Source organism: Podarcis bocagei (genome assembly GCF_964188305.1).
Source record: "Podarcis bocagei genome assembly, chromosome: 1".
Lineage (NCBI taxonomy): Eukaryota > Metazoa > Chordata > Lepidosauria > Squamata > Lacertidae > Podarcis > Podarcis bocagei.
The window spans coordinates 86,934,338-87,049,163 of NC_138125.1; the positions used below are offsets into that span (position 1 = coordinate 86,934,338).

General features: G+C 44.0%; 3 protein-coding genes across 11 annotated transcripts in view; 2 read left to right on the plus strand and 1 right to left on the minus strand.

Moving 5' to 3' along the window:
• The window catches only part of GPX2 (glutathione peroxidase 2), a 5,634-nt gene extending 3,888 nt beyond the window's left edge, over positions 1-1,746 (plus strand). The window contains exon 2 of the mRNA XM_081203755.1: positions 1-1,746. This exon is cut by the window's left edge and continues 1,113 nt beyond it. The gene's annotated coding sequence lies outside the window, so the exon portion shown is untranslated.
• Positions 1,747-2,602: 856 nt separating this feature from the next.
• Positions 2,603-9,859, minus strand: CHURC1 (churchill domain containing 1). The gene is made up of 4 exons (XM_081203743.1): positions 9,700-9,859; positions 8,144-8,279; positions 6,769-6,839; positions 2,603-3,862 (listed from the first exon to the last, which is right to left on the minus strand). The coding sequence occupies exons 1-4, from the start codon at positions 9,736-9,738 to the stop codon at positions 3,770-3,772; spliced, it is 339 nt and encodes a 112-aa protein (XP_081059869.1). The 5' UTR covers positions 9,739-9,859; the 3' UTR covers positions 2,603-3,769.
• A 10,134-nt stretch (positions 9,860-19,993) lies between these two features.
• Positions 19,994-111,485, plus strand: SPTB (spectrin beta, erythrocytic). 9 transcript variants are annotated; one of them, XM_081203612.1, is made up of 38 exons: positions 19,994-20,159; positions 23,153-23,221; positions 55,369-55,427; positions 58,012-58,213; positions 62,341-62,492; positions 63,290-63,463; positions 66,447-66,538; positions 68,137-68,217; positions 68,859-68,974; positions 71,348-71,460; positions 73,063-73,250; positions 74,108-74,225; positions 75,063-75,221; positions 75,470-75,772; positions 76,166-76,316; positions 77,931-78,801; positions 79,430-79,567; positions 79,688-80,444; positions 80,980-81,182; positions 83,628-83,718; positions 84,572-84,718; positions 85,023-85,286; positions 86,112-86,327; positions 86,811-86,900; positions 87,470-87,754; positions 87,919-88,049; positions 88,278-88,482; positions 89,977-90,351; positions 91,032-91,276; positions 91,635-91,773; positions 92,860-92,944; positions 93,112-93,308; positions 94,092-94,201; positions 95,189-95,267; positions 106,079-106,341; positions 108,090-108,263; positions 110,050-110,092; positions 111,192-111,485. In XM_081203612.1, the coding sequence occupies exons 4-38, from the start codon at positions 58,066-58,068 to the stop codon at positions 111,357-111,359; spliced, it is 7,071 nt and encodes a 2,356-aa protein (XP_081059738.1). In that variant the 5' UTR covers positions 19,994-20,159; positions 23,153-23,221; positions 55,369-55,427; positions 58,012-58,065; the 3' UTR covers positions 111,360-111,485. The 9 variants fall into 9 exon arrangements, with proteins under 9 accessions (XP_081059738.1, XP_081059734.1, XP_081059735.1 ...); XM_081203608.1 differs by lacking the exon at positions 55,369-55,427 and having other exon boundaries at positions 58,015-58,213; XM_081203610.1 differs by lacking the exons at positions 19,994-20,159; positions 55,369-55,427 and adding an exon at positions 20,543-20,655 and having other exon boundaries at positions 58,015-58,213.
• Positions 111,486-114,826: the final 3,341 nt, after the last annotated feature.

Below are 114,826 nucleotides of genomic sequence, written 5' to 3' on the forward strand. Positions count from 1 at the left end.
TTCTGTCCTTCCACATCCCCCAAAGGCTCCAACCATTCAACGAGGCTTGAAAAATGACCCTAAACTCTGCTAGGTAAAAGCATTCCCTGCTAAAATTCATCCCCCCCGTGAAAGTATAGACTTAACAAATATGACTTGCAGTATTCTATCAGGCCCCTTTGTCTTAAGATATTGGGACTATACCCAGTTAAAAAATTTACATGCTGCCCCAGCTCCATGCAGGAACTATTAAAATGCCCAGCTTTGTTAACACAAATTGCTAGTGCAGCACAAATAAATTGGGCTTTGCTATTAAGCAAAGTAAATCATAATACCAGTTGCTGGAAACCGCAGGAGAGGAGAGTGCTCTAGTGCTCAGCTCCTGCTTACGGGCTTTCCATAAGCATCTGGTTGGCACTGTGAGATCAGAAGGCTAGACTTGATCCAGAAAGCTCTTCTTATGTTCTGATACTCGTTGCAAGTGGCAGAAGCTCTTCCTAATCCAGAGGAAAATCAGGCAATTAAGATTCTAATTTTATGGAATCTACCACCTCCACTTCTGATTATATCGCTTTCAGCGGTACCATACCTCCTGCTTCTGCTTTTGTCTTGCCAGCTGAACTCAGGTGAGCCATTTATGTCGCTGCTATTTTTCTTTATATGCTTTTCCTGCTCACATCCAACTCATTGGAACCTTTACCACACTCTTATGCACATCTCAAGAAACATCCAGAAGCCTCTGCCATCTCATGAAAGCATTTATATCATAGTTTAACCCTAGGGCAAATAAAATGCAAAATGTCCCAATCTAGGATTTGGGTTTGAGGGGCATGCACCTGGCACCCACTGCAGAAAAGCTGACCTGGTCTCATGAATTCTGCAGGCGGATGAAATGTCTGCAGTTGTTTATCATTCCTCCTCCACCACCACCACCCGCTTTCATCTGACAGTGGCAGACTGCAGCACTCCCCATCGCTGGCACTCTGTCCAACCAGCCAGGGAGAGCTGGCCACACAGGTAAAGCAGAAATGTGGGGTACAGAATGACTCCAAAAACTGTCAAGGTGAACTGAGAGGGCATGAAGCAGGTGCAAAAGGAGACGTCTGAGTTAGGAAATGGTAAACCTGAGTATCTCTTGACAAAATGTCTTTTGCTTAAGGAGAGGCTAGTCTGATGTATGCCAGAGCTGCACAGGAGATTTAATTGCTGAGATTCATTATGATCATTTTAAATGATAAGCCCTGCTTCCCTGCACCTGGGCTTGCCACATCACAAACTACAACCCCAGTCTCTATATGCATGCCCCGCTTATTCAGTAAACTCCTCTTAAAGATCATGGGGAGCCTAATGCAGCTCCAGCGGCTGTCCTTTCACCCTCACGAAGAGACGCATTAGCAAAGTTTTGACTAGAGAGAGCAGAAGGAATGACAGAACAAAGTATCCCCCATCACGATACAGCTTTCTGCAGGTATCTTAATATGCTGTATGGAACAAGGCCAGCTTTTGCAAACTGGGTCAGCTGTACAATGCGACGTGACTTCCATTCAAAGCAAGGCCTGCTCTTAACGGGAGTCACATTGCCAGATGGATGAAGAGGGAGATTCAATGCTCACCATGTCCTGCCGCTGTCCACCTGTATGACCCTGGGAGAGTCTACGCTCTTCAGGTATTGTAGAACCATAAAAAGCAATAATAAAAGCATGCTGTGGACCACAAAGAAAGGATGGGCGTTTTGCACATCAACACAGCCCCTGTTCTTTGCAGGGTCATTATGAATGAGGTGGCTGCTGTAGTTTTCTTCGGGCACTTCAGAATATCAAGGCCTGTTTACTGTATTTACAGCACCGTATTTCATTGCAAGTCCTTCAGCAGGAATGAGGAGACTGGGGCCGGCCGCTACCGCATTTTTGACTGGCTGCAATACAAAGACTTTCCCCTGAAGTGCTTAAAGTGCAAGAGGAAAGAAACACAGACATCTAATGAGTCAGGTCCTGTTAGACCCCTCCCCCCTTTTAGTTTAAAATATAAATAAATCTATGAAGCTCATTACAGACTCCATTTAGTCAGGCCTTCCAGGAATTAAAATCAATACAGGTCCAAGAAACAAACACTAAGTGGCAAGAACAGAGGGTTTCCTTCAGAGCAAGGAGAGCAATGTGCGATTCTGCTAAAGGAAGTGCTGGCTAGTGTAACACTTTATTAAAAATGGGGCAGATTTTTAAAAAAGCTCCACGTGCAGGAGCCAGCACAAGAAGTCCTGCTAGCACAACAAGGCTTCTACACCTCCCTTCCCCAAAATCAGCACTGTGAGGTTGGGAGAACCACCAGAACAGTACACAGGAAAAGAAGAGAGGGGATTGTTTGATCTGTCAAGCAAAAAATGCTTGTGCTGATGCGATAATCCTAATAGCACAAGGTTCAATACCACGCAATGGGTGCAGCCCAGGCTCATTTGCCTCATTTATTTCAATAGGACAGAAGCATAAGCTGTATTGCACCTACTATGCTGTCCAACAAGATGGCTAAAATATGCTTTATTTTCGCCATGAAGCTTCTCAGTGTACCCTTGTGATTTTCTAGTGGGTCCGGTTAGCCATTTAGGAAAGAAATAATTCCAACACCATGGGTTTAAAGAAAGCTTTAATTCCAAATGCAAGAGCTGTCTTGCTGGATCACACCAAAGACCCATCTCATCAAGCACTAGCAGCCTTTGTCTCCAGAGTTGCTTGCTTTGAAATCAGTGGTTAAAATCAGCAGAGTTTTGAAAGGCTCAGTCCACTATCGTGATTCAAACTGGCATCCAACAGTTTTCAAACATAGACAAAAACCTGCTCCTTGATCTCAGAAACCACCATGCAAATTTTGGTTTTGGTATCTTCGATGTCAAAACGCATAGCGAACAAAACAACTGTCCAGTACATTACACTTCCAAAATGGGCGATCCAGAGGCTGATACTCAAGAGTTATCAGAAGCAGTGGCTGAAAAGTTACAGCACTTGGCTTTGTTCCTGAAGGGCAACTTCACATTTTACTCAGCCTCACACCAGATCCTCCCCACTCCCCGCCTAATTTCACAACCCAACCAAAGCCAGGTAGAACTAGACAAGGACCACAGGCTGCTACTGACTTAGGACAGAACTGTAATTGTTAAACTAAAACACTAACACGATTCAGGTGTTAAGTGTGGGGAACCTTTGGTCCGCCAGATGTTGCTGAGCTACAACTCCCATCAGCCCCATCTAGCATGGCCAATGGCCAGAGATAATGGGAGTTGTAGTACAGCAACATCAGAAAGGCCAAAGGAACCCAACACCTCCCATACTTGAGCCAATTCACTAAATATATAACACTGATAAAGACTTTTCCTGACACTGAAAAACAAATAATCTGGGCAGTTCTTACCCAGCAACTTTCTTTCCTGCTGAGGATTAATTTCTATTATTTCTCAGATGATGTTATCATTTCTGCATGAAGCCAACTGCAGAACAACCCCTCTCAGAATTATTATTTTTGTTTCTCCTACCAAAGCCAGCTGACAATGGGTCCTAAAAATTAGGCCCTAGCACAGAGCCAGCACAGAGGAAATGGGCTTCTTTATCACCTACAAGTTTAGGAAGCAGTATGTACCTATTGTGGAGAGGATGTAAGCAGCTTGTAACCTAAAAACATGGAGGAGAGTTATATCACTTGACTCTACATGGACTGAACAGGATCCCCCCCCCCCCAAATCCATGTTTCATAACTTGCTGTTACAAAATTAACATGATACAATCGGCTAAAAACAAGAGGCTCAGAACAATGGAGTCATCAGATGAGGATCGTCTGGCAAGACACTGATAGAATCTTCTGCCCTGCCACAGAGCATGCACAGCATGGTGTATTCCTAGAACAAGAGACAAAACATACTTACGTTGGGAGGGTGAGAGAAAACACTTGCTGCCCATAACACAGGCCAGGCCCCATCAGGCTATTCTAGCATCTACCTAGTTGAAAACTACAATGGAAAGTCTCCAGGTCATCAAAGAAGGCTGCTGTTTTACAAACCAAGACCTTTAATGTGCAGTTTGCCCATGTCACATCATATTGAAGCCATGTTTGTTAGAACTTGCTTCTACATGAGCCAATACATCTTTTTCTTTTTTATTGTGAAGACATACCTGTACAATTCCAGCTGCTTAGAACCGGCGCGACACTATTAAAATGAAATGAAGTACTGGGTGTAGACTTTAGCATCAGAAAAACTTCAGATCTCATTTTTTAAAAACCTGTTTTCTTCTCCTTATGGTCACAAATACAATCTTTAAAATTTGCAGGCAATGCCAGAATAGGGGAAGAGTAGACAAAAAAGCAGGATTCTATATTTCCCTGTCCCTTCTCAGAATTATACTAGAGACCCAAGTATACAAAAAAGCAAGTACCGTATTTTTTGCTCTATAAGACGCACCTTTTTCCTCCAAAAAGGGGAAATGTGAGCGCGTCTTATGGAGCGAAGGATGCTGCACAGAGAGGGAGAACTGCGAAGTGTCCCTTCAGCAACGCGCCTGACCTGCAAAGCGGGAAGAGGAACAGAAGGGGTTCTTTCTGTTCCTCCTCCTGCTTCGCTGAAGGGGCACTGCACAGAGAGGGAGAACTATGCAGCGCCCCTTTAGTGACGCACCTGTCCTGTGAAGCCGGAGGAGAAACAGAAGGGGCTCCTTCTGTTCCTCCTCCAGCTTCGTTGAAGGGGCGCTGCACAGAGAGGGAGAGCTATGCAGCGCCCCTTCAGCAAAGCACTTCTCCTGGCTTCTGCCTTAGCCGCGCGCAGCCTCTTCCGGGCAGGGGGAGCCTTCATCCTGCTGCCCCGGAGAGGCTGCACATGGCTATCCCAGAACCCAGAACAGCCAGAGGCTATCCCAGAAGCCAGATCCCTCTTGTTGTTCTGGCTTCTGGGATTCAGAATATTTTTTTTTCTTGTTTTCCTCCTCCAAAATCACGTGCACTTTATGGTCTGGTGCGTCTTTTAGAGCGAAAAATACGGTATATGCATATTTGCTTAACTGTTGCAAGAACTAGAGTGCAGAATTCAACAGTTCTTGACCCACAGTTCTATAATTTGTGTTTTAACCATGGAGAGCACACAGACATGGCAATGCAGAATAACTACAGAAACTGAACACAAGACTTTTCACTTAAAGCAAGGAGCCACAATGGAAGCTCCTTATGGGTCCCCACCAGATCTTCCAAGACTCTTTACAATCAGTGCTCTTTAATCTGCATCCTCCCCACTATGCCCACCCTTGCCACTTCTGATCATATATTTTTATCATCTACTTTTTGTGACTGCATTTAAGAAAAAGAGAGAAATATGCCTATGTGAGAGGATTTTATTATAATGGAAACTGTGGTGGCTGTCACTGAGAGCAGCACGTACGGGTGGCGACCCAGGAGTAGTACTGGGTTGTGTAACCATCTAGTTGAAAATTTAATAAGCACTACCAATTGTGCATGAGTCATAAGGACTAATGAATTATCTGAGAGAATGTTAACAAAGATCCAATATCCACCCAGCAGAGGGAGACAGAGATACAACATTGTGTTCAGTCTGGGTAGTTGCACTCAGGAACATACAGCTCAGAAGCTGACCAACTCTTCTAAAGCCTGGCTTTCAGTGTGGGTGAGTGGGTGCAGAGTGGGCCTGGGCCAGCACAGGAAAAAAACCTTCTACTTTACCCCCTTGCTTTTCTTTCAACTGGTTGAGGGCTAGAAACTTGCATGTCTGCATATACAGTGGTGCCTCGCAAGACGAAAAGAATCCGCTCTGTGATTCTCTTCGTCTAGCGGTTTTTTCGTCTTGCGAAGCAAGCCCATTGACGGATTAGCGCTATTAGCAGCTTATCAGCTTATCGGATCAGCTGATAAGCGGCTTAGCGGCTTAGAAAAGGGGGGGGGAAGGGAAAAAACCCACAGGAACTCGCAAGACATTTTCGTCTTGCGAAGCAAGCCCATAGGAAATTCATTTTGCGAAGCACCTCCAAAATGGAAAACTCTTTCGTCTAGCGAGTTTTCCGTCTTGCGAGGCATTCGTCTTGCGGGGCACCACTGTATAACGAAAGCAGAGATTCTAAAAAGCAAGTCTGTATTAGATGCTAAATACTGCTATGCACATCATGCAGAATGTAAACAATTATGCCATCTGCCATCGGCACACATTTTGAAAACACATTGTTTACATAAGCAAACAAAAGACAAAAAGGAAAAAAATACAGTTGACAGCGACAGCAATAGCACTTATCATCACTGATGTAAAACATTAAGAGTTATCTTTATATTAGAGGCTATCAGCAAAGCAACACCCCCCCAATGCAAAACATAACTGACAAAGAAGTTTGGTAGTATCTATTGGATAGTCTGTCATTTGATATGGACCTCATAGTGCCTTGACATATTTCTCAAATGAAAGACTGTTAAAACCCACACAGAGAGAATGAATACCTATAAGCAGTGTAACAGCTGCAACATATTCTGCAGCTAGTACAACCCAGAAGCATATCAGGCAAATCACACATGGTCTTTAGATTCCCCCCCACCCAAAGAGATGGAAATTTTATATTACAACTATACACAACACAATTCTGTGCTTATGTATTCAAAATACATCCTGGTATGTTCAATGAGGCATACTCCCAGATATGTATGCACAGGACTGCAACCTTGGATCCCAATACTTCTTGCATCTTAGTGACATAGAAGCTTAACACAAAAACAAGCAAACAAGTTTCAGGAGACTAATGAATGTCGCAAGCATTTTACCTGGTAATCGTCCACTACACTGAAAGTATATTCGTGCCTGGCTATCACATGGTGACAGTTCTTACATACATCTGAAAGGAAAACCAATAGATTTAGAAAAGATCATTAGCCTGGATAGCAGGACCACTTAGGCCCCAATTATGCTCATGCTCTGAATCAACCCCTTGTTTCAAAAAGATATTCACCCAGTTAGACAGGAATCCAAAGGAAGACATTTGTTAGGCCTGCCACACACATAAGCATGTGGGGGTGCACATCCATTATTTATGCTTTCTCATACTATGTTCACTTTGCTTTTTCTATCACTACCACTGTCCAAACTGACAGGAGAGAAGCTGAACATATGTAGCTACTATAACAACGCCCATCCAGCTAGAAGCAGCCATTGTAGCAGCAGAAGCTACGAAAAAGGGGAGTAGGAACAACAGAGGTGTACCGAGAAGTTGGAGGGGAAAGCAGCACAGTTTGACACTTGGTTGCTCATTTAAAATTGTTTGAATAGTCAAGTGGCAAAATCCAGGAAGATACATCCAATCTTGGATTGATGTTCCAAAAGAACACGTTTCTTTTCACTGCCACAGCTGCTGAACACGGCTGCTTTTTACAGCCTCTGCATTTAGGTAATTAATCTAATTGTAACTTAAATCTTTCACTGCCATCACAATTATTTAGAAAATTTTACATCTCTACATGACTTGAAGATGGCTGATTTGGTTTCTAAAGAGTGGCACTAGCCAGGTAACACAAGAGAAATACTGGTTCATTCATTCAATCATCACCCAAAGTTGCATGCATTACATTTCCAAGCAATTTCACTGAAGGGGGGGGAGTTATTGGATTGTTGTTGTTTTTATTTTGATTATGTATTTTGTGGTTTTATATTTTGATTTTTATTCTGTGAATCGTCCTAAGACATGTGAGTATAGGGCAGTATATAAATTCAATAAAGAAATAAAATAAATAAGCAGCTTTCAAGCATAGTGAAAGAGATGGGGATAGAAACCATTCTTGGAAGCTATAGGAAATAAATAAGAGGCGGGCTGGTAGCCAGAATGGCACTGCAAGAGACAGATTTCCCCAAGAGCCAGATGTAAAGAATTGGGAATATAGGTTTTCTTTCAGCAGCAGCCACAATTCCGAGAGAATCTGGTCACGTACTTAGGCTTACAACTGAAAATGACTACCTCCATCAGCTGCAAAAAGTATCCTGGAGAGCACCATGTCACAGTGGATCACTACCACCTATTTGAAAATGTAACCATCATAAAAAGTGCTTCTTCTGAACATATTCAGCTTTCAACACACAGGCTTCTGGGAATGAGCCTCTTAAGCTCTGAGCACGTCTGTACTGTTGGTAAAAGTTCAGCCTCCTTACGATCATAAGTGATAATTTCCTCTCCATCATCATCTTCTGCTACTTTGTTTGTTATCAACACGAAATCCTTTTTTTTACATTCAATGCAACCCACGTAGTTCATCAAATAGGATCCGTTCTCCAAGCAGGTGTTACCCTAAGGCATTCAGAAGAACAAAATTATTTTGAAACCAATGCTCTCTTCTTATAAACACTTCATTTAATTTTCAAATTATGCAATACATGGGAGTTCTGCAACTAGAACAAAATGCTTTTTTCTTTTTAAAAATTCAGCAATGGGGTGATTTGATTCAGGGCTACACAGATTTCCATACATAAATCCCATCATTGCTATTAGCAATGAAGATGGAAACTTAACAGACACAATTTATATACTAGGTGTAAAATCTAGTTTTGCTCTAACAGAGGATGTAAAAGTTGTTAATAGCATGACTGGGCCTCTCCAGGTCTAGTTTTAGGCTGACCACAAACATTTAGTGGTCTCAGGCAAGCCACTGTCTTTCAGTGCCAATGCCTGTCTGTTTCCCTCCAGCCATCCACATAGACCATATGGGGCTAGTAATACTGAATTACTTTACAAACATATTCTCAATTATCCTAACATAATATATGTAAATATATTCATAGACTATAATCTAAAATAAGGTTACCAGATGTCCCTGTTTCCCGGGGACAGTCCCCGGATTTACAAATCACTCCCCTGACAAAATCCATCTATTTAGTAGGAAGTTGAAAAGTGTCCCCGGATTCATTGAAAAAAATCTGGTAACCTTAACCTAAAACCACTGTGTCACCTGTAAACCGCAACTCTAGACACTTACTGAGTTCAGCGGCGAGACTTTTCTGGAATTTTAAAAGTTCTAAACCAGGCTCTCTCAAACTGGCACTCTCCAGACATTTTGGACTACAATTTCCATCTTCCCTGACCACTGGCCCTGTGGCTGGAGTGATGGCACGCGGCTGGATAGGCTAACCTAGGGTTGTACCCTTCCTGCAGGAAACTGGGGTGCAGCCACCACCCAAAATACCGTCATTCAGTATTCTGCACAAATATGATTAGTCGTTCTCAACGCAAATCCACCCACCTATTCTGAATCTGACTTCCTGCAGCTGCCTGGGGCATCGGATGTCCCAATTAAAAGCGAACAAATCATTACCAAGGTGAAGACACTGGGTGGGAACAGTGTAGCACCGAGGAAGGGGGCGGGGAACGGGCATTACTTTGTAAGAAGTGGGTAGAGGTTAGGACTGCCGGCTGCAAGTCACACCTTTTGACCTGGAAGCCCCCGCTAAACCCCCGTGTGCGAGAGCGGACTGTAGCTGCCCAGATCTAATGAAGCAGCACTTCCGACGCGCCCAGAGGCGAGGCCCGCCTTGGATTAAGCCAATAAAGGAAGAAACGGGACACCCGATGGCTTCATGGCAGCCTATAGAGTGGCGGGTGCCAAGCTGATCTGGAGCAAGCTGGGGGCGGGTCATTCTCGTGAACCTGCGGAGAGAGGCGCCATTAAGGAGAGGGCGCCTGCTGCCCGCCCCCGCCTCCGCCCGCCCCTTACCCGCGACGGGTACTCGGTCTTCACGCAGCCCCCGCACATGTCGCCTCTGCAGCCGCTTCCTGGTTCTGCGCGTCCCCTGACGTCACACTCCACGCGAGAGACAAGAAGGAAACAAACGAGACTTCCTCGACCCGACTCCGAGCGTTCCTCTCTGCCTTGGAAGGGGGTGTCTGGGCTGTGGGTGGGGAGGCGGGGTTTGCAGGTACGCGGACCTGAGGAGGAGATGAGGTCATCTTTCGGGCGCGGAACGTTCTGCGGTGCCTAGCGGCGGTGCGAAGGTGGCGTCTTAACAGCAGACCCTGAGATAGAGAGATAGAGAGAGAGAGAGAGAGAGAGAGATAGATAGATAGATAGATTTTCCCATGCGCCGCTCAGCCTTTTTGCGAACTATGTTTTCTTTACTACGCGCTCCTAACTCGAGAAAAATATATACAGTGGTACCTCAGGTTAAGTACTTAATTCGTTCTGGAGGTCCGTACTTAACCTGAAACTGTTCTTAACCTGAATCACCACTTTAGCTAATGGGGCCTCCTGCTGCTGCCGCGCCACCGGAGCACGATTTCTGTTCTCATCCTGAAGCAAAGTTCTTAACCTGAAGCTCTATTTCTGGGTTAGCAGAGTCTGTAACCTGAAGCGTATGTAACCCGAGGTACCACTGTATAATGGAGCTTAAATGGGATCTGTATGTACTGCTGCAGATAAAATAACTCACTCGCCCAAGGCTTACATATTTCTCATAGGTAACCACGGTGCACGCCTCAGTGTTTTCCCTCTTCTGTAAAAAGGGATCTGGAGGAGGCTTTCAGTCACAAAACTGACATCAACAAATGGCAACATCTAGATAACTAACATCCCACGGCGGGTCTGTTGCTGATACGTTTAAGTCACCATGTCTTTAAAAAAAAAAAAAAGTCTTCAGAAAGTTGGCTCCAGTCCAGCACTAAACTGCTGAACGAGAATGTATCAGTTCATTCATTCTATCCAGTTCAGACTTAACACGGACTCTGAGACAGCAATCCTATGCATTTACCTCAGAAAAAGTCCCACTGAACTCTGTGATGAATAGAAGATGATAGTTTTGCGATTCCCCGCGCCAAAGGATACAGTACAACAGGGGTAGCCAACATAGTGCTCTTCAGATGTTGTTGAGACTACAGTTTCCATCGTCCCTGACCACTGGCTATGATGGTCAGGGCTAGTGGGAATGGGAGTCCAACATAATCTGGTGTGTACCATGTTGACTAACACTGCAGTACCATATGCAGTGTGGTCCCTATATAATATGCACAACCAGCAATAAGACCCACAAAACATGTAAATATACAATGGTACCTCGGGTTAAGAACTTAATTCATTCTGAAGGTCTGTTCTTAACCTGAAACTGTTCTTAACCTGAGGTACCACTTTAGCTAATGGGGCCTCCCGATGCTGCCGCACGATTTCTGTTCTCATCCTGAAGCAAAGTTCTTAACCCGAGGTACTATTTCTGGGTTAGCGAAGTCTATAACCAGAAGCATCCGTAACCTGAAGCGTCTGTAACCTGAGGTACCACTGTACTTCAAAGAGCAAGCACATAAAAACAGGACAAATGGATAATAATACTTTGAGACTGTGCCAGTGACACTACACATAGCCTATTCATTCACAGGGGTGGTGGAGACATGCCCCCAGTGCACACCCCAGTATCACAACACACAAGATGGTGTGATGCCACAGTACCCCACTTTATCAACCCTGGTGCACAGCCTTCAATGACCCTACAACTGCCAGTCCCCAGGCATTCCTACACACGGGTTCAAATCCCCTTAACGCTCCTCACATGGCCACTGTTTTGCAAGCAAACCACAAAGAGGATATAGAAGAAGGTGCACAGAACAGCATCCACAGAGATTCCTGGATGGGATGCCTGCAAAGAGACCTCCCTGGGACAAGTATTCAAGTCCCACACAGGAAGTAAAGCACTCTTTGACAAGCAGCCAGTGGGAGAGGCCAGGATACACAATGGCAGCCACAGCTGTGGGGTTTGCTCCATAGGATAGGCCAGGAGTGGCTAGCCTATGGTCCACAAGCTGTATCTGCCCCCCCCCAAAAAAACCACCCCAACTATGTACACCATACATTTATAACTGGGTCAATGTGGCCCTGGCTCAGAAAAGGATAAAGCACAGATCTGGGAAGTAGGATATAAAAGTTTAATCCTGACCAGAAGAATATGGGTAACCCTCTTCCACAGCCTCTTAAACAATGTGATGCCAAGGCAAAAGAAGGGGCGCTCCCAGCACTCCAACTCATCATACCGCAAGCATCAAAGGCTAGCTCCCTAACTCTCCAACCACTGTAATCAGACACGTTATGAGGCATTTGTCTCCATGCACACTCCCAATACCCAAGCAACATTACCAGGCTCAGAGGAGATTCAGGAGAAGCCATGGTCTGGTAGCCTGCTTATCATTTACATACTTTCTATTTATCATATTTTTACCTCAACTTTTAGTCAATTATTGTCTCTCAAATTGGCTTTAATTAATTTAAAAGAGAGAGCTAGATAATGTCCTTGTCATCAGGCTTACAAACTAAAGTCACTTCCAAATGATATATCCATTGAGCATTCATCTGGACTTATTTAGGGGTAGATTAGATTTATTGAGAAATCATTCCAATTTATTTATGGGAACTTAATATGAGGTTGCATCAAGCAAATGTTATCCCACAGAAAATTACCTCATGAGCCAAATTGGGTCTTCTGGTGGGCCAAGTTTAGCCCTGGGCTGGAGGTTCCCACCCCTGTGGTAGACCTACTGCACAGGTCTTACTTCCAGGGAAACATAATCCAGGCATAATAAAATTTAACACCTGCCTCAATTAGCTTTTCAGGTTTGTATTACAAAATGTCTGTTTCATAAATACCAATACTGAAAAAAATGAAGGTGGTTAACTTTGTGCTCTTCTTCTGAAAACCTACTATCTTATTTCCAGTTTTCCCCACCCCTGCTTTTAATTACCTTTCTCCCACACATTGTTTGAGTGTTAGTTTAAGTGGAGTTTCCTGGAGCAATTGCAGTGCTTCAGCCAGAGCTGTTGTCTGCTGATGAGTTTCACAGAGTTTGGCTAATAGACATTCACTGCCAGATGTTAATTAAGCAAAAACAAGTCAAGCAAATAAAAATGCTGAGATTTTAGGCTTCCAAATGCTTGGGTTTGAGGTTGGTTGGTCACAGTAGTTATTTCTTAGGGGCAATTCTATCCTGTAGCTCACATTAAATTATTTTGATAATTATGTAGTAGCTCATTTGTTTTCCTGAAGGATTTGCTATCTATGAGTGAATAATGCAGAAAGTGACATGATAGAACAGAACAAGGCAGTCTAACATTCCCATCAGCACTGGGGCCCAGTTGTCAGATGTGCAACATATTGTGGACTAATCTGGTGGACATAGGCTCTCTGCACGTCACCTAAATTTTGAGGCTTTTATCTTCCACATCCACACCTCTTAAAATGGAAGGAAAGTATGTACTAATGCTAATCCATTTCAGGTTGTGAACTGGTCCCAAAACTGTGAGGATGGGGGGGGGGCAGGCGGAGAGAGATGGCAAGACACTCTAGATTCCTGCAGTTAGATCTTGAATGCATGGATTCTTGTTCACATTCAAGTTAAATCAATATATATGGATTTAATGTGATCTTGTTCAATTTAAATTAACACAGATATGGTTGGAATGCCATGCCATGACAGCAGGCCTGTTTCTTCAAACTCAAAGGTTCATGGTAAGCTATTTATTAATATTACAATAAATAAAAGCATCAGAAATTAAAGAGTAGGATCACAGCTAGAAGTACAAAAAAATTAATTTCAGGAAATAAAAATAACTATTTCCCAAGCACATACCCACACCCAGAATCCTGGGAACTGTAGTTCACCCTTCACAGAGCTACACTTCCCAGCAACCACAGGTCCCAATATTATTTGGATGTGGGGGGAGAGAAAGTGCTTTAAAGGTATGGTGGGATTTAAGTCAGTGGGACTGTTGCTGAAGAAAATGTTTGAGGATAGCATCTTGACTGACTTTAATATTGCCATATAAATCTGTTTAAATCAACATTGTTTCATTTAACTTCACTGTGCATTGAGGGATGTGGGTTGTGCTGTGGGTTAAACCACAGAGTCTAGGACTTGCAGATCAGAAGGTTGGTGGTTCGAATCCCTGCAACGGGGTGAGCTCCCGTTGCTCGGTCCCTACTCCTGCCAACCTAGCAGTTTGAAAGCACGAAGCGCAAGTAGATAAATAGGTACCGCTGTTCTGGTTTGTCAGAAGCGACTTCGTCATGCTGGCCCCATGACCCGAAGCTGTACGCTGGCTCCCTCGGCCAATAAAGCAAGATGAGCGCCACCACCCGCGACTGGACCTAATGGTCAGGGGTCCCTTTATCTTTAAGGTTGCAATCTTAATCCCATTTACCTGGAAGTAAATCCAATTGAATTAAGTCCTACTTAGTTCTTCTGAAGAGACATGATTCAGATTGCAATTATTGTTTAATGAGACTTATCTCAAAGTAAGAGTGCACAGAACTGCAGCCCTCTTTTCATTATAAAAGTGAAAGAAGTTTTGACAAAGTATACCCTTCCCATTCTGTCCATTATTTAATTGAAAATGTTTGTGCTTCCTTAGGGCTCGGCAAATTGTTTTTGAGTCATTCTGTGGTGCTGTTCTGAAATTTATCTCCAAGAAAAAAAGCTATACTAAATGTCATATTTGAAGCATTTCTGACATTTTGTGCTTTCGACTCCAGGCTATATAGAAGAGGACAGAGACATCAATATTAGTAAATAGCCTGTTTCCACCCCTTGTTACTGTGCAGCAGCAAATCATAAGTCATACAAGTTATATTTTAAATTGATTAAAAACATCTGGAGCAGCCTCTCAGCTCACTACAGCTCCCATAGCTCCTTCAATTTACAGAGCAGCCAGAAGTACAATATATTGTAATCAGCTCCTTTGACAAAGTAAGGGCAGAGTACAAATATTATAACTAACTTAATAAATGTTACAAACTATCTCCAGCCTTACCATATTTTGTTACCTTCAACCATCTGCTCTGGCTATTAACAAAAATAAGTTCTACCTGAGAGCAAGTGCAGCTGTGCAACGGTTTGTTTGTTTTTACTCTAAAGGAAAAAAATGTGAGTCTAGTAGTGCAAGCCTATCGTGTCTACTCAGAATTAAGTTCTACTATGTTTAGTGGGGTTTACTTCCAGTTAATGGATACAGGATTGCACCCAAAAGTTCAAACTGTCTTCCAACAACTGCCCTGGGAATTTGCTTGAAGGGGAGGAGGATATGCCTATAATAACAAATAAAACAACCATAGATCTTGCTTCTCCTAATAAACAGGAACACCCCCCAACTAAACACCAGGTGTAAATGGCTGTCCCATTATGAAGGTCCCATTGCTATTGTTATGAGAAAAAACACTGCTCCTTTCCCAAGAGCCCATATAGAGTCCTTTTGTAGGTTCTCTATCGGTAGGGGAAAATAACAGAGACCAACCAGAGAATATTGAGAAGCAAAGCAGCTAGTAAGCCTGATCTTTATTAACTGCTGCAACAGGGTGCTCCCCAACACGCAGGAGAGAGGAGGAGGATCCCGAGCCATGCGCGCAAGTCCTTATATAGACATTTTAAATTGGCAGCCCTGGAGTCCAGGACTACTCCCAAAAACATCATACATACATCACAGAAGGGGTGTAGCCCAAGACCACCCCCCAGGTACATCATACCTACATCACAGAAAAGGTGGTCTACAACAGAAATTTGAATGTTGTTGTTTTTCCTGTCTGCCAGGTTATCTGATAATGCCTTATCTGATTGCCTTTTCTGGTAGTCTGGCCATTCCTTTGAGATGGTAATTACTTAAACATTTGGTCAGTTTGGGAGTTAAAATGGTTTCAGGACTGTCTTCCTGTGCTGCTTCAGACATGTGGTTTATATATTTATGTACGTGTTTGCTTGGTACATTTATGAACATTTATTATACAGTATATCTAAAACCTTAAAATTCTTATAACACTATACTGGAGTGGGCGTCATTCACCAAATAGCTCACACAGTTCTACAGGTCTGAAATAGCTAGCTAGCTAATGAAAGCTCTTGCCACTATTTATCCCAGGGCAATTTATCCAACTTTTCATACTAAGTGGGCTGCAAGAGTACTTTGACGCGGAACCCACCCACGGCCCACACACTGCCTTGTCACATGGTGAGGCTAAAAATGGACACCCCCACATCAGCCATAGCACTGCCTTCCCAAAGTCAGCTAAGCCAGCCAGGCACCAGGCTTGGGGAAGGAGGCGCAAGGTTCTGGCAGGGTCCTAGAACCCTCATAAAGGAAAAGGGACCCCTGACCATTAGGTCCAGTCGTGACCGACTCTGGGGTTGCGGCACTCATCTTGCTTTATTGGCCGAGGGAGCTGGCGTACAGCTTCCAGGTCATGTGGCGAACCAGAGCAGCGCAAGGAAACGCCGTTTACCTTCCCGCCGGAGCGGTACCTATTTATCTGCTTGCACTTTGACGTGCTTTTGAACTGCTAGGTTGGCAGGAGCAGGGACCGAGCAACGGGAGCTCACCCTGTCGCGGGGATTCGAACCGCCAACTTTCTGATCGGCAAGTCCTAGGCTCTGTGGTTTAACCCACAGTGCCACACGCGTCCCTAATCCTGTATTAAGATAGAACAAATGGACAATGTAACAAACAAAAATGAGACATTAGTAGAAATGAGACAAGTTTGAATTTGAATTGGGGCAATATGCGCACTGTACACTTTTCCTTTTTGATGACCTAAATGACTGAAGCAAAGAAAATGCTGCACAGGATTTAATGAGGAAATTATGGAGTGATTACAAATAGTGTTAATGGATTGAAGCTTGAGCTAAATGATCTCCTGGGGTTTCCCTTTCAACTCCATGGTTCTATCATTGTAAGACTTTTAAACTGATTAAACCAGTCAGACTGCTGGAGATTGTGTTAATGACCCAGGCAAGTACCGGTAACTCCTTTGTTATAAAGATGGCTGGTCAGTAGCCCTAGCCTGTTCTGAGTCTGGAAAGAAGGAAGCCTCTTTTCCACTTCACCCATGGGGATGGGGTGTGATTGGTGTAAGCAAGGGGCAGGGTGGACAACACATTTGGAGAGACAGAGGGTTAAAGAGATAGATTGGAGCTGCATAAGTTTTTGAAGCACATGTTGTGTTCTTAAAATGTCAATCTCGACCTATGCTCAGACTATATTGTATATTTGTAAATGCCTGGAAGTTGCCAGTGACCTAATTCCAAAGCCCCCATAGCAGCTTATCCACAATATATTAGAAACTGATTCAGATTTTTCTTGCTCCTGGGCAACTATTTCAGTCAGAAATAGAATGTTTGACTAAATGTGATCAGGCTGGGGCATTAATTTTTTGTAATAATTTTAATATAGCTATTATTATTACACCCTAAAATTGGTTTAATTCACCTACAAAATGCAGAGGGAATGCTGAGAATGTTTTGAGGTCTAAAACAGTGCTTTTGTTGGATTCCCACCCTGCTCAAGACCCAGGAGTATAATAATACCTTACATTGGGAGTGACAAAGAGGCAGTGCAGTGACTCCTATGATTTTTTGTCCAGAGGAGACATCACCAAACCCTTCCCTTTAAAAGGAGTTTAGACAAATTACGGTACACGCGGCCATAAATGGTTACTAGGCATTTTTGTGGGGACAGAGGGAAGGGTCTTCTTGGTGGCTGCTCCCAGATTGTGGAACCCCTTCCCTTAAAAAAATTCACTAGCTCCCTCCTTGTTGTCCTTCCACTGGCAGGTGAAGACCTCCTTGCTCCAATGAGATTTAGGAAATAGACTGCTTTTAATGAAAGGGCTGGTGTTGTGCTGTTTTTATCATAATTATTTGTATGTTTTGAACAGATTTTATATATGTATATAGTTTTAATTCTGTTCATGTTTAATTGTTTATAATTTTTTGTTTTTAGCAATTCTTGTTTTTCTCTGTAAGACATTTTGAGTTCTGCCTGGGGGAAAGGTAGGGTATAAATACTATTATTATTATTATTATTATTATTATTATTATTATTATTATTATTATTATTATTATTATTACTGTGTATTGCTTCCAGAATCTGAGGTTGTATCCTTCTGATTACCAATTGCTGGTAATTGCAAATTGGGGGGGGGGGTACTGTTGTGCTCATGGCCTGTTTCCAGGCTTCCCATAAGCACCAGAAAAGCAGCTGTGAAAAACATGGGACTTTAGCCTGATCCAGGAGGGCTTTTCTTATGTTCTTAAGAAGATGTGTTCTAGACCACCAGCAGGCAGACTTCAGCCTTGACAATATCTTTGCACTGGAGCCAAGTGCAAAATAGTATTGAGTGTGGGACAACATACCCTTGGGATTGAAGAACAGGACACATCTGAGTAAATCCTAAAACCCCTGTAAAAACCTAGTTCTTGTACCCCATCTCCAAGCTTTCTTCATATTAGTAGCCTAATTTAGATGAGAGCAAGGGATATTTTTTTTGCTTGTGTTATTTATTCTTAAACAACTGGGAGTCAGAATCCTTACTGATCCTCTACAAATCACTCAGAGTTCTGGTAGATCGCCGTCTGTCTTCTGCCCACTCCTTCTAGACTGTTCCTCTGCTTCTTGGTCCTGAATAGGCGTCAAGATGCTCCAGTGGTTTCCATTTAAAATATTCCAGTATTTTTGTTATGCACATAAATACCTTAAATTTTGTTTATTACTTTTTAAAAACGTCTAAAGCTATCAAGAACATTAATTCCTGCATGCACAACCTCCTCTAAGCATGTCTTAGCGACAGGACATTAATGCGAGCAAACCATGTGTTTGTGTCAATGGTGACCGTCTGCCACACAAGCAACTTTCGTTTAGCGAACGGGATTTGTTGACTTGGGAGAAGCAGGAGTTTGCATTGCAACAATCCTGCTGCAGCCGGGACCTGAAAAGCGGATTCAGCCTTCGTCCGATGCCCGCGAGCGTCTCTGCAGCTCTTACGAAGGTGTGAGTCAATCGCCTCCCTCCGCTTGCATAAATTCTTGTCTCGCGTGTTGGGTCTGTAAGGAGCGTTTCAGTCCTCGGCGTGCCTTTCCCTGGTAGTTTCGCCGCGCAGAAAAATGCTGCTGCGCCCGTGGTTGGGGATCCAGCTCTTGCTTTCTCTGCTGCCTGCCGCGCTTTGGTTCTGATGCGGAACAAATTGTTGAGGGCAGCAGAGCTAGCAATCTGAAGCGCAGCTTGATCGATCGCCGTGACTTGGGATTTCTGCTGCAAGTGAAGGAAGGAAGAAGCTCCTCTCGAGACAACTTGCTCGGTGGGCAGCACGAAAACGCACACAAAAGCCCACCGGGGGCGCGCGCGGGGCTTGGAACCTGTAAACTTCCCATTTTCCACTCGCTGAGGAAAAAAAGCGGGAAGCAGAGATACAGCCGCGCGGGTGGGGCGCGTGTGCGTGAGGAAAACTGCCAATTCTTTTTAACCAGTGAGGCTGTTTTTCTGGCATACGGCCACCCAGCGCCCTAGCTGGCCTTTTAGCCGCGCGTGGTGGGTCAGGCGAAGGGGGGAACCAACACACCGCGGCGTTTTCCCGTCAGTCGCCTAACGGAGCGGCGCGCGTTTTTGCAAGAGGCGGGAGGAGCCAAGGCCGGCTTCCCTCCCTCCCTCCCAGTCATTTGCCCGGGGTATCCCAGGCGACTCCCGCTTCGCCGGAGCAGCACGCTGCCAGCCTGCCTGTGGCAGATCTCCCTCACAGCTTGGCGTTCACGCTCGCGCCTCGAGAGAGAGAGAGAAGATTCTGGCGCCTTTTCCCACTTGTGCCCCCCCCGCCCCTTTCTGCCTTTGCTTGTGGCTCCTGCGGTCTGGAGCGCGCGCGGCGCTTTCCCTGCTCCTCCTTCTCCCTGGAGCGCCTCGTGCAAGGGCTGCTGTGCCTGAGGAGAAAGCGACCTCACACACTTTCGCCTTGCACCGGGCGCCGCCCGCCTTAGGGGAGCGGGTGAGGGTGGGGGGTTGTTTTGGGGAGGAACGGAGGACTCCCTCTCAGCCTCTGGGCAACAGCAGCAAGAGGCAGGTACCGGCGGCGGCGTCTGCTGTGCTGGGCATCGCCAGGTGCCGCTGCTGGCGCTGGCCTGGGGGGGCCGCTGTGCTGCATTGCAGGGCAGGCGCCTCCTCCCCCGCCCGCCTCCCCCCTTCTCTCTGTTCCCTCCCCGGAGGGAGCAGGGCTATCTGGGCCGGGCAGCAGAGCTGTCCCTGGGCAGGAATGTCCCTGCACGCCCAGATAATGTTATTTATATCGCCGGCTGGCAGGGCGGCTCCGCTCAGCGCTCCTAGGACCACCCGGGCCCCCGCGGGTCTCTGTCTCACCGCCGCCCCGCGCTCTGTGCTGCTGGTGCCCCAGGCAGGTGAGTCTGACCAGGGAGAGACGCCGCTTGGCACCTGGAGCGCACGGCGAGGGATGGAGTCGGGCAGGTGGTGGCTCGGGCTGCTGGAGGAGGAGGAGGTGGGGAGGGGGAGGTCGCGATGTCGCAGTCATTTGCCGCCCCAAGCAGGCGGGGTTCTTATAAGAGCGAACGGATGTTGTGGCGGTGAGGAACACCGAGGGGGGAATTAAGAGAGGGGAAGGCTTGCAGTTCCTTATTGCCGCCGCCCCCCACCTTCTCCGAGGCTGACAGCCAGGGGGTTGGCGTTGGCCCACTGAGAAGAGAAGTTAAAATTCTCGGCTGCCCCCTAGATCCGAGCCAAGGTTGCTGACGGGAAAGGCGCGGGAGCGATGGGGCTGAGGAGAAGGCAAAGTTAGGAGTTTGCGTGCGCGTGTGAATCTGCCTCTTAAAAGATTTTGGAACTGTCCCATTCCCAGCAGCGCACCTGGAAGTGGAATCTCGAAAGGGAGCCTTTGTGGTGGGTAACCTTTCCCAGACACCTAACCATGTCTCCTTCTCCCACACACTGTTACGTTAGGGGTGTCGATGTCGGGACTTGGGAGACAGCATGCCTGCTTGAATTCTGCTGTGGTCCTACCGTTCCCCCCTGCAAGGTGTTTTGTGCCTTCAAGACAATAAATGGCTTGTGCTACAAGACTTTGTTGCTTTTGCTGCGTACTGTAGAATAAGAGGTCCGCCACCTCCCGGATTTGCCTCTTGCACACTTGCCCCCTGGAACCTGTTTGGACGTGTGATTTATAGCTTGCTCCTGCTTCCTTTTGTATAAATGTATGTCTCAAACCTGGAAAGGAGCACTAGGTGATGCAATATTATATTGTCCCACACATTTGTAATACTCAGTTAATGGGGTTCAGCATTGGAGCATCTCTGTTTTGAGGAGGGTCGCATGGGTTGATGTAAGCAAGTTGTAGTAGCTTTGTATCATTTGTTGGGTGCAGGCAAGACATTGTTTTATGTTGTAAATATGGCTTTTTTCAGTCATTCAATTTTAGAAAAAGTGTGTTTGTTTTTACAGGAGTAAAGACAAGGTAAGGACAGAGCCTTCTGTGCTGATGTTACATAAAACCAGTAACGATTAACCTGTATTTTTTTTGCACAGGGCAGGACTCTCCCTTTAACTTCTTACCTAAATTGCGAGCTAACATTTCATGTGCTGGATTTTTTTAGCCCCATAATTTGTTTGTCCTCACAATAAGCATGTGTAAGCAAACTGAAGTTGCAAGTTATGTCCCTCCACATTCTACAGAAATCATTCTGTAGCTCATACATTCTGTCACAAGGGCATAGCAAAGATGTCATGAACCAAATCTGATTTTAAAGTTTTTGCCATTTTTCTAGATTTTTTAAAAATGCACTTTGTTATGTCACTGCTTTGTAGAAAAACCTCAATCAAGTGGTATATAAATATTATGAGAGAAATAAATAAAGAGATGCAGGAGGCTGAAGCCTTAAACGTCATCTTGTGATCTGCATTGTTTATGTGGGTTAATGTGGTTGCTGTACCTACCTATCTATATAGATGTGGGCTTGTTTGTTCAGAACAGCTCTAGGCTTCAGTTTGGCACCTTCAGTGTTCAGAACAGCAGAGGCTTGAAACCGACAAATAATGGACGAAGAGTATTTTACTTGCTTGGCCTGCAGGGGAACCTTGGGCTGCAACTTTTGTCTGCTCATATTTATTGGTGTGACAAGTACAGTTAGTGTAGACTATAAGGCTGTATCAGTTTAGATGCCAAGCAGTTCTCAGTCTGCAAATGGTATGGTATTGCAATTCCTATTTCTTAATATAGTCATCTTTCATCCTAGGATTGCCTTCCTTCTTTCTTTTAAGTAAAGGTAATTAGAAAATAATAATAATAACTATTGATATAAATAATGGTATACCTGTGGTTATAAATAATGTCTGCAAAACTTTGAATATGAGAGAATTGTGTGATACGCTTTGTGGATGTCTCAGGGATTTCACTGTGCATTTTTACTTTGAAGTAATTGCAGGGAACAAGTTTAGGATTGCAGCCTTGGACTGTGATGTCATAGGGGAAATCATCAGTGACATTGAAGAGGACTTCTTCCCATCTAAATGTGATTGGGGAGAAGAGTTTGGGCATACACCATTTAATGCATTGTGTTAATTGAGCTTCTGCTTGTTATTTCTGTGGTGTGTGTGTGTCTGTACAATTCATAACCACATACAAAATAATCTGTAAAAGCAGGGATGAACAAAGTCTTTCTGCCTGCCTGCCTGCCTGGCTGCCTGCCTATTAGCATTAACTCTCAGTTTTATGGCTGCATTATATAGGTATCCTTTTCCAACACACACACACACACACACACACACACACACACACACTTTCCATACCTATTCATTATCTGTGGTCAGAGTCATAAATTATTGTTATCACAAAACTTATAAAATAAATATCTTGTCTGGGACTTAGTCAAATATCTATACTGAAAAGGGCAATGTAAGTGTTTCTCTCCCAGTCTCCAAAAACATGTTTCTTCTGTTGAGGGTGGAAAGGTCCAGTAGCAAGGCTGTTGCTATTTTCCCCCTATCTGTATTGATAAAGAAAAAGGTTTGTGTGATATTCAGTGCCTGATTTATGTATAATCTAGACTATCTGTCTGTGGAAAAGACAACTGTTATTGTTTGGTAATACATTAAAAAACCCCGATTTGACTCCTTGCTATTTCTGCAAATTGTGCATCTTCTCCGATGTGTCAGAAATTAGAGAAGGGGTAGAAATATAGAGACAAAAGATATGGGACTTACAAAAAAATACCCTTGCTTTTCTTAGCCTAAATATCTGTTAGCCGTTGCGGGCTGTGCTATTATTAGCTTTCTCTCTCTCTCTCTCTCTCTCTCTCTTGTACCAACCAATTGTGTATAATGTGCCTAAAAACATCCTATTCTTAGTTCTTATGCTTTGTTCTTCATTGTGTTGTATCTGCAGTCTCTCTACAAACCATTCGCAGTGCCCAGATCAACCTCCTTCGTCAGCCCATCTTGCGCTCCCTCCACAGTAAGCATCAAATCTGCCTGTGATCCCATCTGTCTTGTGGCACTGCCTAAATAGGCTACCTCAAAATTAGCCTGGGATTTTTTCATCCATATTTTCTGCTTTTCCATTTGTGCCACCATTGTTTGTGTATAATCTAAAGGACTGCCCTGTGCCAGACATGGTGTTGTGCTGACACTATCCATGGCCCCTTGCAAATGGCAGGCACATCAGGAGTTGAGCAATCACACTGCCTTGCTTCTTCCAGTGGTGCTGCTGTAGCTGGGATGTGGAGCAATTTTGACAAATTCTGTGGCATTCTTTCCCTGACTGGTGGCTGTTGTGATTGGAGGGAGTTATTGGTATTAGAAGATTGAGATGGGACTAAGGTCTATTTCGTATGTGGCTTATCCTCTACTCAGGAGAAAATGCTCCATATAAAGTATCCTTAAATAAGAAAGTACTCAGGTATGTAGGTTAGGGTTGGTCAGCAGCATCACATTCTCAAATAAGATAGGGAGCTGCTTTATATCAGGACAGACTATTTGTCCATCTGGTTCAGCATAGGCTGCAGTGACTCTCAAGGGCTTCAGGCAGACTCTGCCACCTGAGGTTTCTTAACAGAAGATTTCAGGGATTGTACCTGGAGATCATCTGCAGGCAAAGCATGTGTCCTTCCCATTGAGTTGTGGTTCCTCCCCTTCCTTTAGGAAGCTCAGTGCAATGCATATAGTTTACTACCATATCAGTCTAAACCCATATTGGTTGGATACCAACTCATATCAGCTTTTTGAGGGGAGGAATCGGCTTGCTTTTTTATTTTTTATATTGTACTGAACATGTTGAAACTCTTGTAAGGCCTGTCTAGTCTACTCTCGTCTCATACGTTAGCCTTGAGCTGCCATGCAACCATCTATCAAGGAACTATTTCCCCAAAGTTGGAGATGACTGGCATGCTAATATAATAGTATGTTTCATACAAGTAGATGCGATTTGCATCTGTTCTGTTTTATGTCACCTTGGCAAATATTTCCTGAACCGGGACATGAAAGGATATACTTATGGCTTTCCTTTGATTTTGTTATGACTTAAGTTTGTATGTTATTGATGGTGGTAGCGGTGAGGAAATCACATTTGTTGCTATAATATTACTCAATAAATACATTATTTTACTGCAATATTCTGAATACTGTTTTTCATAAGTTAGAGAACAATCTAGATTAAATAATTAGAAGTTACTATGCAGTTTGATTCCCAGGCTAGCCCTGAAAAGCAATGAAGGAACTGAACCTGAATTTGACAGACTATGTCACTGTTTCCCCAGCTGGACGTTCTTTCAAGTGGGTGTTCTTTTCATATGGAATGCATCAACTTGTGAAATGTTGTTAACACAAGGGGAAAAAATCTGGAGGAAATGCGTTTTCAGACCAAATACAGGTCCTAGCCAATATGTTTTATACTGAAATTAGCTGGAGAATATGCCAACTCCGGTTGAAGAGTCGCATCTGGATATGGCTTGGTCTGCTCAGGTTGTTTTCTTTTGTCTCCTGATCTTAGGGTTCAGGAGACTGGCCCTAAAACCTTATGTTTCCATACTGATCCATGTGCTGGAGCCTACTGTCTAAGCTGGAACTCCTTTACAGACGCTACAGTGTGAACTTTTACTGAAACTGTGAAATGGCTGGGCAAATAATATGTTACCTTTTCTTCTGCTTTCAAAGAAGAATTGTACAAAAGGATTGTGAGGCTATATTGTTTGAAATTTAGAATTCTTAGTGAGTTGATACAAGTGGTCTGAACCCAGTCCAACATATTTAGTGTGATAAAGCAAGAAGCCCTTCATTATTGGCTCACTGTTGTACAGTATTTGGTTTTTAAAGTTGCCCAATCTGATGCTAGCCAACACATCCATTCCTTTAAGTGCTGTGTGCTTTTTCTTACTGGAGAATCCACACCTGATTCACTCTGTCCATTGTAGAGCTGTTTTGGCATTCAGTGGTATGTGAAATAATAATAATCTTAAAAGCAGGGGAGCCCTTTCCAGCATGGGCCAAACTCTATGTAATGAGTTCTCTCCTTTAATAATAATAAAAAAAATACAGTTAGATTATTATCAGAGCAATAAACATATTCTACAACAAACTTGGGGTACCCCATCCGAACATAGGAAGCTGCCTTATGCCAAGTCAGACTATCACTCCATATAGCTCATTACTGTCTACACTGATTGGCAGCGGCTGCCCAAGGTTTCAGACACTCCAAACCTTAACTGGAGATTTAACATGGGACCATCTGTGCAGTGGCGTAGCGTGGGGGGTGCAGGGGGGGCCGGCCACAACATCTGGGGGTTAGGGGGCGCAAATCCACGGGTTAGGGGGCGCAAATTACTTGCCTTGCCCCGGGTGCTGACAACCCACGCTACGCCACTGCACCTGTGTGCAAAGTGTTCCCTCTGAGCTGGAGCCTTTCCCTGAGTCATCAACATGGATGGGAGTCCTGTGGTTGGAACTCTCTCCTTTTTTTCTTGAAAAGAAAATGAGTTTTTGTGGTTGTAACAAAAGGAGAGAAGGCTAGGAAGAACGGCTGGCAACCTTCCTTGCGCAACTGCTGCATAACAGCCAATTGTTGGCCAATTGTCTCTTAATTTCCCAATAGTTGCTGCCCCCACTGCTCTGTTTTAGACTTACAGTTCCACATGGGAGGGAAACCTGGGGTCCTCAAAGAAGTATTGGTGCCTGCTGTCCTGAGACAAACACCCTGTATTTCCGAGCCAGTTCCCTCTGTTAGCATCCACATCCAACTGCCTCTCCATGAAACCCCACTCTTCTTCCCTAGTAGCACATATGGGAAATTACCAGAATCACTGTGTTTGGCAAAACCACACTTCAAACCCCAGCAGCCAAATTACATTAGACTTTTTATTAAGAATAAACAAGAGAAGGTAAGAAGACAATTGGACAAAACAGAATGAAAACAAATGGAGCTGGGTGACTCAAGCCTGTCTGCTTCTATGTGAATTACTCACAACAAGGTGTTTTCATCTTCTCAAGAGTAAAGCTGTAAGGAAAGCCAGTTGCAGGTTTTCCAAGGGTCACTGGGGGATCAAATGTACCCCTGATCTGGAAGGGATGCCTCATGCATTGTCTTCAGTGGCACCTGCTCCTTTTGATTAATCTGCACCCATGTGATATTTGGAAGGTACCTAGTGTGACACCTTGGGGGGGGGGTTGTTGGTAGACATTGGAGCAGGCATAGATGGCTATCTCTTGGTGGAAATCTGTCTTGAGCTTTTCCAAATTTCTTGCCAGACCATGCTTTTCAAGAGGTTGGTGGATTCAGGAGCTAGCAGTATACGTGCTGGCCTTACTTGAGGAAAATGGAGGGGAGAATGACTAGTGGCAAGATTAGGACTTCAGTTTGTGTGTGTGCTGCAGCCCCAATCCAAATTTCCCTCTGAAAGTGCTGTTGGGTGCAAAGAGGAAGCCTTAACAAGTACACAGAGTTCATATGTTTCCCTCTTTATAGTCAATAGCATTCTTGGGAAGAGATTAGAATAAATACAGGTTCAAATAGTTAGATCCCTTCCCCTCTACCACATCCCAAATCCAAATTGCCCCACACCCTGTGACTACTTTTTAAGAAATGGGTGGGGGGGTTGAGGGAAACTCCAGCCACAGAATCCTCATCTATAATAATATACATATTTTAACTGCTAGCTTTCATGAGCCTTGTGTCAGATTTCTAATCTGTAAGCACTAGATGTCACTTCCCTCGGTAGAACTTGAGTACAGAAAACACACATTAACCTCATCAATGGGCTGAGCTTCCTAATGGAGCCCAGCACAACTTGTGTTCCATAAGGTCAAACACAGCCCACCAGCCTTGAATTGTGTCCTGCCAAATGATTGGCAACACTCCTCTTCCACATCCCCAGACAGGCTGCAAAAACAGGTGGTTTACTGCTTCTGGTGAGATGGCATACATAGATATTGAGCTGTGTCAGTGTGTGGTTTGATGGGTCATAGATTAATCCAATTTACTATATATATGAGAGAGAAAAGTGGTTTTGCACTGGACAGGCAAAATAAAGTTTTTTTTCCCCCATTTGCTGTTGTCAGACTTAACTATTGTAGCGCCTCTTCTGTAATCTCTCCAGTTTTCCAGTTTCTTTTAAATGTGGAACACAGAACTCTGTGCAATATTTTAGAAGGAATCTTGCCACTGCTGTAAACAATCAACAGGGGTAAATTGTTTTATGTTCTCATTACTCGATGTTAATACAACCAGAGACCACATTAGTCTCTTTGGCTATACCACATCATTGGAAACTTGCATTAAATTGCTTGTCCACTGTAAAATCATTTGAAGAATTACCTCTGGTGTTGTAAATTCCCAGATGCTACCCTTCCTTAATTAATCATCTTTGTGGATCTTATTGATGATTTGCTGCAACACAACTATGTCGTTTTGCAGGTTTTTGTTTGTGCGTATGTGTGCACACATGATTCTCTTAACTGTTATGTCTAGCCTAATAAAGAGACAAATGGAAAGGTAAATCTTGTTCTTAATCTTCAGTCATGCCTCATAAGGCGAATTTGGTGTAGCATTTTCGATCTTGAAACAGGTTTTGAATTCATGGGAATCAAAATTTATTCTTTTTAAATGCAGCTCCTCTGGGTAAGGATTGTTTTGGCATTACAGTACTTAGCAATATCCCCAAAGGGTTCACAATATGGAGCTTCTGTTCTCTTCATGGGTTCCTCTCATAGAGTGATTTTTTAAAGCTACATTTCTATCAGCGTTACCTATCTGTTCTCATACCACACATGAACATGAATTTGAAGGTCTCTTCTGAAAGCAGAGAAGAACATGGCATGAGATCAGAAGTCTGTGTGACTTTGCACAAGCTCTTTCTTCAGACCTTGTTACGGCCCACTGTAGAGTTTACATCTTGTATTCTTCACCATGTTGCTCATACTGTAACAGAACCCTCAATACATTGCGGCACTACACCATGAGGAGTCTGCTAGCACTTGTTCAAGAGCTTTCAGAACACCACCATCAATATTTTCTCCTTCTGCTCATGGTTCTTTGAACCCAAAGTATATGTTTCTTTCAAAGACAAATCCAGGAGCAATTTTTGAAATATTCAGTTTCAAATTAAATTCTGCAGCAGAGTTGCAAGTTAAAAGTTTTATAAGTCATATTAGTTTGCATAATTTATTTTGAACATAGAAGTTTAATTCCTTTACAGAATCGAGATACATTATTATGTATGTTGAGTATTCATCCTGAATCATTTATGGGAGGTTAAATTACATTGCATCAAAGCAAGTGTGATACCACATGCTGTGAAGTTAGGGATTTTTAAATAATAAAAATCCTTCTATTAAATTGTAGCTCACCTCACGCCAAAGGTTCACAGCAGGTAGCAATATATAAAAGTAAAAATAGCTTTATAAAACCATCCAATTAAATCAAGTAGCTACCTTCGCTGACTAGTCTAACCCTTGACTATCTCAAATGAGCTGATACTAAGAACGAAAGAAAAACACTATTCTTGAAAGAACCAGACTTGGATTTTCTTTTTCAGAAGAAGTTGAAGAGCAGCCACCCAAATTGCCACTTGACGTGCTCTTGCAATTCTAGCTTAGTATACAGGTGGTAAACCTAGGAGGTGTGTTTGACTGATTTTAAAAATCATAGTGAGACATTGGGGTGGAGTTTTTGAGCATACCGACACCGGCCTAGGTCTCACCAGTTGTTCGTATCATTCTGTGCTATGGAATCTGTTGACCTTGATGCATGTGGACCCTAAATTAAAAGAAGACAGGCACACTTGACTCCAGGAATGGAATTCTAGCCTCTCCGAAAGAGATTTGGACATGTAATATAAATTATGAGAGATGGCAGCACTGAAATTTGTGAGACGGTTGTGTGTGTAAGGGGAAATTTCCAAGGCATTTTGTGTATGTGTGTGAGAGATGCTGTTTTGTTTTATGTAACTCATCTATTTTTAGTGTAAGATGTATGCGGAGCATTTGTGTTTGTTCCACGCTGTTGCAGATTAATTGACACAGGACACTCCAGTCGGTGTGCCTTTTTGGAATGTACTGTATGTAGGTTAGAATTACAATATCCGCTTTGCAGTTTGTTTGCTCCTGAGAAACTGTTTTGTGTATTAACAGGTCTTAGCCCAATGCTTCCTTTGCTCACTACTCCTGCAGCTCAAGAGGGATTATTTGCTAAATTACTGCTCCCCTTGGCTTTACTTTGCAGTAGGGCAGTGTCACTGCCATGATGGATGAGTTAATATAGTCAGGAAAAATTAACTGATTTTTAATAGGACAGGGGAGAGCTTAGTAGTTCAGAGGAGTTTTGAGACTGCCTTTGTTTCATGCAACCGTTCACTATGGATTAATTGCTTTATCTATGTTCCTGCTTGCCGTGTCTGACCAAGCTCTGTGTCTGTTAATTAATTTGTTTGTTTCATTTGTAACCTTTCCTTCCTCCAAGGAGCTCTGAGTGGCATTTTTAAAACTTTGAACTGCCCGCTGATTTTGGTTGAAAGAGACTTGCCCAAGGCCACCTAGGGAGCGTGATAGCTGAGCAGAGATGAGAATAATACTCTAGTCACTTTTCTGCACTTCCTTTTGGCTGAAAGGAGAGGGAGCCCTGTACTCCAGAGGAGATGATGGTCTAATAGTGCATTTATATTGATGTAGTAAATGTAGCATGTGGCTTTGATATGAAACTACACAAATGCAAAGAGGGAGAGATGGCAGCACCAAACAGCATGACAACACTTCTAGACCAGTGCCTGCCAAATTTAAAGACACAAGCTCTGCAGGACGACATAGTCTTAATTAATTCCCAACTTAATTTTGTTCAATAAAACTTTTAATTCCAGATGGGAGTCAAATGTGCCCCTTGGGGTGTAAGTGCCTATAGTATAGCATGTGGTGTTATAGAATTCTGTTACACATGCACACAGAAACTCTGCTACAACGAGCTTTCTGCCCAGCACAATCCCAGAAGCTATAAATCGCCGTGAATGACAATAATCCACAGTGCAATCCTATGCAGAAATCCTATACAGTCAGAGTAAGCTCCATTCAGTGAAGCAGGCCATACTCCCAGGTAAATAGGTATACAGTGCAAATCCTATACTATTCAGAAACTCTGTGGGACTTTCTTCCAGATAAGTGTGTGTAGGATTTCAGGCACACTTCCTTGCTTTGTTCATCTTTAAGTATTTTTCAGTATTCTCACCTAAAAATGGAGTGTCCTTGTTATACAATTCAAAGGCTGCTTCCAAGACTGGTATGATTGGAGTTAGCTAGTAATTCTCTTCCATTTGTGCAAAGAAAGTGCAGAGGCAAGAGCTACATAACATCATTGGACAATTATAAGACAGTATAAGATCGGGAAAAGGGTTGCACTTTACAGCTGAACTGAATCATCTTATCACAGTGAGCACAAAAGGTGCTTGGAATTCAGTTTTCTTTTTAATGAGTCCATATACTAATCCCCATAAAATAAAGTCATTGTATACAGGTTGCATTTTCCATCTGAGGCTGTCTGAAGTTGCTTTTTTAAAAAAATCTTTTGTAGAAAATAAATGTTTTTCAGACCTTTGAGCTCAAATGTATTAAAAGTGGCACCACTTAAATTTAGCCAGGTTTTCTCTCTCAGAAAGAAAGACCAAAACTTTAATGTCTCTTTGGAGAAGCAGGTCCATAAACTGCTTTCATGCAATTGAAAAAGTGTGACACATGTATGAACCAGTCTTCCAAACCCCATTTTTCTTTCATTGTGAGAGCTACTCTTCCTAGTGGTACAAACAGGCTGTACCAGCAGAGAATGACAATCAGTTAGTGTGGTTGAGATCCTGTTTAGCCATTTTGTAGCTCTTGAGCCCAATCAGTTATTTAAAGATTTGTCTTTATTTATTTATTAATAAATAAATAAGTAAGTAAGTAAGTAAGTAAGTAAGTAAGTAAGTAAGTAAATAAAATCCCACTCTCCAGCCAAAACTGATTACCAGGACAGCTTCCAGCTCACTATAAACAAGGCTGTTTATACCCTTATGTGTAGAGCCTAAAACGGCACAAGGTGAAAAGGGATTCTGAGGGAAGAGGAAATAATCAAACACTGGTGAAAGTTCTTAGTTACAAGTTCTTCTAATGACCCACTGGGTTGGAAAGGTTTCAAATCTTAAAATGCACACAAACAAAAATTGCGATATAAGGCCTCCATCTGAAAGCCAGGGCCTATGAAGAACCTAAAGTCCTTTCTGGCTTAAACCTCTTTGAACTCATCAGCTGCTCAGATAAGCCCAAATATCAGTGTTGTGTAGTGGTTAAGAGCGGTAGACTCGTAATCTGGTGAACCGGGTTCGTGTCTCTGCTCCTCCACATGCAGCTGCTGGGTGACCTTGGGCCAGTCACACTTCTCTGAAGTCTCTCAGCCTCACTCACCTCACAGAGTGTTTGTTGTGGGGGAGGAAGGGAAAGGAGAATGTTAGCTGCTTTGAGACTCCTTCGGATAGTGATAAAACGGAAACGGGATATCACATCCAAACTCTTCTCTTCTTCTAAAGCATGAACCAATTTATAAGACAATTCTTAAGAAGATGGCAGAAATCTATTGAATCCCAACTCTCAATAAAATGTATTTTAAAATATACAAGCATTCATTCATTTTAAAGCAAAACAAATGAGTATTTGCACTAAGTGGTAAAGAAAACAAAAGAATGAATGTTCTGCACCATCATTAGCCATCCTAGAGCAATTTAACATGCACAGCTCAAATGATTTACGTTTTCATAATGAAATTAATAATTTTGTATTTCAGTGTTAACAACAAACATATGTTTGAATAATGAGATCCAGCCAAGTGTTGTTGCTCCAGATCCGGAAGACTGGATCTGCTTTTGCAGCAGTGAAGTAGCTCAGCCTTGAAATTTATGTAGGAGCTGGAGGCTCACCCTTTCCAGGCTCTTAGGCCATGATCCATGCAGGTGATTCCATGTAATGTCTCAGGCAATTATATGGGCACTTTGGCAGCAGTATTTCTGAAGTTCCTGCCTAGCTCACTATCTTCTCTGTTCCTGTGGACCTCGGGGGAGATGGCGGGCGAGTCTGAGAGCTGTGTAGTAATCCAGGCAGTGTTGTGGGGAGGACGTCCAGTCAGGGATGTCCCGATTCAGTGGCTCCTCAGGATCATCAGCATTGTAGAGATCTGCTCCCCAGCTGAAGAGACCTTCGTATGAGCTCTGTTCAGAGTTGAACCCTGACACTACTTTAAGAAAATCAGGTGCCTGTTGTGATATAAGAAAAGACACAAAGCTTGCGTCTTGCAGATTTTGTTCTATTTTACTCTTTCCTCAGATTTTGACATTCTACTCAGGTTATTGTTCGGAAATGATTTTGAAATAGTTTTGTGATTTGCATAATCACTTAAGGGGACTTCATTATTATTATTTTTACCTAAAAGACTTTAACCCACTTTTTTAGGTTATGATTTCTAAAGAACCTCAAGATTGGCATAATAACTTGTATCTTTTTAAAAATTTTATTTAATAGAATTTTTATTTAAATCTATTAAATAAATAAAAAGCCTGGGAATGTACAGATACTCTGTCTACTTATCTCTAGCTCCTGTAAACATAATATGATAATGTAAAAATGTGGGGAAGGGAATGCCCTTCATAGAGAGCAATAGATGCTTCATATGTTGCTGGCTATTCAAAGAAACAGCTGTCTTGTATCAGAAAGTTAGTTTCTATACACAAGGCATTTCTCAAGGACAAGAATGTGTGTCATGCCAAATGGTAAAACCAGCACTTCTTTGTGTGTCTGTTTTTTTGCATGGAATCTAGTCCATGGTCTGCACTCTAAACAATGAAAGGATTTGTGAGCTTCGCACACATCAAATTGGCATGTCTGACACCTGCAAGGGTTGTGCCAGTTACCATGCTGTTTACTGCTAGCCCAAATATACTAAAAGAATCTTAAGCAATTATTAAGTAGGGAGGCATTATCAAAAGGTAAACTAGTACAGTGGTACCTCGGGTTAAGAACTTAATTTGTTCTGGAGGTCCATTCTTAACCTGAAACTGTTCTTAACCTGAAGCACCACTTTAGCTAATGGGGCCTCCCGCTGCTGTTGCGCTGCTGGAGCACAATTTCTGTTCTCATCCTGAAGCAAAGTTCTTAACCTGAGGTACTATTTCTGGGTTAGCGGAGTCTGTAACCTGAAGCATATGTAACCTGAAGCATATGTAACACAAGGTACCACTGTATCTTGGTTACTGGGCATATTTATTAATTAATTGTAAGGATACCTTCAAGTTGGCACCTGTGATATATAAGAATATATACCGTATTTACTCAAATGTAATGCACACATTTTTGGCTAAATGACATCGTGAAAATTAGGGTGCACGTTAGATTTGATGCCGCATTTACATTTGCCAGCTAATACTTTATTGGTTTCATGAGGTGCACATTAGATTCAAGGGCACATTAGATTCACTTTAAAACTGTATTTCTTAACATACAGGGAAGCAGTGGGATATGCATCTTAGCATACATGGCTATTGAGACTAAGTTTCCATGGGTGGAATAAGATATGGCAGACGGTGGTATGTTCAAGGAGAAGGTTTATGGTGCCTCATTACTACTAGCTTTGACTGAACTGGGAGGAAACATACATTGTATTATTAAGCTGAAGTTAACACAGTTTAAATATTTGGAGAAATGATACAATAAGTAAAGGTAAAGGTAAAGGGACCCCTGCCCGTATGGGCCAGTCGTGACCGACTCTAGGGTTGTGCGCTCATCTCACTCAAGAGGCCGGGAGCCGGCACCGTCTGAGGACACTTCCGGGTCACGTGGCCAGCGTGACGAAGCTGCACTGGTGAGCCAGCACCCGTGCCGCACACAGAAACGCCGTTTACCTTCCCGCTATAAAGCAGTACCTATTTATCTACTTGCACTTAGGGGTGCTTTCGAACTGTTAGGTGGGCAGGAGCTGGGACCGAACGACGGGAGCTCACCCCGCCGCGGGGATTCGAACCGCCGACCTTACGATCAGCAAGTCCTAGGCACTGAGGTTTTACCCACAGCGCCACCCGCGTCCCTGATACAATAAGTATGTTAGCGCAATTCAGGAAACTATAACAACACTCACTGCACCCACAGAAAAATACTGAGCTGTGACCCACTTCTTAGTCATTCATATTCCTGGCCAGGAGTCAAAAGCAAGGCAAATTGCTGAGGGTTTACTATGACCACATTGTATTTAATCACAGAATCATTATTCAAAGTATTTCTAATCTATTTTTTGAGGTACATGTGTCACAAAACAAATCACAGCATATCTGAAAGTGCTAATCCAAATATAACTGCTGCTCCAATCCAAATAGTTATAGCTGGGTAGAGGAATCCCAGGAGCGGCTGAGGGGGGTGGCACAGCACAGGGGGTCTTCTGCTGCAGCCGTACTAGCCAGAGTGGAAGGGAGAGAGTGCATTAGTACAAGGACAATAATGCAAAATAAAAACTATAATATTGCTATAGCATAACACTAACAATTGAACAGTTAACAATTCACTTAAAACACAAGTAAATAAAATTAATTGAGCATAAAGCACACCAATAGGTCAGTAAATAATATTCCGTATTATCTCCAAAGTTAGTACCTAGCAATTTCCCATTTATACCAAGACCCCAAAGGCTAGAAACTCCTCTCTACAGAACCCTAGCTCCAATGGGCAGGAAGGTGGAACAACGACAGGTGGAAGTTGCCACCCTGCAGTAGTTTGCTTTCCATTTTCTACTGTGTTTGTGAGAGAGATGATGATGAGACAGAGGGAGCGTAGCAAACACTTCATTCCAGGCAGCTTTCACATCCACTCGTCTTGATTTCTTGCTACCTTCCTGTGTGCTGCCACATATCTATTGTTGAGGCTTTTTACCTCTAGAATTATGGAATGTAGAGATTTCTGAGGGAGGTGAAGGGGTGGGGACATCTTGCTGAAGTGGCAATATTAACTTCTTTGTCAGGGGTAATTTGCTGGCTAAGGCTTTCTCGGAGTCTAGGACACAAGCTGAAGCTGCCAGCCCAACCTTGTCCCCTCCTCCAAAAATAAAGAGAACCAGCTGTCATTGAGCCAAAATGCATTTATTGTTCCCAAGGCCAAACCTGCTGTTAGTCCTCAGAGAATTGCTGACAAAAGTTAACCTGCATAATGATCTGAAGTATTTCAGAAACTAGATAGGGACATGTTTCTAGATGTTGATTCTAAAGGCCACAAGGGAATATTACAGCAGTTCTCTGCTCCCTGCTCCTGCCTAAAAACAAACCTCTGAGGTTGTATACATACACCCTTTATAACAGGACTGGCCTTGAATCAAGCATTATTGATGCAATCAAATGATAGCCGTGTAGCATGATGGTAGAGTGGCAAAAGAGAAAGTGGAGCTGTGATAGAAACCTTGAGGTGGTGCAGAGACACAGTATCCAGGCGTGTGTGGTAAGTGGGGAAGAGATCAAAGGGAATGTTGCATGTCAGAACTGCTACCTCATCCAAAAGGAGCAAAGCCTCTATGGTTGCTCATTTGCACATGCCAATTTAAACATACATTTGAAAACTGCCTGTTATTTTGTAGAGTCTGTCTCTCAGGCTGTAACTCTGAGAATGTCCAAAAAATCGGCACTTTTATGGGCTTTAACTTTCTGGTGCTTTGCCAAGATTGGTGTTTTATATTTGCGCTGGTATTATCAAACCACTTAGTCTCTCCCTTGCATGCTGTGGAGGCCTGGGTCAGAGCTGGTTGCTATTTATGGAATTGCATGCTGTCTGAAGATTCTGCATGAGAAACACTTAGGAACTCTGCATCAGAGAATGAGGGAAAGGGAGCCAGATGAAAGAGTTTGCATTTGTGGGCAAAAGGTAGCTGCTTCTCAGTACTTAAAACCAATACAGTATATATTGTGGCCAAAGTCTACTAACTCCTGAATCCAGGTGGGGTTATTTGGAATATTCCCAGTTGGATTGAACTAGAGCAGAGAGAGGCAGCACGATGCCCTCCAGAAGTGGTTGGACTCCAACGCCCATCAGCTATAGGCAGGGATGATGGGAGTTGTAGTTCAACAACATCTGGAGGGCACCATTTTGGCTGCTCCTGATCTGGAGCTTGCTTGTCACTCTATGATTTTATGCATGTCATAAAAGGGTCTCAGTTTGAGGAATTATTTGCACAGCTACCTATTTTCCAGGACATGGGTATAAGAACACTATTCTTCCTCAGTTCCCCTCCCCCATTTTAAAAGAAATATGAATGTTAATTTGAATTTGCATTCCAGTATTTTATGAATGGGAGCCTTGCTTCTTATCTGTGAAATAATTAGTTGCAAATGTACAAGAGTCATAAAATATTTTGTACTTCTGTTATATCAAATAAATTTCTTAGCTGCCCTGAAACAGGAGATAAGGCAGCAGGTTTTCAGTGCTTTGCTAATATGATTTTGCTGCAGTTAATAAATTTTGTAAAAACATATCCATATGTTTTTACATATGCTGTTTAGGGACGCTTTTAATGTTTAATAGACTATTGTATTTTAATATTCTGTTGGAAGCTGCCCAGAGTGGCTGGGGAAACCCAGCCAGATGGGTGAGGTAATAATAATAATAATAATAATAATAATAATAATAATAATAATAATAATAATATTTAGAACTTATAAAAATTAACAAAATTACTCAGAAGCTTCATGAGCAATCTTATACTGAATATCTGCCGGCTGCAGAAACCTCACTACACTGGCAAACACTGGATAAGCTGATGCCATGATAAGTAAGCTAGTGAAAGGTAGAGCATCCTGACAGTGGAGCTGTTTTCCCAGTGGAAACAGGCCTGTGGAATGGCTAAAATGTTGTGGAGTTGTGACTCTGACAGTCAAGGAGCACACACGCCAGACTGCATATCCATTCAGTTCAGAGCCACATTGATATGAAACACCAAACCTGGCACAAATTTCCCTCCTTTGTTAATGACTGCCCAGCTCAGGCTGTCACAGCACAACTGGCGCCATCCGTATATAGTGCCCACATGTGGAGATCATCTCAGATTATAGGGTCTGTCTGGTTGTATGTCATGTACACTTCAGCTTTGCATGGGAGAGGTTTTTTTTGGGGGGGGATGAAAAGAAAGGACACTTTGTATGCAAAGAGAGCGCTTTGTACAAAACTACTGTATAAGATTTATTTTGGGTTGGGGGAAAGGTAATGGGTCGAATTCAGCTAATGTGTTCTGCTAGCAGGAGATTTGAGCAAGCAATCTTCTGTGGACTTGGCTGCACTTCCGGCTGCTGCTTAGCCTTTTGTGTATCTTGCACACTGATAATATAGTGATGTGATGGATATGCTCCAGCTTTCTCCCACTTGAGTTGATTTTCCTCCATGTCCATGTTGTATGCAGACATTGCCCTGATTAATGGATAGTGTTATTGTTATTATTTATTAAATTTGTATAGCACCTTTCATCTGAAGAGAACACAAAATACATAACAAAAAGAACAAAATTGAACCAATAACCTTCCCCCTAGCCTACATACATACATGGGGGAGAGCATTCCACAAACAGGGAGCCAACACAGAAAAGGCCCCTTCTTGTGTTGCTAGTCTCTAGACCTCTAGTAGAGGAAACACATGAAGAAGTGCTTCAGATGATGATCACAGGGTTTGGGTTGGTTCATATGAGCAGAGGTGGTCCTTGAGGTATTGTGGTCCTGAGCCCCTTAAGGCTTTATAGGTCAGAACCAGCACTTTGAATTGAGCCTGGAAATTGATTGGCAGCCAGTGCAGTCAGGCAAGTATCGCTGAGATATGCTCCAACCGACTTGCCCTGGTGAGCAACCTGACAACGTGGACATGTCTGTAATTTTTACATTTTAAAATATATTTTACATGTTATATGTTTGTCCCTTTTCTTCCATGTCTGAGCGCACATTTGATGCAGTATTCATTCCACCAGAGCAAGGGTGCTGCATCTTCCTCCCAATCATAATTTGAGTTATGGTTGTATACTCATTATGTGAAATAAGTCTTCAGTATTTTTTGCCTGCCCTGGAACCTCAGGGTGAATAATATTAATAATAACAACTTCCTATTTTGATCTATAAGAAAATATTCCTCTGCAATTAGAATGCTGTCTTCTTAAAGATGAGGACATACTTATAGTTGGATGAAGCGGTTCCTTTGTGCAACATGCATTAGCAAGTAAAGTGCTCTGGGATGAAAGGATGCAGTGGAGATTAAAGCATATTGTCAGGTTACTGCATGATGCCAGGGTTCTAAATCTACACTTTCTTCTGTAAACAGTGAGAGATGACAGGCTTTGGTACGGGAATTGCTGTGTGAGTTTGCCATATGAGATTCTTAGGCTATATGTTGTGCATAATACCAGAGTATGGTTATTGTTCTCTTTGTATGCACTACTGTAATATTTCACAGGTGAGAATAATTTCTCTGGTTTTAAGACTGAGCTGTTTCTGCATGCTTAGATCCATTACTACCGTGAAAAAGTTTCATATTGTACCGGTATTTAAGTTTAGAGAAATGTGTGAGATCCTTCTGAAAGCCATTCATTTATGCATATGAAGAACCAAGTGGATTAAAATGGTTCAAATTAGTCCCTGACCTTATCTATATTTCAACTAGCAGCTTATGCAACTTTCCATTAACTACCATAAACTACCCTTTAATTTACAGTGTGCGTTTCACATTTTCAACACAGAGTATGCAATAGCAATTTTTTTTAAAGCATTCATATTAAAAATCATGTTCAAATTCAAAAAAACAAGTAAGATAATTTGCAGTTTATCTTATAGTTTTGTACTGTTCCATAAATTAAAAACTGGGCATTTTAATCTTCATACATAATGAAAGCAACTAATAAATTACATTATGTGTGTTGTCATAATAATGTTGAATTTTAAATCCCTGTTTTAATTTTATTTTGATAATAAATTAAATCTAATGAGTTGAAGGAGTTGCATTAGAAGAATTTTACTCCCTGTGCCAATACTTTTTGTCTATTTTATGGTTTGACCATCCCATTTTTCTTGTGCTAAAGAATATTTTCCTTTTTTGCTCTGTGGGAAACCCAAGCTATATTAAATGGAAATGCTGCATTGAAGATTCTCAGAGAACTGTCAGGTACAAAGAAACTCACTCCTCTCAGTCCCTGTCAAGCTCTATGAGAAGTATACTAATAATAGGAAAAACATTTTCAAAGGGAATCCTTAATTGAACAGAATTGGTTTGAAAAGCAAAGTGGAGAGAGGAACAGACCTGTTTGACTTGCATAGTTTTCCGGCAGAGATCTACTTAAGGGCCAAACTAAATGAGACACCATTCATGCAATTAGCAACTGAGTGAAGGACTTAAAAATAAACAACAAGTGACAGGAAACCCCTGGCATATGGGTAGCTTTAGCTGTTTACTCTTCATAGTCCTTATGTTGTAGTCCTTATCACTGGGGGCATTCATTGGGTGCATCAGAATAACAGCTTCCATTATGCAAATAAAAGATCCCACCAATGAAAATAGCAGATACAGGGAGCCAGCGCTAGATCAGGATCTCAGCTGGGAATGGGGCGTAGCAAAGCGAGACCCACTATTCCCCGTGCTAGGTGCTCAATCCCTTTTGCGCCCTCACATCAGCTATTCACTTTAAAACACAATTCACATTATTACTAATTGCATAAGTGATGTCTTCTCTTCTCTAGTTTGGTTCCAATTCTCTCACCAGTATGAGCTATCTAATGATTTCCATCAAAATTGAATGTGCAGTTTTTAAAAAACCACAAACCCTTTGTGGGCCAGTTTGAGATCACCACAAACCATTTTGTATCATGATGGGAATAACCCACAGCAAGCATTGGTCTTGCACTCTACTGTATGCCCTCGTTTTCCTTCTCTAGTACAGATGTAAGGAGGATTCAGAAAGCTTTTGCTTGCTTTAGATTCACCATAGCTTGTCATTTCATCTAAAGCGAAATTGTGTTTAATCTTAACTATCGTTTGTTTGTAGTGAGCCTTCAACTTCAAACCATGAATAATGGAGCTGGTTTGTTGCAACAAACCATAATTAAGATCAGGCATAGGCAAACTCAGCCCTCCAGATGTTTTGGGACTACAATTCCCATCATCCCTAACCACTGGTCCTGTTAGCCAGGGATCATGGGAGTTGTAGGCCAAAAACATCTGGAGGGCCAAGTTTGCCTATGCCCGATTAAGATTAACTGCAGATTACAGTTTGGATGCAATGCTGCACTGCGGTTAACCAAAACTGAAAGCCACAGAGGAGATGGAAGGGGGAGAGTGCAAACCTGAGTCTTGCTGCAGCTCATTCCAATTGCAATAAACCATGGTTTATCTTGACGTACGAACCACCTTGGTGTGTTTCAGAAAAAGCTTCATGCAGGTTTATTAGAAAGAGTTACAGTACAAGTCCCTAGTAAGACTATAAAACACAAGTCTGTAAAAGGGTTTCTCTAACCCAAGGAAGAAGGAGGTAGGCTCTGAAATTGGATTCTATTCAAGGAGATGGTATGCATATATAGCACAGCTGCAACCTATTCCCTTGGCATGTCTTATGCAATCTTATTACTCAAATAAAGGCACAATCCCCTCCCCATTGAAAAACAACTGAGGAGAAGCTGCTCTTGCCTTTTTTCCCTTGGGCAAGGAGAATAGGATGAGTCCTACCCACGTTGAACCAAAAGTAAGACTAACAAAATTTAGACATTAACTTTGCAGATTTTACCTCTGCATATATAAAATATAGGGATGCGGGTGGCGCTGTGGGTTGAACCACAGAGCCTAGGACTTCCTGATCAGAAGTTGGCGGTTCGAATCCCCGTGACGGGGTGAGCTCCCGTTGCTCGGTCCCTGCTCCTGCCAACCTAGCTGTTTGAAAGTACATCAAAGTGCAAGTAGATAAATAGGTACCGCTCCGGAGAGAAGGTAAACGACATTCCTGTGCGCTGCTCTGGTTCGCCAGAAGTGGCTTAGTCATGCTGGTCACATGACTATACACCGGCTCCCTCGGCCAATAAAGCGAGACGAGTGCTGCAACCCCGGAGTCGGTCACGACTGGACCTAATGGTCAGGGGTCCTTTTACCTTTTTATATAAAATATAAGTATTTGATAAAATTATTTTAGACAGTTCAGGCTTTTGCAATGGCCAGCCCTACATCAGCAGTCCTACAACAGGTATTGATTCATCCTCAGGAAGCTTACTCTCCATACTTTTTGTCATTTGTGTGTTGCTCTATTACAGGCATAGGCAAACTCGGCCCTCCAGATGCTTTGGGACTACAACTCCCATCATCCCTAGCTAACAGGACCAGTGGTCAGGGATGATGGGAGTTGTAGTCCCAAAACATCTGGAGGGCTGAGTTTGCTTATGTCTGCTCTATTACAATACTGACACATTTACTTCCAATCTTGCCTCCCTCTGTGTATCATACACCTATCAAGCTTGCTCTTTCCTGGCTCCAGACTGTCGCTATTTTGGGTGGAATTCAATTACAAACCAACATATTTGGGTTGCATAATTAAAGTTGATTTGGCATCCTTGCACAATAAACCTGTACACACACACACACACACGACTCTTTGCAATAAGGAAAGTGATGGGAAACCGCACTGGAAAATATGGAATAACACATGCTAGGTGCGATGTCATATAACCTCCCTGCAAACAAATCAGAATGAATGCTGGAAAAAAATAACTGTCATAGAAGAGCCCCACAAATGCACAAATCAGGACTGATGCTAAATGAACAGGCAGTCTGGAATTAACAATAGTTTGTCACTACTACTAATCTGTGCCATTGACTAAACCCCTTCAAAAATATTTGAGGAAGGAAGAGTTTAGTCCATCTTGAGGTGCCACAGTGTTCTTGTATTGGCCCTGTTAATTTGGGGATCCAATCAAAGCTAGTGCATACCATGCCAAGTCTTAGCCAAAGTGCCAACACTACTTGGATCCTGTTAGAATTTGCTTGGCAGCAACCCAGTGAAACAAAAAAGAAAGAAAGCACAACCAATGATAACCACAAACTCAAGATTGTGACAGAAATGAAAAGACTTCATCTGGTCATAAGCATTTAATCTAAGTTTGCAGCATGCCAAGGCTGTGGAATTTTGCTGTGTATAACTTTTTAAGGGAAGGTATCAGTTCATGATTTGCCATGAAATCCTATACAGTGGTACCTCGCAAGACGAATGCCTCGCAAGACGGAAAACTCGCTAGACGAAAGAGTTTTCCGTTTTGGAGGTGCTTCGCAAAACGAATTTCCTATGGGCTTGCTTCGCAAGACGACAATGTCTTGCGAGTTCCTGCTGGGTTCCCCCCCTTTTTCTAAGCCGCTAATCCGCTTATCAGCTGATCCGATCAGCAGATAAGCTGCTAAAAGCCGCTAATAGCGCTAATCCGCTAATCCGTCAATGGGCTTGCTTCGCAAGACGAAAAAACCTCTAGATGAAGAGAATCACAGAACGGATTCTTTTCGTCTTGCGAGGCACCACTGTATGGTGTTACACTTCATGAAAATGACAACTAAAGAAGATTTGCATAAAATGTGCATATGCTGATTCAGGTGCTCACTTTTGATGGGTTACTCCTGCTGTCCCTTCTTTTCTTTAAACCCCGCTTGGACTGCTCAACCCTTGAAATGGTGGGCTGACCTCTGTAGAATGACTATGGCAAGCATCTCCTTGTTTGAATTAACCTGTATTACTGATAATATTTTATGTTGAAAATAAATTTGTCTAACCTGCTGCCAGCCACTGGTTCTTAATTCCTGGAATTACACAAATGAAAAATGCAGTCTTCTAAAACTACTCATGGTGTTTTCACATTCACATTCTTATTAATTAATATATAAGTATGCAAAAAGTGCTTTATAGGCTTTTTCTTGTGCCGACTTTCAACAACCCTGTAAGGGAAGGGTTTTGCTGTTCGCATGTTCCAAACTGGCAAAACTGAAGGTGCAAAACAGAGCTTCCTCAGGGCAGAAGTCTCCAACCCTCCTTGCAGGACAAAATGTGCAGGTACCTTCTGAATTATGCTATAATTTCTAAACAAGTTCTTTAAAATGAGAGTGGTGTGCTACTTTGTATGTACTTTGCTTCAGGATGAGAACAGAAATCAGGCGGCGGCGGCGCAGTGGCAGCAGCAGGAGGCCCCATTAGCTAAAGTGGTACCTCAGGTACCTCAGTTTCAGGTTAAGAACAGACCTCCAGAACGAATTAAGTTCTTAACCCAAGGTACCACTGTATTTCCTGGAATTGGGAATGCTCCCTGTCATTATTTGGCAGCAACAATCTCTCTCTCTCTCTCTCTCTCTGTGTGTGTGTGTGTGTGTGTGAGAGAGAGAGAGAGAGAGAGAGTGTGTCTCCAAAAGACCAGTGGGACATAGCTGACTTCCCATGGTAAGCATATGGTTGTCTCTCTAATTTTGTGTTCTGTCACGCTCCCCTTGGCAGCCATTTTGTGTTATGCTACACACACATACACCCCACATGGCAGCCATCTTGTGAATAGTGCCCTAGCACTCTCTCAAAATTTGAAATGTACCCACTAGTCCAAAAAGCCTGCTGACCCCTAATTAATGGCTTATTGAAATTTATTGGAATTGTTTCAAAGAAATATGTGGCTTACAAGCTATAGCGATCTCCAACTTTAAAAATACAATGTTTTTAAACAGCTGGAAGTGGTTGAGAGAGACATCACTTTCCTTGGTACATAGATTCACATAATTGTAGAGTTGGAAGAAACCACAAGGGTCATCTAGTCCAACCCCCCTGCAATGTTCGTCCAATGTGGGGCTCAAAATGCATTTATTTTGTTCCCTGTAACTTCTGGAATGCTTACGAAAACAACGCAAAACCTATTTACCAGAAGCAAAAAGCAGAATTAGCATCTTCACCAGAAGCAATGACCCTTCTTTCAGAATGCCTTCAGCTCTCTGATAAAACTATTCTCTATCTCCAGCCTTTGTTACATTTCATTAACCTCATAAACAGTTACTGTCCTTGATGATGCTATGGGATTGGCTTAAGATGTAGCTGCATAGCAGCCTTGGTGATTTATGCTGCTGTTACTGCTGGTCTTGTGGCTGAATTATTCCATTAACTTGAGAAATGGCTTTCGTGGATCAAAAAAGTTCACAGGGTGCCATGTAAAGGGACATTATTGTTGCCTTTTCCACTGTTGCACTTCAGCTTTTGAATGCCACACCTGTGCTGCACAGGATCTGGGAAGGAAGTGCTGGTTCTAGGTCTCTCCCACGGGAAGCTATGTGCTGCTGCCTTGGCCCCACACGATGTTCTATCACTGGTTCATTAAATATATTCATTTTTGAAGGGAGGAAGTGAAAACAACAACAGATCTATTTAAATCAAGGGAGGCTGATAGCACTGTGCACGTAGTATACTCTGCTGCCTTTTTTTAAGTTTCAAAATTAATACATACCAGTCTTTCTAGGGACTTAAGCATTTTTGGCTGTTTGTTTTGTTTTGCTCAATCTTCATTAAGGGCTGACAATTGTAAAACTGCAACGTGCAGCTTAGCAGAATAATGTTTTTTTATTGTTATTGAAAGCGGAATAAATTTGAACATGGATTCTAGATGAGCCAGCACAAATTGTAGAGTGCTTAATGGTATCTGTCTGCATTCAGAAAAGCATTGAGCTAGGAGAGAGGCTTCACGTGCCAACATGGAAAAGCCTTCATGCTAATGTGATTGTGCTGAGGGTTGTCAGGAGGTGTGGAGGGAGTTTAATGTCCAAGAGTGGCTGACAACTGTTTAAAATATCAACTGTGAGCTCTTATGCTCCAGGGATGTTGAGCCCAAAGCAGTTCACAAGTTTTATTGAATATCTGTCAAAACAGAAATAGGACACAAAAATGTTTGTACTTGCCTGGTGTTTTCCTGGCATTAATGTGATTATATAAAAGCAAAGTAATAATGCTGCTCAACTGATACAAATGCACAAGTTTCATTGGAAATCAGCAGGGTTAGCTTGTTGGTAACTGTGTGCAGGATTGTGGCCGAGAAGAGAAAGCAGCCTTCCACATTCTTATGCATAGGATGTAGCGCCTCCCAGTCAGCCTGCAATGGGAAATGATGTGCATTCCCACTTCTTCAAGCAGAGTGGATGAAAACCTTGGCTTTTGTTCTCATTAACTGCTCTGAAATAGCTGACATAGCTACCGCTTAAATTTTGTATGAAAATTTGTTCAGTGCAGTTCAGAAAATGATGCCTGCGGTACTTGACATGGAATTAACCCATGAACACATTGCCATGAATGGAACAATGTGTGAAGGCTGCTGCTATTTGCATGTACATAAGAGGGATTATATTTGTCAGTTCTTCAATGTGGAGCGTCGTGCTTTCTACCCATTCAGCAGGCAGATGGCAGTTATTTTGTTTAGGCTCTGTCCCCAAGCAGCCATAACTGGTACAATCCGTTGGAGTGATTTACATCACCTGGCAGGAAATGAGGTCTCTTCTACAGAAAAGGCAATGAATTTCCTGGAAATATGTTTCTTCCACATTTTGTGAAATAGGTATGTTTTCCTCCACCTCACTTAGCTCTAGGAATCTCAGCTAGGGAGATTTGCACATGTAGGGCCCCTATTCAGACTGGGGGCATTCCATTCAGGATGGGCAATGTGAGTCACTTCTGTCCACATTTTGGAGTCCCCTGTACCTGCCTCGCCCATCTAATTGTGTTGGCATGGTGTGCATTTTCCCAGTTTACAGTATGGTATTGTGCAGACATTTTGCGTGCTGTAAGTATGGCACAGATAACAAAAAAGGTGTTACATTGGCATCTGGGTCCCCCCTCCCCCGACAGCTGAGAGTGGTGATGAAAAGCTGGCTTTCTTTAACAAAATTTGCTACAAACATAGCCTTGAACTTTTCTCATACAGCAGTAGTAAAGTGAATACTAGGGTAACAGTAACCACTGGCTGCAAGAACCCTTGGCAGGAGCTACAAACACAACACAGAAGAGGAACTGTATAATTTCCCTCTCCCGTGAATTTGTTGTTGTTTAGTCATTTAGTCGTGTCCGACTCTTCACGACCCCATGGACCAGAGTACACCAGGCACTCCTGTCTTTCACTGCCTCCTGCAGTTTGGTCAGACTCATGTTTGTGGCTTCGAGAACACTGTCCAACCATCTCGTCCTCTGTCGTCCCCTTCTCCTTGTGCCCTCCATATTTCCCAACATCAGGGTCTTTTCCAGGGAGTCTTCTCTTCTCATGAGGTGGCCAAAGTATTAGAGCCTCAGCTTCATGATCTGTCCTTCCATTGACCACTCAGGGCTGATTTCCTTAAGAATGGATGCGTTTGATCTTCTTGAAGTCCATGGGACTCTCAAGAGTCTCCTCCAGCACCATAATTCAAAAGCATCAATTCTTCAGCGGTCAGCCTTCTTTATGGTCCAGCTCTCACTTCCATACATCACTACTGGGAAGACCATGGCTTTAACTATACGGACCTTTGTTGGCAAGGTGATGTCTCTGCTTTTTAAGATGCTGTCTAGGTTTGCCATCGCCTTTCTCCCAAGGAGCAGGCGTCTTTTAATTTCGTGACTGCTTTCTCCATCTGCAGTGATCATGGAGCCCAAGAAAGTAAAATCTCTCACTGCCTCCATTTCTTCCCCTTCTATTTGCCAGGAGGTGATGGGCCCAGTAGCCATGATCTTCATTTTTTTGATGTTGAGCTTCAGACCTTATTTTGCGCTCTCCTCTTTCACCCTCATTAAAAGGTTCTTTAATTCCTCTTCACTTTCTGCCATCAAGGTTGTATCATCTGCATATCTGAGGTTGTTGATATTTCTTCCGGCGATCTTAATTCCGGCTTGGGATTCATCCAGCCCAGCCTTTCGCATGATGAATTCTGCATATACCGTATTTTTCGCTCTATAACACGCACCCGACCATAACACGCACGTAGTTTTTAGAGGAGGAAAATCCGTAGGCATGCCACCCATAGGCATTCCCTCCATAACACGCACAGACATTTCCCCTTACTTTCTAGGAGGAAAAAAGTGAGTGTTATGGTGCAAAAAATACGGTAAGTCAAATAAGCAGGGAGACAATATACAGCCTTGCCGTACTCCTTTCCCAATTTTGAACCAATCAGTTGTTCCATATCCAGTTCTAACTGTAGCTTCTTGTCCCACATAGAGATTCTCCGGAGACGGATGAGGTGATCAGGCACTCCCATTTCTTTAAGAACTTGCCATAGTTTGCTGTGGTCGACAGAGTCAAAGGCTTTTGCATAGTCAATGAAGCAGAAGTAGATGTCTTTCTGGAACTCTCTAGCTTTCTCCATAATCCAGCGCATGTTTGCAATTTGGTCTCTGGTTCCTCTGCCCCTTCGAAATCCAGCTTGCACTTCTGGGAGTTCTCGGTCCACATACTGCTTAAGCCTGCCTTGTAGAATTTTAAGCATAACTGTGAATTAGAATCTATTTAATAGATACAGTAGTCTGAAGGGAGGGAATAGGCAACTTCTTTGCTGAATAGAAGAAATTAAAATGTTGGACTAACACTCCTGAGACTCCACTGCCCTTCTTCCCAACTTTGGCTTCTATATTTCTGGTTCTTTCTTTTCAAAAGTTGAACCCAGGGGTGAGGAACCTGTAGCCCTCCAGATGTGTTGGACTCCAGCTTCCATCAGCCTCATATTAGCATAGTTATGGATGATGGAAGCATTATGTTAGCAATACCCACTCTTTAATGTGTTGCCATTCAGTTTTATTTATCTCAAGCTTTATCTCCAAAACGGCAGATCATCCTTATTATGATGTTTCTGGCAACCTATTCTTCCTGTTGTTGCTATGCTTCTTAACTCAAATTTGGTGAAGTGGGTGGAGAGTTGGAATTTGAGTGTAAGGAGATCAAAGTGCAAATTACCACTGAGTCACTAAGCTTGCCTTGGGCAAGTTGCTGTGTTGCAGTCTAACTCACCTCAATGGATTATTTTCAGGATAGACATGGCAGTTGTACAAGACTTCACATGCTGAAAGATGCTGTATAAACTAACAGTGTCTTTGTTGCTGCTCATACTCCACAGATACACGCTGGGGCTGCAGGAGAAAACTTGATCCTCTTAGAGCTGTTCTGAACTAACAGCTGCTTGCAGACAATTTTAGATATATGTGCACACACTTGCTATCTATATCTTTCAAATGACCTGCACTGGCATGCACATACTTCCCCCACCCTTTCTATCGTGCCAGCCTGGAGAGACAGAGAAAGAGAGAGAGAGGGAGAGAGACTTGACAGTTGTCATTCATTGTTGCTGCCTTTACCCAAGTATACGGAGCTGAGAATTGTTTGCAAGAGGCATACCACAAACTTCTTTAACTAATTCTGGGCTGAAAGAGAGCTTGAGGTAAGCAGCCTTTCTGTGTAGTTCATTTTGTGTGCTTCTGCAACTGTAGTCCACCAACAGCAGCTGATTGGAGTGATGTAACACTGATCTTCTTCAGTAAACGTGATCATGTTATCGGTCTTGCATTTACCTTGGAATTACCGTACTTCGCTTCAGGCAACGGTATTTGATGCTTTCAGCGTGGTGTCCAACACTTAAAATCCCGACACGCTTGAAAGGAACAGGAGCATGATAGACTAGGTGATCTTGGCTAGAGTTTTCCTCTTTAAATGCATTGGAGAGTGTGGATATCATTGTTCATTTTTGACAACAAGGCTGCCTTTGAAGGCAAATGGCTGGCATGATTCACCTCTGGTTTGGTAATGAAAATATGGTTCTGAATAAAGAGAAGTTGCAAACAGGCTGCCTTCAAAGGAGACTGGTAATAAAAAGTAGAACACTGTATAGTTGGAATCCGTAGAGTGGGAGTACCGGTGCCGGTCTGCCTCACTGTGTGCCCAGTGTGTAATGGGAGTGAAACAGCTGCCTTGCACAGATCCTGCATGTTGCTGATGTAGCATAGATACATTGCACTGAAAGTATGGGTTGGGGCCAGCCAAGAACATGTGCACGATCCAAAAGTACTGAGAAAGATGTCCAAAAGAGAATAGGTGGAGGCTGCTTTTCGCCAAAAGATCATTTGATTTGAATTTTCTAAAGGGGAACAATGGATTGTGAGAACCCAGCAGACTGAATTACATATTGGAAATTCATAAATTTAGATGGGAAAATCATTTGCGTGCTGTTTCATTAAACTTAAAGAGCTATGAAACCCTGGTCTGACCTGACAGGGAATAAAGAACTTTGCTGGGTTCCAGGACAGAATGCAATACACTTCTGAAAATTGTATTTTGATTTTGTGTTCTCATGTGTCAATTCTAGTAAATCTGGATCAGAAAGAGTTCCTCCCTTGGATTCTTCCCACCACTGGCCCTGTGGTGCATAGCTTCCCTGCCTTTGTACCCCTCTACCTTCCATGATGATAAACAGTAAAGATTCCACTGCCACCCCTAAAATAAAATAAAGTGAAGTATATGGATGTTGGAGACACCATTGATGCAAGGAGGAAAAGGGGGCAGTTTTGAATACAAAGTTATTCACTTGGGATCTGGTGCCTCTTGGCTCCATTTGCTCACCCAGCAAAAGGAGCCAAGAGACACTGGGTCCTGAATGGAGATCTGTGTACATAGTGAAACTTTTTTTTAAAATACCCCATTTAATTAGCACTAAATTAGTTTAATTTAATGGTGCAGGAAGCATTTCCAATGCACATTTATTATACTTCTGTACATTGCCTGTGACAACAGCTAGTCACAAAGTGCTACTATCAATGCCTGCACATGGATGTACATGGGTGGGGTTAGAGGAGAGGCCAGACCAGGCATAAAAACCCAGATAACACTGCTGGGTTAAGTTGCAAGGGGTTATGCCTTAAGAAGGTGTGGCTCAGTTCTTCAACTGACTTTTTGGTTTCTTGAGAAACTTTCCTTTCTACTGGATAGGTTTCTTAAAGAAGCGAAAGTAAGAGGGGGACTAATGTTCATCACATTTTTACTTCTGGTAAACAGGTTTTGCTGCATTTTATATTCTTTCAAAAACCTGATTGACCATAGGTAACAATGGGACAAAGTAAATAATGCCTCTCTCAAGGCATCCAGTTTCCTCTAAAACAACTGCCTCAGACCCTCCAAGTGTCCCTATTTTCCAAGGACATCCCTGTCCTGGTTTCTGATTTTATCCCGGAATGTCCTGATTTTTCTTAGGATGTCCCTATTTTCATTGGAGAAATGTTGGAGGGTATGGAGTTATCCAACCCCCGAGCCATCTGAAGGCAATCCTGTGTAGGAAAGTTTTTTTTTTAAAGTGTTTAATGTTTTATTATGTTTTTATATATGTTGGAAGTTTTTATATATGTTGGAAGAGTGCTGGGGCAAACCAATAAGATGTGTGGGGTATAAATAGTAAAATTATTATGGAATGGGACGTCCCTATTTTCATCAGAGAAATGTTCAAGGTATGTGTGCCTGGCTCCTGCTTGAGAATTGGAATGTTCATGTATTCCTCCTCTCACATGTTCTATACTTCCTGCAAAACATTAAAATCCTTTAAAACTAATTTAAAACTTTCTCTACATGCGAAAGTGATTTTTCCACTGTCCAATACTTTCCCATGATAATCACATAAGTGGGGAGCAACCACTTGGAAGGGGTAGACAAAGAAGGGCCTCCCTGGGATGATGAATACAGGGTCTGGTCTGGTTCATGAGAAGAGATGAGGTTTCCAAGGTATTGGGACCCTGAGCTACATAAGGCTTTATAGGTTAAGCCAGCACCTTTAATTACCGTAAGTCCAGAGATAATTGGAAGCCAGTGCAGTTGTGCCAGAAATGGTGTTATATGTTCAGACCGTCTTGCTTTGGTCAACAATCTAGCTGCCAAATTCTACAGCAGGTGCATTTACTGACCCATTTTCTTAGGCGAAATTATATAATTCATTTTTGCTTGGGGGGGCGGGCATGTTCACATGTCTTCCTTTAGCCATTTGTTCATCCCACACTTTTCAACGCATTTCTCATCACTTTCCAAACTGCAAAAAGTAAGGTTCTTTTTTAAAAAGTGAATTAGTTGCACCAGGATGACAGAGCCCTTTAATCCACTTTAAATGCGTTCCCCCCAGATAGTGACCATATGGAGGCACCTTTGCTCTGCTTCAGGTAGAGGATGCCCATTTGACTCACAAGGTCATTTCTGCTAAACCAAGCCAAGCCCATCTGCCCTACACCTGATGTCATATGTGACAGCAGATGTGGGACTATTAATGATCTAGCTTAGCCAAAAGGGACTTTGCAGGCACTTCAGCTGAATGGCAGGGCCTGCAAAGCCTTGTTAACAGTGCTCCACAAGCCCCAACTGTCAACTGATGGTTGGGTATTGCACAGAGCATTGCAAGGGTCTAGTGAAATTCTTTGCGATGTACTCCACAATACCTGTGTGGGCAAAAAAATCGAAGAGGTCACCTGACATCATTGTGATATCAGGTCAAAGATGGGTGAGTGACCCTCCCCACCTGTCAGACTTGGCCCACAAGGGATGGGGGAGATAACTATCTGGCTTGCTGGCCAGATCCAGCTCCCCACCCCTACTTTACTTTTATAAGTAGATCTTGTAGCCCAGCCTTCCATCTTAATATGGAATTATAATGCTGGCCTGAGGTTTGTTATTTGGCCCAACATCCCCGGATAGTACTAAGTGCCTAGCAGCTTGCAGCATATTGAATTTCCTCGCCTGGCTTCTTTCTTTCCTTCCTTCCTGAAGTTGAGGTCCTGAAAATCACTCCTCGTAGGGCTCTGATAAATTGCTGTGGAGACAGCAAACCTTTCCTCTTCCTTACTGCACAGGTGGCTGTTTTGTCCTACATTCCATCCTAGCTCACTTCCTGTTCAGGGCTGTTCTAGGGTCCTGTTTCAGTGATCATAGAAGCAGTTCCAGTACACAGAAATATCTGAACACTCGGGTATCCTCTGATGACAGGAATGTTGGAGCTGGGATGGTATTATTAGAATAGTGTTTGGCAAGGAAGTCAGAGCAGGGAGTGTGTTTACTAGAGAGCTTTGTGCCCAGGCCAAAGGCATTAAAATGCTTGAAGATCTGCAAACAGATAAGAGAGAGTGGAGAGAAAGTACTTAAGATGGCAGAAAAGGTGGCTATAAAAATGGTCCATTTCATAAGACAGAAAAATCTCCACTTCAGGGGACATGGCCTAGAAAAGTTTTTACTGGTACAATTGAACAGGAAGACATCTCAACAGCAGGGAACAGCTGCCTACACATAACTGCTGACCAGACAGAGAGAATCTTGCAAAAATAACTTACCTATCTGCACAATTTTCCATATTTATACATCTGTCTGTGTGTCCACCTTTTCCTCCTGGACTCACTTTGCTGACGTGGGAAGTGATGGAGAATGTGAAAAGCGGCTTAGTCATCAACTTGAGACAATAGTTTATAAGCTGGCATGAATGTCTTCGTGACAACCTCAGCCATCTCCTCCTCCTTTGCACACCTGTTCATATGTTTACAATTATGCTCCCATCAAGTGACATGGAACTGCTGAGGTATTTCAAACTGTTGTGGCTCTCACCTCAGACTGTGTGTTTAAAGGAGTTCTGGTCAAAAGGAAATGCCTGTCATGCGTAACAAAAGCCGAGGAGCAGTTATAATTATAAGTGTAATAGGTTCAGGCTATCACAGGTCCAGTCTCTCATTCCTTTCTCCCAAACATAATCACAGGACAGCTTGAAGCAAATTGTATAGGGTTAGAGCAGCTTACCTGTATGCTTTATTATGCTGCCTGTAAGGTCTGGTTGAGGGAAATACACAGAGTGACTGTCGGACAAATTTTATACCTGCCACTTAAAGTGCTTTTGAGCTTCTTTCCATCTATTGGTGTGAATGTGTGAAATGCAAAAATGTTGTTTTAAATTGATTGTATTGGGGCTTTTAAATTGATTGATGACTAATGAAGGAAGGTGGATTTATAATCTTATTTCAACTTCTGTGTGTTTTTATGTCACATGTGAAAATACATGTTCTTTCTGCTTTTTAGTACCCCACCCATCATTTTCCTCATCTCACTATATGTATTTGGGATTTCCCCCCCCCCACATTTTAACCTTGGGGAAGGCCTCCTTATGTCATAGTTAACAGGCATAGCTCTCTTGCCCAGTTCCATCTCCTTCCCCAGGGTTGTCTGCTTCATACCATCCCCTTTGGTATTTCTCCCCTCCGCCTGGTCTGGGTGAAACTTGACAATCTGGGGTCAAGCTTTGCCAGTTGTGCTAGCATTTGTTTCCTCCAAGATGATTTGCAGATGCCCAGAAGGCTTTTCCAGACTGTGTTCATTTCAGGGATGACCAGAGAGTGGCGAGAGTTGTAGGAATTCTCATGGGTGAAATCAGTTGTTTTCCTCTCAGTCTTGTTAGTTACACTGGAGGGGCAGAGAAAAGGTGAAGGAAACTGCATTGTGGAACAGGTAATAGTGAAAGAAATGGTTGCAAGACGAGGAGGAGAATGGGACGGGCAATGAAGAAAGGGCAGTACACAGTGTTCAGCTGTGGCAACTACAATAAACGATAGGATTCTATTGGAGTCTGGTCATAGGGAAGTATGGACCAGCATCTGAGAGAGGCAAGTAAGGTGAACATCTTTTGCTTGAGCAGCTAGACATTTAAAGTAGGAGACCAATGATTTCTAAGTGAGTGTGATAATTCACACTCACTGAAACAAAGGAAGATTCCCAAGTGCACTGTGATATGCCTCTGCTAGATTATGCCAGTGCGATTTCAACGTAAACTTGTGTGTCAGGGATGAGGAACCTATTACCTTCAATCTGTTGTTGGGCTCCAATGCCCCAGCCAGCACAGAGATGTTGAGAGCCACATGTCCCTAACCTCTGGAATATGGGCCATGGAGTATGTGCATGTGCATGTACCGATGAATATGTGCATATATAGACTAGACAAATAGAAGCTGTAGAGAGCAACCATGGGATGTTCGAACCAGAGTGGGAGAAGAGAGCAGTAGATGTGAGAGAACAAGGTGGTTATCCACAGTGCAGCTGTGAGCAGACTTTGAGAAATATTGTCCCAGAGGAAGAGGTAAATATGAAAATAAAGACAAGCATTATTTGTGGAGTCTCCCACCCTTACATGTTCCCACTGTTTGCTGGGAATCTGGCTAGTAAACAGATAAAATGGGGGAGAACATCCTCTCATAGGCTAGCTGAAAGATAACTTTTTCTTCAGTCTGATACATTGGGAATGTGGGTCTTGTCTGGTAAATATTGAAGAACGCTAACACACCAGCAGAATTTTTGAGTCTTTTGGCCATACTCTCAGCAATCATGGATCACATGAGCACTTACTAAATTGTGTGAGACATTAAATTCTTATTAGCAGCTTAAACATAGCCTCTTAGCCATAATTTCACATTTAGGTTTGCTGGGCCAATTTCTCCACTTAAGAAGATCCGATCAATTAAATGTGTGTTACTTGTGTTCTGCAAAGCCCCTGGCTGAAGCATCATGCAGAAAAAAGATACAGTTAAGAGAAAGTGAAACACACTTTAAGTCTCACTGAAATAAAAAAATAAGAAAACACTGTGCTTAGATCATGCTGATTTCAGTGGATTGTATTAGTTGGGATTGTAAAGAACTATGAGTTGAACTTGGATAGAAATTAATTAGCCACATTAGTTTAGTTTTCTTAAATTTTTCCATCACTTACCATGACCAAAGCAAATCCCAAAGAAACTGAGCAGAAAAAGTGGAAAAAATGAATTCTGATAAACGAGAGCCAGTGTGGTGTAGTGGTTAAGAGCAGTAGACTCGTAATCTGGGGAACCGGGTTTGTGTCTCCGCTCCTCCACATGCAGCTGCTGGGTGACCTTGGGCCAGTCACACTTCTTGAAGTCTCTCAGCCCCACTCACCTCACAGAGTGTTTGTTGTGGGGGAGGAAGGGAAAGGAGATTGTTAGCCGCTTTGAGACTCCTTAAAAGGAGTGAAAGGCAGGATATCAAATCCAAACTCTTCTTCTTCTAACAGTATATAATGCAGTTTCTGTGCCCTATCTTCCCTCAGTTTATCACAGGTGTTACAGGAAACAGTAGTGCCAAGGGAGAAAAGCAAATCTTCAATAACAACTAGCTGTGCTTCTATTTAGTGGCATGTTTTGGTTTGGTTTGGTTTTGAAATCCTAAAAGAGCATATTTGGTCCAGGACTGCAGTCTTTACAAATGTTTCAGGAACGAGGAAGTTTTGAGTATGTCCATTCTCCTGTAGAAGGCCTTGTATAGATTGTAATGCTATAAGGACAGTTTACCTGTAATACTGTAGACAGTTGGGGATGCAGGGATTTCTTGAGCTGCCCTGCTTTCACTATAATGTCAGCAGCTATAAATTAGGGATTTAAAGACTCAAAAAATTGCATCCCCTCTCCAAAATTTTCAGTTTGATTTGGCAATGCATAATCAGAAGCATCTAGTCCACCTTGACGGATTAGAGCTACCAGAGCAAGCGTTTTGGTTTCATTCTTTCAGACAATCGGAGATGGTTTTGTTTTTATTTTTTTGGAGGGGGAATGTAGTGCCAACACCCTGAAAGGAAATGCTGATCTGATTCCTGGAGAAAAAGTGGTAGGAATCCAATTTGGAATTGAGTGAGCGTAACTGTTTCCTGTTTTTGAACATGCCTTTTTTATGCAACATATTTTAGCGTATTGTGGCATCTCTACTCCATGTATTTCTGGATTAAACTGATTTTTAAGATCCTTTCTGGACTGGTTTTATGCCTGGTTTTGGAATAGAAACTGTATTGATTGCATTAGTGCATAAGTAGCCAAGGCAATGCCTTCAAAGTGTTGCTATACTATAACTCCCATAATCCCTGACCATGTTGGCTGGGGCAGATGGGAGTTGCAGCCCAACAACAACTTGAGAACATCAGGATGGCTCCCCCTGTGTTAGTGGGTAACCCATATCAGTAAATGGACATAATGAGTGTGACCTTGTTGATTGTCCTGGGCCTCTCACATAACTTTCAGTGCAATTTACTATGGTATCTTTCTGGGTACTTTGTGGTGGTAAGATTAGGGAACATAGTCTTGCAGTGGTTCTGATCATTGTGGAGGATTGATCCTAGAAGGTGGTGCTGGGAGATTATAGACTTTCTAGCCTTTGGCATTCAGGGTGCCACAAGTTTTCATCTTGTCCCCATTGCTTTTTAATATCTGTATGCAATTACTGAGAATGGTCATCCAGAAGTTTAGGCTGAAGTGTCACCATACACTGATGAAATGCAGCTCTACCTCTCAATATAAGCAACAAACCTGAGGAATTAATGTGGGTGAACAAATTCAGTTCAGATAAGACAGAGGTGCTGTTGACTCAGTGCAGATAAGACAGAGGCTCTGTTCCTCTGCGTGACTATAGTCAAATCTGTTTGGGCCGTGGTTATCCTTCCTTGTGTCCTTACCCCTTCCTTCCTGGATTTGCTGGTTGTAGCTTTTTTTCCTGTTGCTTCATGGTGAATGGAACAAAGTTTTCTCCATTCACTTGTAAGGAGCAGGGAAAGGGGGCTGAAGCAGGAAAATCCCTTTAGCAGGAAAACAATCCCTACCCTTGCATACAATAAGATATGGCAGATTGTATAGGGTGAAAATCAAGTTTTAAATTTTGCCTAGGATTGCAAAAGAGCTTGCACTTGTGTGCATTATCTGAGCTTTTCTTTCTGCTCTTTTAGAAGGTTGAAGAAGGCAGTCAGGATTCATGTTATGTCTTCCCTCCCCAAAAAGGACAGAAAATGTGGATTGTCAGAAAGAGAGAGGACCAGTCCTTCTAGCCCCTTTCTGTGTTCTTCCCAGTGTGAATTCATTTCCCCCTTTTGGAGAATATAGTGTCCACAACTCCATTTCTGTGTCATGCCAAGCCCACTAGTAGCCCACCCACCCTGTTCCAGAAACAGGAGTTCCATTTTAGGCATGCGCACAGGCATTTGTTTACCTGTCCATTGCCATTTTTTAAAAACAACAACAATGAACTATAAGTTTTCTAGTATAACAGACTTGCACAAAATAGTAGGTTAAAAAATAAGAAAGTGTGTGTTGTGCCTAGATGCACAAACAGTCCATCAATGGAAGTAGAGAGAATAGTCCCCACCCACATTGAAAGAACCAACACAATGTGCTTCAGTATGTCCACAGTTGGGTAACATGAAAAACATGTTAGATTCCCCACCCCACCCCCGGAAAATCTCAATTAAAGTTGGGAGGATAGTGAACAACGCCAGCACAGGCTGCCACTTGAATGAGGACAGTTTTGTGTGGACAACGTGAAAAATATACACACATGGGATGCAAGGATTCCACTTCAAAGTAAATCCTGAGACTAGCAGAATGTTTTTCTGAAAGCTCCACACAAAGGCAGGCTGTGCTATGGGAAATGCAATCTTCCTGTAAGTTATATCCCCACCTACTGGGCACAGTTAACTCTGATGCATTCAAATACCCTGCTGGTGGCTGCTGCAATATTTCATAACGTGCAGAAGCAGGGAGTTAGAAAAATATGTAAACGGCAATTGTGGCTTGCAGCTTCCTTTAATTATCTTGAGGTGTCTTGTTTTGCTTTTAGATATGTGTGTGTGTGTGTGTATGTGTGTGTTTTGGTGGCAGTGGGAGACTAAGAACATGTTTTCCTGGGAGAGGTAACACTTTGCTTTGCTTCCCTTCAGGGGCCTTTTCATGCTAACTAAAACAAGAACAGCAGCCAAACGCCCAGAACTATGACATCGGCCACTGATTTTGATCACTTGGAGATTCAGCAGCAGTACAGTCGGATCAACGCTCGCTGGGACGCATCTGACGATGAGCTGGACAATGACAACAGTTCTGCTAGGCTGTTCGAGAGATCTCGGATCAAAGCTCTGGCAGGTACACACGGCATTGCCTCATGGAGACATTTCTTTATATGCTGATCCCTAACTTTTCTCTCCTCACTGAGTAGTAGCACACGTTGGGAGGATCTGTTTTTGCTGCTATCCCTTCATTTTTCAAAGAGCCCTCTTAAGAGCTCTGCACAACCTGCAGGCCGCCAGCTCAATTACCAAGCACCAGTCTGCCAAGTTCTTGATGGCTTCTCTGTTTTTGTAGTCCCAGGCAGGCAGGCAGGAAAAAACAAGAGCTTTCTTAAGACTCTGGCAGCCTAATGTATGTGGCTGGTAGGTTGCATTTGGCTTGGGTTGGTCAGGTTGTCTGGGATTGCCTTAGAGCCTAATATTATGTTAGGTGGTGCTTATATGATTCTTCACCATAGGCTAGTGTCAGAGCATCTTGGAGGCTTTAATGTAGCTTTGCAAATAAGTACTGAGGCCATATATCACCTGCTGTGGCCATCTGCCCCTCTCTCATCCACCACTCCCTTTTGCTACCATCATATCAAGGACAGTCTCTCAAAGAGAAGGGGAGAGAGCTCACACACTTAAGTAGCTATATAGCAGGCTGCTGTTTCCCCCCAGCTGGGGAAATGCTGTATGGCTGCAAGACCCTGCAAGCACATACTCACATACACACACGCACTTGGAAGGAAAACAAGAGGCAAGGTGTATGCAGCAAACATATTGCTGTATTGTGTTTCCTTTGTGGTCAATAATCAGGTGCAGAGAGGTCTGAGTAGGCAGGTGGCAGTGGGAAAGGTGGACAGACAAGGGGATTTGTCAAGTCAGGCACCCACTAAAAGCTTTGTTTTGCAACTAGAAAGCCAGTGCTTGCAGAACAAGACTGTTAAGTGTTTTTAACAGGCTTCTTTGCACTTGGGAGAAAGAGAGATGGCATATACATTACCTACTGAACCGCATAAATTTGGGCACAACACAGCCGTGTAGAATGAATGAAAAGTGTAGACAGATGAAAGTGGTAGGAATTTATGTTTAGGCCAAGGAAAGGCCTTCCAGTTCACTGAGAGAGGAGGCAGAAATAGTGGGAGATTCTACAGTATTTGTGAATCTACAGGGGTTCTTTATTTAAAGGGATATTGCTGTATATTACAGGCCAGATTTCAAGGGCAGAAGAGTGGCCCCTAATTTGGTAGCCTTCTGGATGAAAGCAAGAAACTCTCCCCATGTCATTCATATATCTGGCCTGAAATCTCTAATTTTTAGCAGAAAAAAACATTTTTTCAGCCTTGATACAAAATGCTAATTTCAAACCAATACAAATCTAAACAAGCTTCAGACTTGTTTAATTATTGCAGCTTCTGGTCTAAGATCTTTAAGGTTTGTAGATCTTGGAAGTGGCAATGAAGCTTTAACAAATGATCCTCAGAACAGCTCATATTTGCAGTGTAGAAACACGGCTCAAGAATTCCATATGATGAACCACCTGCTGTATCTTCATTTGAATTGTTCAGTTAATAACTGGGGTGCAGGATGATAGTTCCCAGCCTGCGTTTTAATGCTTTATGTGCAGCCTCGGTCCCCTAATGAAGGCTTGTATCTGACATGTGCCTCAAGTCACGACTCTTTAACAAAATCTGAATTAGCTGAACAATAAACTGAGATCATATTGTCTAAATATTACTCACTCCCCAGTTCACTTTTGTATTTGAACCCATCAGTTTGGCTAAATAGAATTTTAAGCCCTTGGGAGCCTGGAGCTCATCCAATTAAGTTGGGTGGGTGGGAGGAAGAATCTAATGCAATTAGAGGGGTCCCTAGTCAAATGTACTTTCTCCCTGCAGGGGAAACGTGCAATAAACAGGCAGTAATGTTTCTTAGCACAATATATTGGGGAATAGGGGAAGTGAATTCTGCGTTGGGGGATTCTGGAGGAAATGGGAGAATGAAGCAATGATAGTTTACTGCAGGTACGCTTCTCAAGAATTTGGAATTGCCTGCAAGCTTCCTGTTGACAATATACCATGTGGCAAACCCAGTTGCCTGGGTCCTAAGAAGCAAGTTTTCTTTAAGCATGCCTTCTGTGTGGCTTCACAGCAAGTTCAAATGATGTGGGTTAATTATCTCTGAACCTACATTGGGTGCTTCCGGATGGCCTGTTTTATTGAACATTTATCCTGATTTCTTCTTATGGAGATTAGATAATGTTGGCTATCTAATGAACAGCCATTCCAGTTTGTTTGCAGGGAGGTTAGATGATGTGTCAAACCATTATCCTGCACTTTCTAGCATATTTCCCCATCACTTTCCTTAGCACAACCTCCCCACCCTGTCCCCCATCTTTTAGGGAAGTGAATTTGTTGCACAAGACCTCCCAATCAACTGCAATTTTACAATCTGAATTTGCCAGTATGTGATTGGATCCAACCAGAAGATAGTGACAGCCTGGAAGTGACCTGATGTACCATGACTGTGAGGACAAAAGAGTGGTGAAAGGGATGGATTTTTCTTTGAGTGGCAGGCAGGTGTGCCTTGTATTTGTCAGAATGCTTGAAGGCCAAGGAAGTGCCTGAGGGCTTATCCACACTCACCTTTCCTCCACTGTTTCTAGGCATGGTCCATGATTTAAAACATTGTGTCCAAGCCCACCCTCCCACCCTTTCCCCCCCCCTCTGGCATTTTCTTTGCAAAAATCTGCTCTTTAAAGTTCAAAAAGAGCAGGAAAGAGCAAGGCAAAAGGTAAGTGTGGATAAGCCCTGTGTATTACTGTGCCCCAAAGCACAGTTTGTCCCTTCTTCAGATGGGTTCAAACAGTACCCTGCTGCTATCAGTGATTCTGGTAACTGCCATAGCTATTTTAGTCACTCTGACACATGACTTGAGAATTACATTTTGGAAATTCCGTTCTTGGATTCCTGACACATTGCAAGCCCTGTACCCAGTAGCTAGCTTTCTAAAAGCTGCCTGATTTTAAAATGGAAGTGCACCTTAGCTTCTTTCTCCTTCATGGCTGGTTCTTGCCTTCCATTCCTCGCTTTACACAATGGAGAGGGAGGCAGAGTGAGAGGAAAGGCTAGGATAGTTTAAATTAAATTACAGTGATGATACAATTAGATGAGCTGTATATTGTTCATTTAGTTTTCTGGTCCTGGGAAATGTAATTAGCATCAGAGTAAGTGTCAAATTGTGGACATGCTGCACCTAATAAAAAGTTCTCAGAACAAATTCAGACTCTCTCTTTAATTGATCTGTGTAACTGAGCTTCAAGAAGTCTATAAAGGTATAATAGTGAAGAAGCCAAGTTCAGGAACATATCTTAAACAGCTCTTGTTCTTACTGCAGTGTCTTTTTAAGCTTCAAAGATCATTAGTGTGAAGGGCAGGAGGCAAAAAATACTGTACTATTGATCAAGCAAGAACCAAAGTTCAGTATCCTAATACTGAAATCCTAATATTCATATCAGGCCTGGCCAATCCAGAGCTTCATACTGCCTGAAAGTCACATTTGCCGGTTTTTCAGAGCTTTGTTCTCTACTGTGCCTTAAGGTGGTTGTGATTTGTCAGCACATGCAGTCTTGATTGGCTCAGCCAATGTGATTCCCAGTTCAAGGCTTTATGTCCCTGTGACAGAGTGGGCCCTTGAGGGTCACGTGCACCACACAAATTAAATGGAAATGCAAACAGCTGCTGTCACAGAGTAGACTCCAGTGTGGGCAAGCCCCCAGGGCAGCCATGCTGCTTTGTTTCCAATAAGTGCATGTCCAGTAGCTGCCTGCTGAAATGTTGTAACTCCAGAATGGTATTCTGGACAGTAGTGGTAGCTGGGCTTTGGAACTTGAGTGCTAGAGAATAATAGTTATAGGGGAAGTTCAAGGAACTGTGCAGGGCACTAAATTCTGACCTTTACAAAGCTCCTGTCTGGCTTTGGGGATCTTACCAAATACTGTCCAAACATTTAAACTTTCCTTGGATGCTATAAGGCCTAGAAGCTGACTAGTTTTAAAACAAAAACAAATCATTGAGATTATCAGAATACAAAATTTCCCACCGCATACCAGAGTTTGCACCTGTGCAGCAGCTTTACAGAATTCATGTGGGTGTGCATTTTTATTATGAGTCTATTATATCTTAGTCACTGAACTCAAAGATAGTCTTTTCTTGTTTTCAGATGAGCGGGAAGCCGTGCAGAAGAAAACCTTCACCAAATGGGTGAATTCTCACCTGGCACGTGTGACCTGTCGCATTTCTGATCTCTACATGGACCTCAGAGATGGAAGGATGTTAATCAAACTGCTGGAGGTTCTTTCTGGAGAGCTGCTGGTAGAATTCCCTCTTACTTTCGCTCTTCTATGGTACTAACAGTGCATAAGATATATGAATTCTTGCCCTAAGGAAAATAATAATGCTCTTCCTAAGTATACTTCTTGGATTACGAAATTCTTATTCTGCATAGAAAACAAGGTGCAAATTGTGTGTAGAGCATCAGGAGTAATGATTGTGGATACAGGTTTTTCACAGTGTATACTGGCACCGGGAATCCATTTTGTGTTTTCCATTTTGGAATTAGTTTAACCTGTAAAGTTACTCTAATGCAGGCTGTTTTTCAACAGCCATCCCTTGCGTGGTGTCCTTCATCTTCTCCTTTCAGCACATGGCACATTGTAATCTAGATGAGATAAGATGACCATTGGAGAACAAGATAAATGGAAGATTGTGGTTTGGTGTTGTGGACTGGGTCTTACAAAAGTGAGCTTTGTTCTGGTTCCATGGTTGTATGATATCAGATATCATATACACATACCATGTTTTGCATTTTTTGCTTTTGAGAACAAAAAGTAGGCAGCACGTTTAAGTAGGTGAGAAGAATTAGTAGGCAACTTTGTAATATGTAGCTGAAATGTATGTATGTTCTGCGTATTTGGAAACCTTCCATTTGTCATTATTTTAGCAAAGGTTTAGAACCTGCGCTATTGAGGACATCCCCTTTTGCTATTGCAAGAATTAGAATTTGTTTCTTAAAAGAGAGTAGATGCAATGTGGATGTTCTTCCTTCAGGGAATTGGGTGATGGCCGAACACTCTTAGAAGTCTAAATACCACCTTTTCCTCACTTCATAGCCCAAACCCACCAAGGGGCGCATGCGAATTCACTGCCTGGAGAATGTGGACAAGGCCCTGCAGTTTCTCAAGGAGCAACGGGTACACCTGGAGAACATGGGCTCTCATGACATTGTTGATGGCAATCACCGTCTGGTGCTGGGCCTTATCTGGACAATCATCCTGCGCTTCCAGGTGAGTGCTAGGCCAGATCCCCACAAAAAGACAAAGAGGAGGTTATCAGTAGGATATCATGTTCTGACAGCAGCAACAAACTAGGGTTTATACCTGTTGGCAGATTACTATTTGGGGTTTTCATATCCACATTCTTGCTTGTCTAGGGTTGCAATATTTCAGAAAGTGAAAATCTGGATGGAAAAGTTTTTTTAGTTTTGCCCAAAGTTGATGAATTTTTTCAGTAAAATAAATAAATCAATGATGTTTCTGAGCTATTTTTAAGGGAAATTGGCAAAAACAACACTGCTGACATTGGTTGCCATATGTTCGGATTTCCCCGGACTGTATTCTAGGCATGTCCAGGAAATTCCAGACATATGCCAACCTTATGCTTTTCATATGCTGAAAATTAATTCTTCCAGGCTGGAGCAAGTTGCCAGCGTAGAGTTTTTATAGAATGGATGAAGCCATGTCTTCTATTGTATGTTAATAAATATTGCTCTATTGAATTGTAGCCATTAGCACTCTTTGACTTTTCACGCCGCTAAAGGACATAAAGAAAGCAGAGAAAGAAGCAGGAGATCTTGCCACCCAGGGATGGGAAAGTCTGCTGTGAGGCTTGGAGGAAGGAAGAGCAAGCATACTCCTGAACTCTTGAGCTCCCAAAGCATGAAATTTCTCTCTCTCTTTCTTATAAAAGCAGCATCCCTATCACTGTCAAAAGCCCTGTTTATGGTTTCCCCAAGCTCCACTGGAAGGTTTCAGTGCAACTCTCAATGACAATTTCTTCAAGGATGAAATGTTGCTTCCATAGTATTGTAACTTCTGTTGCATCGACCATTGTGCCAGAGATAAGGCTGTCCCATAATCTGAGTATGTGTGCTAGAATTGCTCTCAGGTGTCATTTTAGGCTGGATCATGTCTATTTGTTCTGGGGCTTGTGCAAACAAGTTACACATACAACTGCTGCTGTGGGCAGCAGCTAATCCCTTTTTGGTTGTACTAATCTGACCCATTGTGATATGAAAGGATGCTGGTGGTTTTCAAAGCAGTTCAAGTGTAAGCCTTTTTGGAGCAAGACTGTGCCTTTCTGCACTGTCCAGCACAAAAGCCGACATGCGGCAGTTTATACTTAGCAATGTTAATAACACCCTAGCTGAGAATCCATCTTTTTTTTTAATGCTGCAAATAAGATGTCAGGAGAAGATGAAATGTTTGGTATGTTTGCAACTCGTTCAGTGCAAACCTATGCATGTTTACTCAGAAGTAAGTCTCACTGTGTTCATTGGGGCTACATAGGATTGCAGCCTGAATCACTGGGAGACCAGTGACTGAAGGTAGGGTGGGTTTTTTCTTCTTCTTTAGGTGTATTACCAGAAATAGGCGCCCTGAAATAGGTGCCTGTCTTACAGTTTTATATTGTATTATAACATTCATATTGGATTTTCAACTTTACGTTATAAATAATGTTGAGAATTTAACTTTAGTTTGCGGTGGTGGATAATCTAACCACCCTTATGTGATGTGTTAGATGTGCAGAAACAGCCAGATCCTGAACTTCCCTTTGCCATCCTGTCAGACATGGTCCCTTGGAGTCTTTTTAGCGGGAAGTGATCTCTAAATGGGCAGCAGTAGACAGCATGGCGGTTAGATCCTTATGAATAAGGGTAGGGTCTAGATCAGTGTCTTAGTGACAGAAGGGCCAAAGCTGGGCTTGGATTCAGAGGTTGACTAATAATTTTGGAAACGACATCAGAAATGTTTTGCCAAGAAGCTCGTCACACTCCCACCCTAAATGTATAAAGCTCCCTCTCTTTTTGCGGTCCCACCAATATTGGGATGAAGTCGCAAAGGTGATGCGAGAGAGCTTGACCAGAGTCCAGTGCCAGCAGAGCACTACCTTCAGCATTGCCTCCTGGACTTTGGCCAAAATGGTCTTTATAGGAGGCTTTGCCCATATTTTACTCCAGGGGTCTTCATATAGTGTTGTGCCTAGGTCGTATTCTCATGCCTAGCGCAATCCATCTGCATTTCCCATCTTGCGGTCAATCAGCAGTTTATAAATAAAAGAAACAGAACCATCTGAGTACGAAGCAGAATGTTCAAAAACCGTGGTGAAGCACAGACTAGTCACTTCCTTGAAAAACCTTTTAAGGAACGTCCTAATCTCTAACGACTTAAGCCAGGAGTGTTTAACACCCTGAAACTTGTCATGTAAGACATTCCTTGTATAGGTCTCCCTCTAGTCATTAAATCTCTAATTTTGTACAACCCTTTTTCCTTCCACCCCTGATATGGAGCATATGTATCTTGAAAGTGGAAAGCAGGGGCGATTAAGAAAAGGTAATAAGGGGGAGTCCCTGGAACAAATACAGTGGTGCCTCGCAAGACGAAAAGAATCCGTTCCGCGAGTCTCTTCGTCTTGCGTTTTTTTTGTCTTGCGAAGCAAGCCCATTAGCGGATTAGCGCTATTAGCGGCTTAGCGGGCTTAGCGGATCAGCTAATAAGTGGCTTAGCGGATCAGCTGTTAAGCGGCTTAGCAGCTTAGGATCAGCTGATAAGCGGCTTAGCGGCTTGGGGAAAAGGGGGGGAGGGGAAAACCCCGCAGGAACTCGCAAGACATTTTCGTCTTGCGAAGCAAGCCCATAGGAAATTTGTTTTGCGAAGCACCTCCAAGACAGAAAACCCTTTCATCTAGCGGGTTTTCCGTCTTGCGAGGCATTCGTCTTGCGGGGCACCACTGTAATAGTGTTCAAGGTGGAGTGGAAATGGTGCGGTGCAAAGTACACTTTGGAATGGCAATATTGTTCAATAGAAGAGGCATCATAATCCATTTACTGTGCAAATTCAGCAGATTCCCCCTTCCCCATGTTGTAATGATGTGAAAGGACTGTTACCTTTGCTAAGTTGTGTGTGCTAAGAACCTGAGATGCACATACTGATTCACAAAGCATCTGTAGTGATAGGCCTTTAGAGTGGAATATTTTTTATTTCAATTTAGATCCAGGACATCATTGTTCAGACTCAAGAAGGCCGGGAAACCCGTTCCGCGAAGGATGCATTGTTACTCTGGTGTCAAATGAAAACTGCTGGGTATGATGACTGCTAATATTTCCAACTCAATGAATGCACTGTGACCAGTTGACTTAAGCCTGCAGAACCAGCTAGGGAAACCTGGATGGGACCATGATGTTGGGCCATGTTCCTACTCAGTTCTTACAAATGATGTAACTAAATCTCTCCATCAAAGTATACCACAAAGGACAGAGATCTTTCAGGACTGTCTCATATGGTTGTTTTAAAATGGGGCATATGACTGTTTTTATAATTGTCCTCATAATATTCTCCTTTGTGCCACAACGGCCCCGTTCTCTGTAAAGAATCCAAGCACAGCTTCTCTCCCCTCCACCGCAATTACCCTGGTATCTTTTGCTATTTATGAAGGCTTAGGCCTTGTAATTGATTACTTATATTTTTGAAGGAATCTCTTTTGGATTGTCCTATGTTTGGGACAAGTTGAAAATATTTAAAGTGTCTTCCAACATTGCACTTTGGTGGGTGTACAAATTCTCGCAGTGGAGGGGAGCAAGAATCCCAGGCAGGGCATCTCTGGGGGCCTGTTCTTCCAGCTCTCTCTGTAATGTAGCCACTGCACATGCTGACGTCTTGTTTCAAGTGCCATGAACTGAGTCATTTGTGGGCAGACTGATAATGCATGGAGAACTCTCTATAGGGCTTTTTTATTTATCACTTTATATGCTTGAAAATCTACTTCAGGAGGGTGCAAAAAGCCCAAGCATCCCATGATATGTTGACCTTGACATGACTGTCTCAGCGCAGATGAAACTAGGAGCCAGAACATTTCCATTTTCACAGTGAGGAGAATCAATTGCAGGAGTAGCCCCTCTGATCCTCATCATTATTATATTGTTTTAAAATGGGAAATCTGCTTCCAGTATGATTAACGGAGCATATATCTTTGTGCATTTTTGGAGTGCATAGAAGGAAGTAGCTAGAAAGGATGGAAACAGCCTGTGGGCCACAGTCAGCATTCATCCAACCCGGCGCCCTTCAGATATTCTGAGCTACAACTCCCGTTATCCCTAGCTATGTTGGTTGGGGCTAATGGGAGTTACAGTCCAAAGCAAGTAGAAGGCACCAGGTTAAGGAAGGCTGAGCTTGTCCATCCCATGGAATGCTAATTGGTCTTTGCTGGTCTTAGAGCAGAATTCAGGCGCTACCAACATGGTGCCTTCCAGAAGTTGTTGGACTACAACTCCCATCATACCTGACCATTGGCCATGCTAACTGGTGCTGATGGGGACTGGAGTCCAACAACATCCGAAGGTAACCATGTTGGCTACCCCAAACCTGGATGATCAGAATTGTCCATCCAGACCAAACATCCTTCTTTTTATGGAGCAGCACCTGCACTTTGAAATGCAAACTGTGCCTGTTAGCATTTCCCACATCTGCCTTTTAATTAAAAGTTAATTCTGGTGTTTTCCAAAGTACAAGATGGCTCAAAAATGTAACTTGTGCCAATCGAATTGTGCATTGGTTGTTTTCTCTTTTAGAGAAAAACTTTTCCCTATATAAAAAAATGTCTGTAATTGGATTACCTTTTTGTAAACTCTTGGACTGAATTATAAATCCTTTTGTCTTTCCTGCTATTTCCCTTTGTATTGCAGCTATCCCCATGTTAACGTCACCAATTTTACATCCAGCTGGAAGGATGGCTTGGCATTCAATGCCCTTATTCACAAGCACAGGTAAGGACTGGGGACAAGCCCTTTAGAGAACTTAAGTGCAGTGGGTTGATGGACACCTGAATGTTTTGCTGGTGTTCCTGAGCTAGCCTAGTAATGATGAGTGTATGTGCACACATTTGGCCTCATCTTTCCTCCATGAACTCTGCCTCCTTTCCTCCACTAGTTTGCTGTAAGTCTCAATTATCATTCTTACTATTTCTGCTATTTGGAGGTGAGTGGCATTTCTTATGTGTCCAAAATGTCATGATCCATGAACACAAAAGAACAAGTCCAATGAGGACTGAGCATGCCCAGCAGTCGTGGAACGCTGAAATAGACTTGCATTCAACCAACTTTTTACTCAGAGCAGACCCATTGAAATGAAAAGTCCTAGGTTATTCATGGCCATGAATTCCCATGGATTCCCATGAATAAAAGTTAGGTGAATATAACTCTGAATGTTGGGGAGGAGGGAGATATTGTGTGTGAGGAGGAACAGAATGGAGTATCTCACTGACAGAGATGCCGAAGAGGAGCAGACCACACTGCAGCATTTTGTTGCAGGCCTCACTGGTAAACTTAGCTTTCACTTCCTTTTGCATGGTCAAGTTGGCCTACCACACTGCGTGCTTTAACTTTCCCACTGTCCTCTTAATTTTTAGGCCTGACTTGATTGACTTTGAAAAGCTAAAGCACTCGAATGCCAGGCACAACTTGGAGCATGCTTTCATTGTGGCGGAACGGCAACTTGGCATCACCCAGCTTCTTGACCCAGAAGGTGAGTTTGTTTGGCTCTGTGCCTGCCCTTTTTAAATTGAGAATTGAGCTGACGAGGCAGATGAGAATTATACAGAAGAAGTGTCCGTAAGTGCTGAGGAAATGGTGGTTCACCTGAGGAAGCCTCTGAATTGGCTGCAGAATGTCTGACTATAGAATATCATGAAGTTATGTATACATAAAGGTGGATGCAAAGCTCTGAGGTTTTTTTGCAGCTGTAAGCTCTCTCACAGCACAATCCACCAGAAAGCTTTTCCGTTGCTGCTTTGCTCTGAAATGAAAGGGAGTTACAGGGAGACCTCAGTCAGCAGAGCATGGGACTCCTCATCTCAGTGTCGTAGTTCAAGTCCCATGTTGGTCCAAAGACTCCTGCCTTGCAGAGGAGTGAACTAAACAACCCTCGCAGTCCCTCCCAACTCCATGATTCCTTGATTCTAAATCTTTCTGTATTCTTGTGCATGCATTTTTTAATCAGAGCCTTTGATGCTGTATTTTTAGTCTGCTGTTCCTGATCATGGGTTTTATTATGATGTGTTATGTGTGTTTTGTTGTTCAGGTTGTTTTCCTCCTTTCCTATATTTTTATTTATGAGCCACATTCAGTCTGAACAGAAAGGAAAGCTATAAAGTCCAAAATTTAAGCCCTGCACATAGACACAAATCAGCCACGCTGCATGCAGTATGAAAAAGTTCTTGGTGGAAGTCATTCCTCCAGTTGTGCTCCATGAATGTTTTTCTGTAAAGCCAGCATAGCTAATGGTTAGGAGTGATGGGAGTTGTAGTCCCAACAGCAGAGAGGACCACAGATTCCTCCTGGTTTGACAGCTGTGGAGTGCATTAAAAAACAACAACATCCCCTTAGCACTAGTCACAACTTTGGCGGTTTAGGCCTTGGGCGGAATCCTATAGTCTTCATCCAATTGGGTGGTGGTGAAGTGGTTCTCTGCAGTGGCTATAACAGGGTACCCCATTAGAGGGGTCTGGAGGGAAGTCTCTGTCCCAAAAGCCAGTTGCATAGGGCCAGTGGGCCATAGAGCTTCCCTCGGCGTTGGGGGGCCATCCACGTAAACCTGCGTTTTGCAATGGATCCACCCCCGAATAGACCCTGTAATGCTTCAGTTCCCCAGTGGGGGGGCTGAGAGGGATACACGCCCAGTGCCTATGCCAAGGCGTCTGAATTCAATAAAGTTTCGTCCATATTAAATCCCAGACCGTTGTTGTGTCCATTCATTTTCTCTCCTTAGCAGTTAGGCGTTCCAGATGGGGGGACTCTGTGGCTGGGCACGCAATGCAAAATTCTTCCACAATAGTTTCTCCTACAAGGATGGGCAGTGTTTTTGTTGTTGTTGTGTGTGTGTGTTTTTAAAAATACTTTGTAATAAAGAATTGGGGAAAATGTCCCCCCTGTGTAGCCAGGAGATGGGTGGGTGGGTGGGAAGGGGAAGAAGCGAAGATCTTCCTGGGACTGGTCCAGACGGTCTATCAAGTGACAGAAGTGGAATGGGAGCAATGAAGCGGTGTGTCAGCTCAGTTGCAATCTGAGTAGGCTGTGGAGTTCTCTTGCTGTGAAGAGCGAGGTGTGTGTATCTGAGTGTGCTGTGTTGCTTTCAAGGGGTGGGGGGTGGCAGTGCACACCAGCTCAGCTCTGCTCCATCCACTTGCTGTGTCCTGGGCTGTAATGACATGGCAGATGCTACAGTGATCCTCAGGTATTGGTCATCACCTGAATGCACAGGAGGCACTGGATCTCACTTGCTCTCACTGCTTTCTAGAGTTCTCCCAATGCTGGTGGTGCATGAAATCTTTTCCTTCCCCCCCCCTTTTTTTACACCAGCAACTTCTTGTGGGTGCTAAAAATTGCTTGCAGGGCCTATAGTTCACCATGCCTGGTTAGGTGAGAGGGAGTTTGTGCCCAGCAGTTAGTCAGCTAATTAATTACCAAGCATGGCTTTCTTGAAGTCAGAATGCAATGGTGCTGAACCCCATTATACAGTTTAGATGACACACTTACCCCTAGAAATTGTGGGAAGTGTTCCTGCTCCTCAGTAAGTTGTCTTACTGTTAGAAGGCACATACCTCTTTCCTTTCGACATATTGCATATCCTCCCCATGGAATTCAGTACAGTTGAGGTTGTAATTATTTTGCTTTTGTTTGTTTATTAGAGAGTCAGGGCTGCTACATGCATTATTCCATTTAGGAAAACAAGTTATTATGCCTCTATCTTTCCTCCCACACATTCCATTGTTTTCTTATCTGAGGTTGGCTGGGCGGTGAGGTGTCTTGTTCTGCTACATTGTGGTGTTCTGCTACAAATTGGAAAACAAAGCTCTTGGGCACAGTGTAGAGCTCTCTTGACATTCTGTTTTCTATTCAGATGTCTTCACGGAGAACCCGGATGAGAAATCTATCATCACCTACGTAGTTGCTTTCTACCACTACTTCTCCAAGATGAAGGTGCTTGCTGTGGAGGGGAAGAGAGTTGGAAAGGTAAGGGCATGGTCACATAATACCACCGTACAGCAGGCAAGTCCCCTTTCCGCCCACAGAAAACAGTTTCTTTACTACTTCCCTACTAAGCCATAATCACTGATAAGCAACAAAGGCCAGTAATTTGCTGCAATGGCAGCCCTGCCGCCTCTCAACCTCTTGTGCTAGGCTGGCTTTCTTCACATATAGTCTAGTCCGTTTAATAGCTCTTCTTTGCAGCTATTCTAGTTTGAACTTGTTATTACTGAATACGAACAATATTGTATTATTGTTTATTTGACATAGCCATCCCTTTCCTCAAAAATGTCTCTAAACTACTAAAAAATCCATTAAATACATAAAAGCATTACAATAATTTAAAAATCATAAAGAAGGCTGATCGCTGAAGAATTGATGCTTTCGAATTATGGTGCTGGAGGAGACTCTTGAGAGTCCCATGGACTGCAAGAAGAACAAACCTATCCATTCTTAAGAAAATCAGCCCTGAGTGCTCACTGGAAGGACAGATCGTGAAGCTAAGGCTCCAATACTTTGGCTACCTCATGAGAAGAGAAGACTCCCTGGAAAAGACCCTGATGTTGGGAAAGATGGAGGGCACAAGGAGAAGGGGACAACAGAGGACGAGATGGTTGGATAGTTGGATAGTGTTCTCCAAGCTGCCAACATGAGTTTGACCAAACTGCGGGAGGCAGTGGAAGACAGGCGTGCCTGCCGTGCTCTGGTCCATGGGGTCACGAAGAGTCGGACACGACTAAATGACTAAACAACAACAACAATTTAAAAACAAATGTACAGTGGTGCCTCGCAAGACGAAAAGAATTCGTTCCGCGAGTCTTTTCGTCTTGCGATGTTTTTCGTCTAGCGAAGCACGGTCCGTCGCAAGCGGCTTTTTTAAAAAAGCGCAAGACGTTTTCATCTTGCGAAGCAAGCCCATAGGGAAATTCATCTAGCAAAGCAACACAAAAACGGAAAACCCTTTCGTCTAGCGAGTTTTTCGTCTTGCGAGGCATTCGTCTTGCGGGGCACCACTGTATAAAGAATACTCCATTCCCCTTTACTCTTTGATTCCCAGAATGCAGCTGATTTACTCAAGCCACTGAGAACTGAGGTAGCCCCTATCATCATATATAGACCCACCTTGGTTCTGTTAGTATCTTGGTTAGGCCCTAACTGCCAGAGGTTGTGGAAACTTCTGACAGAAAATTAACTGTGAGGGGTGAGAGACTCTCTGTTAACTACCAGGGAGTGGCTTTTCCCTTTTCCTTGCCCCGCCCTCAAACCCCAGGAGCCTTCATAAGGGAGTAGTATGGTTACTAAGAAGTTTGTGTGTGATAACTCAGTTTTAGTTCCTCTGCCTTAACATTTGGTGGCATCTTGCTATTCTCACACTTCCTTTTACAGCTGGACAGGTGGTTATTGTTAATCTTCCCTGACAGGCCTGAGACTTCCAGCCTGCCATGCAGCCCAGAATTTCTAACGTCAGGCTTGTTGACAGTGCAGAAGATTTCCGTATGCAGGATCTGTAGGTTGACAACGGGCTTGACATATTTCCTTGAGCAGCAGGTGCCAGGGGAGCAACACTTTGTTTATTCCTTTCCTCAGGTAATGGACCACGCGATGGAGACTGAGAAAATGATCGATAGGTACAGTGGACTGGCTTCAGACCTGCTGACGTGGATAGAACAGACCATTACCATTCTCAACAGCCGCAAGTTTGCTAATTCTCTGGCAGGCGTGCAGCAGCAGCTCCAGTCCTTCAGTACATACCGCACAGTGGAAAAACCGCCCAAGTAAGCACCTGTCAACTGGAAGGAGGATGTGTCCCCCCCCCCCCGCTTTTTGCTGATGTTTACCATTTCCCCCCCAGTAGCTTAAACTGTGCCCATCTGCATTGTGACTCATTTGGTTGTGATCCGAGGCTTTCTGTGCAGATTGGGACATCGTGATGATGATAATGATACTGTAACAAATAACAGTGAGGAGCCAAGCTGAAGGGGAACAAGGCAGTTGATGTACCCTGAATTGCATTTTGTTACGATGCCAAAATAAAATGCAGTTTCAGTGGGTTCTTTTGGTGCAGTTCTGCTGCCTTCCTTCTTCTTTCAAACTGGAGGAATTTGGCAAATGTTGCTTTGTGAATGCCTAGCGATCCCCTGACCTTGAGTTTCAAAGAGAGGAAAAGGAAAAATGCCCCCCCCCCAATAACTGTTAACCAAGGGTTTCTAGACATAAAGATGACAACTTGATGGTAGCTTGAAAAAGATACCACGTAGTGCTGGTGTTATGTTTTAGAGGCTACAATCCCAAAGACGCTATTGCATATGTGTAGGTTTGAATCAACCCCAAATAGCTATAAGGTGCTTGTGTTCCAGTTTTTTAAAAGAACTTTTGTCACTATCATTCTTTTTAATTTATTTTTATTTATTATTTATCTGCATGCAAATTGCAATAACTGCCCTAAACGCTGATAAGTTAGACTTCTGGATAGATGATTAGTTTATTTCACTGCTTTTTACCATTAAGCTTCTATGGCCTGAGCTCAGAACACACTGTATTTCAGTGACGCTAATAGACATTGCTTGTGTTGCTCATTGTGTCTTCTTCACCTAAAAGTATGTTTTCTCATTTTTGCTGTGTTCTTGGGCAGGTTTCAGGAGAAGGGGAACCTGGAAGTCTTGCTGTTTACCATCCAGTCAAGAATGCGAGCCAATAATCAGAAAGTGTATACGCCTCACGAAGGAAAATTAGTGTCTGACATCAACAGGGTACCTAATGCAGTCCCTTAAAATGGTTAACAGAAATGTGATATATTGAGAATTTCAGTGTTAGGACTTTTCTTCTAGAATTTTTTTTAAAAATTGTTTAATTAATTTAGCTGGTTGGGAAAGGCCCTTAGGTTAGTAACAGGGCACATAATTTGCACTCATAACATCCATGGTTCAATCCCTGCTACTGCATCGTAAAAAAAATGATACAGCAAGATTAGAGAGGTGATCAGCAGCTAATGTGGAAACCAAGGAGGAAGCTGCAGGGACAGCTGGATGTGATCCCACACCACAAGCTGAATATGTTTCCCATCAAGTACCTTAGATCTGCTTTGTACAATACTTTCCCTATTCATTCTAGCAACACTGAATAAATGCTCACATGGACAATTTTCACATATATAGTCTGCAGCACTTTACATGAGTGTAGTGGGGTTTTGGGGGTTGGGGAGTTTTGCTGGGACCATGGGAGTTGTTACCAACTAGTATCTGTTATTGTTCAGTTCCCCACACTCTGTGTGTGTGTGTGTGTGTGTGTGTGTGTGTGTGTGTGTTCACATGAGCAGGTGCCTGGGAAAAAACAGGGCTACTTGCATATACAAGAAAAGTGTTGTGAGAACAATCCCTTAGAGAAAAATACGAGGAAGAACAATAGCTCTTTATCTGGCCAAGCAACATTTTGCTGATGTGAGGTTGGTTAGCGCAGCCCGTATAAGAATGGAATGCTTTGTAGAATGTGCCACGCGGCATTACATAGGAATTGCTGTGGCCTCTTGATTGTATATTCTGTACCTGCATACTGAATTCTCGTTCTCCTGTGTGCACACATTTGCACAGGCCTGGGAGAAGCTGGAGAAGGCGGAGCATGAACGGGAGCTGGCGCTGAGAAACGAGCTTATTAGGCAGGAGAAGCTGGAGCAGCTCGCCCGGCGCTTTGATCGCAAGGCAGCAATGCGGGAGACGTGGCTTAATGAAAACCAGCGCCTTGTTGCACAGGTAATGTGTGGCTTCAGGGATTGTGCTGGCTCCAGTCTCTGATCTGCCTGGTGGCATCAGAAACAGCAGGGGATGTTGGGGGGACACAAGCACTCTCTTGGCACCAGCTTAAAATGGTACCCAGGTCCCTTCTGGGGAATTTGGCACGTGCCCCCCCTTCCCCGTCACCCTCTGCTCTATAGCATGCACAAGAAAAGGCAACGTGCCGCCACACAGTTGCTAACCAAAGGCGAATTTAATTTGGGCAGGATAACTTTGGAAATGACTTGCCAGCTGTGGAGGCAGCAAAGAAGAAGCACGAAGCCATTGAAACCGATACAGCAGCCTACAAGGAGCGGGTCCAGGCCATAGAGGAGGTGGCCAAGGAACTGGAGATGGAGAATTACCACGACATCAAGCGCATCAATGCTCGCAAGGACAACATCCTGCGGCTCTGGGAGTACCTGCTGGAGTTGCTGCAGGCCCGGCGGCGGCGGCTGGAGATGAACCTTAAGCTGCAGCAGCTGTTCCAAGACATGCTGCACAGTATTGACTGGATAGATGAGATGAAAGTAAGGAAGGGCTTGGGTGGAATACTGCAGGTTGATAGAAAGAAGCCAGCAAATTGAGGTGGAGGCTCATCCTGTGCTCCCATTGCCTGCCATTTCCCCAAGACAGATCATCTTCCCAAGTGACCCCCCCCACACCTCCGGGTTCAAAATGCAGCATTATAAACCCTAGGGAGGCAAGCTGTGTGTGGTAATTTGGAATGAAGAAATGGCAGGCACGAAAAGGATTAAGCTTTATTTCTGCTACTTTTCTGCTCAGAATCAATTCATTCTGAAGCTGCTTTTCTCAAAATAACAATCGCCATCAGGCTGCACTACATGTGGCTGTACATAATGTGTAGCCTGCCCCTAGCAGAGGCAGAGAAAAGGGTACATTCTTCCTTTGTGCTTCTGCAGGCTAAACTCCTGTCTCCTGAATTTGGGAAGCACCTGTTGGAAGTGGAATACCTTCTTCAGAAGCATAAACTGATGGAGGCGGACATGGTCATCCAGGCTGAGAAGGTTCGTGATGTCAGTGCAGCTGCCCTTAGATTTGCCAACGGAGATGGTAGGTGTTTGTTTTCCAAGAAGAATTTTATGACTTCCATGAGTGAGTGAGTGAGTGAGTGAGTGAGTGAATGATGAATGATAGGAGTTGAGAAGCCCTAAGTATAAAAGGGGAAGGAGTGAGGGGAGACCATCTGTATCCTTGCCTCTTCCTTTTAAAAAATAGTTTAAGGAAAATGCCTCTGTCCTCTTAGAATCATAGAGTTGGAAGGGAACCCGAGGCTTGTCTTGTCCAATCCCCTGCAATGCAGCAGTCTTTTGCCCAACGTGGGGCTCAAACCAGCGACCCTGAGATTATGAGTCTCATGCTCTGCCGGTGCAGCTATCCCAGCCATCTCCTGTTCCACCTTAAATTGACTGAATTCATAGTAAAACGGGTCCAAGGTGCACAAATTAATTCATAAATAGGGCCTTTAAGTTCAGCTAGAATCTATAGCACTTGTTGCCTTGAAAACTGCTGGGTCCTGGGGTTTCAGGCGGCTACCTCTTGGGCCTAGCTGGTGCGATAGTAGAAAGAAGGATTGGGAGGTGGAGTCTGGCTGATATTGGAGGCTTTTCCAGATAATGATTTTCAGTGCAAGAATTGCACAGTTGTTGCTCATTTGTTGTACTGCGTCCCATTGTCTTCCCTCAAAAGATGTGCTTCTCTGTAGGGAATATTACATTTACTCAGGATGTGAATGTCAATGTATTGTGTGTGGCAGAAATGCAATTCTCACCTCTACTGGTTGAAATGTAGCCATCCTTTAGAATTCTAACTTTTCCCAATTTTGCAAGGCAGTTCTTCAGCCAAGTACTTTGTAAAAAAAGGGTGTTTTTTTTTTAAAAAATGCATGCACTAGGGCAAAACGTGCACAAAAATGCATGTATTGGTGAAAATAACATACAAAAATGCATTTTATTAGGGAACATGGCTTTGTAAATATGTGCACAATAAGCAAATATGTTATATGTTAGGAGAAATTCACACTAAAATGCTGATGAGTTTTCCACAAAGTGTTTGGAAATTTGTAGAACTGAACTTAGAAGGGAAAAAATGAAAAACTGAGAGAAACCAAAACTGATAAATTCATCTGTCTCTGTTTGTTGAGTGCCACTAATGAAAAATGACAGTTCCTACACTCTAGGTCTATGTGCCATTTTTTAAAAGTCCACTTTAAACTATTTAGAGTCTGTCCACTGTGCATCTAAAGCTTGCAAGCACTCATGTAACCTTTTAAAATAAATTTCAGTAGCAAATTCCATCGGAGCCACTTTCTCCACTCAGACCTGTACTCCACCATTTCAAGCAACAGTTCCATTTTCTGTTTCCTTTTTATTTTTGGGATGGTGTCCATTGTCCTTCTGAAGCTCTGCAAAGCACATATCTCTGCTTTTGCTTTTTTGTCAGAATCAGTGAACAAATGGGAAGCACAACTATAGCTATCCCCCCCTAGCTGTCTGTCTTCATGTCACAGCTACTTAACCACCTGTTAGGTGGGCTGGTCCCTAGCATTTTTTAAAAACCACCTGAAAGTGCCTTATAGATGTTGTGCCTTTTCCCTTTCTGACTTAAAGGAAAATGCATCGTGCATGTCTGCTGATAGTAGCTTTCTGTCCACACATGCTTGTACAGGTTATCGGCCTTGTGACCCAAAGGTGATACAGGATCGGGTGAACCACCTGCAGCTGTGCCATCGAGAGCTGATGGCTTTGGCTGCGGAAAGGAAAGCTCGCCTGGAGCAGTCCAAGCGCCTTTGGAAATTCTTTTGGGAACTGGATGAAGCTGAGAGCTGGATCAAAGAGAAAGATCAGATCTATTCCTCCCTGGATTATGGGAAAGACCTGACCAGCGTTCTCATCTTGCAGAGGAAACACAAGGCTTTCGAGGATGAGCTGCGCGTTCAGGAAACCCACCTGCAGCACACCATCAAAGAGGGAGAAGCTATGATTGCTCAGAATCATTTTGGTGCACTTAAAATCCGCAGAAGGATTGAGGAAGTGAAAGCCCTCTGGGCCCAGCTGCAGGAACTGGCAGCTTTCCACAAGAAAAACTTGCAGGATGCTGAGAGCTTCTTCCAGTTCCAGGTTGATGCGGATGACTTGATGGCCTGGCTGCAAGATGCCCATCGTCTGGTGTCGAGTGAGGATGTGGGGCATGATGAATATTCCACTCTAGCCCTTGTTAAAAAGCACAGGGACCTTTTAGACGATGTAGCAGACAACAAGAGAGTCATGTACAACCTGAACAGGCAAGCGCAGAACTTCCCCACGGAGTTTCGGGATGATCCAGGATTTGAGAACAGACTGAAGGCCATCCAGGCAATGTACAATGAAGTTGTGTCCCTAGCAGATCTGCGTAGGCAGAAGCTGCAGGATGCCTTGGATCTCTACAAAGTTTTCAGTGAGACAGATGCATGTGAGCTTTGGATGAGTGAGAAGGAGAAGTGGTTGGAACAAATGGAGATTCCTGATACCCTGGAGGACCTGGATGTCGTGCAACACAGGTAAATGTCTGAGGTTGTTCCCTGGGCAGTGTATGTTCGATGTCTGGAACATTTGTCTCAAACTAAACAAGTTAAGAGTGTGGAGGGAGTGCTTCATACATTAACTGGGGCAATTAAGGAGCAACTGCAGGATCTACAGTAATTGTGGAACACGTTTTTGTGGGTTACAGTCCACTTTGTAAAGAACTACACATTACCCTGGCAAACATGATTTCTTATGCATGAAATGACCTCAAAAATATAGCACTAAAGTGCAGATGAAGGGCTTAATTCAAGGTTCAGTGTGTCAGGCCTAGTCCTTAGCAGCCTGAACCTCCTCCATTGTCTTCCTGTATTGCAATACTGTACTATATGAAGACAGACTGGAAGCAAAATTACCATGTATGCAAGACTCAGGGCCACAAGGGCATGGGGAGAGGCTTTTTACTCTGGATTTCCATTCCCCTGGTGACCTACCAATACCTGAGTTTAGGTGTTTTCTGAATGTGGCATGAGACCTTATAATTCAAATTGGGTTTTGGAGGAATAGGATCAAGACAACACATTCAAAGTAGGACTTTAGAAGTTATGCACTGTGCATCTTCGGGAAATGTTGAGTTTTCAATTAATTAACTGAGCTTGATTTCAGGTTTGATATTCTGGAGCAAGAAATGAACAACCTGGCTTCTCAGATTGAAGGGGTCAATCAAGCTGCCTTTGGATTAATAGAAAGTGGGCATCCACGCAGTGTGAGTGTGAGGCAGTGTCAGCAGCGTCTGAATGCCAGGTAAGTTCCCCTTAAAAGGACCAAAGCAGATGCATGAAAAAGAAGGACCTAAAGAAAGGATCTCTGCTGCATTCAATGCAATGAGTCTTTCATTCATTCATTTTGCTCTGCTTCTTTTAGATGGAAAGTCTTCCAGGAGATGGTAGCTCAGAGACGGAAAGCTGTGGACTTTGCCCTTAGCCTCCACAATTACTGTGTGGATTGCGAGGAGACAAGGAAATGGATCCTGGAAAAAACCAGTGTCATCGAATCTACGCAGGACCTTGGCAAAAACCTGGCAGGCATGATTGCCATGCAGAGGAAGTTATATGGCATTGAGCGTGACCTAGCGGCTATCCAAGCCCGGCTTGCGTCCCTGCAGCAGGAAGCACACCGGCTAGCCGAAGAGCACCCTGACCTAGCTGACGACATCTACAGTCGACTGACAGCTGTCACTGGAGTCTGGCTGGACCTGCAGAATACGTTGCAGAGCCAGGAGGCCTCTCTCGGAGAAGCCAGCAAGCTGCACAAATTCTTGCAGGACTTAGATGACTTCCAGGCATGGCTCTTCAAGGCCCAAAAAGCTGTCGCTTCAGAAGAGGTGCCCAACTCACTGGTAGAAGCTGAGCACCTCCTGCAGCAGCATGCTGCCATTAAGGAAGAAATTGATCAACACAAGGATGATTACCACAGTGTCAAGCAGATAGGAAACAGAGTGACCCAAGGACAGACAGATGTCGAGTATCAGCAGCTAGAGCAGCGGCTTCAGGGCATGGATACAGGCTGGAATGCCTTATGTAAAATGTGGGATAGCAGGGAGAAATTCCTCAACAAGTGTCTTGGCTTCCAGGAATTTCTTAAAGATGCAAAGCAAGTGGAAATCATTCTTACTAATCAGGTATGGCAGCAGGGAACATGCGTCTTATAACTTTTATGTATGTTACATCAGTGTCTCAAGATTGCATCCTGGTGCTTGAGTGTCGTAAGTGTTGCGCTCTACAGAGAAGCAGTAGTGGAATTTGCCATCTGAGCACTTGGATGTCTTACAAAGCTTGTCAGCTGGCATGTGGCAGCCACAAAAAAAATCCTGCCCATGCTGTGCACCCTCTCCTGTACAGGAGCTGCATTTCAGCACATATTGAGAAATATTGGAGAAACAAGTCTTCCTGACGCATGCTGAAAGCCGAATCCTGTGCTTAGCGGCAAGTTGATAGAAGCAGTTTGCAAAAGCTGGGCTCTATTTTATGCAGGCATTTCAAGTGCTTTCTCTTTAGCTGACATGCATATGATGGCTGCAGTGTGCCAAACAAACATGCAGACTGTTGTGGACTAGAATTTGCTTTAGGCCTTGCAGAAGAGAGTTGTTGTTTTTTAACTTCCTGTGCTGTTTTTCTGAGTAATTGACTTGTTTTCTTCCACAATATCTGCTTTAGGAATACACTCTGGCTCACATCGAGCCCCCGGACACCTTGGAAGCATCAGAGGCTGCTATCCGAAAATTTGAAGATTTCCTTGCTACTATGGAAGCAAACGAGGAAAAAATTACTGGGCTGGTGGCCAGTGGGAACAAGCTGGTGGCTGAAGGAAATATTTACTCTGATAAAATCAAGGAGAAAGTGCAGCTGATTCAAGAGAGGTACCGTAATTTCCGTAGAATAGTTTCAACGTGACAGCTCAGGACTATTGCTTACATTACAAGATACAAAAAAGTAAAAATAAAAAAATTGTCCAGTAGCACCTTAGAGACCAACTAAGGTTGTTCTTGGTATAAGCTTTTGTGTGCATGCACACTGCTTCAGATACACTGAAAAGTTGCTGAATTACAACTAAACTGTATCACTAAACTGAAAATTATGGAGAGACCTGGACTTAATAGAGATATTGGATTCCTGTCTCATTACATATGCTAATCATCCACATACTATCCCTTACTTTTTCCTGTAGGACTAATTGCAGTCGAACAGTCGTCAACAGATTTACCATGCCCATTGAGTCAATCACCCATCTCCTACTACCCTCCTGAAAAAAACCCCACTCCACCCTCCCACTATATATAAGGGTCTGGTGACTTCTGTTTCAGTGTATCTGAAGAAGTGTGCATGCACACGAAAGCTTATACCAAGAACAAACAGTTGGTCTCTAAGATGCTACTGGACAATTTTTTAATTATTATTTATATAATAATTTATATAATATATATTATATACCTGGTGTCAGGGCTGCTTCCAGATCCTAGCTCACAGAGGATCACGCTAGCCAGCGTTCACTTTATAAAAGTCTTTATTGAGTTCATTTCCAATTTCAAACTGCCGCAGGCAGCCCTACGTCTTATCAGCTAGACCGGCGAAGCTCCGTCTGAGTCCCCGCCTCCTGTACACCAACTTAATAACCTCGCCTTACTCCACCTTTTCCGCCTTCCCCTCCTTCTCTGGGTCCCTCTGCCCCCCGTGGTCTCTTCCTTCCTGGACTCTTCTGACGCTGACCCCCCCCCCGGACCCTTCTGTCTCCTTGCGGCGGGCTTTAGGACCTGGCTCCCTTTCCGGGCTGCTTACTCTGCCGCCTTCCTGTGCATTTGAACTTGGCGCGCGCGCCCAACCTCCCACTTTCCGCTTGACCGTTCCTTCGCTCCCCGATGGGGGTGTGGCCACTCCTGACTCATGCCCTCCCCCCTGCGGCGAGCCGCCGGATCCCGATACCTGGTGCCCTTCCTCCCCACTGCGCTCTGTTGGGGACGTTGGCCCCAATTTCCAACTGCTGCTCTCTGAACCCCCTTTTGTCCCTTTTTCCTGGGGTGTCCCCTTGATCTCCCCCCTCGCTCTGGCCACTGGCGCTCCTTTCTGTGAATCTTCCGATTCACTGGAAAGACTCGGAGATCTCGGGTCGTCGTCATCGCTCATCTTTCCTTCGGACTCCTCCCCCTCGCTCTCTGTTTCCTCCCTTGCCCTCGCCTCTGCTCCTGAACCCCTGACACCTGGTTTCTCTATTGTGCTGTGCCCTGTTTACCTTGCAGTGATTACTGTATAGAATCATAGAATTGAAGAGTTGGAAAGGGACCCAAGGGTCATCTAGTCCAACCCCCGGGAATGCAGGAATATTTTCCCCAATGTGGGGCTCAAACCCATGACCCTAAGATTAAGTGTCTCATGCTCTGTCGGCCGAGCTGTCCCATTTCTAGCCTACATAGCAGCATTCTGTTTTTGACCACATACAAGGCTTGAGCCCCACTGATGTGTGATTCTTATTTCCTGCCTCTGTGCTTGAGATATGAAATGATTCAGGAGTTTAGGAAGCAGCTCATCTAGCTCAGTTTTGACTATGCTGACTGGCAGTGGCTCTCCAGGGCTTCAGGCAGGGAGTCTCTTCCAGCCCTACCTGGGGAGATGTCAGGGGTTACACCTGAGACCTTTTGCATACAAAGCAGCTGGTTCTACCACCGAGCTACAGCCCTTCCCTAAAGGGCTGTCATTGGAAATCTACAGTGCGCAGCTGCTTTACACACATACAGACAAATGTAGCAGGGTTCTCTGGGTTGCTGGGACCAATGTGTTATGATACTAGCCAGTGGTTTTCACTGTGGCCCCCTGGGGTGCCTTGAATGATGGTCAGGGATGCCATGGGCAACATTGGCCTCTGCCCCTCTTTCCTTCCCTCCCTCCTCTGATGCCCTCTCACGTCTCTGCCTCCCAACGGTTGCAACAGCCCTGGGTATAAGCTCTGCAGGTGAATGGCGCCTCTGGGAGGCACCTCCATTGGGGTGGGGACTCAGAGACCAGGGAAGGCAGCAGTAGCTGCCCAGAGGACTACCAAGGAGGGGGAGAGGAGAGGAAGTTGAGGGAACACTCCACAAGGGAGGGTGTTTGAAAAAGGGAGAGAGGCTGCCAGCTCCGCAGGCAAGGGGTGACATAACTGGGCTCCTGAGCCCCACAAGGTTGCTGCAGAAAGAATGTAGTTGGTTAAGGGAGCTGTGGACTCAAAAAGGTTGAAAACCTCTGAGCTAAGCTATCGGACAATTGGGAGGAAGGGCAGGATATAAATTGAATAAATAATAGCCATTTAACAATGGCACTGTTGTTGTTTCTAGGTACAATAGAAACATTGCAAAATCTCAAGAGGCCTTGGTGCTGCTGAAGGACAATCATGAGCTGCGGAACTTCCTACAGAATTGCCAGGAGGTAAGGATGCCAGGGCAGGGACGCAGGTGGCGCTGTGGGTAAAAGCCTCAGCACCTAGGGCTTGCCGATCGAAAGGTCGGCGGTTCGAATCCCTGCGGCGGGGTGCGCTCCCGTCGTTCGGTCCCAGCGCCTGCCAACCTAGCAGTTCGAAAGCACCCCCGGGTGCAAGTAGATAAATAGGGACCGCTTACAAAGCGGGAAGGTAAACGGTGTTTCCGTGTGCGGCTCTGGTTCGCCAGAGCAGCGATGTCACGCTGGCCACGTGACCCGGAAGTGTCTTCGGACAGCGCTGGCCCCTGGCCTCTTGAGTGAGATGGGCACACAACCCTAGAGTCTGGCAAGACTGGCCCGTACGGGCAGGGGTACCTTTACCTTTAAGGATGCCAGGCCTACTACTCCTGCCTGCTACCACTAATCTAAGGTGCATCTGCATTTATCCTTCTTCTCCAAATGGTGGTTATAACTTTGGATTATGCCAGCAGTAAATACTTCTCACTGCACCTTTCAGCTGTCAAAAAGTTATTCCTGATATTTAGTCAGAAACTCTTTTCTTGTAACTTGAATCCATTGTTTCAGGTCCTAGCCTCTGGAGCAGGAAAAAGAAATTCCCTATCTCAGCCCTATGATTCCAAGTACTTCAGAGAAGCACAATCAGTTATTAAAAAGTGGCTGAAATAAAATGGGTGGGTGGAGAGAGAATTAAGTAACAATATGAGCAAAACAGTCTTGAGTTTGTTTAGCTAATTATTTTACCCGCATTTATCACTTAGCTTCGAGTACTAGCAAAATGTTAAGGGAGTTTGACAAAAGTCTATAACCTTCCTTTGCAGTAATTAACTTCCTTTGTTTGCAGCTTACTACCTGGATTGATGAGAAGATGCTCACAGCGCAAGACATATCCTACGACGAAGCCCGGAACCTGCACAGCAAATGGTTGAAGCACCAGTCTTTTATGGCAGAACTTGCTTCTAACCAAGGATGGCTAGAGAATGTAGATGAGGTAAGTTCTTGCAAGACTTGGAGTAGTGTGACATCTCTCCCAGCTATTTTCTCCCATTGTCTCTATACCTTAGTGACTCCTGATATTTCGGAGCGTTATCCTGGCCTCATCCAGCCACCAGCTAATGTTGTGCTGCCTGCAACCACTTGGAGCATTGCATGCAGCTGACTACAAAGACCCATCTCCTTCCAACCCTGTATTTCTTACTCTGTATTTTCTTGATGAGAAATAGATGGTCTTCCTCTTAGCCAGTCCTTTGCTCTGACAAGTGCTTACATGTCTTCCCCCCATCCCCTCTCTCCAGAAAGGACAGAAGCTAGCAGAGCAGAAGCCCCAGTACAAACACATTGTTTGCCAGAGGCTAGTGGAGCTGCACCAGCTTTGGGACAAGCTGCAAGCAACCACAGATGAGAAGGCTCAGCACCTGTTTGATGCCAACCGCTCTGACCTTTATGCACAGAGCTGTGCTGACCTTGATGCATGGATTAGTGAGATGGAGGAGCAGCTGAAATCTGATGCCCAAGGGAAAGACCTCACCAGTGTCAACATCCTACTGAAGAACCTGAAAGTAAGTCACAGGGGGTGGCATTCGCCGATTAATGAACATGACTAAATTAGGTACATTATTTTCAGTGGGTCTAGTCTGATAAAAACTTAGTCAAATACCACTTCCGGGGTGGAGAGAGGAGTCAATGCCAAGGGGGAGAGAGGGGGATCTGGAAAGTCAGTGCAAAGCCTTGCTGCTAGGCGGCAGGTGTGGGGGTAGTTATCTGTTAACAATCCCCCTGCCCCCACTAGGGGGTGCGGCAGGGCTGTGACCAGCTTTTGAACTGCCCCCCTTTTTTTGCTCCAGAACTTTCCTTGTTAAAACACCTCTTTAAAGTTCATTTGGAGCAAACAGCAATCCACGAAAGCCTGACTTGACATTTGTTCCAACTGAGTGCTAAAGAGTGGGTTTTCGTGGGGTAAGCTCCAGGGCAAAAAAAACCACACCAAACCAACCAGCACTCAGACACAGAGCTTAGGCCGTGTGCCTGGAAAGACCTTAGATACTGCAATAATCCCTTTTCACCCTGATTCCAGTGTATTCTTTCACCTTTGCCATCAGAACAGGGGCTCTCCATTTTTTGCTGAGACCACCATTTTCTTACCCCTCACAAAAAAAAGCCCAACCCTCCTCAATTACTGTTTCCATGATGGTTCTCTTCAAGTCTCTCCAGTCTCTCCAGTCTCAGGTGTGAATAAAAAGGGTGTCCTTGTTTTTCTAGGAAATGAAATGGGAAAGGAAAGTCAGGCTGGAAATTTGTAAATATGTCACCAAGCCCAAAGCCTATGGCCAAAAAATATAAATTTTCACAAGCTGGCTGAGTTAATAGAGGCTTTCTAATTTCAGCGACTAGATGAGCAAGTAAGTGTGAGGAAGAAAGAGATGGAAGACTTGCTGTCTCACGCCCCTTCAACCAGAGGAGAACTGCATGAAGCAGATGGCAAGCATGAGATCATTGAGAGAAGGTTCCAGGATCTTCTGCAGCCATTGGATAAGAGGAGGAAGGAGCTGGAGACAACCAAGGCTCGATACCAGTTGGACCGGGATCTGGAAGATGAACTGGTGAGCTATCATCTGAATGTGCCATTAGGAAGGACTTCTAGTCAACCTTATTACTTTAATTTAGAGGGCAGGGGTCTCTGTTACAGTACAACTGGTCCCCATGAGACACATAGGCAGTCTGTGTTAGATAAACAGAGTAATATACAGTTGTACCTTGGAAGTCGAATGGAATCCATTCTGGAAGTCCATTCAACTTCCAAAACGTTCAAAAACCAAACTGAGACTTCTGATTGGCTGTAGGAAGCTCCTGCAGCCAATCAGAAGATGTGAAAGCCCCATCGAACATTCAGGTTCCAGAAGAAAGCTCACAAACCAGAACCATCACTTCCGGGTTGCGATGTTCAGGAGCCAAAACGTCTGAGTTCCAGGATGTTCAGGATCTAAGATACAAGTGTTACTTCATCCTCCACCCACCCCACTTGTGTACACATATATAGCCTGACTTTTCTGTACCTGCACTTTAGTAATTCTTCTGTATTCCAGCTTTGGGTACAAGAGCGATTGCCCCTTGCTCAGTCCACTGACCATGGCACAAACCTCCTGTCAGTACAGATGCTCACGAAGAAAATGCAGGTGAGTCTGTCCACCACCTCTGGTTCCCCCCCCCCCCAATTTAATTTAATTGCATTTTGGAATGAACACATAGGCTGGCTGGGTGGATTTTGGCTGTGGCTGCAAACATCCAAACATTCAGTGGTGTCTGTATAATAGCTGTTAGCAAATGGAGTGGGAGGATTTCTCAAATATGCATGTACCAGGAGCTCTCCAGCTTTGCCTACTCACCACTCTCTGCCAGATGCCTCACCCCCTTGCCAAGGCTCCTCCCCTTACAGCTTGATTTGAGAGTGATGTTGTGTGGACGATGCTGCATAAATGGGGACACAGGCAGACCCTAGCCCACACTAAACTTTGGTGTGTACAAGCCCTGAGCCGAAGGAGTTCCCTGAGGGTGGGTGGGGATGCAGGCAGATGCCAAAGTGCTTCCCTTTGCAGCAGCCTGCAAGACCTGAATATTGCCATCATGTTAGACGTTGTTGTCATTAGCCTCTATTAATGACTACTCAGTAAATGGGAAGAGCTCACTTCAAATAGGTTTTTGATCTTATCCAAACCTCCTTAAAAGTGCCCCTGTCCCTTGCTAGACGCTGCAGAAAGAAATTGCTGGCCATGCCCCACGCATTGAAGACGTCCTTTTCAGAGGGGAGGCCATGCTGGCTGGAGCGGAGGGGGATGGAGACTTCCGGGATACCGAAGAGCGCCTGAAGCAGCTGAGGGATTCCTGGAGCACTTTGCAAGAGGAAACGTCAAAGAGGTTGCAGCGCCTGGAAGAAGCAAGTGAGGCTCAGCGATATTACTTGGATGCTGGTGAAGCAGAGGCCTGGATAAGTGAGCAGGAGCTCTATATGGGGACTGATGAGAAGCCAAAGGTAAAGGTGCTAATATTGCCGGAAGCCGCTGCCACATCCCCAGGTTGTGGGGGGGGGGGAGTGATGGGGCAGCACAGTGCAATGGGATGCGCCACTCCTGGGTTGGCTCCACTCCGGGGCAGGATAAGATGCCATCAGTAACTGGAGGGGTTTTCTTTTCCTAGGATGAAGAGAGCGGCATTGTGATGCTGAAGAGACTCCTTCGCCAGCAGCGGTCCATAGAAGAGTACGGGAAAAACATCAAGCAGCTGGCTAGCTGGGCTCAGAAGCTGCTCTCTGCTGGACACCCGGAAGGGTAAGTATGTCTGGCTGCTGTTTCCCAGTCTCTCAAAGCTTTGGAAAAGAACAGCGAGGAGATTTTTTAAAAGTTCTGTGGAGCGTGGTATCAACTGACCCATCATAGATCCCATATTTTGTCATTTGGCTCTCCGGAAATGCAGCCCACTGCATATCTGCTGGATTGTGTCTTTCTTCCTTTGGCAGGCGATATGGCTCAGGCATGTCCTCCTTTGGTGTTTTTCAGGGAGGAGATAATCCGGCTGCAGGGGCAAGTAGACAAGCAGTATGCAGGCTTGAAAGACCAGTCTGAGGAGCGCAGGCGTAAGCTGGAGCACATGTGCCACTTCTTCAAGCTGAAGCGAGAAGTTGATGACCTGGAGCAGTGGATCGCAGAGAGAGATGTAGTGGCATCATCCCCAGAGATGGGCCAAGACCTCGACCATGTCACTGTGAGCAAGCACTGTCAGAATGTGCATTAGGCAGCCCATTGTGGCCAGATGTCTTAGTCCCTCATCTCTCTTGAGATGCCAGTTCCACTTTAGGGGTATAAGTACCATGTGAATGAGGACAATGGGTGGTGAGTGGTGTTATTTGACTGCACATGGTCATGTGGTGGCCAGATGAAACCTTGCTGCTAGGTGGTACAGGGTGTGTTAAAATTCAATTGCATTTAACATACAGGGAACCCCTGATGTATGCAGGGTTTAACCACTGCATGTTTACAATGGGAAGTTATCATTTATTCTTATGCTGGAAGACTGGCTTGTTAGGGTATGGGAATCAGCCCACATGGCAAAGTTAACTAATGTTATAAGTTGGCGTAAAGGCACAAACAAACAAGTAATTGTTTTTAAAGTGGAATAATCTTGCCATGTACTGGTGCAATAAGCACAAGAAAATAAGTAACCACATATGTTGTTGCAAACTATTTAGTAATTTAAAGGATAATTTAATTTTATTATTTTGTCCTCTTGATTACATATATATTTACATATTCACATTTTTTTTCTTTTTTCTCTTTTACCTGTTAAAATTATCCTGTGTTTAATATATCTTTTTGTATTTCCATGTTTAGGCACTATCTTTTTTTATAACAAAAGACATGCAGCTTGGAGTGCAAAAATCACTATAGTTTTCTTCAAATATTAGGAAAGTAAAAGTGTGTTGGAGACATGGCGCTGTGTCCGACAACCTTGCCACCTCTACTTCTGACTTTACCACATTCAGCAGCAAGGTCACATTTGGGCTCGCAAATGTGTTCCCTTGAACATGCTTACCAGCCTCCCTGTCCTTGGGATCATTCAGGCTTCCCAGCCACAGGGGGGACTTGTAAGCATGCTCAAGCAAACTTGCTTAGGAGCCCCCTTCAGACCATGTTGCTATGTCTAGTCAGGGACAGGCTGGAGCGCATGATGCTCTCACTCCAGCATACCTGCACTTGGCTAATGTCTGAAGAGAGCTTGTGTTATGACAAGAGTGGCTGATGTAAGCTGTTTTCAGAAAATCAGCCACATTAGTGTGCTGCAGAAAAAACAAGAAAGAACATTGTGGTACCTTAAAGGCTAACAAATGTCTTATGGCATAAGCTTTCATATGTTGGTAGGCTTTTTCAATTTTGGGTGACAGCCTGCAACTGAAAACAACAACACTCTTTTACATTACTATGCAAAATAAAAGAGCCCTATCCTCCTTTGCATATGGTTATCCTAGAGAGAAAAAGGAGAAAATTGGCAGATTCTCTCTCTCTCTCTCTCTCTCTCTCTCTCTCTCTCTCTCTCTCTCTCTCTGTGTGTGTGTGTGTGTGTGTTTTCAAGTAAGTCTCATGTTGTAATTTGGGACTGAACATGGGTTCTGGATCTACAGAAAGTGACATTGCATCCATTGTTGAATGAGATTAGACCTCTTAGAATGCTCATGTTCTCTTTGGTTTGTTTCTTGGCTAGCTACTGCGAGATAAGTTCCGTGACTTCACCCGGGAAACAGGAAACATCGGGCAGGAGCGGGTGGACGGTGTCAATCTCATAATTGAGCAGCTGATTGATGCTGGCCACCCGGAAGCTGCCACGATTGCGGAGTTGAAGGACAGTCTGAATGAGAGCTGGGCTGACTTGTTAGAGTTGATTGATACCAGGATACAGCTGCTGGCTGCCTCCTATGAACTGCACAAGTTCTTCTATGATGGTGGTGAGATCCTGGTTCTCATTGAGGAGAAGCACAAGGAGCTGCCAGAGGAGTTGGGCCGGGATGTCAACACAGCAGAGTCTTTCCACAGGATGCACACAGCGTTTGAGCGAGACATCCACTTGTTGGGACAGCAGGTAACCACATACCTTACAAGTCTATAGCTCACTACTGGACGACATGGGGAACTGTATTGGTATAATCCCTGGTATAGATCAGAAATATATGTGTTTGAGCACTCCAGGGATGCTTGGCCTTGACCTTCCACATTTTTCTGTCATCTGTGTGTCTTGGCTAAAGGGAAATTGAACAGGTCTATGTGGCGTTTTCCAGATCTGATTGAAGTTGCATCCTCCCTTGGAAGACTTTGGAACATAAGGAAAACAGTCTCTTCTGGCTTAACTGGCATTCTTGATTTATTGCACTATGGAGCCCAAACCAGATTCTCAATGTTTTTGTTTCCCTATGAAACTGGTCCTTCGTGCTTCCATTTTAGAATTAGGAAACCATCTCTGGGAGAGACCTGCATAGCCAGCATTCTTCCATACTACCGGTATTTTTGAATAGGCTTCTGTCGCGTCTAACAAATTCAGGCTGCACAACAGACGCTTGATGTGGACCTCCGAAACAAATTTTCCCCAAAGCCGAGACTTTTTGCAGTAAGGAAAGTGTTGGATAATGATGCAACATTGTCTAATGTCCCCACAGACAAATCAGGCTGAATGCCCATTAAACAGGTTTCCTGGAAGTGACTCTGGTCTTGGGTGTGAAGTGTACGTTCTTGGGTTGCAATATACAGTTCCCTCTTCTCTGGCAGGTTCAGCATTTCCAGGAGGTGGCGGTACGCCTGCAGGCAGCCTATGCTGGGGAAAGGGCCGTTGCTATTCAGAAGCAAGAGCAGGAGGTGGTGAAGGCCTGGAAGGCCCTGCTGACTGCCTGTGAGGGGCGGCGGGCTCAGCTGGTTGACACGGCAGAGAAGTTCCGCTTCTTCAGCATGGTCCGGGACCTCATATCTTGGATGGAGAGTGTGATCCGGCAGATTGAAACACAGGAGAAGCCCAGGTAACAAGATGGAATGGGAATGGACTCCCCCCCCCTTTTTTTCTTTTCCCACCCAGATGCTAGAGAAACCATTTGCAGTTCCTGGCATGCTGATGCAACCCTCAAGAGCTGCTTACCAAGTTCATAATCTCCCCCCCCACTCTTTTTTTTTTTTTAATTCAGCCCTGTGAGCTGTAACATTCTGGGAAGCAGCCTGGCTGGAAGCCAGTTGCACATCACATTTGCTGATTCAGGCTTTGCATGCCTTTGAGACTGGTTTTCAGGAGATCTCCTACAACTTGAGAAAAAGTCCTTGGGCTGAGGATCGCTTGGGTGTTAGTAACGTTCTGCTGCTTGTTTATTCTTCCATTATATAAAGGGATGTTTCGTCTGTGGAGCTTCTGATGAAACACCACCAGGGCATAAAGTCCGAGATAGACACCAGGCAGAAAAGCTTCACCACTTGCTTTGATCTTGGCAAAGCCCTGCTGCAGCGCAGGCACCATGCTGCAGATGAGGTGAGGGCTTCCCAGCACAAGCTTTGTTGTGACAGATGACTAATATATATGCAAGACTGCATTAAGCATGGCTGCCCCCCACCTTAGATTCCTGCGGGTGTAGATGGAGGCACTGGCTTTCTGGAACGAAGGTGCTTCCTCCTTCAGCCCTGAGTCCAGGTGGCATTTATGACAGAGCAGCCCCTCTCCCCTTCTGACATTTTCAGCAACCCATTCAGAATTCTATTTAGGGGAAGGGGAGCCTTTTTCACTCTGGAGAATTCTCATGAACATCTGTGACAGATGAGCGGGACGGCCTGCCTGACAATCATTATGTCATCATATGAGTGACCGGTAGTTTGTCCCATCTACCTGTTGAAATCCCTTATGTGAGTTTCCCAAGCACCTGAGAGCCAGTTGGGAACCATAGCACACAGGGCATTGCTAGCCCTGTGCTTGGCACTTCGGAAAGGGATGAGCATAGGCTGGCAAAGCCCTTCTTTCTCCTGCCCGTCAGCTGATGGGGAAAGTGGAAGGGAGTTCTCCATTGCACAGTGCATGCCTGCAACCTCACGGTGGGGGTGGGATATGTGCATTGCTCCAAGAGGGGGAAGAGGATCTGTGGAGGGTGCAAAAAGCATGAATAGGTAGGACAGTTCAGTGCCTACCACTTACATGGAGCAAACTCTCATTTAAAGACGGGCTCTGCTGCCATGGCATAAAACATGGGCCTGAGCTGCTCCCTATTTTGCCTGTGTTTTTTGCTCATGCGCAATAGTTTTAATTGTCCCAAGAAACTACAGAATGAAAAATCCCCACACTTCATTTATATTATGTGAATATCTAATAGGTATTCCATGCCTTCTGTCCACAACCCAGCACAGAGGGAAATCTAAGGCACTTAGGTATGCTTAGCTTTGAGCATCTGTCCATGTCATCATTGTTGTGTGCGTTTGCTGTCTTAGGGTTTTTTCATGTAAGAAAGAAAAGTGGGATTTGTGTAAGCATTATACATAATTAGAGCAGGAAACTCTGTGCACTTAACCTAACTGCCATGAAACCTGTGGCAGGGAGGGAGAGAGAAAACTTTCCTCCCTTTTCTTTTAGATAAAAGAAAAACTAATGCAGCTGGCAGAGAAGAGGAGGGAGATGGTGGAGAAGTGGGACAGGCGTTGGGACTGGCTTCGCTTGTGTAAGTATCCCGCGAGGTGTTTCCTAGGTGGGCTGACTGGAATAAGGCTTTTCCACCCAGGTGGGCACTTTTCCATGTAGGGGAAGGCCCAGCCATCAATGTGTGTGCATCCTACATGCTGAGCCATGACCCTCTCCCTGGTTTCCCTTCTCCTCTTCATGCACCAGTGCTCGAGGTGTGCCAGTTTTCCAGGGATGCCTCAGTGGCCGAGGCGTGGCTCATTGCCCAGGAGCCCTATCTCTCCAGCGGTGATTACGGGCAAACTGTGGATGCTGTGGAGAAGCTACTGAAAAGACACGAAGCCTTTGAGAAATCCACAGCCACGTGGGAAGAACGTTTTGCTGCCTTGGAGCGTCTGACCACAGTAAGTAGCCCACAGAAGGAAGAGCCTGCCAGCACTTTGTATGGTTAACAATAATGGAAATCTACTAACCAAGCTGGTTGGGAATATGGGGATCCAACTGTTGCTTCTTATTACTACAGTGGTACCTCGGTTGTCGAACGTAATCCGTACCGGAAGCCTGTTTGACTTCCGAAATGTTCGACAACTGAGGCGCAAAGGGCGGTTGGCAAAGTCAATGGAGAAAAAAGAAAAAAATGCAGTGGAAGCCGTTTGACTTCTGAAGTGCATTCAAAAATGGAAGCAATTAGTTTTCGGTGTTTGGGTTCCGGAATGTTTGGCTTCCGAGATGCTCAAAAACTGAGGTACGACATTAGAAAGCCTAATTTGTGTTTCATTTTATTTTAATGTGAAGCTTTTCAAAAACGCTTTCTTGAATATTCCTACAAAGAGTATTGGGCTGAAAAATAATAATAATTTGAAGATGAATATACGTATATTTGTCAAAAAACAAATATTGGCCGAAGCATTGCTTTCAATGCCTGCTATAGCACCCTAATGCCTTCTAATACCTTTCTCAGTTAAACCAGTGCTAGACCCTAGAGCAGTGATCCGGCAACATAAAAGGCAAATAGCACAGTGAAGTGCAATATGGGGGAAATGTGTAGGTGTAGGAAAGGCAAAACTGACCCCTGAAGGGATGGGGTAGATGAAAATGAGGTCACAGGTGCAACAGGGAATCTGCCTATACAAAAAAAACCCACCCTGTGTGTTCTTTAATATCCCCCCAAAAATATTCTTTTTCAGCTTGAATTACTAAGGAATAGAAAGATTCCAGAAGACCTTTCGCAGCACAAAGTGGCTAGGACCACAGACCTCGAGTTTGACTTTGAGACAGAGCCTGAAACTGAGATGGGGTAGGTTACATGTATGTAAGTTGCCCTTTGGGCTGTTACTTCCCTGAGTGTCAGCAGAACTCCATCAAGAACAGGCCAAATCCTCAATTCCCAGACACAAGAACCACCCACCAACAGTATCTCCATTTTGTTAGGATTCAGTTTCAGTTTGTTGGCTCTCATCCAGTCCATTACTGCCTCCAGACACTGATCCAGAGATCATGTAGCTTGCTGGACCTCTTCAACACTGCCTTATGCACATCTTTGGGTCACAATAAGCGAAACTCCTCTCATAACGCTGAAGAAGATGGTGCTCTCAAGATGAACAATATCCATTGGTGTCCCAGGGGTGTAATTCCACAATTAGGATTAACATTTCTGTCCTATGCCGGAGTGCAACCTGAGACTGTTTTTTGAGTCTGGTGTTTTGGCAGAGGCAACAGCTATCTTGTGAATGTAGAGTTGATCTTTTTTGAGTTGGAAAGAAAAAAAAAGGACTGAGATACTGCCCTCTTGTGGTTGTGAAAACTATCCTACTTAACCTAGGGCTGAGATTCCTAGTGTCTTTGTTGCTGTTGTTTCTTACTGAGTTTCGTTGTATGGGGTTGAGTTCTGGGTTTTGCATGCACATTGTTTACACAACTGGAAACGTCAGCTCTACACTGCACCGCTGCAATTATATGGTTTTCTTTGTATAGACACTATATATATAGTTTTTTCTTCTTTAAAAACACACACAAACAAACTTCAGCAGTAGGCTGTATCTAATTGGTGATGTTGCACAGGCAAAGGGTTTTTGATCCAGCAGGAAGCATGCACTAATGGAAGAGGGTATGCAATTTTTGCTAATTTCCTGCAGCTCCTCCCTCCCCAATCTGTTCTGGAAGGTGCCTCCTCTGCTATTAGTGCACATCTCTGCTCAAGCAATAGCACAGGGAGGATGACTTATTCTGCTCCATGTTGTTTCCATTTTATATACTGGACTATGTTCTTCTGTGTTTACTGTAGGCCTGAAGAAGAGAGGGAGAAGAAGGAGGAGTTAAGTTTAGAAGATGCCATTTCTCCTGATGCAGAAGACTCATCACTGGTCAGTTATCAGTTTTAGTTCCTCCTTCCTGGAAACCTCCACAGCTTAATTCAGTTGTCCAGTTTTGTTGCATCTTTGTAAAAATACACAAAATGTTTTTTTCTGGCAAAAGAAAGAGAAAAAGAATTCTCTTATGTTCAGTTATTGAGAACTTTAACTTGCAGTGCTCTTCAAAGTCTTCTTCTTTGATAAATATAGTAAACATCAGGAAATTTGGAGCCAATGTGTATATCTGCAAAATGGATCTGTTAAATAAAGATTAATGTTACTATTTTAATATGTACTTTCTCAACTTGGTGCTCTTGAGATGTTGCTGGACTGCAGCTCCCATCATCCCTGGTCATTGGCCATGCTGGGTGGAGCTGATACTTAGTTGGAGTCCAGCAGCATCTGGAAACCAAGGTTGGGAAAGGCTGCTCTACAGTTCCCCCTAAATTATATTTTTGCTGTAACAGATCCTTCATAGACTCACTTGCATATATGTTTTGAACTGGAGAGCTGCTGTATTCTCATTGAAGGAGCTACTGTATCTGACGGTGTCTAATGCTTATAGCAAGGTGCACAGTTTTGACCGTACACGATTAGTCTGTTAGCTACACACATTTCTCAGTTAGGATCCTGGCAACAGCACACAAGCCTAGCAGTGTGCTTTTTGGAATAGTTTCTGTGTCAGAAACCTTAAACCCAGGGTATCGTAAGTAGTGTGAGTAGATGGAAAAGAAGATAAGACTTCTGGTCATTTAATAGTGGTGTAGAGTAAGGCATTTGTGCAGAATAATGTTGGGTTTAGAGCTCTAGATGGAGGCACAATATCTGATAGTTCTTGTAGAAAAAGTGTGAAGCCAGGTGGAGAGAAGAGTACAAACACTCTTAGCTTAATCATTGACCCACCTTCTCTGGAGTGATTCCTGAGGCACTTTCCTCTTTACAGGCCTGATCCTGATCTCTTTATAAAGCCAAAGAAGCACCTGGCTTCCAAGTGATTTTAATTAGTCCAGCCGCATCAAATGAATGAATGTTTCAAAGATACTCACCACCTGATCTCCCTGCTGTTCCTGTGGAGTCTTTCCTGTTCCCTACCCACAGCTCCGAATGCTGTCTGGATCAAGGAGTCAAATGTTTATTCGAAACCCAACTGTACCCGGAAGAGAGGGTTGTTCTATATATATTTTATTTTTCAGGCATTTGGGAAACCCTTTTGAAAAGAAGATCTGATCTGTCTGGGAACTTTGTATCCAACTTGGCCACTCTAACAACATATTTTTTGGTACATTGTTTTTAATAAGCATTTGCTTTCTTCTTTATTCCACTCTGCCCTTTCAAGGAATTAAGATAGGCCTTGTTGTACTCATGGTGAAAAGAAAGTGATGAGCAAAATTCCAGCGTGGTCTACTCAGGCCCACATCCCAGGTTGCTCTATCGTCTTAGGATCCAAGTTTCATTCTCTTGCAAGGGAAGAATGTGTCAGGTGTATTGATGCATAAGTCAATACATTTTCACGTGGTGCAATGCAATGGCCTGGTGAGAAGAAGAGTGGAGTGATTGAGCCTACAGAAATGCATAAAATACACCCTATAATTAGTGAAGAGAAATCACAAGATGGAATTCATGTCTGCATTGCTGTCTTTGTTAGCAATTTATAGAGTGCCCTTGCCCTTCCTGGAAAAGTGGGTTGCTTTTTGTGCTTGTAAAACGGAGGATCATGGGCAACGAATGGACGATGATGAAGGTGCTGTGATCATGACCTTTCTTAAAAGCAACTAAGAAAGAACTATACCTAAAAGATTTCTTCCTATGTAGCTGTGATACTATTAATCTTACAGGTGCTTCCAAAAACATCAAAAGGAATTGTTAGGACAATCCCTGCTATACCAGAGGCACCCAAACTCATGGAAACTCTTAATTCTTTTTTTAAAAAAGTTGGGCTTACTTTATGACGCAGGGTGCTCCCTGACACACAGGTACAAAGGAAGACCTGTGGCAATGCACATAACATGCCAACAAAAAGCAGTTCTGTGGTTGCTTTTCACATTTGCTGTAAATCAGGTCTGAAGAACCTATGGCCCTCAGATGTTGCCAAACCACATCTCCTATCAAACTGACCCATTGGCCAGCGACATCTAGAGGTCCACAGGTTCCCCATCCCTTCTGTAAATGGAGGTTTGTTACTGCAGATGGATGTGGTAGTAGTTCTCCTTCCACATGTACTTCTCGACGTGATTCGGAGGCACCGTGGCTTCACAAAATAAGCCCAAAACATGCAGTTCAAGTTTCCCTAAGCAACAGAAGCACAATGCAGCCAATAAATGTTCTATTTTGTTCTTAAAAGGCTCATTTGTTGGAGTGTGAAGACACAGCATTAAGGCACAGTAATCTCAGTCCTGCACACTCACCCACATGTGTGCATCCACATCCATTTTCATTTTGTATTTATCCAAGGCAGTTGTGTATCTGAACATCTAAAAACTCCACAAGTATTTACACTGGGAAGCACAAGCCATCATTCCGAGAGGATCGGTCTTCGCCAGATGCACTAATCAGGTCTTTGCTCCTACATGATGATTGATAGGTGCTTCCTCATTAACAGTGCAAGACACACAGCTCATCAGATAATCTGCAGCCAGGCCCTTCTTGCTGCCAACTTTTTTCCACTGCTCTTACTCATCCCCGTGCTGTCCAGGAAAATATCCACAACTCTGCCAACACTTTTGTTGCTTTCTGTAAGCCTTTGCGCTTCTCTGTGCCATTGTTTCTCTCAGCCTTCTTTCACTTTCCCCCTCTTCTTAGCATTACTGCTCTCCCCCCCGCCCCCTTAAGCAGCTTGCTTACAATATCTTGAAAATTTTCTTTGTGTCCTGTTGCCGCCAGCTTAATATCTGAAGACAGACTTTCAATGTGCCTTTAATGGACAAGTCATCCAAAGTACTCCCTGGGAGTAATTATTATTATTATTATTATTATTATTATTATTATTATTATTATGACTACTCCCTGGCTCAATCTGTGCCTCTCGTCCCCTCTTGTGCTTCTTCCCATGCATACTTGCCTCTTTCTTCCCAGAATACATGAGCCTCCTTCCATTCTTGCCCCACAGGCTTTGGGCCATACTTGGGAGTGGGTGCCAAGCAGCACTGACGTCTTCTCTGAACTTTTGTTCAGATCAGCTGATGCCAAGGCTCCACCTCTACAGTAAGTGCCTGTCTGAAACAGCCTCTCCAGTGGTCAAGCCATTTTGCACAATCAGATGAATGATTGGTCACATGTAAGCCTGGCAATAGAATGGGACCTTGGAGCAATCCCTCGCAGGTTCGCTGTTAAGGATAAATCCTGGAGGCCTGGAGCAGTGTTTTGAAGGAGGCCATCCTGCCAAAAAAAGAGAAGGGAATCTCTGCTGCTGTTGCTGCTTTTCTCTCATATCTGCTTCCATCCAGCCTTTTCTACTAACTTGGTAACAATTACTGGCCTTGACATTTGTGGCAATTGGGTATACATGCTACACACTGCAAAGTAAGCTGTGGCTAATCACAAAAGAAGGCAGCAACTTGAAGCCGCTGTTTTCTCAGTACACACACTTGCAACAAACCCTCACTTGTAAGCATTTTGTTTCGCAGGCAATTCAGAAGCCATTTTTCTTAAGTCCCCTGGGGACTGACTGTTCTGTAATATCAGTTTTCTTCTGGGACCGGTTTATTGTGACCATCCATTCTCTGCAGGTATTTAAGGTCTTGGAGCTTTGCTGCTCTCTATGGAATAGCTGATCACTGTCACAGTAGCAAAGGCCAAGTGTCTGGATAAGGTGCCCTGCAAAAGAGTGCTTTTGAGAAAACAAGTCTTTGTGGAGCTGTTCACAAAGCTGAGTTTCTATGGATTCCTGCAGGCATTGGGACAGCTTGTTCCATACTTCGTCATGTTCACTGTGATGCACCAAGAAGGCCTGTTGCAATGAGATAAGGAGGGCAGAGGGTACCAGGAAAAGGAAGCACAGCTGTAGTTTTTATAGTCAAAACGGTTTAGATTTTTCAGGTGTTTCTGGCACAGCACTGAAAAATAACTGCACTCGGGAATCCTAGCCAGCCAGTAGATGCCAGCACGAAAGGACAAGGCATTGGACCTAAGATTCGGGCAGGGACAATTAAGACTGAGGAACTCTTTGCTAGGGGCTACCTTTGGACAAATTATTTATTCCACTAATTTAGATTTTTAACACCCCCCTCTTCCAGAGACTCAGTTGTTGAGCTGTGGCGTCTAGGTGTATTTTGCCACGCGCCTCAAATCAATAAGAGTTGTGCAAGTTTTTTGGGGGATTACATTCAAAACTGTAGAAGCAAGAAGCGCTTTGCTAAAAAGATTCCTCAGAAGTCATACATGGAGTTGCCTCAGATAGCCTATTTATTTGTCCCTGGAGCACTTTTTAGCCTTCCCCTAAAGCTGGGTTAGGAATTCTGTGGCCATCCAAATGTTGCTGGGCTACAGCATCTGAAGGACCACAGGGTCTCCACCACAGCCATAAAGGCGTGTATCATTCGTATAACTTGCCATGTTATGACAAAGCAGCTTTCGCTGTTGTGTTCATGGCAGGAAGCCTTGATTAGCAGGGGTTTCCTACAGCGTGCTTACGTGGTGAAATAGGCACCTGTGTTCTTTTATCACAAAATTTATTCACACAACAAATGGTGAGGAAAATACTCCCCCCCCCCCCCGCAGGCAAGCTTTTGAAATTTTGAAAAGTATACTGTGGAGTTATTGAAGATCTCAACAAAATAAGTTCTGGCCTTAGCACTGCTCCATTAGAAGTCAGCATTGGTAGAAAGACAAGAAGAATAGAACCCTACCTTTGGCAACAGGCCCAGTAATTTCTCTGACCTGACGCAAGCACAGATCTACTGGTGTGCTTTACATTCAATGTGTGATGCCAATGCAGAATTAGCCAGTATAACCTAAAGAGCCTTTGGCCAACCTGGTACCCGCCAGATGTTTTGGACTACAACTCCCATCAACCCCAGCCAGTGGGCACCAAGTTGGCAAAGGCTGACCTGCACTACTCTGCACAGCTGGTTGAATGTTGGATGCATGCAGGGGATAGTTACACTGTGTGGTCCAAGTACAGATACCCTAGGCTGCACTGCTGGCCACACCTGGCAATGTTCTATTGAAGTTAATGGAACTTAGACACGCATAAGATAGAGCTGTCGATATTTTCCTGGCACCTAAGCGTGCTGTTGGCTCTTGAGTCTCGTGTTTAGAGCCATTGCTTACCCTGGGGTTCGTTCCAGCTTTGTGGTTCTATGATTACATTCTGCACTTAGACCCACAATCACACAATGTACTTGCAGTTCTCAATGTTGCAAACACAAAGGAAATGCAGTTGATAAGGAAATTCTTCTACCAGTTATTCAAAGGTAAGTCCACTAGGCCTCAATGGGGCTTATATACTTGCAAACAACAGCAGCATCATAAACCTATTCTGTGTTAACAAAAGCAAATCTTAACCAAAAGAGTTTTAATTATCTTTCTGAAGGCTGGGAAGGGAGTCTGTGAGCCTGGGCAGCACAACCACGAAGTTATTCATTAAGCAACCTCAAATGATAGTGGGGTGAACAGCAGAGCATCCCAGAGGATCTTAAAAGGAGGGCAGAATCATGAGTGGGTAGCAGATAGCCCTTCAGATTTCCCAGACCTAAACTATATGTGGCTTTAGAGGTTATAGTCAAGGATTAATTGGGTTTGGACACACGCCGCAAGCCAGTGCAAAAAGCAATACAGTCAAATGCTCCAAATAAAAGACCTCTAGTAATTGCCTGGTATTCTGAGCCAGCTATAGTTACTGAACAGTTTTCAAAGGCAGCCTCACATTAGAGTGGTCCAAAGTATGTGTGGTAGTGGCCAGATCCCCCCTTTTCTGGAAGGGACTATACCTAGCACACTAAGTGAAGCTCCTAGCCATGACCGAACCATGCCCCTCCAAGCACTAGCAAACTGAATAATCACTCTCAGGTTAGCTTTCCAGCTAACCATAGGAACTCTGTCTCATCTGGTTTAAATTTTATGTAAAACTGGGAGCAATATTGCAGTCAAATATTACAAACCAGCTTACAGGTTGCCTTCATGCACTCGGATTGCGTCCACCATAGATTTGTAATAAATAGTTTCACACAAGTGCAGTTTCCACAGGAATGAAACAACTGCGTAAATTGGTCCTTGGATGTGACCAAGGACCCTTTCCAACATCCTCTATTCAGGCTTTCAACATTGCAGCTATGTTGGTGACTTGTGTGGTGCCGGAAGTGTGTTGGGCAGGAACAACGCTGAGACTCACCCTGCATATCTGTGCTACACCTTTGTAGCAGTATTATATCAGTTTAACGGTCATGGCTTCCCCCCAAAGAATCCTGGGAATTGTGGTTGCTGCTGAGAATTAGCTATTAAGAGATCCCTAACCACTGCCCCCCCCAAAAAAAAACCTCAGTTCAGTGGAGAGCTGGGGTGACAACTGAAGCCACTTTAGGTGTCCAACTATATATTTCAGAGAATACCTGGATGTCAAGGACATCCCCCTGCCAACATACAACTCCCGGTAATATTTGTTAAAAGAAAAGTGATGTCAGTATTTCCCTGCCCTTACTTAGACTTTCACTTGTAGAGAGCAGGGATATGCAGAAGAACACAATGGCATCATCCCATATGTTCTTTACCAAATATTACCAGGAAGATGAGGCAGGAATGAGATGGGTCAGCAACATCTACCTGTCCCCTGTAATATTTGGTTGGACCTTAACATTGTAATGTAGGTCTACAATGTCCTCCATGGAATTATCACTTCTAGGCAGTACCAGGCTGAGCAGATTTGCCATCAACTTGTTTCTAAAGTGACTTTGGGCAGGGTGCTTATCTCTGCATTCCCTGCCGGCTACTGCTCTTCTCTGGGATCACGCATGCCTAACAGAGACATTACAATATGCTCTCTCTTCTTAGCTGTGCTGTGGGCTGTTGACCTCAGTTCCTTTTGCTTCCTCTGACCCACTGAATTGGTGGCAGTATGAGATGCAAATATAAGCCTCAAGAAGTGCCTGATGTTGCTGGCTTTATATGCCCCTACCGACACAAAGCACTTCTCTGTCCCTCTTGCCCTGCAGCAGCTGATCCATTTAGGCAGCTTGGAATCGTAAGAACATAAGAGGAGCCTGTTGAATCAGGTCAAAGGCCCATCTGGATGCTCTCACAGTGGCCACCCAGATGCCTTTGGGAAGCCCACATGCAGGACCTCCCCACTTGTGATGTCCAGCAAGTGGTATTCAAGAGACACACTGCCTCTGACAGAGAAGGTAGAACATGGCCTTCGATAGCCTGATCCTCTAGGAATTTATCCAGTCCTCTTAAGGTTATCCAAGTTGGCCACCACTACATCTTGTGGAACATCTAAAACGCCAGACAAAGTGAAACCAGCTCCAGCCACTGTACAGCCTATGATGGTTCCAAGCCAGGATCATCAGTTGTGCGGACCATTTCAAACCAAAGCATCCTTCTGCATCTGGAATGAGGGTCAGAAGAAGTGCAATAGCACTTCTGATCCCTGCAAGTAAATGGAATGAGGGTTCTTTCAAGTAAATGCCAATCTACACACTTCAGAAAAATCACATGACACAGTCTGTAAGGCACTATAATACTGGTGTGGAAATTCCACAGTGGAGTGTTCCCTTGTGGCAGAAACACTGCTTACACAAAGAGTGCTATCATGTTAGGAAGACAGGATCTAAACCTGTCTGGCAAACTCCACCGGTGCCCTGACGTATGATACCAGGGGGGCTGCACTATATCATTTCCCCAGGCATGTAGCTTGGTACTGAAAAACTCGACAATAGGATATGTGGGAGCCGCCCAGAGTGGCTAGGGAAACTCAGCCAGATGGACGGGGTATAAATAATAAATTATTATTATATTGGGAGAGCTGAGCCCACTGGTTTCTGCAGGATTAATGTTTGAGTTGTGCCCATTCATCCTTTTCATTAGGGATTCCCACTTAGCTCGGGTAAATTACTGAAATGTACTGCTGGTGGATGATGGTTGAAGGACTTGTCTGTGAATTGATAATGTGCCTGGCTGATGTTATTGTTGATGGAAAAGAGAGGGCACTAGGATTTGTCTCAGGCTCAGTCCTTCGGTTTGTGGTTGACTGCTGGTCATGAGTAGGGATTGCATGAGTAGCTGTCCAGCTTCCCAACAATCTATCATCCAAAGGTTGTCTCCTGCTTCAAAAGACTCTCCGCCTTGCTGCCCCGTATGCTCAGAACTGCCTCCCATAACTTGTACATGGTGACACCTCTCTTACTTGAAATCCCTCATCAGAAGTAATGTTTTCTGCCCAGTCTTTAGCACAAACATATTATTTCCTATGTATTCCACCTAGTGGTGCAGCAATAAAACTGCTAGCACATTTGCAAAGCTCAGCAGGGTCTAGTATGCTTTCAAGTTGGATGGGTGACCATGTGCTGAGATTCCAGCATTGCAGGGGGGTGAACTTAGATGGCCTTTGCGGTCCCTTCCAACTCTATGATTCTATGATATGTCATAATGTAGCCTGTTGGCTAATGAAGCCTAACCGTGTGTGTTTGAAAGAACCATATATTCCTTCTCTGCTAAATTCTGCAGCTTTCCTTTCATATTCTCTAAAGTACCATGCACACTGATGGGGCTACGTAAATCAATGCATGAAATATATTGCTGTCTGTAGACTATTACAAACTTAACCTTCTTTGAAATAATGGTCATTTCCCAGGAGTAGTAGTAGATCCTCTAAGATGGCTTTGCCCAACCTCGTACCTTATGATTATTATTACCCTGCCCATCTGGCTGGGTTTCCCCAGCCACTCTGGGTGGCTTCCAACAGAATATTAAAATACAATAGTATATTAATCATTAAAAGATTCCCTAAACAGGGTTGCCTTCAGATGTCTTCTAAAAGTCTGGTAGTTGTTTTTCTCTTTGACATCTGGTGGGAGGGCGTTCCACAGGGCGGGTGCCACTACCGAGAAGGCCCTCTGCCTGGTTCCCTGTAACTTGGCTTCTTACAGCAGGGGAACCTCCAGAAGGCCCTTGAAGTTGGACCTCAGTGTCCGGGCAGAACGATGGGGGTGGAGACGCTCCTTCAGGTATACTGGACCGAGGCTGTTTAGGGCTTTAAAGGTCAGCACCAACACTTTGAATTGTGCTCAGAAACGTACTGGGAGCCAGCGTAGGTTTATCAAGACCGGTGTTATATGGTCTTGGCAGCCGCTCCCAGTCACCAGTCTAGCTGCCGCATTCTGGATTAGTTGTAGTTTCTGGGTCACCTTCAAAGGTAGCCCCACACAGAGCGCATTGCAGTAGTCCAAGCGAGAGATAACTAGAGCATGCACCACTCTGGCGAGACAGTCTGTTTTGGACTAGAGCTCGCGGGTGGCGCTGTGGGGACGTGGGTGGCGCTGTGGGTAAAACCTCAGCGCCTAGGACTTGCCGATCGCATGGTTGGCGGTTCGAATCCCCGCGGCGGGGTGCGCTCCCATTGTTCGGTCCCAGCGCCTGCCAACCTAGCAGTTCGAAAGCACCTCTGGGTGCAAGTAGATAAATAGGGACCGCTTACCAGCGGGAAGGTAAACGGCCATGTTCCGTGTGCTGCGCTGGCTCGCCAGATGCAGCTTGTCACGCTGGCCACGTGACCCAGAAGTGTCTGCGGACAGCGCTGGCTCCCGGCCTATAGAGTGAGATGAGCGCACAACCCTAGAGTCTGGCAAGACTGGCCCATATGGGCAGGGGTACCTTTACCTCCCCTTAGCCCCAGGCAGCACGGTCCAGCTGGCTCAGGCTGATAGGATTTGCGTTCCAAAACATCTGGAGGGCATGAGGTTGGGAAAGGCTGCTTTAGGATGTGCCAACAGATTTTAGGGCTCATCCACACTTACATTTGCTTTGCATTTGTAGGCACAGGTTCAAGCTTTCCAGATCCAGATATGAACTCTTTGTTTTTTGCCCCACGCTTTCCCTGCAAAACCCTCTCTTTCCCACTGAACTGGAGCAAACAGCAATCCACTGAAAACCCAAATTGCCATTTGCACTTATTCGGTGTCAAAGAGTGGATTTTCCTGGGTGAAGCACTCAGACATGGACTGGGAAAGCAGTGGGGGGGGGGGAATTGGAGCGGATGGGATGAGTGAATTGCAAACTACTGATTCTCTGTGACTTTAGCTTTGCTATTTAAAGCCCAGTGTTCAGGTTATCCACTGAGATCACTGCATCTGCAATCAGATTTTAGGTGCTGGTTTTAAAAATAAAGCAATAATATAGTATTGACAGTGTTGGCTGCCACCCCCCTACACACACACACACACACACACACACACACACACAGGCTTCTCCATGTACCCAAATAGTACAGGCAGGAACTTGATTGCAGTGGCATCTCTTTTTTACAAACATAATTTGAGTAAAAGCCTTGAGATGATAGATGTGGTAGAATTTTGCAAGTGAGGGGTTATATTTTGATTCCTTCCCCTCTGAAAAAGCTCCCTGCATGTAGTAAGGGAGAGGGCTATACAAAGCAGTCCCCACTGCTGTGCCAGGGGACCCTGTGGAGTGGTGGGCATTCCAATATATGCTTCCCTTCAGCCCTCTGAAGTGGTATGGTACAGCATTTGTTCACTACAGTCAACTGCCTCGGTCTACATAATGTGAAGAAAGACTCTCACTTCCTTCCATGGAATGGAGCAAAAGTCAGAAACACACACACACCATCTTGAATGGTTCTGTTTTTGGTTAAACAAGTTGTCCCTCTTGTGCAGATGCAAGAAAATGAGAAACCACATCACGAATTGGTTTCGGAAGAGCTGCCCGAGGAAAAACTGCCTGAGATGGAGATCAGGGTGGTTGGTGAGGAAACTTCCACAAAGGAATCCCTGTTCAAAGTGGTCCAGACCCCTGTGAGCGAGATCGATGAGACAGCCACCCTTCCTGCACAGCTGGATAGATCTCACAGCGTACAGCTTGAGGGCTACCTAGGACGGAAGCACGATATAGAGGCACCTAACAAGAGGGCTTCCAACAGGTACAGTTGAACCTTTGCATGGCTTCTGGGCTGGTCTCTAATATGAAGAATTGGCAACAGCTTCCCTAATTAACATACACAGCAGCCATTGCCTACCCGGTGCCTTCTGGTTGTTTGGAACTACAACTCCCATGACCCATGACCATTGGCTAGGCTGATGGGAATTGTGGTACAAAATTTCTGGAGGGTACCACACTGACAAAGGCTGCTTTACAGAGTTGCTATTACTGGGGGCCACAGGCAGGTAGGTCTCCACTGCAGGACAAATGAAATGAAGTCAAATCCTATGAGTTCACAACAGATCGAGACAAATGATGAAGATTATATAGGTGGCGGGACCAGCATTGTCGCCCCTGCATGCGTGAAAGGTTCTTGGTTCGTTGGGCTTTATGGACAGGAGAGGTGAAAAGCTTTCTTGTAGTGTAAGGCCCATGCTGGCAAAGCCTTTGTGCTCGAGAGGAGATTGGGGCCGAAGTGAGTGTGGTTGTTGTGAGACTTGCCTTAGCATGACTGTAGCATTTGTGGCATCTAGATGCAGGAGTACAGCACTTCAGGAGCCCAGTGAGGTCAGCTCAAAAAGGAAATATCCTTAAATTCAAGAACAAGGTGTGGTCCACAGTGCCTGTAAGTCAGGGGTCGGCAAGGTTTACCTCGTCTGGGCCAGTTCGCTCTTGCGGAGATCTCTCTGTGGGCCGGATCACGTCTGCGCAGACGCGATTTTTGGCATCTGAGCATGCGCAGACACAATTTCTGGTGCCATGGAAGTGAGTCCCCGCTCTGCGCTGCGCTGGTTTAGCGTAGAGCGCGGGAACTCGCCGAGCAGGCGGCTCGGTTTGGGGACGGCTCATGAGCCATTTAAACGACCCCATGGGCCTCTTGTGACCCATGGGCCGCAGGCTGCTGACCCCTGCTGTAAGTCCTTACAAGTATCTTGAACTATTTTAGCCCAAACAGGTGGAATCTGACACTTATTGGCTGGTTGTGCCGCTGTCTCATAGTTGGGATATGCTGTGGAGGATAGTTGGGATCTGCTCTGGAGGTTATCACCTTCCTCAAACACTGAAACCATTGCATACCAAACACTGGATTTTAGGCTTTCAAGAAAAACTCCTAGTCATTCATTTTAAGCACCATAGAGTTTATTTTGTTAAATTCTCTGACCACTTACAGTGATCAAAAAAGATGGCCAAACTCACAATCTTCTCTCTAGGATATTTTTATTAGACACAGAAACGTCCAGCTGGTCTTGGCATGTTCTGTTTCATTTTGTTCTCTTAATAGACACTCCTGAACAAAGATTCTTTTAGGAATAAGTCTCTTTTGCTTTTCTTTCTCTGAAAGATCTTTTGTTTTGCCTACTACAAAAAAAATCATTAAAAAAAAATATCTTCAGGTATAGCTTTTGCCCCTCCTGGGGAATACAATAATAATAATAATGTTCTTCTGACACAAAAAGTTAAATCTGATATTTTAAAAAACTAGTTTTACCAAAGACACTAATAGCAAATTCTATTTAAGAGATCAAAATCAAGCCCTGTTTTTCTGATTCTAGAAAATGAGCTAGGAATGAACAAAACAAATCTTTTGAATCTGATGGCGGGGGGGGGGGGGGAGTCATGCAACACAATCCTATGAAAGTTTACCCAGAAGTGAGTCCTGTTGTGTTTAATGGGCTGTGTTTCGGATTGCGGCATGCAGCCTCAGAAGAGTTTGTGTCCCTTATTGTAAGCCGTGTTTCTTCTTGGCAGGTCCTGGAATACGTTATACTGTGTGCTCAGAAACAGTGAGCTGACTTTCTTTAAGGATGCCAAAAGTTTGGCTTTGGGTGTGCCTTACCACGGAGAGGAGCCTTTCCGGCTGAAGAATGCCTTCTGTGAAGTAGCTGCTGGTTACAAGAAGAAAAAACACGTCTTCAAGTTGAGGTAAGGCCCTCAACAGCTTTCCAAAACTTTGTTCCAATGTGAGCCAGTTTGGGTCAAACTCTAAGGCAGACAGTCTCTGGCCATACGATTGCTGTAGATCCTTTAGCAAGATAAGCTTTCTGGGTATAGGCAGTCTTCTGTCTGAACAACCAAGAGGTTATCTGGGGAAATGGTGCCTTTCAAGGTGTGACTCAAGAGTGGAACGCATATTTTAAGGTCATGATTTCTGGAAAATGTTTACTCAGTCCAAAGTGATGAACACATAAGAGAACTCTTCGTTGCATCAAACCACGGGCCCATCCAGCCCAACATCCTGTTTCCCACAATGCAACCAAGATGCCTATGGGGAGCCCACAAACAAGGCATGAGCACAATAGCTAATCCCTGCCTCTGATCCTGGAGGCAGCATACAGCCAGTGTGCCTTATTCCCTGTGCATTTGTCTAATGCACATCCAAAATTAGGTTGATAGCCACCAACAGCTCTTGTAGCTGTGAGTTCCATAGTTTAACTATGTATTGTGTGAAGAAGTGCTTCCTTTTGTCTGTCCTATATCTACCACCATCCAGTTTCCCTGAGTGATCCTGGGTTTCTAGTATAATGAGGGGACGACGACACACTTCTCTTTGTCTTTTACACGCCACCCCAAACATGGGCGTAGCTAGGATTTTTGTTGGTGGGGCAGAACTGACATGATTGGTCAGTTAGTTAAGTATTTCTATTGTTTTACTTGATCTAGGGTGGGGCAGCTGCCCCCTTCCCAACCCCCCAGCTACGTCCAAGCCCCCAAATGTTGCAACCTTTCCTTCTAGGGGAGTCCCTCCAGCCCCTTGATAATTTTAAATCCCCTTTCCTGCAGCTTTCCCAGCTTGAGTTACTGAGATGCTCTTTAGTTAATCCATCTCAGCTTGTTACACAAGAAAGCCTCCCAGACACCAGCATTTTTCCTTTTTATTAATTGTGTGCTTCTCTTGTTGCCTCAGATCTTTTTAGCGCACTTTGGTACATTAATTAAAACACTTAGGTATTTGCCAGTCACCTCAAACTGTTTGTTTGCTCTTGATGACCTTTATAACCTGCCTTCCTCCCAAACGAGCCCAGGACAGAATTAGTTCATTGAGCAGTTTTGTATGCACTGCGCTTACTCTTCACAAGCTGCACATACTGTACAGGATTGTGAGGCAGGGCAAGGGAGTTAAACAAGGTGATGTTTTGGTATCTTCCAACTCTGTAATGATTTGGTTCTTAAAGCATGCAGTATCACATATTTGCACTTCTCACTGTATTCAGAGAAGGATGACAAAGATGTTGAGGGGCCATCTTTGTAGAAAGGTTAAAGGAGTTTAGCCTGGAGAAGAGATGATTGAGAGGTGAAAAGGTAGCCATCTTCAGATATTTGAGGAGCTGTCACATAAAGGATGGAGTAGATCCCCCCTCCCCTGTTAACTCCAGTGGAATAGGATCTGAACCAATGATTCATTAAAGGAATTTTTGACTAAACCTTAGGAAGAAACTTCCAGACAGTACAAGTTGAAACAATGGCATGGACTAGCTTGGAAGGTGTGGACTCTCCTTCATTAAATGTTTTTTAAGCAGAAGCTAGATAGCCACCTATCAAGGATGCTATAGCAGTGGATTTTCTGCAATGTCAGGTTACACTAGATTACTTTTTGAAGTCCCTTCCAACTCTCTGTGTGGACCTCCTGACAAGAAGTCACCCTTAGAGCCAGGAAACTTTTTTTTTATAAAAAAAAAGTGTATTATATAATGATTTTTGTACTTTGCAGACTCAGCAACGGGAGTGAATGGCTCTTCCATGGCAAAGATGAGGTAGGTGTTGCCATGAATCCTGGGCTTAAGAAATGAACCGTGTGTCACTGTTTCCATGTACTGAAGTAAATGGTACCACTTTGCATCATACTGTTTTGCTAATCAAAGCTTTGGCACGGCTGGGCCACTAACTATGACTGCTCATTGAATCAGCAGTCAAGTACAGCTTGACGGAGTGGGAAGGAGCTGGAATATATTTAGGTTTTCATAGGGTAGGAGAAAAGGAGTTTGTATTTCATCAAATAACTATTTTAAGTTACTAGAGCTGGCTAGCAAAATGCCACCTTGGGGTTTGCTGTTGCTTTTTGAGGACTGAGTGTATTAAGACTAGTAGCACCTATGTGTCTGCTTGCATCTCAACTGCTCTATGTATATATTTGAATTACCAGAGCCAACTGAATGGCTGCAGCCATATGTAGAAATACTGGCATTAGATTGAAATGCCATGTGGAAAGCAACTAACATTGATTTCTAATAGAAAAGGAAGCAAAATAAAATGGGTCTCTAGGTAGCGTTCCATGAGTAGAATTAATGTGCAACCTTTTTTTTAATAAGGAGATTGAGGCTGCAATCCTATGCCCACTTATTTGGGAGTAAGCACCAGTGAACTTAACGGGGCTCACTTCTAAGTAGACACATATAGGTAGTACACATACCCTTAAACATTTTGTGACTCTACGTTTGGTCTCATTGAGGGGCAGTATTTCAATATGAGTAGGAAAATGAGAGTACCCCTTAAATTTTTTTTAGGAAAAAAGCACTGCAGCTGAGTATACATGTCTACTCAGACGTATAAATCTTTGTGTGAACTGATTGTTCTCTTGGTAATTGAATTTATTGGCTTCTTAATCTATTTTGAATTGTTCTGCTTTAACATTTTTTCCTTCCTTAGTTCAATGTGTTCCTGCCCCTCGGCTTTTCTCTGGGGCAGCTAGCCACAATCAGCCAATATTTTGGATGTTTTTGAAGAAACATTTAAAAATGTAGAAAGTACATAGTCAAACTGCTGAAATGTCTTGTTTTCTTTTCTTTTGGTAACATTGCTTTGGGTAGCAATTGGCAACTGAAGTGTGTGTAAACCGGATTTTGTTGTTGGCAGGATGAGATGCACACCTGGCTTCAGGGCTTCAGCACAGCAATAATCGAATCCCAAAGCATTAAAACCAAGGCCCAAAGCCTGCCTCTGCCTTCCATCACTACCATGGACGTGAGTCTGACCAAGAAAGACAAAGAGAAGAGATTCAGCTTCTTTCCCAAAAAGAAATAGCTAGACAGGTGGCTTGGTCCAGCCAGATGCCTATGTTCTAATGTGCATAACGGGGGGGAAACCTGCATGTCCGAGTGTCCCTGGGCACTCCTGGCACCACTCAAAACACTGTTCTCATCTCCACAACACAGCCTTGCTTCTCATTTCCCACCACATCCCCATCTCTCTCCCCCACACAACCCAGGGCATCAAGCCAGTGTTTCAGGTAACAAGGCAACATCCCTGCTGCAAGCAGAGCTGCGAGGTGTGTGTCCTTGGTTGGTTCATTGGGAATGCAGAGTTCAGCAAGGCTGACCTTGTGTGTGATCATGCTTTGCACACCTCTCTGTGAACAAAGAACTGCTTCAGGGGAGAAGACAGTGTGTCGATTTCAGGGGCTTTTTGTGGAAGAAAGGAGTGAAGCAGGAACCTAGCCCACCCCAAAAGGGAACTGAATGAAAACCATGATGGCTCTGGAGCAATTCTGCTTATCTCGGAGGTTGGGGAAACTACATCCTCAGCTCATTGCCAAAAGCCCTGGTTCCCAGAAGCTGCTTTCCCAAATCGTCTGTTGGAATAGAACCGTCATGTGGAATTTCACCGTCATCTATAGCACAGGCACACCATGCATCAAGATCCAACCCTCATACTGGAAGTCAGTTTTCTCTTTTCAGCAGGTCTGATGCTCTTCTTTGCAGGGGCATCTGCGACGTACGCACACACGCATGCACAATACCGTGTCACAAAGCACAGAATTTTCTCACCAAAAGGTTCCACCCAGAGTCCACTGTGTTGGTGGCGGAATCCTTGCTCGATTATAAATGAATCAGGGTTGCAACCAAAGAGGAGAGAGCGTGACCCATGTTCAGACTTCTGCACTAAATTGGTTAGAATGGAGACGTGTTAGAAATGTGTGTGTGTATTTGTGAAAAAGAGAGGAAGTTTGCTCACCCGCTGCACTAGGAATACAAGGAAGCTGAAGTTAGTTGCAGCTACGCCCCACTGAGAAGCAGCCTGTTGGCTTTCAGTGGACTTTAGCCACCATTAACTTTGGCTGGATTGTGCCCCACATTACTTAATGAGGTTTTTATCAGCCCCACTATATTTATGCCGGGGTTAACTTTGTGACTAGGCTGAATCCAGGTGCCCTCCCCTCCCCTCCCCTGAGCTTTCTGTAAACATCTGTTCCGTGTTGGCTCAGCTCTCCAGAAGCAAATGGCTCCTCTCTTGTCCCTCTGAGGATGCGTTGTGCCCGAGCATGGCCTTTGGTGATCCACTGCACTGCTTACACTTCTGTAGAATGGAGTGTGGCTTTCTCAGTTACTGTAAATGCAGTCTTAATCCCAACTGCTCCCTTCTGCAGAGACCTCTGCCTGTGATGTGTGGGTGTCTGAATGGCTGTTTAAAATATATACAGGCACATCTCGCTCTGACTTTATGATAAAGTTCACAAGCCCCTTATCCAAGGAAGGAATTCATCATCCCCCCCTCCCAAAGACAGATGGCTGCTCAGCTGTATTGCTCTTTTGGAACATATTGCTGGAGAGCTAATTGCTTTTGACATTGAGTGGAGCCTGGAGATTGCCTTTCATGCAAGGGCCTCTTTGCAGTGATAGTAATACTAAGGATTCTGAAAACAGCAGGCTCCCATTCTTCAGTTGTCTTTTGAGCACCCCACCCCTAGGGCTCATTGCAATTTCTAAACCATGTTTTCTTTGTGGGTGCCATATACCATACAAAAAGTGCCTTAACCTAGGGGCATCCCATTATCATCACTCCAGGAGTGCGCAGGCTCTGTAAACACCATGAACAGATTGGTTTGGATTCTCCTTGCTCGAAAAGGAAGCTATGAAACTGTCTCTTTAAGCAAAAGATATGGAGATCCGGGGGGGGGGGGCTGTCTTTGCCTCACACCCACAGCTGTGGGGAAAAGCAGGGCTTGACACTTACTGTCATGGATCCAGGTACCAACAGCTGAGGCTTGAGGTTTTTCCACATGTTACCTTTTGTCAAGTCTCAAAAGTGTTAAACTTTTCCAGATCTCCTGGGCTGTAATGGGTAGCTGACAATCGGCTGCCTCACTATTGTGATGAGCAGAGCAGATTCTTCCACAATGCTACATTCGAAAAGCCAATACATCTAAATGGTTTTGAATTATAGTGTTCTGGGTTGTGGAGTCTGGTAGCATTAACCCCACTGAACATTACCAGTGCAGTTATACGACGGCTTAGCTGCCAGCCTTCTCCTTTCTGCCATTATAAAACATCACTGCCATTAAGGATGATCTTCCCCCTTTTATGTTCAGAGTAGGATGCACCCCTAGGTGACTGCTGAACAGCAGGTTGTACCACAACCCACATCTTGCAAAATTGGGTTTTTAAATATGAAATTAATCAGCAAGTGCAGGAATGATTGCAAGGGGAGGTGGAGAAGAAAGTTGAAAAGTAGAGCAGGCAGCCTTACTAATCACTAATTCAGCATCCCTCAATGATGCTGGTAACTGCTGCCAATTGGGGACTAGTAGGGCAAAAGGCAAGGAGACCTGCAGTAGGCTTAGCTAGAGCCAACTCAATCTGGTTTTGCCACTGTGTTCTACAAGTGCAACACCAAGACTGAGGAGCAATGCCACACTCTTGACTGGTTCTAAGTGGGAAGGCAGGTAGCCATGAGAGCCCCATTAATTCTAATGGAGAAACTTCCACTGCTTCCATAAGCCTTTCTTGCTTCCAGAGGAAGAGCAAGCAGCGCCCATAAAGACCCTCAGTCAGAGCAGTCAACCCACTAATACTTCTCTGTTGCTGCACAGTTTGGACACTAGTCAGTGATATAGCATGCTATTACAACAAAGACTTAAATATTGTGGATAATTTGCCACAGCACTGATATTCAAGGCATGCAGCCATAGCCTGTGCAGATAATGGGGGTGCCTAAGCTCACTGAAAGCAGTTAGCTTAGGCACACGTGAAACAAGGCCTATTTAAGCAGAATGCCTTTATGCTCCATTTCGAGGCTAAAACATGGAAGGATTCTCTCCACCAGGGTACTGATGGTTATTGCTAGGGAGAGCTCAAAGGTGCAAAAGGGAGGGGGAAATCTTCTCTAGCAAAAACAGTGGGCACTCTTAGGAACAAGAGCCCCCAGCCTGCCTGGAATCGGCATTCTTCTGGTGACCTTGCAAAGCCGTGCTGAAAACCTGCGGGCTGCTTATCGTTAGCCTGTTCATTGGTGCCCAGACGATGCCAGCATTGGGAAAGAGCAGTGCGTCTTTGAGCACATGCAGAGAGGTCTGTCCCGCCCCCCCCCCCGCCAGCCTGCCTCCCTGCTTGCAGCTGAGCAGTACTGGCACCTTTTTTTCTAGAAAAGAAAGCACTGCCTGCCATATTTACAATCTGAATGCCCTCAAAGTGGTATTTTCTCCACTCTTCCAGTCCATGCTTATAGGGGAGAGATATACCGTATTTTTTGCACCATAACACTCACTTTTTTCC

What these genes read in the sequence shown, in the direction of transcription:
- CHURC1 (XM_081203743.1), bottom strand. Translation starts at nt 9,738, where the DNA reads ATGTGCGGGGGCTGCGTGAAGACCGAGTACCCGTCGCGG. An exon ending in AGACCGAGTACCCGTCGCGG is followed by an intron (nt 8,280 to 9,699) that starts GTAAGGGGCGGG and finishes TGAATGCCTTAG; the next exon opens with GGTAACACCTGCTTGGAGAA. An exon ending in GGAAATTATCACTTATGATC is followed by an intron (nt 6,840 to 8,143) that starts GTAAGGAGGCTG and finishes TTTTCCTTTCAG; the next exon opens with ATGTATGTAAGAACTGTCAC.
- SPTB (XM_081203612.1), top strand. Translation starts at nt 58,066, where the DNA reads ATGACATCGGCCACTGATTTTGATCACTTGGAGATTCAGCAGCAGTAC. An exon ending in GGCTAGAGAATGTAGATGAG is followed by an intron (nt 84,719 to 85,022) that starts GTAAGTTCTTGC and finishes CCCTCTCTCCAG; the next exon opens with AAAGGACAGAAGCTAGCAGA. An exon ending in AAACACGTCTTCAAGTTGAG is followed by an intron (nt 108,264 to 110,049) that starts GTAAGGCCCTCA and finishes TGTACTTTGCAG; the next exon opens with ACTCAGCAACGGGAGTGAAT.